General features: G+C 46.4%; 1 pseudogene; it reads right to left on the bottom strand.

The window, feature by feature from the left end:
• Nucleotides 1–110,935: 110,935 nt before the first annotated feature.
• LOC135052661 (5S ribosomal RNA) lies at nt 110,936–111,054 on the bottom strand (annotated as a pseudogene).
• Nucleotides 111,055–144,179: the final 33,125 nt, after the last annotated feature.

Raw genomic sequence — 144,179 nt, 5'->3', positions numbered from 1 at the left:
GACATTGAAGGAGGAGCTAAAACAGAGCGATTCCGCTAGGCATGTGGGACTTGTGGATGGAGCCCTTCATTCGCTTAACCAGGATTCACGGGTGGTCAATCTGTTGAAATCAGAGCACTACATTTTGGCCACCGTGCTCGATCCTAGATTTAAAACCTACGTTGTATCTCTCTTTCCGGCAGACACAAGTCTGCAGGGGTTCAAAGACCTGCTGGTGAGAAAATTGTCAAGTCAAGCGGAACGTGACCCGTCAACAGCTCCTCCTTCACATTCTCCTGCAACTGGGGGTGCGAGGAAAAGGCTAAGAATTCCGAGCCCACCCGCTGGCGGTGATGCAGGGCAGTCTGGAGCGAGTGCTGACATCTGGTCCGGACTGAAGGACCTGCCAACGATTACTGACATGTCGTCTACTGTCACTGCATATGATTCTCTCACCATTGAAAGAATGGTGGAGGATTATATGAGTGACCGCATCCAAGTAGGCACGTCAGACAGTCCGTACGTATACTGGCAGGAAAAAGAGGCAATTTGGAGGCCCTTGCAGAAACTGGCTTTATTCTACCTAAGTTGCCCTCCCTCCAGTGTGTACTCCGAAAGAGTGTTTAGTGCAGCCGCTCACCTTGTCAGCAATCGGCGTACGAGGTTACTTCCAGAAAATGTGGAGAAGATGATGTTCATCAAAATGAATTATAATCAATTCCTCCGTGGAGACATTCACCAGCAGCAATTGCCTCCAGAAAGTACACGGGGACCTGAGATGGTGGATTCCAGTGGGGACGAATTAATAATCTGTGAGGAGGGGGATGTACACAGTGAAAGGGGTGATGAATCGGACGATGAGGAGGAGGTGGACATCTTGCCTCTGTAGAGCCAGTTTGTGCAAGGAGAGATTGATTGCTTCTTTTTTGGTGGGGGCCCAAACCAACCAGTCATTTCAGTCACAGTCGTGTGGCAGACCCTGTCACTGAAATGATGGGTTCGTTAAAGTGTGCATGTCCTGTTTATACAACATAAGGGTGGGTGGGAGGGCCCAAGGACAATTCCATCTTGCACCTCTTTTTTCTTTCATTTTTCTTTGCATCGTGTGCTGTTTGGGGAGTATTTTTTTGAAGGGCCATCCTGCGTGACACTGCAGTGCCACTCCTAGATGGGCCAGGTGTTTGTGTCGGCCACTTGGGTCGCTTATCTTAGTCACACAGCTTCCTCATTGCGCCTCTTTTTTTCTTTGCATCATGTGCTGTTTGGGGAGTATTTTTTTGAAGGGCCATCCTGCGTGACACTGCAGTGCCACTCCTAGATGGGCCAGATGTTTGTGTCGGCCACTTGGGTCGCTTATCTTAGTCACACAGCTACCTCATTGCGCCTCTTTTTTTCTTTGCATCATGTGCTGTTTGGGGAGTATTTTTTGAAGGGCCATCCTGCGTGACACTGCAGTGCCACTCCTAGATGGGCCAGATGTTTGTGTCGGCCACTTGGGTCGCTTATCTTAGTCACACAGCTACCTCATTACGCCTCTTTTTTTCTTTGCATCATGTGCTGTTTGGGGAGTATTTTTTTGAAGGGCCATCCTGTCTGACACTGCAGTGCCACTCCTAGATGGGCCAGGTGTTTGTGTCGGCCACTTGGGTCGCTTAGCTTAGCCATCCAGCGACCTCGGTGCAAATTTTAGGACTAAAAATAATATTGTGAGATGTGAGGTGTTCAGAATAGACTGAAAATGAGTGGAAATTATGGTTATTGAGGTTAATAATACTATGGGATCAAAATGACCCCCAAATTCTATGATTTAAGCTGTTTTTTAGGGGTTTTTTAAAAAAAAACACCCGAATCCAAAACACACCCGAATCCGACAAAAAAATTTCGGTGAGGTTTTGCCAAAACGCGTCCGAACCCAAAACACGGCCGCGGAACCGAACCCAAAACCAAAACACAAAACCCGAAAAATTTCCGGTGCACATCACTAATTTTTATGCGTTCCACTTACATAAATATGATATTAAACAAAGAAAAACAATACATTATAAAGAATGTAAAAATACAAAACCTTTATAAAAATACATATTCTCAGAACCATTTAATTTTGAATACTGAATTTAACTCTTTATTGGTTAGTGTCTGTAATTTATATAACACTAGGTGATTCATCGCACCCTACGGGCGCTCTTCACACCGTCGTGAGGGGCTGCACCCCCTTAACCCTTGCAAGCTCTTGCGGCATGCAATAGTTGTATTATATGAAGTATTACCTCCAATCATAATTGTGTGAGTGGTTAAATATTGCACGGACAAAGGGCGTGCGATGGTTAAGAGGTTGTAGCCCGCTTGCAATGGCGTGAACAACGCATGCAGGGCCTGATGAATCACCTAGTATGTACTGTGGTTGGCGGAGTGGCAGGTGCGGGGGAGACGCGGATGGGGGAGGGGTGGTTGTGGGGGTGGTGCGGGTGCGGGAGGGGCTGATGCGGTGGTGGGGGAGGGGCGGGTGCCGCGGGTGGGGGTTCGGAGTCTATGGGCTTCCAGGCCGGCCGGCAGGGTGCTTTGTTGTGAAGTCAGGGCCTCTGGGGATCTGTGCGCGGCTGTGGCGGGGAGGCACTTCTGTGACATCACGCACAGAGGAGGCTCCGGGGCTCAGAGAGTATGCGGCGCTGGGAGGGCTATGAAAGCCTTCCGCTGCGCCGCTTTCATACACATCTATGCCGGTGCCCGCAGCAGCTTTTGTTCCACGTGTGCCGCGGCTAGGGAGTGGGGATTGTTGATGCCGGAGGGGGCAGGCGGACTGGCAGCAGGACATAGGGAGTCATTCCGACCTGATCGTAGCTGCGGGGGGATTCCCAGCACAGGGCAAGTCCAGCCCGCATGTCAGCCCCCCCCCCCCCCCCCGCACAAGTACAAAAGCATCGCACAGCTCCTGCGGCTGGATGGGAGTTACTCGTCGCTGCCCAGGTCGCAGCGGCTGCGTGTGGCCTCACACAGCCGCCCACCTCACGGTCTGGCCACGCCTGTGTTGGCCGGACCATGGCCACAAAACGGCGAGCAAATGGCGCCATGGCGCCCCCTCCCACCCAGCAACTGCCTCTGCCTGTCAATCAGGCAGAGGTGATCGCTAGGCAACGACGGCCGTCAGCTGTCAGCCATGTGCCGGCGCACTGCGGCGCCGGCGCATGTGCAGTTCTGACATGATCACTGCAGCGAGCGATCAGGTCAGAATGACCCCCATAGGACGCTGCAGTAAAATTATTTCCCCCCCCCCATCTACAGTGCAGAGACTTGCTGCAGATGCAGTGGCATACCCTCCAGCTGGACCTTTTTGGCAGGTACAGTACCTTTTTTTATGGTCTGTACCGATGTTTGGCTCTCCAAACTTCCATTGAAAGTATAGGGAAAGGGGCGTGACCACGCCACTGTACCCATGGCCACGCCCCCTTTCTGAATTTTAAGCGAATTTCTGAGTAAAGTGTTGGAGGGTATGTTGCTGCAGATGCAGTGGGCCTATTTTGGGGTGTGGAGCTGGAGCTGCAGCTCCATCAGCCCCACTGTTAATTCTGCTCTGAGAACACACAGCAGCCAAAGGACAGAGCCTCCCATTGGATGTAACCTGTGTGGGAGGGCGTTTCTCGCCCAATAAGCAGTGGACTGGGTGTGATAGACCTACTGCTAACCCAATGAGAGCTCCTAGCCACGCCCAGCGTTATCCACACAGTCAAAAAGTGACAGATCTGGGCAATTATATAGGAGATTGAATATTACCAAAAATACACATATGTATTTGAAGTGGGTTAAAGACAGCGTACATTATTACAGTATGTCAGTACTTTAGCTCAAGGCCAGGAGCGCCCAAAGCTTTGCTGGGTCCTAGTACTGAGGAGAGGCATGGCCAATGGTGTAGATGTGACCAGACCCCCTCCTTAGAAAATATAAAAATAACATTTTCTGTACGGTTGCAAAGCGACATCCTGCCACACAGGGGAGGTGCCAGTGTCATATCCAGTCAGTGGCCGGGATTCCACCAACAACACACCGGGAGAGAGAGGACTGACGGCTTCTGCAGCTACCTACCTCTCTCTCCCCAGCGCAGCACACAGCAGCATTTGCCGTGTGCTGGGCTGGGGACAGAGACTGCTGCAGCAGCAGTCAGTCCTCTCTCTCCCTGCATGAACTAAGCTACCATTGTCTGCAACGGGAAAGGGGAGTGGCAGTGGGATCCAGGCCCAGGGACGGATTGATCCCAGGGAAGATCACCGGTGGGCTACGTAATAAATAAATGAATATATAGATCTTACAGCCAAGAATTATAAAAGCTATTGGTGTCACTGGGCCTTTCAAACAGCAGTGGACATTTAAACAAATTGTAATACCAAAAGCTATATTATGGGGGGAAAAATTCCCCTGTGGGGGCCAATTTGTTTTATTGTTTTCTGTGGGGTCCAATGTGTGTGTTTTTTCCCTGTGGGGGCCAATTTGTTTTATTGTTTTCTGTGGGGTCCAATGTGTGTGTTTTTTCCCTGTGAGGGCCAATTTGTTTTATTGTTTTCTTGTGCAATGTTTTTAATCTGCAATTGCATTGAATTTGCACCACGCATGCATGCACCTCGAAGGTGTTCGTACAGAGTTGCAGAGAAGAGTCGGACACACGTACAAAGAAGTGTATTGTAAATGTGTTGGCCATTCCTGTGTGGTTACAGAAAGTTGGCTAATCAGATGCAGATGTAATGTGGTATGGGTGTGTTTCTGATAGTGGTTGCATATAGAGACATTGAATTGCTCTAGCATAGCATACCTCCCAACTGTCCCGATTTTCGCCGGACAGTCCCGTTTTTTGGGTACTGTCCCGCTGTCCCACCCGTGGGCCGCAGTGTCCCGCGGTGGGGGGGGGCAGTTGGGAGGCTCTGTCTGTCGCTGCCCTGCTTAACAGAGCAGCGTTGAATAGACGCTGTGCGCATGCGCACAGCGTCTTTTCAGGGGAGTCAGAGGGAGAGGGGGCATGCCAGCGGCTCACAGAGCGCTGGGCATGCCCCCTCAGTGATGAAAATGGGGGCGTGGCTCGCAATCGTGGGCCCTCTCATGAAGCCACGCCCCTTTTATTAGGTCACGCCCCCTTTTCTTAGGTCACGCCTCCTTTTCGGGAGCGTGCGCGGCTTCGCCGCGCGTGTGTCCCTCTTTGGGGAAACACAAAGTTGGGAGGCATGGCAGCCGTTGTTGCCTAGCGATCGCCTCTGAGGCAGAGGCGGTCGCTGGGTGGGAGGGGGCTGGACGGCGGCGTTAAGCCTGTTTAGGGGGCAGGTGTGGCCAGACCGTTGGGGGAGGGGTGGGCAGCGGCGGCTGCGTGACGTCTCCACGCAGCCGCTGCGGGCCGGGGAGCGATGAGTAGCTCCCGGCCAGCACGCTAAAGCTGCGCTGATCGAGAGCTACTCTTGAAGTGCAAAGGCATCGCTGCTGTGCATGCGGGGCGGACTAGCCCTGTGCTCGGCGTCCCCCCGCATGTCAGTGTGAATGATCGTAATTTAGCACAGCTACGATGAACTCGGAATGTCCCCCATTGGCTGGGAAACCTCTGTTCACATTCACAACAGACACTTTAATTGTTTTCCTTTTTTAAACAGAGTTGTGTTTGTAACATAGAATTGCAAAACAAACTAACAAAGGAATAAGCTTTCTAAAGAACATGGGCCCTCATTCCGAGTTGTTCGCTCGCTAGCAGATTTTAGCAGCATTGCACACGCTAAGCCGCCGCCCTCTGGGAGTGTATTTAGCTTAGCAGAATTGCGAACGAAAGATTAGCACAATTGCGAATAGAAATTTCTTAGCAGTTTCTGAGTAGCTCCAGACTTACTCAGCCATTGCGATCAGTTCAGTCAGTTTCGTTCCTGGTTTGACGTCACAAACACACTCAGCGTTCGCCCAGACACTCCCCCGTTTCTTCAGACACTCCCGCGTTTTTCCCAGAAACGCCAGCGTTTTTTCGCACACTCCCAGAAAACGGCCAGTTTCCGCCCAGAAACACCCACTTCCTGTCAATCACACTCCGATCACCAGAACGATGAACATTCCTCGTTATGCCGTGAGTAAAATACCTAACTTTTTTGTAAAATAACTAAGCCCATGCGCTCTGCGAACCTTGCGCATGCGCATTAAGCGACTAATCGCAATATAGCGAAAATCGGCAACGAGCGAACAACTCGGAATGACCACCATGATTTTATTTCTTGTGTTTATTCCAGTAAACCGATGATTTTATACAGACTCTAGGGGTCTATTTACTAAGCCCTGGATGGAGATAAAGTGGCTGGAGTTAAAGTCCCAACCAGCCAGCACCTGTCATTTTTCAAACCCAGCCTGTAACATGGCAGTTAGGAGCGGATTGGCTGGTACTTTATCTCTGTCCAAGGCTTAGTAAATAGACCCTTAGAACATTCATAGCATATGCACTGCACATTCATATCTAACTGACAGGATGGCTATAGTGTACACTGCATGGGTAATGCTTCATTATTTCTGATGTTTAATGTCTCTGCAGTGAGGGAGTACAATGATAGCAGTAACATATACTGAAACACATAAAGGTTGTTCTATTTTTGGGTAACTAAATACAAGGAAGCACCTGGTTCAAGAGATAGGAATCTATTCGCAGGCTGCCGCACAGAAGGATCTCATACACTATATCAGCAAATAACATCCGATGTACTCACATATTAATAATTACCGCCAGGGCGGTAATAACTGTGATATGAGACAATAAGAGTTACTTCCAAATGTGCAAAATGCTATTTTGTTATGTCATGCAATCTTATAAGGAAAAAGGAGATATAGATATGAGATCTTTTGTAGCAGGAAAAATATAGGCCCTCATTCCGAGTTGTTCGCTCGCAAGCTGCTTTTAGCAGCATTGCACACGCTAAGCCGCCGCCCTCTGGGAGTGAATCTTAGCTTATCAAAATACCGAACGAAAGATTCTCAATATTGCGAAAAGACTTCTCTGTGCAGTTTCTGAGTAGCTCGAGACTTACTCTTCCAGTGCGATCAGTTCAGTGCTTGTCGTTCCTGGTTTGACGTCACAAACACACCCAGCGTTCGCCCAGACACTCCTCCATTTCTCCGGCCACTCCCACGTTTTTCCCAGAAACGGTAGCGTTTTTTCACAAACACCCATAAAACGGCCAGTTTCCGCCCAGAAACACCCACTTCCTGTCAATCACATTACGATCACCAGAACGAAGAAAAAACCTCGTAATGCCGTGAGTAAAATTCCTAACTGCATAGCAAATTTACTTGGCGCAGTCGCACTGCGGACATTGCGCATGCGCATTAGCGACTAATCGCTCCGTTGCGAGAAAAAAGTAACGAGCGAACAACTCGGAATGACCACCATAGTTACATGTGCTTTTAGTGGTGGAGATTGAGGTGTAGTGGGTGACAGCATAGCGTCTGTACAGTCACTCACAACATGACTTCATTTTTACACATGTCTGAAGGTAACAGGCTTCACCCTAAATTTTGCGTGCACTGTATTTTCCATGGATCAGGTATACAATATATCAGAGTATGGTGTAATTGCAAATGGAAATAATACTGAGAGGAATACTTATTATTTATTTATTTATTTATTAACAGTTTCTTGTATAGCGCAGCATATTCCATTGTGCTTTACACTTGGAACAATAGTAATACAACAAAACTGGGTAAAAACAGAAAGACACAGATGTAGGAAGGCCCTGTTCACAAGCTTACAATGTATAGGGAAGTAGGCATTGATACACAAGGATAGATGCTACCTATTGCATAATGGTCCACCAGATTGCAAAGGTTCTTAATGGGTTGTATGATATGGTCACCCAGCAGTGTTGGCCAAGGTGCAGGAGTATGTGAAAGTGAAGAAAGACAAAATATGTGATGTTATGTGTGGACTGTACAGAGGGGATGTAATTAGATAGGGAGGCAAGAAGGTTATGTAGGTGGGTCTGGAATTTGATAGGCTTATCTGAAAAGGTGTTTTCAGGGAACGCTTGAAGGTTTGGAGACTAGAAGAGAGTCTTATTATGTGGGAGGGCATTCCACAGAGTGGGTGCAGTCCAAAAAAAGTCCTGTAATTTTGAGTGGATGAGAGACGCAGATCTTGTGCAGATCGGAGAGGACAGTTAGAGATATTTTGAGATGAGCGAAGAGATGTTGATGCAGTTTGGGTAATAGCATTGTATGTCAGTAAAAATATTTTATATTGAATACAGTAGAATACCGGTAACCAATGGAGGGACTGACAGAGCTGATCTGCAGACGATGAACGTCTAGCAAAGAAGATCAGCCACGCAGCTGCATTCAATATGGATTGTAGTGGTAAGAGGCTATTTTTGGGAAGACCAGTAAGAAGACTATTGCAGTAATCAATGCTGGAGATAATGAGAGCATGGATTAGAGTGTTTGCAGTGTCTTGTGTAAGATATGGTTGTATTTTTTATATGTTTCTTAGATGCATGCATGTAACATGATTTTGAGATAGATTAAATATGGGGAACAAAGGATAGTTCAGAGTCAAAAATGACACAAATTTCTCCATGCTCTCCCACTCCAACATCCTTGAAAACATCCTCAGAGCCCTCCCAGGCTGGGCTGCTGGCGGAAACATAGAAACATAGAATTTGTCGGCAGATAAGAACCACTTGGCCCATCTAGTCTGCCCCTTTTTTTTTTTTTATATTATTTTTATCTCTAACCTTATTTGATCCTTATTTCTTTGTAAGGATATCCTTATGTCTATCCCATGCATGTTTAAATTGCTCTACTGTCTTAGCCTCTACCACCTCTGATGGGAGGCTATTCCACTTGTCCACTGCCCTTTCTGTGAAATAATTTTTCCGCAAATTTCCCCTGAACCTCCCCCCCTCCAGTCTCAGTGCATGTCCTCGTGTCCTATTGCTTCTCTTCATTTGGAGAATGTTTCCCTCCTGGACTTTGTTAAAACCCTTGATATATTTGAAAGTTTCTATCATGTCCCCCCTTTCCCTTCTCTGCTCCAAACTATACATATTGAGATTTCTTAGTCTTTCTGGGTATGTTTTGTGATGTAGGCCATGCACCATTTTAGTTGCCCTCCTTTGTACGGAAGGTGTCAGGATCGCGGTGATACCTCTTGGAGGTGCCTGGCTGCTCCAAGCCCCGAGCTGTCTCTGTCCCGACTCCGAGGCGGTGAGTCCTGTGAGAGATGCGGCTGGCTGTTGCTGCTGGGCGCGGCGGGAAGTGCTGGCGCCCTCTCCTCTGTCCTCACGCGAGCGGTCTCTGACCTCTGAGTAGCGGAGGGAAAGTGCATATACTAATATGTGATTATTGACACAAATTATTTATCACAATCCCCATAATTAACTTACTGACATTTAATAGTTGGGTCACCTTGGTCGGTGTTATTAACCCACAATAATAAAGGTGCTTTCCCTCTAGGGAATACTTTATGAACATCAATTTTATAAGGTGGCCATTATTTCTCTGATGTGACAGGGGGATATTTATTTATTATTATTTATTAACAGTTTCTTATATAGCGCAGTAATAGAACAAAACTGGATAAAAACAGACAGACATAGAGGTAGGAAGGCCCTGCTCGCAAGCTTAGAATCTATGGGATATAAGGGGAGACATATCCCTTACTTGAAATCAAATTCTTTTGGGATCCAGACATAGTGCATCTAGGGATATTAATTCTATCCATATTAATAACTACATAGACACAGTTTCGATCATATAGATTAGATTTATTTTCCCTTTCTAGGGATTAGTGGCTTCACTCTCAGATAACGATAACTACATATCATTTGGACAGAAACAGCACGTGAACACAGTTTTTAATCTTTAACAACACTTTATTAATTTCTTTTGCCCTTTAATATATTATGTTATGTCTTTGTCATTATTAACCTCTATGTTTCGCTGTGGTGCTAATTAGTGTGTGTGTGTGTGTGTGTGTGTGTGTGTGTGTGTGTGTGTGTGTGTGTGTGTGTGTGTGTGTGTGTGTGTAGCAATTCCACATCATTTTAATCACAAATCCAATTAAAAGTTACATTTTAAAAGAATAGGAATACTACCATATTTCTCTTTGTGCACCAACAATACAGCCTTCGCTTTCTTTTTGTCTGTATATACCATTGCTGTAATGGGTAGCACCCCCAATTTTGATTGTAATCACCAACTAATGTAATAGGGGTTTCATTCCAAAACAAATGTTTTTGGTCTTTTCATACCTCCATTATAAATTGAGAGTGTGCAGATATAATACATTTCTTTGTATATCATCCATCAAGATCTAGAAAGAGTGAGGGAATGGGTAGGGGAAGTTGAAACCCGTACCTCCACCCTAGAAGACAAGAAGACACCGTTAGGTACACAAGTGGATAAGCTAGATTCTCAAATGACTGAGGTTCATAGGAAATTAACGGATGTGGAAGGCCGTTTATGCAGAAACAATGTACGCCTGGGTGGATTACCCGAGAAAGAAGAGGGAACTACCCCGGAAAAATTCCTGGAAAAATGACTGACACGTACAGTACGGCCTGGAATCCTTTTCCAAACATTTTGCAGTTGAAAGAACTTATGGAATACCCACAAGACCACTGCCCCCAGGTGTGCCGCCACGCACATTTATTGCCAAGTTTCTGTATTACTCTGACAGAGACGCTATCCTCAGGCTTGCTCGTACCAAAGATCCCCATACTTGGAATGGCATGCCGTTTTCTGTATTCCCAGACTTCATAGCTGATGTACAAAAGGAGAGGACCCAATTCCTACCTATCAAAAGACGACTCCGTCAACTTGGCCTTCAATATGCAATGATGTTTCCCTCATATCTGCTAGTTGTTCATGAGGGTACCACTAAGTTCTTCACATGTCCCATAGAAGCAGTGTCTTGGCTGGACCGCAGTCTCCCCGCGATGCGTGATCTGAATGTGGACTAAGGTGACGTGCGTTGCCGTAACTATGATGGCACTAAGACTTTATATTATGTCTTGTGTTTTCCTCTGCACCCCCCCCCCCTCTTTTTTTCCCCCGTCTATATCTGCTTTTTGTCTCATTATATATGTTCTGAACAATTTATTGACAGGCACTTTTTGCTCATTTATATCAGAATGGGCATCATAGGCTTAACTGCTGTTGTAACCTAGCTTTGCAATTTGAATGCCTTTCTGGCAAGTGAGATTTTATGAGGGGGCGGGGGAGGGGCCTGTATAACTTGAAGTTCACCATGCTTTATGTAGCCCTCTTTTTTCTTCTGCTTTTCTGTTAAGGATTCCTTCCACTGGCAACAGTTTCAGAAATCTCCATATAACCCATGGGTGCTATCCTATAGATGGAGAGCACCTCCTGAGATGTAGTCATTATATACTTTGCTTCTCTTTAGTTAATAGAACAAGTCAGTGTACTGCAATGCTCAAACAATACTATCTGCTAGTTAGCAGGTAGGGGTAGTTTGTTGTAGTTTACAGTTTGGGACTAGGTATGTCACTATGGAGAATTAACAGTACGTGGTAATTTACTTATTATGCGATGGAATTTCCTTCTTTTGTGGTATTTAATCATGAGGTGGGTAAATATTTATTCAAATGGCATTGAGTGATGGCATCTGTAAAATATAAAATTCTCATGTGGAACGTTAGAGGGCTGAACGACAAAATAAAGCGGTCCACAGTAATACACCAGATCAGGCAATATGCTGCGGATATTGGTGGTCATTCCGAGTTGTTCGCTCTGTAATTTTCTTCGCATCGCAGCGATTTTCCGCTAAGTGCGCATGCGCAATGTTCGCACTGCGACTGCGCCAAGTAAATTTGCTATGCAGTTAGGAATTTTACTCACGGCATTACGAGGTTTTTTCTTCGTTCTGGTGATCGTAATGTGATTGACAGGAAGTGGGTGTTTCTGGGCGGAAACTGGCCGTTTTATGGGTGTGTGTGAAAAAACGCTGCCGTTTCTGGGAAAAACGCGGGAGTCTCTGAAGAAACAGGGGAGTGTCTGGGCGAACGCTGGGAGTGTTTGTGACGTCAAACCAGGAACGAAACTGACTGAACTGATCGCAGTTGCCGAGTAAGTATGGAGCTACTCAGAAACTGCTAAGAAGTGTCTATTCGCAATTCTGCTAATCTTTCGTTCGCAATTTTACTATGCTAAGATTCACTCCCAGTAGGCGGCGGCTTAGCGTGTGCAAAGCTGCTAAAAGCAGCTTGCGAGCGAACAACTCGGAATGAGGGCCATTGTGTGCCTTCAAGAGACGCATCTTCTGGTAGGGAGACTGCTGGCCCTAAAGAAACCTGGGGTGGGGTGGGCATATCACTCCTCATATACTGCAGCCTCTCGAGGAGTATCTCTCCTAATCTGTAAAAATATTCCTTTTGTGTTGGAGCAGGTTAAAACAGACACCAGAGGTAGATACAGGTATGTCTTTATGCGATATAGATGAAATTAATTCCCGGTGTTACTGATGGCTGCTTATATTACCCCATCCTTTTCCTATGAGGTTATAAAGAAGGCGGAAGAACTTATTGCACATTCCCCTAGAATATCTATAATATTTACGGGTGACTTCAACAAAATTCTAGTTCCAATATTGGACAAGAAAAGTAGAGTACATTCTGTTACTAGAGGTAGTGGAGGAGAATTCCCTGCAGTCAAGGCCGTAACTAGGTGTGGGCGGATGGTGCTTAGCACACAGTGCAGTTACTCTGTGGGCGTACCATCCGCATCCACACTGATAGGACGCCACCAGCTGCAGCGCTGCCCGCTGTACTGTACAATATATTAGTAGCATTGCCGGAGGCACCGCTGCTAATATACATTACATGCACAGCAGGCAGCGCTGGGCTGTCTGGGAATTTCTCTCCCCCCCCCCCCCCCTCCGCTCTGCTCCGTCCCCCCTCCTCCTGCACTGCACATATACTGACTTCCGGGTACTGCTGGAGAGGACTCGGAGACGGCTATCTGGGAATCTCTCTCTCTCCCCCCCCCCCCCCCCCCCTCCGCTCTGCTCCGTCCCCCCTCCTCCTGCACTGCACATATACTGACTTCCGGGTACTGCTGGAGAGGACTCGGAGACGGCTGTTGCTGTTGCTCCACACGAGTGATGTCTCTCTCTCCCTCCTCTCCTTCCCTCTCCTTGTGCAGGCTCTAATACAACTGCTTCTTATCATGTAGGTATGTGCTTGAAGAAGCATTAACAATCCTGATTATTATGTAGATTTCTTACCAATATAGTAAAATACCGTGAAAATAAAGAAGTGCTAAGTCTGCATCAAGAATATCTTGATGAGCAATGTGTTTGAAGTAAATGAGTCTGCAGGGGTGTTAAGTATATTCAAAGTGTACAAATTAATTATAGAAGTATCATCATAAATGTATTTGGCGTATAAAATAGGATTTTAATTACCTACCGGTAAATCCTTTTCTCGTAGTCCGTAGAGGATGCTGGGGTCCACATTAGTACTATGGGGTATAGATGGGTCCACCAGGAGCCATGGGCACTTTAAGAGTTTATTAGTGTAGGCTGGCTCCTCCCTCAGAGCCCCTCCTACCAGACTCAGTCTAGAAACTGTGCCCGAGGAGACGGACATACTTTGAGAGAAGAAAATACACAGATAGTGGTTAGATTCATACCAGCTCACACATAACAAGGCAAACCAGGCTCAACAGCCTGAACAATCTCAGCAACAGCTGAACACAGTACTCAAACAAGTAACAACACAGTACGAAACCAAGTAACAAGGCAGTACTGAACCAAGGAACAACTGCAGGAAAACAAAGCACGGGGCAGGCGCCCAGCATCCTCTACGGACTACAAGAAAAGGATCTACCGGTAGGTAATTAAAATCCTATTTTCTCTTACGTCCTAGAGGATGCTGGGGTCCACATTAGTACCATGGGGATGTACCAAAGCTCCCAGAACGGGAAGGAGAGCGCGGAGGCTCCTGCAGAACTGACTGACCAAACTGTAGGTCCTCAGAGGCCAAAGTATCGAACCTGTAGAACTTAGCAAACGTGTTCAACCCCGACCAAGTAGCTGCTCGGCAAAGCTGAAAAGCCGAGACCCCCCGGGCAGCCACCCAGGAAGAACCCACCTTACGAGTAGAGTGGGCCTTAACAGATTTCGGACACGGCAAACCTGCCGTAGAATAAGCATGCTGGATAGTGAACCTGATACAGCGAGAAATTGTCTGCTTAGAAGCAGGACACCAAATCTTGTTGGGATCATAAAAGGACAAACAGAGTGTCTGACTTTCTGTAACGTGAAGTCCTCTTCACATAAATCCTCAAAGCCCTCACAACATCCAAGGACTTTGAGGTAATTGAGGAGTCAGTAGCAACTGGCACCACAATAGCTTGGTTGATATGAAAGGCCGACACAACCTTTGGAAGAAACTGCTGACACATCCTGAGCTCAGCTCTATGTTCATGGAAAATCAAATAGGGGCTCTTGCAGGACAATGCCCCCAATTCAGACACACGCCTAGCCGAAGCTAATGCCAACAGTGTGACCACCTTCCAAGTGAGAAACTTGACCTCAACCTCCTGTAGAGGTTCGAACCAATCCGATTGCAGGAACTGCATTAAGATCCCAAGGTGCCGTAGGAGGCACAAAGGGAGGCTGGATGTGCAGCACCCCTTTCAAGAAAGTCTGAACCTCACGGAGGGAAGCCAACTGCTTCTGGAAGAAGATGGACAAAGCGAAATCTGGACTTTTAAGGAGCCCACATCCACACCTGCTTGCAGGAAGAGGAGTAACCGCCCAAGTTGAAACTCCACCGTAGGAAACTTCTTGGGATTCACACCAAGACACATACTTTTTCCAAATGCGATGGTAATGTTTAGACGTTACTCCTTTCCTAGCCTGTATCAGGGTAGGAATAACCTTTTTTGAAATGCCTTTCCGAGCTAAGATTATTTTGAGAATCCTTGGGATGAGTGGAAGTGGAGGGAACACATACACTGACTTGAACACCCACAGAGTTACCAGGGCGTCCACCGCCACTGCCTGTGGGTCCCTCGACCTGGAACAATACCTGCGAAGCTTCTTGTTGAGGCGTGAGGCCATCATGTCTATTTGAGGTATGCCCCAAAGACTTGTCACCTCTGTGAACACCTCTGGATGGAGGCCCCACTCTCCCGGATGGAGATTGTGTCTGCTGAGGAAGTCCGCTTCCCAGTTGTCTACTCCCGGAATGAAGATTGCTGACAGCACCAACGCGTGCTTTTCCACCCAGAGGATGATTCTTGTTATCTGTGACATTGCAGCTCTGCTCTTCGTTCCGCCTTGTCGGTTAATGTAGGCCACTGTCGTTACATTGTCTGATTGAACTTGAATGGCCCGATCTTTTAGAAGTTGAGCCACCTGTAGAAGACCATTGTACACGGCTCTTAGTTCCAGAATGTTTATTGGAAGGCTGGATTCCAGACTTGACCATCTTCCTTGGAAGTTTTCCCCCTGGGTGACTGCTCCCCATCCTCTGAGACTTGCATCCGTGGTTAGAAGGATCCAATTCTAAATCCCAAACCTGCGACCCTCCAGTAGGTGAGAAGTTTGCAGCCACCAGAGAAGCGAGATTCTGGCTTTCGGTGACAGACGTATCCTCTGGTGCATGTGAAGATGAGACCCTGACCATTTGTCCAGGAGATCCAGCTGGAAAGACCATGCATGAAATCTTCCGTACTGTAGAGCCTCGGTGGAGGCAACCATCTTCCCCAGAAGGCGAATGCACTGATGAACCGATACTCGGGCTGGCTTCAGGACATCCCGTACCAATGATTGGATCACCAATGCTTTCTCCACCAGGCAGAAACACCCTCTGCACTTCCGTGTCGAGAATCAATCCCAGGAAGGACAGTCTTCTCGTCGGTTCCAAATGTGACTTTGGAAGATTCAGGATCCAACCATGATCCCGGAGCAGTCGAGTTGTGAGAGCAATGGACTGCAACAACTTCTCCCTGGACGATGCTTTTATCAGCAGATCGTCCAGATATGGAATTATGTTCACACCCTGCTTGTGGAGTAGAAGCATCATCTCCACCATTACCTTGGTGAACACCCTCGGTACCGTGGATAGGCCGAATGGCAGCGCCTGGAACTGATAGTGACAGTCCAACAGCGCAAACCTGAGATAAGCCTGGTGTGGCGGGCAAATAGGAATGTGAAGTTTGGCATCCTTGATATCTAAGAACACCAGGAATTCCACCTCCTCCAGACCTGAGATCACCGCTCTCAGAGATTCCATCTTGAACTTGAATTCCCTCAAATATGGATTTAACGATTGGTCTGACCGAACCGTCCGGCTTCGGCACCACAAAAAGGTTTGAATAGTAACCCTAGTTTTCCAGGTGAGATGGAACTGGAACAATGACATTTGCCCTTTCCAATTTTTTAATGGCTTCTTGTAAGATAGCCCTTTCTGTCAGCAAAGCTAGTAAGCCTGACTTGAAAAGTCTGTTAGGTGGGTGCTCTTGAAACTCCAGTCTGTACCCCTGAGATACAATATCTTGTACCCAGGGGTCCAGGCTTGAGGACGCCCAGACCTGACTGAAATTTCGTAGACGTGCTCCCACTTGCCCGACCTCCGGGCTGGGAGCTCCACCATCATGCTGAGGATTTTGAGGAAACAGAGCTCGGCTTCTGTTCCTGGGAACCTCTCGGTGCAGGTTTTCTGGATTATCCACGACCACCTCTGAAGAAGGTGCTCAGGGATTTGGACTTCTTAACCTTTGCGGTCGAAAGGACTGCATTGTAGACGCAGAAAAGGATTCCTTTGGCATCGGAGTTGCTGAGGAAAGAAAGGTTGACTTACCCGCGGTTGCCGTGGAGATCCGCGCATCCAAAGCCTCCCCAAATAGCGCCTGACCTGTGTAGGGTAGGTTCTCCACACTCTTCTTGGATTCCGCATCTGCAGACCATTGGCGCAGTCAGAGTCTCCTGCGTGCCGACACAACCATGGAAGACGTCCGTGTAGTCAGATTACCAAGGTCCTTCATGGCCTCCACCATGAAACCCACAGAATCCTGTATGTGACGTAAAAACAATTCAATGTCACTTCTATCCATAGTTTCTAAATCCTCTAGTAACATGCCTGACACTTTACTATGGCTTTAGAAATCCATGCACAAGCAATAGTGGGCCTAAGCGCCACGCCTGAAGAAGTGTATATGGATTTGAGCATAGTCTCAATTTTGCGATCTGCTGGTTCTTTCAAAGCGGTAGACCCAGGGACAGGTAAAACCACCTTTTTAGACAATCTAGAAACAGAAGCATCTACTATAGGAGGGTTTTCCCACTTTTTCCTATCCTCTTCAGGGAATGGAAAGGCAAACAGAACTCTCTTTGGGATCTGGAATTTTTTCTCTGGGTTTTCCCAGGATTTTTCAAATATTGCGTTTAATTCCCTAGATGCAGGAAAGGTAAGGGAGACTTTCTTATTGTCAGTAAAATAAGCCTCCTCGACCTTTTCAGGAACTTTGTCAGTAATGTGTAAAACATCCCTAATGGCCTCAATCATTAGTTGTACCCCTTTAACAAGGGATGCCTCCCCCCCGCAGTATGTCCCCATCACCGTCACCCATATCAGAGTCGGTATCCGTGTCGACTTGCATTATCTGGGCAAGAGCATGCTTTTGGGGGCATAAACCAGGGGACTTAGATGAGGTAGTGGGAGCTGAATACGACAAAACCTCCACAGATTGTTTTAAAACCTGTGTTTCAGTCTCATAGTGAGCTATCCTAGATGAAATCTGGGATATCATATCCTTAATAGAAGCCACCTACTTTGGTTCAGGTTCAGAGGGCTGAGACAGTGTATTTCATTCCTGGGTGCATGGAATAGACTGCAGCACAAGATACAGAGTCCCTGGACATGGTAATGTGGGATATATAGATATATAGCATACACACACACACACACACACACACACACACACACACACAAATGTCAAACACAGTTTCCCCCAGTACCTTCAGAGAGACACAGAGTTATGGAGCCAGCCCACACAGCGCCCCAGTAGACAGATATATAATAAATGCCTGGTGCCGACTGTGCAACCTTAATACACTACACAGTAATGTTAATAGCACTCTCCCCCCCCCCCCCCCCCCCAACCCCACTTCTATAACCCTCTGGTACCGCACAGGATAGCTGGAGTTATGTGGAGAGTCAGCGCTCCCTGTCAGCGTCTCAGTAGTGTGATTTGCAGGGAGAAAATGGCGCTGGTGAGTGCTGGATCCACTCTGAGGAGGAGCTCCGCCCCCTAACATGGCGCGTTTCCCGCACTTTATAAGATTATACTGGCCTGAGGTAAATGTTGCTAGCAGTAGTACAGTGTCCCTGATAGCTGCTGTGACCAGTTTAACGGTGATTGCGCAGGCCCAGGGCGCCCCTCACAGCGACGCACTCTGTACCTGAGACCTCTGGAGCGCAGCCTCAGTGCTGCGCTCCCAGCCTGATACCGCTATTCTCACCGGATCCCCGCTTGATGGGTCACCGGTGTCCAACTCACCACCGACGTCCTCTGGCTCTGTTAGGGGTTGGCGGCAGTGCTGCGGGAGCGAGCGGTCACCTCAGGGGCCTGCAATCGACACCCTCAGGAGCTCAGTGTCCTGTCAGCGGAGCTAGTGGCCATTAACCTCAGAGGGTTGGACAATACTCCCCCCCCTAAGGCCCACAAAGCAGGGAGGCTGTTGCCAGCAGCCTCCCTGTGCCTAACTCTAATAAAAATAAGAAAACTAGAAAAACTCCTATGTTGCTCCCCTAGCTGTGACCGGCTCCTCTGGGCACATTTTCTAAACTGAGTCTGGTAGTAGGGGCATAGAGGGAGGAGCCAACCTTAAAGTGCCCATGGCTCCTGGTGGACTCGTCTATACCCCATGGTACTAATGTGGACCCCAGCATCCTCTAGGACATAAGAGAAAAGTAAATATTGTGCCTTGTTAGAAATTGACTGATTTGTTGGTTTATCATGATGAAGTGTATAAGTAAATCTGATGGACGCTACCGTGCTGTGTAATGTGACTGACGGACGCTACTGTGCGGTGTAATTTGACTGATGGAAGCTACCGTGATGCATTATGTGACTGATGGATGCTACCGTGCTGTGTAATGTGACTGACGGACGCTACTGTGATGCATTATGTGACTGATGGACGCTACCATGCTGTGTAATGTGACTGACGGATGCTACTGTGAGGTGTAATTTGACTGATGGAAGCTACCGTGCTGCATTATGTGACTGATAGATGCTACCGTGCTGTGTAATGTGACTGACGGACGCTACTGTGCGGTGTAATGTGACTGACGGACACTACCATGATGCGTAATGTGACTGACTAACACTACCGTGCGATGTAATGTGACTGATGGACGCTACCGTGCTGCATAATGTGACTAAGGCGCTACCGTGCAGAGTAATGTTACTTACGGACACTACTGTGCGGTGTAATGTGACTAATAGACGCCACACCCCTTTTTTTTGGTGAGCGTAACTAGTGGTGTGTGATTGATGAGGAGGGGGGGTGAGAGGTATAATGAATTTCAAAACATGATGGGGGGGTGGGTGAGGGCCGGGGCGGGGGTGCCGATGCGATTTCTTGCACACAGCGCTAAAATGTATAGTTACGGCACTGCTGATTCAGGAGATGGGGCTGGTTGGTGCCTGGAGGTTGAGGAATCCGACTAGACTTGAATTTTCATGCTTTTCAGCCTCGCATCCCTCGTTCTCCAGGATAGATCTTGCTCTTCTCACTAGAGACCTGCTGCCTAGGATTCAATCAGTGCATTATGAGATAAGGGGTATATCGGACCACTCTCCACTAATACTTAACATAGATCTCCGGGGTCAACGTGGCTTTTCTTATTGGAAACATAATAAATTCTGGCTGACCCGTATGGGTGATGAGGCTGAGTTGAAGGCAGCTTGGCAGGAATTCTTTGAACTCAATAGGGGCACAGCCACTCCCGAGGTGCTATGGGACGCTTTTAAGTCCTTCCTTACAGGTACATTAATTTAAAAAAGGGTCTAATTTGAAGTCTACCTATATTAGCCAGGAGATGGAACTGGAGGCTTTGTGTAGATCTCTTGATCTGGCATATTTGAGTGATGGTTCTTCTTATGAGTCCAGGACTACATGGCTTTCTGCTCAGAGGGCGTGGCGGAGCTGTTTGTCTGATAAAGCCCAATATAAATTACTCTTTGCAGATCATTCTAAGTACACCACTGGTGATAGACCAGGGAGCTACTGTATCTAGCTAACCTGGCTGAGGCAGATCACCCGTCAGCCACTGTGGTTGAAATCACTGGGTAAAATGGGGTCCCAGCCACTCGGACTCCAGAAATTACTGCCCATTTTGTGTAATGCAGTTCTCACCAAACCCATAATGTGAATGAGATTTATACGGATCTTGCTGATATTTATCTTCCTCCCCTGACACCAGAGGCAAGAACTATGTTGAACTCTTCACTCAAGGTAGAAGAAATTGATTAAGCTATCAGCTCATTCCCTGGTGGGAAAGCATTGGGTATGGGTGGAATTCCCTTAGAACTGTGGGGCTAATTCAGACCCGTTCGCTTGCTAGGTTTTTTTTGCAGTCCTGCGTTCGCATAGTCACCGCCCATAGGGGAGTGTATTTTCGCTTTGCAAGTGTGTGAATGCATTTGTAGCAGAGCTGTACAAACAGATTTTGTGCAGTCTCTGAGTAGCCCAGGACTTACTCAGGCGCTGCGATCACTTCAGCCTGTCCGGGACCGGAATTGATGTCAGGAACCCTCCCTGCAAATGCATGTACACGCCTGCGTTTTTCAAGCACTCCCAGAAAACGGTCAGTTGACACCCACAGATGCCCTCTTTCTGTCAATCTCCTTGCGAACGCCCATGCGAATGGATTCTTCACGCAAACCCATTGCTGATCGGCATCCACTTTGTATCAACAAGACGCGCCTGCGCATTGCGGTAAATATGCATGAGCAGTTTAGACCTGATCGCCCCGCTGTACGAAAACGCAGTCTAGCGATCAGGTCTGAATTAGCCCTTGTATAGGAAGCATAGGACATTTTATGTAAGCAAATTGCTGGAAGTGTTCAATCAAATTTATGAGACTAGATCACTGATGCCAACATTCTGGCTACAGCCAGGTCGGCTCAGCAGGGGGCGTGGCAAAGGTAGGAGCGGGGTACGTGGCCGCGAGAGCACGTCATCATGGCCCCACCCCTGCTACACTATGCTGAGATTACCGGCATAGTGGGGCAGGGGATGGGGTCACGATGACGCGAATATCACTTTAATTGGGGGGGGGGGGCATACAGATTGCACATGGTCCTCACATTTGTATTTATCCCCCCTTGGTGCAAATAATAGGATTTTAATACCTACCGGTAAATCCTTTTCTCTTAGTCCGTAGAGGATGCTGGGGATGCTTCAAGAACCATGGGGGTATAGACGGGATCCGCAGGAGACATGTGCATGGGCACTTTAAGACTTTGGGCATAGGCACTTTAAGACTTTAAAAGGGGTGTGAACTGGCTCCTCCCTCTATGCCCCTCCTCCAGACTCCAGTTATAGGAACTGTGCCCAGGGAGACGGACATTTAGAGGAAAAGGATTTATTTAATTTTTAAACTAAGGTGAGATACATACCAGCTCACACCTCAAACACGCCGTACAACATGGCATTCAACAACAACGAATGCAACGGCATGACCAACATCAGCCACAGACTGACTGAACTTAACTCAACACGAGTGTAACCATAACCAAACTGCAGATACAGCCCCCACTGGGACGGGCACCCAGCATCCTCTACGGACTAAGAGAAAAGGATTTACCGGTAGGTATTAAAATCCTATTTTCGCATACGTCCTAGAGGATGCTGGGGATGCTTCAAGAACCATGGGGTTTATACCAAAGCTCTAGAACGGGCGGGAGAGTGCGGCACCACCGCAACACCGACTGACCAAACAAAAGATCTTCCTCAGCCAGGGTATCAAACTTGTAAAACTTTGCAAAGGTGTTTGAACCTGACCAAGTAGCAGCTCGGCAAAGCTGTAATGCCGAGACCCCCCGGGCAGCCGCCCAGGAAGAGCCCACCTTTCTGGTAGAATGGGCTTTCACCGATATCGGTAACGGCAATCCTGCCGTAGAATGAGCCTGCTGAATCGTATTACAGATCCAGAGCGCAATAGTCTGCTTGGAAGCAGGAGCCCCAATCTTATTGGGAGCCCAGAGGACAAACAGAGCCTCTGTTTTCCTAATCTGCACCGTTCTGGCGACATAGATTTTCAAAGCTCTAACCACATCGAGAGACTAGCCACTGGCACCACAATAGGCTGGTTTACATGAAATGATGAAACCACTTTTGGCAAAAATTGCTGTCGAGTTCTCAACTCCGCTCTATCAGCATGGAAGATTAAATAGGGGCTTTTGTGAGACAAAGCCGCCAACTCAGATACCCGCCATGCGGATGCCAAGGCCAACAACATGACTACTTTCCAAGTAAGGAATTTTAACTCCACCTTACGCAAAGGTTCAAACCAATAAGATTGCTGGAACTGCAATACCACATTAAGATCCCATGGTGCCACAGGGGGCACAAATGGAGGTTGGATGTGCAGCACGCCTTTCACGAAGGTCTGAACTTCTGGAAGGGAGGCCAATTCTTTCTGAAAGAAGATTGATAAGGCCGAAATTTGTACTGTAATGGAGCCTAACTTTAGGCCCGCATCCACACCTGCTTGCAAAAATGTAAAGTAAACGCCCCAGCTGAAAATCCTCCGTAGAAGCCTTCTTGGATTCACACCAAGACACATATTTCCTCCAAATACGGTGGTAATGCTTTGCCGTTACTTCTTTTCTAGCCTGAAGAAGTGTGGGAATGACTTCACTGGGAATACCCTTTCGGGTTAGGATTTGGCGTTCAATCGCCATTGGATGGAGATCGTGTCTGCTGAGGAAGACTGCTTCTCAGTTGTCCACTCCTGGAATGAAGACTGCTGACAGAGCGCTTGCATGTCTCTCCGCCCAGTGAAGAACTTTCGTGGCCTCGGCCATCGCCGCTCTGCTCTTTATTCCGCCCTGACAGTTTATGTACGCCACTGCTGTTATGTTGTCTGACTGAATCAAGACGGGCAGATCGCGAAGAAGATGTTCCGCTTGCAGAATGCCGTTGTAAGTGGCCCTTAATTCCAGAATGTTTATGTGCAGACAAGCTTCCTGGCTTGACCATTTTCCCTGAAAGTTTCTCCCCTGTGTGACTGCTCCCCAGCCTCGGAAACTTGCATCTGTGGTCACCAGGATCCAATCCTGAATCCCGAACCTCCGTCCCTCCAGAAGGTGAGAACTGTGCAGCCACCACAGAAGGGAGATCCTGGTCCTGGAAGATAGGATTATTTTCCAGTGCATGTCCAGGTGAGACCCGGACCACTTGTCCAACAGGTCCCACTGAAACACCCTGGAATGGAACCTGCCATACGGAATGGCCATCTTCCCGAGCAACCGAGTGCATTGAAGAATTGACACTCTTGCCGGTTTGAGAATCTGTTTTACCATGTTCTGTATTTCCAGAGCCTTTTTCACTGGAAGAAAAACTCTCTGTAATTCTGTATCCAGAATCATACCCAGGAACGAAAGCCGTGTCGTCAGAACCAACTGTGATATTGGCAAGTTTAGGAGCCAACCATGTTGTTGCAGAATCGTCAGTGAGAGCGCAACGTTTTTCAGCAATTGCTCCTTGGATCTCGCCTTTATGAGGAGATCGTCCCATGCCGAAGCAACGGCAGGTCTGAGTAGCGAACCCGTAGTGACATAAATGGATTTTAGTGTATTTTCCTGCTTACGATCTGCAGAATCCTTTAGAGCTGCCGTGTCAGGAGACGGAAGCGCCACCTTTTTGGACAAACGCGATAGAGCTTTGTCCACCGTGGGGGTTGACTCCCACTTTTCCCTATCCCCAGAGGGAAACGGATATGCCACTGGAATTCTTTTGGGAACCTGTACCTTCTTGTCAGGATTTTCCCAAGCCTTTTCAAAAAGAGCGTTCAGTTCATGAGAGGGAGGAAACGTTACCTCAGGTTTCTTTCCTTTAAACATGCAGACCCTTGTATCAGGAACAGCAGGGTCCTCTGTGATGTGCAATACTTCTTTTATCCCCACAATCATGTACTGAATGCTCTTACCCAGTTTAGGATTTAATCTGGCATCACTATAGTCGACACTGGAATCAGAATCCGTGTCGGTATCTGTATCTGCTATCTGGGTAAATGCAAGTTTCTGTGACCCCGAAGGGGTCTGAGCTTGTGACAATGCATCCTCCATGGATTTTCTCCATGTCTGGTTCTTAGACTCAGATTTATCTAATCTCTTAGTCAACCGAGCCACATTTGCATTCAAAACACTCAACATATTTACCCAATCAGCCGTCGGCGGTGCTGACACGGTCACTCCCACAGTCTTTTCTGTCCTCACTACAGCCTCCCCCTGGGAAGAGCACTCAGTCTCATACATGTCGACACATACGTACCGACATCTACAATCACACTGGGGCTATAGGGGACAGACCCACAGCAAAGCCTGTTAGAAAGACACAGATGGAGTTTGCCAGCTCACAACCCAGCACCTATCCCGGTACTGAAACTTTATATACAATGCCCCAGACCTGTTAGCGCTTTTATAATAAAGATAATAGCACCAAATGTACTGTGCCCCCCCCCCCCCCCCCCGTTTTGCACCCAGTTACTTGTACAGCAGTGTGGAGGTCAGGGCCAGTGTCTCTGCAGCTTCTGTGAAGAGAAAATGGCGCCGGTTAGAGCTGTGAGGGCTAAGCCACCCTTCCTCACCGGCGCGCTTCAGTCCCGCATATTTTAGCATATTTATACTGGCGGGGGTCTATATTAAGTGCCCAGGCACTTTTCATATAACTTTTACCAGTTTATTTCAGGTCTACATGCTGCCCAGGGCGCCCCCCTCTGCGCCCTGCACCCTGTTGGTGCCGCTGTGTGTGTGGGAGCATGGCGCGCAGCGTGACCGCTGCTCGGTACCTCAAGACATGAAGTCTTCTGCCATCACTGAAGCTTCGATTCTTCTTTTACTCACCCGGCTTCTTTTTTCTGGCACTGCAAGGGGGGTGACGGCACGGCTCCGGGAACGAGCAGCTAGGCGTACCAAGTACGTAGGTTGAGTATTGAATGTGGCGCTACCCAATTGCTGACATAGGATATTGTAGTCAAATATGTAAACAAATACACACTTTAATAACCTAAACACCATACAACTAATAAAATACAACTAATAAAATATCACACCAGGCATAATGTGATAATAGGGAAGGAGTCCTACCAAGGATATACGTAGGGGAGCTGCAGGTGATAGTTTATGCAGGGAAGTCCGGACTTGCCCTGCATTTGCTCCCAGATCTTAAAGTCCTCACTCCGGCAGGTATCACTCCTCTGGTCCAGAAGATGGTAAGTCCGTCCAACTGGGGGATGTTTCCAACGCGTTTCGGAACACACAAGGTTCTTTTCTCAAGGCAGGTAACCCCCTCTGCTCCAGGATCCATTTAAAAAGGCAGTGAAATTGGTACTTCCGGTTTCGTCATCCCGGAACCGGAAGTGACGTTGACCGGAAGTGCATGACTGCTGACCGGAAGTGCGGCAACCGGAAGTCCCGCTGCCGCCATTTTAAATACACAATATGCTCCTATTCTTCAAACTGTCATTGATACTGTGGGCAAAAGTATTGGCAAAGGTGATAATGGTCAAAATCAATGATAATCTTAATCCAGGTGGCAACAAAAGATGTATTAAATGCAGTCTTTAGACAATATGGAGTATCCTTATGTGTTTCTTCATTTTAATAGCTGGAACTTGTATAATTTCCTCAGAGAAGGGAGACATAAGAAAAAATAATGGAAAAAAAATAAAAAAAAATTAAAAAACAGATATAAAAGATACATATTGTTTGATGTTTTACAAAAACCATTTTATTTCAAAATCTTGATTTAAACCAGTTGGTGATAGGGTTTGCAATTTGAATATTGTTTTCATTTCTGTTTTTGCTAGAATCTTTTCTGTATCTCGATTACGCCAAGTTGGTTTAACATGTATAAGTCCTGCAAAAAATTTGATCGAACTAACTGAACAATTATGTTCTAGTCTGCAGTGATCTGAGAGATTGTGCGTTGGCAGACCTTTTCTGATGTTTCTAAGATGTTCTGATAGGCGCGTTTTGAGGGATCTTGATGTCCTCCCAATATATGCTTTGTTGCACGAGCATACAATAACATATACAACATTGGTAGTGTTACAGGTAATGAAATTTTTAATCTTAAATGGAATGTCATTTATTCGGATTTCTGTGTATTTAGAGATATCACTTTTCACTTGTCTACATGCTGTACAGAGACCACAGCGATGGAAACCCTCCGTGCGGATAGGGTTAATGGATTTAAATGGTAAAGTACTTTTCACCAGTTCAGATTTAAGGTTTCTTGCTTTTTTATAGATGAAGGTGGATTGATCCGGAATAATCTCTTTCAGGGTGTTGTCCATCTGTAAAACATGCCAATGCTTTTTTATTATTTTCTCCACCTGTTTGTGGCTGGAATCATATCCAGTGAGAAAGGACCACTGAAATTTGGAATTATTCTCAGTATTTTCTCTCTCTTTTTTTTGTAGTAAAGTAGATTCTCCGCATTAAGCACAGAAGCTGCCGTCCGATCTAAATCTTCTCCATTATATCCTTTTTTCAGTAACACTTTTTTCATTTCTTGTATTTGCATATTACATACAGCATCCTCACTGCAATTTCTCCTTACTCTAATAAACTGGCTCTTTGGTATGCCATTTAGCCAGTTTTGATGGTGTTCACTGTCTACTGGTATATGGCTATTACAGTCTGTGGGTTTCTTGTATATTTTTGTATGTAAATTATTATCTTTTATGTAGATGGATAGGTCTAGGAAATTTACTTCCACATCGCTCATTTGGAAAGATAGCTGGATGTTCCTATCGTTGAGATTTAAATATGTGCAAAATTCTTCTAGATTTTAATTTCCGCCATTCCATACGAATAGGACATCGTCTATGTACCGTATCCATTTAACAATTAATTTATTTTTTATTATTATTTTTTTATGTCTCCCTTCTCTGAGGAAATTATACAAGTTCCATCTATTAAAATGAAGAAACACATAAGGATACTCCATATTGTCTAAAGACTGCATTTAATACATCTTTTGTTGCCACCTGGATCAAGATTATCATTGATTTTGACCATTATCACCTTTGCCAACACTTTTGCCCACAGTATCAATGACAGTTTGAAGAATAGGAGCATATTGTGTATTTAAAATGGCGGCAGCGGGACTTCCGGTTGCCGCACTTCCGGTCAACGTCACTTCCGGTTCCGGGATGACGAAACCGGAAGTACCAATTTCACTGCCTTTTTAAATGGATCCTGGAGCAGAGGGGGTTACCTGCCTTGAGAAAGGAACCTTGTGTGTTCCGAAACGCGTTGGAAACATCCCCCAGTTGGACGGACTTACCATCTTCTGGACCAGAGGAGTGATACCTGCCGGAGTGAGGACTTTAAGATCTGGGAGCAAATGCAGGGCACGTCCGGACTTCCCTGCATAAACTATCACCTGCAGCTCCCCTACGTATATCCTCGGTAGGACTCCTTCCCTATTATCACATTATGCCTGGTGTGATATTTTATTAGTTGTATTTTATTAGTTGTATGGTGTTTAGGTTATTAAAGTGTGTATTTGTTTACATATTTGACTACAATATCCTATGTCAGCAATTGGGTAGCGCCACATTCAATACTCAACCGACGTATTTCTATATTCACTGAAGTGGGGTAGGGTACCCCATGCATGTATTGAACGGCTTGCTTATACCCAAGTGAAGCGCTATTAGTACACTGTCACCCCAAATACTTTGTTTAGGCGTACCAAGTGATCGGACCCTCTGGAGCTAATGGTGTCCAGTAGCCTAAGAAGCAGAGCCTTTGAACTCACAGAAGTAGGTCTGCTTCTCTCCCCTCAGTCCCACGATGCAGGGAGCCTGTTGCCAGCAGAGCTCCCTAAACATAAAAAACCTAAAATAAGTCTTTTTTCAGAGAAACTCAGTAGAGCTCCCCTGTGTGTGACCAGTCTCCCTGGGCACAGAATCTAACTGGAGTCTGGAGGAGGGGCATAAAGGGAGAAGCCAGTTCACACCCCTTTTAAAGTCTTAAAGTGCGTATGTCTCCTGTGTATCCCGTCAGTGGCGCACCCAGGGGGGGTTTCCGAGCACCCAGAAACCCCCCTCCACTAAAAAAAAAATATTATTTTTTTTTAGCTGCATGAGTATTATTAATGGCTGTCTAGCATCCTCTGCAGCCTGCTGTCTTCCTGGTGGCACATGTAAGTGCAATAAAAGTTTACTTTATTTTAATTATAGTACATATATATCCATGTGCATACATATATACACATGTATATACATACATACATATAAACACACACACACACATATGATATATATATATACATGTGTATATATATATGTGTACTGTATGTGTGTGTAAATATATATATATATATATATGTATGCATGTTTAATATGCTATGTATATGTGTATATGTATGTGTGTGTGTGTGTGTGTGTGTGTGTGTGTGTGTGTGTATGTATATATATATATATATATATATATACACAGACACACTAGTTTTACGGACCCAACATATACTGGGTCACCTCAGTCTCCACCCCCGTGATTGGCTCCGCCCAGTTCTGGAAACCTCCCCATGCAAATCCTGCATTTGCCACTGCCCGTCTATACCCCCATGGTTCTTGAAGCATCCCCAGCATCCTCTAGGACGTATGAGAAAATGAATTAGTACTTTCAGTTTCAAAATACAAGGTCTTAAATGAATCTGGCAGATGACAAAATTGCCTAGACTAATTCCAATTTCCAAGGATTTGCTGGAATGAGAATACACATCACTTGTCAATCATTTAGGAGCCCTGAATAGCCCCATAGCTTGGTGTGTGTTGTCTTACCCAACATATCTGCAGACAGACTGGATGGAATTTTATTCATATTTATACTTGGTCTCAGTTATCTATTTTCCTATCGACTGTGATCCTGCAAAATGGGCCCTCTTACCATTCTCTGGACCTGATTCGCATTTGTACGTAAACCTGATGGTTTACATACAAATCCAATGGTGGGGGACCCGTTCTGCGTGGTATCCGTTCACATGGTCGACCATGTTATGGTCGACAGTCATTAGGTCGACCACTATTGGTCGACATTGACATGGTCGACATGGACACATTGTCGACACGTGAAAATGGTCGACACATGAAAGGTTGACACATGAAAAGGTCGACATGAGTTTTTTTACTTTTTTTTCTTTTGGGGAACTTTTCCATACTTTACGATCCACATGGACTACGATTGGAACGGTAATCTGTGCCGAGCGAAGCGGTAGCGGAGCGAAGGCACCATGCCCGAAGCATGGCGAGCGAAGCGAGCCATGCGAGGGGACGCGGTGCACTAATTGGGGTTCCCAGTCACTTTACGCAAAAAACGACACCAATAAAAGTTAAAAAACTCATGTCGACCTTTTCATGTGTCGACCTTTCATGTGTCGACCATTTTCATGTGTCGACCATGTGTCCATGTCGACCATGTCAATGTCGACCAATAGTTGTCGACCTAATGACTGTCGACCATAACATGGTCGACCATTCATACCGGAACCGTTCTGCATATGTGCAAAATGTGTCCTGCGTGATCACACGCAGTGCCCCCTAAGCTGCATTATGATGGACATGCTACAGTATTCGGGGAGCGGCGACCGTGACCGTTCTACAAAATGGGGGGGGTCTGCGTCATCGGATGCAAGTTCTTTTTTTTCATGTCAGTACTACACACGTGTCTATCTATCTACCTGTATTATCTGTAATAACATTTATATTTGACATATTTTCCATTGTGCAGCAGCTCCACAAACAGTCTGGCACATGTAGTGCAACAGATGGTGTTATCGTCCTTGTGCTACAGGCACAGTTGTTGTCGGTACTCATGCATTGTTGTTATTCATTTGGTTAATAAATTCTAACTGTAATTACCCTGTAAGGGATGTAACCAATTTGCCGGCTGTCGGGATTCCGACAGACGGCAATGCCGACAGCCGGAATCCCGGCGCCCAGGGACTATTCCTACTCGTGGGTGTTCACAACACCCATAAAGTGAGAATAGAACCCGTGGTGAGCGTAGCGAGACACCGAGCCCGCAAGGGGAATCATCGCTCGCCCAGCTTCCAGTATTCTGGTGGGCGGGATGCCACTGTCAAGATCTTGACAGCCGGCATCCCGCCTGCCGGTAAATAGTATGCATTCCCCCTGTAACATTCCTGAAATTACATATCAGCAATCAGCATATACAGTACAGATTCATTATATATCATATTGTTTCCAATTGTGAATTATTCGGGCCTTAGAACCAGGTCACATAATTATATACAGTACAAATAAATGTATCCAAGACTGAAACATCTGTCTGGTGTTATAGGGTTCTATTCTGCACATGATAAAGGTAAGTGGTTGTAAAACAGGTATCCATTTGGATGGTCGACCATGTTAAGGTCGACAGTCATTAGGTCGACCACTATTGGTCGACATTGACATGGTCGACATGGACATATGGTCGACACATGAAAATGGCTGGCACATGACAGGTTGACATGGCTTTTTGAAGAAAAAAAAATTAGATTTTTAACTTTTTCATACTTTACCATCCACGTGGACTACGATTGGGAACGGTAACCTGTGCTGAGCGCAGCGGTAACGGAGTGAGGCACCTTGCCCGCAGCATGGCCGAGCGAAGTGGGCCTTGCAAGGGGACGCGGTACACTAATTGGCGTTCCTGGTCATGTTACGGACAAAATAACACCAAAACCAGTTTAAAAATTCCATGTCGACCATTTCATGTGTCGACCTGTCATATGTTGACCATTTTAATGTGTCGATGCTTAGTCCATGTCGACCATGTCTATGTCGACCAATAGTGGTCGACCTGATGAATGTCGACTTTAACATGGTCGACCATTCATACCGGAACCGTAAAAAACAAGTGCATGGTAAATGGGATAATCATAGCCCGGACAAGACAAGATTTTCCAGTAGTTTTGTATTTGGGGCCTAATTCCACTATGGATCGCTATTGAGGCGGAGATAGGGATTTTCACAAATTTGCTCTTGCTAAAAATATTTATTTATTTATTAACAGTTTCTTATGTAGCGCAGCATGTGAAGAGCCGCCCAGAAAGGACGCTCACCGATGTGTTCACAAATCTGCGTAGGTATTAGCAGAATCGCAATGCATATGCAAAAAATGACACCATCGACATTTGCGGCTGACCCCAGCATACTCAAATCAATGTTGTTCAATGCAGCGTATGCAGATGAGGTCACATACACGCCCTAAAAACAGCCACGACACGCCTGCGTTTTTCCAACCACTCCCCACACACCCCATGTTACCACCCACAAACGGTAACTTCCCGTCAATCAGAATGCATTCTCTTTACAATTAGGCTGCATACACAGTACAATCGCATTTTACCCTTCGTCCACACACAGTGCATTTGCACTTTGCAGTACATGCGCAGTTTGCCGATAATCGCTCAGTGCGTGCAAACTCACATTTGCAAACGGTAGTGAATCAGGCCCTTAATCACAAGTGAATTAATTTAGGTGTCGTGAATCGCCCGAGTTTCTGCAGGGTGTTAATGGCTGGTTATACTGTAGCTGCAGTAGCTCAAAACAGGTTATCCCAAAGAGGACAAGTGACATCTACTGGCCATACTATGGATTAGCACACAAAGATGATTACTGATATTACATGGAAATAGAACATTACCAATGCGTGACTACAATACACAAACTATGCTGATTATGTATAATTAGTACACACAAATGTATATACACATATATATATATATATATATATAAATATATATATACACAGTCAGGTCCATAAATATTGGGACATCGACACAATTCTCATATTTTGGGCTCTATACACTACCACAATGGATTTGAAATTAAACAAACAAGTTGTGCTTTAACTGCAGACTTTCAGCTTTAATTTGAGGGTATTTACATCCAAATCAGGTGAACGGTGTAGGAATTACAACGGTTTTTATATGTGCCTCCCACTTTTTAAGGGACCAAAAGTAATGGGACAAACTAAACAATCCTAAATCAAACTTTCACTTTTTAATACTTTGTTGCAAATCCTTTGCAGTCAATTACAGACTGAAGTCTGGAACACATAGACATCACCAGACGCTGGTTTTCATCCCTGGTGATGCTCTGCCAGGCCTCTACTGCAAATGTCTTCAGTTCCTGCTTGTTCTTGGGGCATTTTCCCTTCAGTTTTGTCTTCATCAAGTGAAATGCATGCTCAATTGGATTCAGGTGAGGTGATTGACTTGGCTATTGCATAACATTCCACTTATTTGCCTTAAAAAAACTCTTTGGTTGCTTTCGCAGTATGCTTCGGGTCATTGTCCATCTGCACTGTGAAGCGCCTTCGAATGAGTTCTGAAGCATTTGACTGAATATGAGCAGATAATATTGCCCGAAACACTTCAGAATTCATCCTGCTGCTTTTGTCAGCAGTCACATTATCAATAAATACAAGGGAACCAGTTCCATTGGCATTCATACATGCCCACGCCATAACACTACCACCACCATGCTTCACTGATGAGGTGGTATGTTTTGGATCATGAGCAGTTCCTTTCCTTCTCCATACTCTTCTCTTCCCATCACTCTGGTACAAGTTGATCTTTGTCTCATCTGTCCATAGGATGTTGTTCCAGAACTGTAAAGGCTTTTTTAAATGTTGTTTGGCAAACTCTAATCTGGTCTTCCTGTTTTTGTGGCTCACCAATCATTTACATCTTGTGGTGAACCATATACTCTTGTGAAGTCTTCTCTTGATTGTTGACTTTGACACATATACACCTACCTCCTGAAGAGTGTTCTTGATCTGGGCAACTGTTGTGAAGGGGTTTTTCTTCACCAGGGAAATAATTCTCCTGTCATCCACTGCAGTTGTTTTCCGTGGTCTTCCGGGTCTTTTGGTGTTGCTGAGCTCTCTGGTGCATTCTTTCTTTTTAAGAACATTCCAAACAGTTGATTTAGCCACACCTAATGTTTTTGCTGTCTCTCTGATAGATTTGTTTTGATTTTTTCAGCCTATTGATGGCTTGCTTCACTGATAGTGGCAGCTCTTTGGATCTCATATTGAGAGTCGACAGCAACAGATTCCAAATGCAAATGTCACACCTGGAATCTACTCCAGACCTTTTACCTGCTTGATTGATTATGAAATAATGAGGGAATAGCTCACTCCTGTCCATGAAATAGCTTTTGAGTCGATTGTCCCATTACTTTTGGTCCCTTAAAAAGTGGAAGGCACATATAGAAACCGTTGTAATTCCTACACCGTTCACCTGATTTGGATGTAAAATTTGTAAATACCCTCAAATTAAAGTGGAAAGTCTGCAGTTAAAGCACATCTTGTTTGTTTCATTTCAAATCCATTGTGCTGGTGTATAGAGCCCAAAATATGAGAATTGTGTTGATGTCCCAATATTTATGGACCTGACTGTATATAGTGTGCAGTGGGTCCGGCACTCCAATAACCTCGTTGTGTATGGTCCCTGGTGCCCTCACGATCCGCAAGGTATAGATGATGAAAGTAGTGTGCGGCACTCTGGTAGAAAAGGAATGATGCTACCACAGCAGTAACGCCTTCAACATTTCAATATCACTTGGAAAATTGTCATCAGGAAGTACATAACAATAAAAAAAAGTCTTACCTTATACCCCCACCATTGTGTAGTGTGCATCTGCTAGGGCGCAGAGCGATGACATCATTATGTATTGCGCGGGGCGTGTCATTTGTGACCCATCACCATGACAACCCAGTGTCTCACTCCTAGATAGAATACATTAAACCATGAAAGGTGTATGCTGTCCACTGCTGAACATCTAGACAAGCAAGATGTTCTAAAGCTATTAAGTTTAATAAATAATGTTGGCATGGCTGATGGTATATCTAAGGAATATACTACAGGGAAGGATGGTGACAGATGCTTATTAGCAGGTTCACCATCCTTCCCTGTAGTATATTCCTTAGATATACCATCAGCAATACATGTAAAATCCCTCACTCACTCACTGACTCATCACTTATTTTTTTACTTCCTGATATGTTAGGAAGCTGAAATGTAACATACTGTAGGTATTTTTCAGATGGGAAATAGGAAAACTATGTAATTAGAATTTTGACAAACCTCCCCTAAGGGGATGAACATAATGATGTCATCACTGATATGTGGCTTGCGTTGCGTGAACGATAACGCCCAAACGGACAATCGGATCAAAATTTGGATTGCACCTCAGGTGTGTGGAATTTCATAAACTACAAAATGGTCACTTTTTACCTTATCTGTTACGGGTGCTCCTCAGGTAACGCCTAGAACCATGGAATAATATTTACTTACATTAAGACTACTCAAATTTACATATCTATAGATTAACCACATTTTTAACACTCATTTATACAGTATTTACAACGGTGAAAATCAGAAACTACCGTGCGAAGAACGGGTAGAACAGATAGTGGCTTGTAGTTGGTCACAATCAACACTTCAGTTGTTCATAATGAAAACGTGCACTATAGTATTGTGCCCCCTACTGTAAATTGTAACTGATATTAGAAGTGATCTCTCAGATCTGTGTCCTGTACAAAACCATTCTGCCTGCAGCCTTGTGCCTTTAAAATGGCCACAAGGCTCGTTTATTACATAAAATCCAGAATCATGTGTTTTTTTTGTTCATAGACCCATTTATAACTACCTGAGAGATATACTAAATCATCATTAATGAAGTGAAAGTAATAATATTGGGTACACTGCATCTAGGTAGTGCACTGTAGAGTATCAGACCTTGCAAATAGACCCTGTTCAACCACTTAACTGACTATGTACTCTTTAAAAAAAAAAAAAATGTCAGCAAATATTTTTAATTTTTAAATTACGTTAAGAACATTTCTTTAAATATTTAATGAAAAGGGGTGGTCTTCAGTATGCCGCTGGCTGGGATCCCGGCTTTAGCTTTTATGTAAAAAGGAAGCCTATTGGATATGTGCTTTGGACACTTTGTTCCCTATGGGCCTTAATGAAAATATTGCGCTAAAAAACATCTAAGTTAAATATCTTTACTTTGGGGGTCATTCCGAGTTGATCGTATTTAGCACAGCTACGATCAGGCACTCAGAGATGCGGGGTGACGCCCAGCACAGGGCTACACACACAGAAATGCAAAAGTATCGCACAGCGGTAATGCTTTTGCATTTCAGGAGTAACTCCCGGCCAGCTCCTGCGGCTGGCCAGGAGAACCTCTTAGCTGCCCGGGTCACAGTGGCTGCGTGTGAAGGCACGAAGCTGCCGCGGCCCACCCTCCCAACGGTCCGGCCATGCCTGCGTTGGCCAGACTGCGCCCCATAAACGGTGGCTTAACGCCGCCGTCCAGACCCCACCTGCCCAGTGACCACCTCTGCCTGTCAATCAGGCAGAGGCGATCACTAGGCAACGATGGCCTTCGGCCGTCCAGCATGCGCCGGTGCACTGCGGCGCCGGCGCATGTGCAGATCCGACCCAATCGCTGTGATAAACTGCAGCGAGCAATCGGGTCGGAATGACCCCCTTTGTTCCTTCCTTTTCTTCCTCATATTTGAATGTGTACTACTGAAATTGCATCTCCTTCTGCTACATATATATATATATATATATATATATTTTCCCTCCCCTATTCCCCTTCCTTTCCCTTCCATTTTCTTTTTTTGCCATTAGATTAATGCTGACCACTGTCGTTGGGGCTGTATCCCAGTGTCAAGAATTGGTCATGACGTTATATCCTAGTGAATTATGACATTAGGATCCTTCCCTTTTTTTCAATAATTTAATGTGGTATAGATACGTCTTCATCTAGGTTATAATTAATTATCTAATGATAATGGGTTTGTTATATTGTTTTTTTTTTTTTTATGTATACTTTTTGGTTTATCAATATCCAATCGAATAATTGTTAGTATACTGCTCTATATAAGAAACACATTATGGGGTTCTATATCTATTAAGATAGACCAGTTAAAATGATTTGCTCCTACCTCTTTCTAGACATTTAACCATTTGATGCTCATTGGTATCAATTGAACATTCTAGAAAAGTGTTTTATATTCCGCTCTTATTTTTAATTATAACTTTAATTATAACTTTAATTACAGAGTTGTTGTTTTTTTTTATATGATATATGTATCTATATTTATGAAAAAATTCCAGTTAACTAACTTTCTAAAAAATAAATAATAAAATAATAAACAAAAAATATAAAATTACAATGAGTGTGAACGATGCCGGTCTTGAATCTGTGACCATCTCCGCTGTGGTTCTGCTGCTTACCAACTGAGCCATCTGAGCTCGACTGAATTCTAGATAATCAAAGCATGATATTATTACTAATGTTGTAGTGATTATCTAAACCTAATCTTCTCTGTGATGCCTTGCCCACTAATAAACAGATACATTAATATACTGTATTGTCTAATGATACAAGATTTTTAATATTATATATGTGGTTTAAATTCCACCATAAAGCACCTTTATTATTATATATCAATCTGGAACGTTTTATTGTATTAATGTGGTCATTGGCAGTGAATGGTACTAATAAAACATTACAGGTGTGCAAGCATAAGCATGGTCCTGATTGGTCACAGTCAGTTTTAATATCCATCCACCTGTCTATTGATTATATACACCTCCTGAAGAAACCGCCGGTCACTGTGGTGGAGAAACGCGTTGAGGGTGCCAGAGACTGTGTCCGTTGCTGGGAAGTGAAATCTTCAATATCCAAACTTGGTACGTCCTCCCCCTGCCGCCTGATGTGCTGGCATTACCGAATTTGATCCATCGCCGCTATGCAAAAGCTCCGTTAGCAGACACTATTACATGGACTCGCTGTAACCCTGCATATTCATCGAAAAGACAACGATCAGCTGCTTTGAGCCCAACGTCTGCATTGCTACTGACGGATATTCACTGCCCATACTAACAGCGATTGAGATTCTAATTCTCTTAATCAGGGGTGAGCATAACGTACCTGCTATTACTGTTTCCAATCCGGGACTTTTCATTTGTTGTTATAAAGTAACTATTTTCTAACATGGATACCACCAGCACAAAATAATTCTAAAAAATGAACATCCACTCTGTTGAACATTTGATGTAGCATATTATTTTAAGATTGCTACAAATATTATATTATATACTGCCATTCCTGATTATTGTATATTATATATTGCACTGCCATTCCAGATTGTTTTATATATGTGTATATATCTATTATTGTTATTTTTTATGTAATATCAATAAATGAATACTTTTGTTATTTTATAAGCGCTCCTTATATGTTAGGTCTTATACTAAGAATATCCCAGTTCCTTATAGGCGTCCAGATTGCCACATAGGAGCAACTATAAAATAAATTAATGTGGTGCTTTTTTTAATTCTATTAACACTGTTTTTCTTGTAGCGCCCAATTCCTGCTAGGCAACTTTTTTCCTAGAGATATTATTGTAGTTTCAGTGGAGTGCAGAGGATGGAAACCAGACTGGAAATGGTCAAGTAGTGAGTGGGAGGAAAGAAAGACAGTGAGGCAGTTGTAGACAATACGCTTAAGGAGTTTGGAGGCATTTGGTTGAACCAATTGGTTACTTTTCCTGATATACGCCAGCCAATCCACCAGACCCTTGACGGTTATTATAGCACTGGCGTGTTTATAATGGGTGCAGGGTGGGTCCATACTGCACACCCTGCACCCATTATTTTCAATACTCAATGGAGTCCCGTGGCACAGCAGCAGCGGTGCAGAAACAACTGGAAAATGGCGTGGTGGACATTTTTCCGGTGCTTTGGGCATGCACAGTAGGAAAATCACTGGGAAAATGGCTGCCACACCATTTTCCTGGAGACCAGCGCATGCACTCTGGGACAGAACTAAGGTCCCCTAGTGACTCTTGCAGGGACGTGCAGTTAGGGGAGGCAGGGAAGGCAGTGCCTCCCCTGTCATTAATGATTAAAAAATATAAAGAAGATACTTATGACACATATTCTGTCTCATAAGTATCTCCTTTATTATTCTAATCATTATGAGGTGTTGTTAAATGTGTTTGGGAGGCACCGATCGTGGTGCCTCCCGTTATGAATGGCAAAGGTATGGGAGCGGGGGACGGGCGCAGGTGGGGCCTAGCAATGTGCAGGAGAAGCCCATTGAAATTAGTGATGAGCACCGGAAATTTTTCGGGTTTTGTGTTTTGGTTTTGGGTTCGGTTCCGCGGCCGTGTTTTGGGTTCGAACGCGTTTTGGCAAAACCTCACCGAATTTTTTTTGTCGGATTCGGGTGTTTTTTTCAAAAAACCCTAAAAAACAGCTTAAATCATAGAATTTGGGGGTCATTTTGATCCCAAAGTATTATTAACCTCAATAACCATAATTTCCACTCATTTTCAGTCTATTCTGAACACCTCACACCTCACAATATTATTTTTAGTCCTAAAATTTGCACCAAGGTCGCTGGATGGCTAAGCTAAGCGACCCAAGTGGCCGACACAAACACCTGGCCCATCTAGGAGTGGCACTGCAGTGTCACGCAGGATGGCCCTTCCAAAAAACACTCCCCAAACAGCACATGACGCAAAGAAAAAAAGAGGCGCAATGAGGTAGCTGTGTGAGTAAGCTAAGCGACCCTAGTGGCCGACACAAACACCTGGCCCATCTAGGAGTGGCACTGCAGTGTCACGCAGGATGGCCCTTCCAAAAAACACTCCCCAAACAGCACATGACGCAAAGAAAAAAAGAGGCGCAATGAGGTAGCTGTGTGAGTAAGCTAAGCGACCCTAGTGGCCGACACAAACACCTGGCCCATCTAGGAGTGGCACTGCAGTGTCACGCAGGATGGCCCTTCCAAAAAACACTCCCCAAACAGCACATGACGCAAAGAAAAAAAGAGGCGCAATGAGGTAGCTGTGTGAGTAAGCTAAGCGACCCTAGTGGCCGACACAAACACCTGGCCCATCTAGGAGTGGCACTGCAGTGTCACGCAGGATGGCCCTTCCAAAAAACACCCCCCAAACAGCACATGACGCAAAGAAAAATGAAAGAAAAAAGAGGTGCAAGATGGAATTGTCCTTGGGCCCTCCCACCCACCCTTATGTTGTATAAACAGGACATGCACACTTTAACCAACCCATCATTTCAGCGACAGGGTCTGCCACACGACTGTGACTGAAATGACGGGTTGGTTTGGACCCCCACCAAAAAAGAAGCAATTAATCTCTCCTTGCACAAACCGGCTCTACAGAGGCAAGATGTCCACCTCATCATCATCCTCCGATATATCACCGTGTACATCCCCCTCCTCACAGATTATCAATTCGTCCCCACTGGAATCCACCATCTCAGCTCCCTGTGTACTTTGTGGAGGCAATTGCTGCTGGTCAATGTCTCCACGGAGGAATTGATTATAATTCATTTTAATGAACATCATCTTCTCCACATTTTCTGGATGTAACCTCGTACGCCGATTGCTGACAAGGTGAGCGGCGGCACTAAACACTCTTTCGGAGTACACACTTGTGGGAGGGCAACTTAGGTAGAATAAAGCCAGTTTGTGCAAGGGCCTCCAAATTGCCTCTTTTTCCTGCCAGTATAAGTACGGACTGTCTGACGTGCCTACTTGGATGCGGTCACTCATATAATCCTCCACCATTCTTTCAATGGGGAGAGAATCATATGCAGTGACAGTAGACGACATGTCCGTAATCGTTGGCAGGTCCTTCAGTCCGGACCAGATGTCAGCATCAGCAGTCGCTCCAGACTGCCCTGCATCACCGCCAGCGGGTGGGCTCGGAATTCTGAGCCTTTTCCTCGCACCCCCAGTTGCGGGAGAATGTGAAGGAGGAGATGTTGACAGGTCGCGTTCCGCTTGACTTGACAATTTTGTCACCAGCAGTTCTTTGAACCCCAGCAGACTTGTGTCTGCCGGAAAGAGAGATCCAAGGTAGGTTTTAAATCTAGGATCGAGCACGGTGGCCAAAATGTAGTGCTCTGATTTCAACAGATTGACCACCCGTGAATCCTTGTTAAGCGAATTAAGGGCTCCATCCACAAGTCCCACATGCCTAGCGGAATCGCTCTGTGTTAGCTCCTCCTTCAATGTCTCCAGCTTCTTCTGCAAAAGCCTGATGAGGGGAATGACCTGACTCAGGCTGGCAGTGTCTGAACTGACTTCACGTGTGGCAAGTTCAAAAGGTTGCAGAACCTTGCACAACATTGAAATCATTCTCCACTGCGCTTGAGACAGGTGCATTCCACCTCCTATATCGTGCTCAGTTGTATAGGCTTGAATGGCCTTTTGCTGCTCCTCCAACCTCTGAAGCATATAGAGGGTTGAATTCCACCTCGTTACCACTTCTTGCTTCAGATGATGGCAGGGCAGGGCAGGTTCAGGCGTTTTTGGTGGTGCTCCAGTCTTCTGTACGTGGTGCCTGTACGCCGAAAGTGTCCCGCAATTCTTCTGGCCACCGACAGCATCTCTTGCACGCCCCTCTCGTTTTTTAAATAATTCTGCACCACCAAATTCAAGGTATGTGCAAAACATGGGACGTGCTGGAATTTGCCCAGATTTAATGCACACACAATATTGCTGGCGTTGTCCGATGCCACAAATCCACAGGAGAGTCCAATTGGGGTAAGCCATTCTGCGATGATCTTCCTCAGTTGCCGTAAGAGGTTTTTAGCTGTGTGCGTATTCTGGAAAGCGGTGATACAAAGCGTAGCCTGCCTAGGAAAGAGTTGGCGTTTGCGAGATGCTGCTACTGGTGCCGCCGCTGCTGTTCTTGCGGCGGGAGTCCATACATCTACCCAGTGGGCTGTCACAGTCATATAGTCCTGAGTCTGCCCTGCTCCACTTGTCCACATGTCCGTGGTTAAGTGGACATTGGGTACAACTGCATTTTTTAGGACACTGGTGAGTCTTTTTCTGAGGTCTGTGTACATTTTCGGTATCGCCTGCCTAGAGAAATGGAACCTAGATGGTATTTGGTACCGGGGACACAGTACCTCCAACAAGTCTCTAGTTGCCTCTGCAGTAATGATGGATACCGGAACCACGTTTCTCACCGCCCAGGATGCCAAGGCCTCAGTTATCCGCTTTGCAGCAGGATGACTGCTGTGATATTTCATCTTCCTCGCAAAGGACTGTTGGACAGTCAATTGCTTGGTGGAAGTAGTAAAAGTGGTCTTACGAGTACGACTTCCCCTCTGGGATGACCATCGACTCCCAGCAGCAACAACAGCAGCGCCAGCAGCAGTAGGCGTTACACGCAAGGATGCATCGGAGGAATCCCAGGCAGGAGAGGAATCGTCAGAATTGCCAGTGACATGGCCTGCAGGACTATTGGCATTCCTGGGGAAGGAGGAAATTGACACTGAGGGAGTTGGTGGGGTGGTTTGCGTGAGCTTGGTTACAAGAGGAAGGGATTTACTGGTCAGTGGACTGCTTCCGCTGTCGCCCAAAGTTTTTGAACTTGTCACTGACTTATGATGAATGCGCTGCAGGTGACGTATAAGGGAGGATGTTCCGAGGTGGTTAACGTCCTTACCCCTACTTATTACAGCTTGACAAAGGCAACACACGGCTTGACAAATGTTGTCCGCATTTCTGTTGAAATACTTCCACACCGAAGAGCTGATTATTTTGGTATTTTCACCAGGCATGTCAATGGCCCTATTCCTCCCACGGACAACAGGTGTCTCCCCGGGTGCCTGACTTAAACAAACCACCTCACCATCAGAATCCTCCTGGTCAATTTCCTCCCCAGCGCCAGCAACACCCATATCCTCCTCATCCTGGTGTACTTCAACACTGACATCTTCAATCTGACTATCAGGAACTGGACTGCGGGTGCTCCTTCCAGCACTTGCAGGGGGCGTGCAAATGGTGGAATGTGCATGCTCTTTACGTCCAGTGTTGGGAAGGTCAGGCATCGCAAACGACACAATTGGACTCTCCTTGTGGATTTGTGATTTCGAAGAACGCACAGTTCTTTGCTGTGCTTTTGCCAGCTTGAGTCTTTTCATTTTTCTAGCGAGAGGCTGAGTGCTTCCATCCTCATGTGAAGCTGAACCACTAGCCATGAACATAGGCCAGGGCCTCAGCCGTTCCTTGCCACTCCGTGTGGTAAATGGCATATTGGCAAGTTTACGCTTCTCCTCCGACAATTTTATTTTAGATTTTTGAGTCCTTTTTTTACTGATATTTGGTGTTTTGGATTTTACATGCTCTGTACTATGACATTGGGCATCGGCCTTGGCAGACGACGTTGCTGGCATTTCATCGTCTCGGCCATGACTAGTGGCAGCAGCTTCAGCACGAGGTGGAAGTCGATCTTGATCTTTCCCTATTTTTGGAACCTCAACATTTTTGTTCTCCATATTTTAATAGGCACAACTAAAAGGCACCTCAGGTAAACAATGGAGATGGATGGATACTAGTATACTTATGGATTGACGAGCGACTGCCGACACAGAGGTAGCTACAGCCGTGGACTACCGTACTGCGTCTGCTGCTAATATAGACTGGATGATAATGATATAAAAAATATATATATATATCACTACTGCAGCCGGACAGGTATATATTATATAATGACGGACCTGCTGGACACTGTCAGCTCAGCACTGCAGACTCCTAAAGTAAGCTACTAGTAGTATCAAGAAGATAGAAAAAAAAAAACACCACAGGTAGGTGGTATACAATTATGGATGGACTAGCGACTGCCGACACAGAGGTAGCTACAGCCGTGGACTACCGTACTGCGTCTGCTGCTAATATAGACTGGATGATAATGAGATATAAAATATATATATATCACTACTGCAGCCGGACAGGTATATATTATATAATGACGGACCTGCTGGACACTGTCAGCTCAGCACTGCAGACTCCTAAAGTAAGCTACTAGTATCAAGAAGATAGAAAGAAAAAAAAACACCACAGGTAGGTGGTATACAATTATGGATGGACTAGCGACTGCCGACACAGAGGTAGCTACAGCCGTGGACTACCGTACTGCGTCTGCTGCTAATATAGACTGGATGATAATGAGATATAAAATATATATATATCACTACTGCAGCCGACAGGTATATATTATATAATGACGGACCTGCTGGACACTGTCAGCTCAGCACTGCAGACTCCTAAAGTAAGCTACTAGTATCAAGAAGATAGAAAAAAAAAAAAAACACCACGGGTAGGTGGTATACAATTATGGATGGACGAGCGACTGCCGACACAGAGGTAGCTACAGCCGTGGACTACCGTACTGCGTCTGCTGCTAATATAGACTGGATGATAATGATATAAAAAATATATATATATATATCACTACTGCAGCCGGACAGGTATATATTATATAATGACGGACCTGCTGGACACTGTCAGCTCAGCACTGCAGACTCCTAAAGTAAGCTACTAGTAGTATCAAGAAGATAGAAGAAAAAAAAAACACCACAGGTAGGTGGTATACAATTATGGATGGACTAGCGACTGCCGACACAGAGGTAGCTACAGCCGTGGACTACCGTACTGCGTCTTCTGCTAATATAGACTGGATGATAATGAGATATAAAATATATATATATATCACTACTGCAGCCGGACAGGTATATATTATATAATGACGGACCTGCTGGACACTGTCAGCTCAGCACTGCAGACTCCTAAAGTAAGCTACTAGTATCAAGAAGATAGAAAAAAAAAAACACCACAGGTAGGTGGTATACAATTATGGATGGACTAGCGACTGCCGACACAGAGGTAGCTACAGCCGTGGACTACCGTACTGCGTCTGCTGCTAATATAGACTGGATGATAATGAGATATAAAATATATATATATCACTACTGCAGCCGGACAGGTATATATTATATAATGACGGAACTGCTGGACACTGTCAGCTCAGCACTGCAGACTCCTAAAGTAAGCTACTAGTATCAAGAAGATAGAAAAAAAAAAAAACACCACGGGTAGGTGGTATACAATTATGGATGGACGAGCGACTGCCGACACAGAGGTAGCTACAGCCGTGGACTACCGTACTGCGTCTGCTGCAGTGCTAATATAGACTGGATGATAATGATATAAAAAATATATATATATCACTACTGCAGCCGGACAGGTATATATTATATAATGACGGACCTGCTGGACACTGTCAGCAGAATGCGTTTATAGAATAAAAACACCACACGACGAGTGTTTAACTTTTTCAGGCAGACAATCACAATATACTGGTGGTCAGTGGTCACTGGTCAGTCACACTGGCACTGGCAGTGGCACTCTGGCAGCAAAAGTGTGCACTGTTAAAATATGTACTCCTGCTATAACTGCTCCCCAGTCTCCCCCACAATTAAGCTGTGTGAGCAGTGAGCACTCAGCACAGTCAGATATACAGTATTACATAGATGATGCAGCACACTGAGGGCACACTGAGGCTGAGCACAGATATGGTATGTGACGTGACTGTGTCACACTGTGTATCGTTTTTTTTCAGGCAGAGAACGGATTAATTAAACTGGTGGTCACTGGTCACACTATCAGCAAGTAGTACTCCGTCCTAATATGCTCCCCAAAATTAGTAAATCAAGTGTCTCTACTCTCTACTACTCTCTAGTCTACTCTAAACGGAGAGGACGCCAGCCACGTCCTCTCCCTATCAATCTCAATGCACGTGTGAAAATGGCGGCGACGCGCGGCTCCTTATATAGAATCCGAGTCTCGCGATAGAATACGAGCCTCGCGAGAATCCGACAGCGGGATGATGACGTTCGGGCGCGCTCGGGTTAGCCGAGCAAGGCGGGAAGATCCGAGTCTGCCTCGGACCCGTGTAAAAAGCGTGAAGTTCGGGGGGGTTCGGTTTCCGAGAAACCGAACCCGCTCATCACTAATTGAAATTACATGGGAAAGCGCCACCATTAGAAGTGCCGCTTTCATACAGGAAAGTGCTTTCAACCCTTGAAAGCACGCCCCTGTGAGTGAGGCCACAGTGATTGGCCAGCGGATCCGTCACTGGATCCGCTGTCATCACTTGGTGGGCTCGGCGGCGGCATGCGGCGGAGGTGCGGACGGTGGTTGTGGCGGGCCGATGCGGCGGAGGTGCGGGCGGCGGGATGCAGCGGCGGGACGCGGCAGTCAGGGCCATTCTGCAGAGTTCAGCAGCAGAGAGCGGCTTCCAATTTCAAAAATGGCGCCTCAGTGTCATTTTTGAAATTCAAGATGGCCACTGCGAGCCAATCACGGCTCGCCACGTCATCGCCCTGCCTCCTCCCACTGATTTATATATGTCAACATGAGGCAGCGGCGTCAGTCCGACGGCAGAGGAGGAGCAGTGAAGATCTCCTGAAGAAAGAAGACGCCGTGGAAGTCCTGGATGGGCGGCGGCTATGCAAAAGAGCTTAGCAGCCGCCGCCCACCAAGTGAAGATGCCGGAAGCCCTGGGACGGCGGCGGCCATGCAAAAGAGCTTAAAGGCCGCCGCCCCCAGATGAAGACCCTGTGTAATAAAACTTTTTTTTAAAGAGGTGTTGCGTTTTTTTTTATACTTTCTTTACAGGTGGACTACAGGTGCCAGCGGGCCCTTTATGTCCGGGCATGCTGGCACTTCTGGTTCTCCAAGTGCCAGCATGCTTGGGCAGGTTAGCTGGGACCTGTAGGCCACCTGTAAAGAACAATATTAGCATAAAATGAACCCCGCTCTCACCGCCACCAGGGGTGCGGGGCATAGCACTGGGCTATCAGCCCAGTGCTGGTTGCTGCTCGGGAGGGGGGACCCCATTTTAATTTTTGGGGGGACCCACTTTCCGAGGAATTCCAGCCCCGGGCTGACTGGCTTGGGGGACACTTTAATGGCATGGCAGGGGGACCCCGCACTGAGTGTCCCCATGCTATGGCATTATCCCCCCTGGCTGGTTCTGCCTAGTGCTGGTTTTAGCGGTGTGTGGGGGGACTGCACTTTTTTCCCCTCAATTTTGGTGTTTAGCTGCCAGTGCCTCCCCAGCCACTGACCTCACCGCACATCACTGGACTCTAGTGCCCAGAGCTACAGCGTTGCTGGCTAGAGAGGAGGTGGCCCAGATGGATGCTGCATGGGCTTTCTCCTCTCTAGATATGCCTCTTGTTATAACTTATACCCTGTGTGTAAGTTCCTGGTCTCCTGTCCCAGGATCCAGTGGATACTCTGCTCATCCAGGGAATAGTCTGCCTACTTTCTATGGATACTCTGCCCATCCAGAGAATACTCTTTCTAGTTCATGTGGATACTCTGTGTGTTATGCCTTGTTTGTCTGTCATGCCTGTACCCTGTCTCTCCTGCTTACCAACTGCCGGGTTATAACTCCCTTGTTCCTGAGTTTTGCTTGCAGTAGCTATCTCCCTCATTGCGCTGTCCATACCAACTCACAGCGTAGCTGCACCAACTACACTGTGCCTACATTCCACCTAAGGGTGCGGGTTGGGTATGTGTTACCGGTGGGATCCCGGCCACAGAATGGCAGTGGGGGGGGGGGGGGGGGGGGTGAGCGCAACGAAGCCCTTGTGGGCTCTCTGTGCTCGACACGCTGCGGGCTCGGTGGAAACCCACTAGTGGGAACCGTTCCTTTCAGTCAGCATGCCGACTGTCGGGATTTTCAGTGTTCGGGATGCAGGGGAGGTATTGTGCCTGGCAGTCTCCGAAGTCACTTAACTACATCCCAAGGGTGCAATAGTCACTTAGCTGCAAACAAGTTCAGTGTCTGCTGGCTAAGCCATCAGGTTCCAGTACTGTGTATCCTACTGTATACTGCTCCAGCCAATACCCTATGGTTTCCAGCCAATTGGGTAAGCCCCTACTGCTGAGGTTTAAGTCCTGGTGGCACCCTAAGCACATCTAACACTAATGAAACATTTGGTGGCTATTATAAGCAGAAGACCCTCTAGCCTACTCGGAGGGTCTTTCACAATTGGCTGGAATTCCATAACAGTGTCTATAAGTGTCCATTGTGGCACTTACCCCCTCCCCCCTCATTACTATGTCACCATTTAAATATTGCACCCAACATCCGGATTGGGAGGGGCGGATAGTGTTCACTCGGGCCTGAGTGACAGTGCCCCATGTCTTCTACACACCCTCTGTGAAGCGTGACTCCAGCTTACCTCCCCTCAGCAACTCTGCCCACCTCCTGCAGCCTTCATTAACTACTTTGAACTTTATTGTTGATTACAGCAAGTGGTCCTAAGCGGCTGTCTACAATCCAATAATTAGTAAATATGCCCCTCTTTGTACAACTGAAACATTTTATTTGCATTTTTATTTAAATTATTTACATATACCATCTCCTTGTGTCAGTGTGGAGAACTACCTTTTCTATATTTTCTCTGACGTCCTAGTGGATGCTGGGGACTCCGTAAGGACCATGGGGATATAGCGGCTCCGCAGGAGACAGGGCACAATAATAAAAGCTTTAGGATCAGGTGGTGTGCACTGGCTCCTCCCCCTATGACCCTCCTCCAAGCCTCAGTTAGATTTTTGTGCCCGGCCGAGAAGGGTGCAATCTAGGTGGCTCTCCTGAGCTGCTTAGAATAAAAGTTTAAGTTAGGTTTTTTTCTTTCAGTGAGACCTGCTGGCAACAGGCTCACTGCTACGAGGGACTTAGGGGAGAGAAGTAAACTCACCTGCGTGCAGGATGGATTTGCTTCTTAGGCTACTGGACACCATTAGCTCCAGAGGGAGTCGGAACACAGGTCTCACCCTGGGGTTCGTCCCGGAGCCGTGCCGCCGACCCCCCTTGCAGATGCCGAAGTTGAAGAGGTCCAGAAACAGGCGGCAGAAGACTTTCAGTCTTCATAAGGTAGCGCACAGCACTGCAGCTGTGCGCCATTGTTGTCAGCACACTTCACCAACAGTCACCAACTGTCACTGAGGGTGCAGGGCGCTGGGGGGGGCGCCCTGGGCAGCAATGTATAATACCTTTTTATGGCTAAAATACATCACATATAGCCCTTGAGGCTATATGGATGTATTTAACCCCTGCCAGATCTTACAAACTCTGGGAGAAGAGCCCGCCGAAAAGGGGGCGGGGCCTATTCTCCTCAGCACACGGCGCCATTTTCCTGCTCAGCTCTGCTGTGAGGAAGGCTCCCAGGCTCTCCCCTGCACTGCACTACAGAAACAGGGTTAAAACAGAGAGGGGGGGCACTTATTTGGCGATATGATTACATATATAAAAATGCTATAAGGGAAAACACTTGTATAAGGGGTTGTCCCTGTATAATTATAGCGTTTTTGGTGTGTGCTGGCAAACTCTCCCTCTGTCTCCCCAAAGGGCTAGTGGGGTCCTGTCCTCTATCAGAGCATTCCCTGTGTGTGTGCTGTGTGTCGGTACGTGTGTGTCGACATGTAGGAGGACGATGTTGGTGAGGAGGCGGAGCAAATTGCCTGTATTGGTGATGTCACTCTCTAGGGAGTCGACACTGGAATGGATGGCTTATTTAGGAATTACGTGATAATGTCAACACGCTGCAAGGTCGGTTGACGACATGAGACGGCCGGCAAACAAATTAGTACCTGTCCAGGCGTCTCAGACACCGTCAGGGGCTTGTAAAAACGCCCATTTACCTCAGTCGGTTGACACAGACACAGACACGGACACTGACTCCAGTGTCGACGGTGAATAAACAAACGTATTTTCCTTTAGGGCCACACGTTTCATGTTAAGGGCAATGAAGGAGGTGTTACATATTTCTGATACTACAAGTACCACAAATAAGGGTATTATGTAGGGTGTGAATAAACTACTTGTAGTTTTTCCTGAATCAGATAAATTAAATGAAGTGTGTGATGATACGTGGGTTTCCTCCGATAGAAAATTATTGGCGGTATACCCTTTCCCGCCAGAAGTTAGGGCGAGTTGGGAAACACACCTTAGGGTGGATAAGGCGCTCACACGCTTATAAAAACAAGGGGCGTTACCGTCTCCAGATACGGCAGCCCTCAAGGAGCCAGCTGATAGGAAGCTGAAAAATATCCTAAAAGTATATACACACATACTGGTGTTATACTACGACCAGCAATCGCCTCAGCCTGGATGTGCAGCGCTAAGGGGGCTTGGTCGGATTTCCTGACTGAAAATATTGATACCCTTGACAGGGACAAGATTTTATTGACTATAGATGCATTTCTATATATGCGAGATGCGCAGAGGGATATTTGCATTCTGGCATCAAGAGTAAATGTGATGTCCATATCTGCCAGACGAAGACACGACAGTGGTCAGGTGATGCAGATTCCAGACGGCACATGGAAGTATTGCCGTATAAAGGGGCGGTCCATCGGACCTGGTGGCCATGGCAACAGCTGAAAAATCCACCTTTTGTTACCCCAAGTCACATCTCAGTAGAAAAGGACACAGTCTTTTCAGTCTCAGTCCTTTCGTCCCCATAAGGGCAGGCGGGCAAAAGGGCCAGTCATATCTGCCCAGGGGTAGAGGAAAGGGAAGAAGACTGCAGCAGGCAGCCCATTCCCAGGAACAGAAGCCCTCCACAGCTTCTGCCAAGTCCGCAGCATGACGCTGGGGCCGTACAAGCGGACTCAGGTACGGTAGGGGGTCATCTCAAGAGTTTCAGCACGCAGGGGGCTCACTCACAAGTGGACTCCTGGATCCTACACGTAGTATCCCAGGTGTACATTGGAAATTCGAGACGTCTCCCCCTCACAAGTTCCTGAAGTCTGCTTTACCAACGTCTCCCTCCGACAGGGAGGCAGTATTGGGAACAATTCACAGGCTGTATTCCCAGCAGGTGATAATCAAAGTACCCCTTCTACAACAAGGGAAGGGGTATTATTCCACACTATATTGTGGTACTGAAGCCAGACGGCTCGGTGAGATCTGAAATATTTGAACACTTACATACAAGCGTTCAAATCAAGATGGAGTCACTCAGAGTAGTGATAGCGAACCAGGAAGAAGGGGACGATATGGTGTCACTGGATATCAGGGACGCTTACCTACATGTCCAAATTTGCCTTCTCACCAAGGGTACCTCAGGTTCGTGGTACAGAACTGTCACTATCAGTTCAGACGCTGCCGTTTGGATTGTCCACGGCACCCCGGGTCTTTACCAAGGTAATGGCCGAAATGATGATTCTTCTTAAAAGAAATATGGACGCTTTCCTGATAAAGGCAAGGTCCAGAGAACAGTTGGAGGTCGGAGTAGCACTATCTTAAGTAGTTCTACGACAGCACGAGTGGATTCTAAATATTCCAAAATCGCAGTTTTTTCCGACGACACGTCTACTGTTCCTAGGGATGATTCTGGACACAGTCCAGAAAAGGATGTTTTCTCCCGGAGAAGAAAGCCAGGGAGTTATCCGAGCTAGTCAGGAACCTCCTAAAACCAGGAAAAGTATCAGTGCATCATTGCACAAGGATCCTGTGAAAAATGGTGGTTTCTTACAAAGCGATCCCATTCGGTAGATTTCACGCAAGAACCTTTCCGTGGGATCTGCTGGAAAAATGATCCGGATCGCATCTTCAGATGCATCAGCGGATAACCCTGTCTCCAAGGACAAGGGTGTTTCTTCTGCGGTGGCTGCAGAGTGCTCATCTATGAAAGGGCCGCAGATTCGGCATTCAGGACTGGGTCCTGGTGACCACGGATGCCAGCCTGAGTGGCTGGGGAGCAGTCACACAAGGAAAAAATTTCCAGAGAGTGTGATCAAGTCTGGAGACTTCTCTCCACATAAATATACTGGAGCTAAGGGCAATTTACAATGCTCTAAGCTTAGCAAGACCTCTGCTTCAAGGTCAGCCGGTATTGATCCAGTGGGACAACATCACGGCAGTCGCCCACGTAAACAGGGCGGCACAAGAAGCAGGAGGGAAATGGCAGAAACTACAAGGATTCTTCGCTGGGCGAAAAATCATGTGATAACACTCTCAGCAGTGTTCATTCCGGGAGTGGAAAACTGGGAAGCAGACTTCCTCAGCAGGCATGACCTCTACCCGGGAGAGTGGGGACTTCATCGGGAAGTCTTCCACATGATTGTAAACCGTTGGGAAAAACCAAAGGTGGACATGATGGCGTCCCGCCTGAACAAAAAACTAGACAGATATTGCGCCAGGTCAAGGGACCCTCAGGCAATAGCGGTGGACGCTCTGGTAACACTGTGGGTGTACCAGTCAGAGTATGTGTTCCCTCCTATGCCTCTCATACCAAAAGTACTGAGAATCATAAGAGGGAGATGAGTAAGAACGATACTCGTGGTTCCGGATTGGCCAAGAAGGACTTGGTACCCGAAACTTCAAGAGATGTTCACGGAAGACCCGTGGCCTCTACCTTTAAGAAAGGACCTGCTCCAGCAGGGGCCTTGTCTGTTCCAAGACTTACCGCGGCCGCGTTTGACGGCATGGCGGTTGAACGCCGGATCCTGAAAGGGCATTCCAGATGAAGTCATCCCTACCCTGGTCAAAGACAGGAAGGATGTAACCGCAAAACATTTTCACCGCATTTGGTGAAGATATGTTGCGTGGTGTGAGGCCAAGAAGGCCCCTACAGAGGAATTCCAACTGGGTCGTTTCCTACATTTCCTGAAAACAGGACTGTCTATGGGCCTAAAATTAGGGTCCATTAAGGTTCAAATTTCGGCCCGGTCGAATTTCTTCCAGAAAGAACTGGCTTTAGTGCCTGACGTTCAGATGTTTGTAAAAGGGGTACTGCATATACAGCCTCATTTTGTGCCCCAGTGGCACCTTGGGATCTCAATGTTGTTTTGAGTTTCCTAAAGTCACATTGGTTTGAACCACTCACCACTGTGGACTTAAAATATCTCACATGGAAGGTGACGATGCTATTAGCCCTGGCTTCAGCCAGGCGTGTGTCAGAATTGGCGGCTTTATCATATATAAAGCCCTTACTTAATTTTTCATTCTGACAGGGCAGAATTGAGGACTCGTCCTCAATTTCTCCTGAAGGTGTTTTCTGTTTTTCACATGAACAACCTATTGTGGTACCTGCGGGTACTAGGGACTTGGAGGACTCCAAGTTACTTGACGTTGTCAGGGCCCTGAAAAATATGTTTCCAGGACGGCTGGAGTCAGAAAATCTGACTCGCTGTTTAGCCTGTATGCACCCAACAAGATGGGTGCTCCTGCTTCTAAGCAGACGATTGCTCGCTGGATTTGTAATACAATTCAGTTTACACATTCTGAGGCAGGCCTGCCACAGCCAAAATCTGTAAAAGCCCATTCCAAAAGGAAGGGGGCTCATCTTGGGCGACTGCCCGAGGGGTCTCGGCTTTACAACTTTGCCGAGCAGTTACTTGGTCAGGGGCAAACACATTTGCTAAATTCTACAAATTTGATACCCTGGCTGAGGAGGACATGGAGTCTCTCATTCGGTGCTGCAGGGTCATCCGCACTCTCCCGCCCGTTTGGGAGCTTTGGTATAATCCCCATGGTCCTTACGGAGTCCCCAGCATCCACTAGGACGTCAGAGAAAATAAGATTTTACTTACCGATAAATCTATTTCTCGTAGTCCGTAGTGGATGCTGGGCGCCCATCCCAAGTGCGGATTGTCTGCAATACTTGTACATAGTTATTGTTACAAAAATCGGGTTATTCTTGTTGTGAGCCATCTTGTCAGAGGCTCCTTCGTTGTTATCATACTGTTAACTGGGCTCAGATCACAGGTTGTACGGTGTAATTGGTGTGGCTGGTATGAGTCTTATCCGGGATTCAATATCCTTCCTTATTATGCACGCTCGTCCGGGCACAGTATCCTAACTGAGGCTTGGAGGAGGGTCATAGGGGGAGGAGCCAGTGCACACCACCTGATCCTAAAGCTTTTATTATTGTGCCCTGTCTCCTGCGGAGCCGCTATATCCCCATGGTCCTTACGGAGTCCCCAGCATCCACTACGGACTACGAGAAATAGATTTATCGGTAAGTAAAATCTTATTATTTAATCGTAAATACTGTTCAATCAGTTCTGCATTATCATTCTACAATATTATTTTCTAGTTTAAGACAACAGCAAGCAGTGACAGCTGCAGAAACAGGTAGGAGCAAGCAGTAGTCTGACAACTGTCCTGATTGCTATGGGTAGGAAATGCCATCAGAAGTCCGACCGTGGCATCCTGATGCTTAGAATCCCAACATGGGCAAGGTAAGTATACTTACCTTACCCCAATGCCCTCCTAACCCTCCCCTTGTGCAGCCTAATCCTAACACCCCACCACCACCACCACCACACACGGCTTACCTGTCCCAGTCCGTGTTTGTTTGGGATACCGGCGGTCAGGATTCCAGCACCTGGATGGTGATTCTTGTCGGCGCCGGCAATTTGACAAGTGGATTCTGGCGTCAGCATTTTGACTGCCGCGATCCGACCGCCAGAATCCTGACCAGAACCCGTCCTAGTTATGGTGGGGCAGGCCCAGTTTTGGTTGATTGCAGATCCAGATTAATAATGGGGCATATGAAGCTACAGCTCCAGGACTCCACGAAAAAAATAGTCCCATCATCATAACAGTATGATGACAACAAGTTGCCTAGCTCACCACATCGGCCATAAATCATAAGTTTTTCTATATTTTGTGAGACAGTGTGTTTGATAGTGTAGGGGTGTACACACCCACATGGCCCTGGCTCTGACCACACCCACATAGCACTGGTCACATCTCCTCCCCTTATCAGTATAGGCCCATAAAACATTTTCAGCACCAGGCCCATGTGACCCTTCATCCAGCCCTGGGCATGAATGAAGGAAAAGGATAGTAGCAGAGGTGGATTCAGACCTTATGGGGCCCTTAAACACCATCAGCAATATTGATAATGGCATAAGCAATATTCACCAAAGCCTGCCACAATAGCCGTCGCTGAAAGTGATAGGCTGCCAGCAACAGCGTGGAGGATGCCACCAAGCAGGGGTGACATCGCAGGAGCAAATAATGTTAAATACCAATTACCAATGGCACACAGTATTTGCTAGAATCACACATGCTGTTGGTAATAAGAATTATTATTAAATGGGGCCCTTTAAGGGATAGTTATCAAATGTTGTACTGAATAGAGAGAGATAAAGTACCATCCAATCAGCTACTAAGAGACTTTTTTTCAGCCTGTAAAATGACAGGTAGAAGCTGATTGGTTGGTACTTGATCTCCCTCCAAGATTTGATACATATCCCCTTTTCATGGTTCCGCCTTGGCAACAGAACAAAGTACATCTACATTTCACTCATCAAAATTCTGTTACAACTTTTTTATTTTGATACTGACTTATTTAAGTAAAAATAGTCCTGCAGCTGCCATAACATAACATGAAGGATAAAATATGGCTCTTATGGCCAGGTACCCACAACATTTTATTGTCAAAATCAAAAAGAGAAAAAACAGAAGATGCAGAAAACTTTGTGTGGCTGCACTTAGTGGGGCTAATGCAGACCTGTTCGCTCGCTAGGTTTTTTTTGCAGTCCTGCGTTCGCATAGTCGCCACCCATAGGGGAGTGTATTTTTGCCTTGCAAGTGTGTGAACGCATGTGTAGCAGAGCTGTACAAACAGATTTTGTTCAGTCTCTGAGTAGCCCAGGTCTTACTCAGTCGCTGCGAACACTTCAGCCTGTCCGGGACCGGAATTTACGTCAGAAACCCTCCCTGAAAAAGCTTGGACGTGCCTGCATTTTTCCAACCACTCCCAGAAAACGGTCAGTTGACACCCACAAATGCCTTCTTCCTGTCAATCTCCTTGCGAACGCCCGTGCGAAGGGATCCTGTAAGGATTCTTCCTCTATCCTTTAACCCTCGATGTGATAGTCTCTTAGACGTCCGTGAGTGTAAACCTTTTGCTACAAGTAACATGCAAAACACAAGCAGTAAAGATTCACACTGTTTATTGTTTGTTTAACAAAAGTATATAAAAGAAAGGATTTAGGGCGTGTATGTCCCAAGTCAATAACTAATTGGACAGAACACAAAAGGGGGTCAACATAACATGATTGGCTAGAAACTGCCGCAGCGGAAGGATATACATATATGGGCAAATTTGTACTCAAATAGAAAAGTTATTCACACGGTATAAAAAGATAACAGACAAAGACAGTAGCAAAAAATGTGCTGGAACAAACAGTTCTGTAACACAAACAATTCTATGACATGTGAAGCAGAGACGAGCTTTAACCCTTTCATTCCCCTCTTAGAATCATTATTGTTATACTATATGATTCTTGCAAAGCTTACGTCTTTCTGCACGCCAGTGGACTAGATACTGGGCATATGACTCAGGGCCAGGTACCTCAGTTTCAGTAGTATGGGACAGGGCACCATTGTACATTATGGCATTATCGATACCCTTGGAGGTGAGCTTCTTACAGCACGGGATAATACAGTAAACAATAGTGGTAACAAGAATAAGGGTAATAAGTATAAATATACCTATTTGTATAAGGGCTTGTTTCCAGTTTTCAACCCATCCAAAGTATTGGCTCCATGGATTATCAACACCTGAGTTCCTTTTGAGTTCTTTTGATAATGACTCTAGTTTCTGTATGGCTAATGTTACTTTACCGTTAGGACCTGTGTTATCAGGGATATAGGTACAACATCCTTCGGCTTTGTTGATGTAAACGCATGTACCACCTTTTTCTGCTAGCATCATATCCAGAGCCATCCTATTTTGGAAGGTCATATGGGAAGTAGCTTCTAGTTGCTCAGATATTCCCAGAAGGGCCTCTTTGGTATCATTAACAAATCTTTGTTGGTTATAATATATATAGTTAATCCACGCTACATTTTTGTTTACAGTCACTATAGGGAATAAAGATTCAAATCCTGCAGCTACCTCGTCTCTAGCTTTGAACTTATTTGGAACCCCTCTTGGGACCCCTATAGCATCAATGTATACATGGGGGTCAAAACTACCTCCTGGGAGTGTCCTTTTCTTCCGAAGGATAGGGGAATTAGAGGAAGGAGTGGGGTGGTCTTCGGTGATCATTAGAAGTGGCATTATGACTTTGGCCAGGGCACACTCACCATGCCAGGGCGTATCCAATTTGATCCTAAGTTTCATATCCCCGCATATATAGTAGATGTCGCCTAATGATCTAGTTTGATTAACTAGGACAGTTGTCCTTCTTTCTGCGCAATACCCTGGTGGGAAAGGTTTTAAATCCCTTCCTTTGGTGGTGTTGGATACATAACAGGTATAATTCCCGGGTTATATGGTTATGGTACTTCCGGGATTAGGATTTTTTAATAATATAGGATATTCCTTCTTCCACATTTCACACTGACTATCATTATTTTTAGTATCATTGTATAGGCTAAAGAAGCATCCTTCTTGATCTAAAGGAATGTTTAAAGGTACTGTACCTAAGTGGGGCCTAGATTTGCCACATACGTAACAATTACTCATATTATGTTTTGCAGCATTATACTTCATCCATTCTAGCCAGAAATTAATGTCAGAGAAACCGGTTTCAATGGCTAGGACGTCTTCAAAAGTGGGGTTATTAATGGCTACCATATCCTTAAAGGTAGCAATATGAGGCCTTAAAGGTTTACCTTGGGGAGAAACTCTGGACTGGTATGCTGGATGTTTAAACATATCCCATAAATAAAAGATCTGTCTTGCGCTAAAGTACCCTGTTTTCCACCATATCCCAACTACATAGGTACCATTATCTGCTCTGCTAGGGTGTTGGATGTTTAGTCTAAACCTGTATGCATTCGGGCCTTCATCCATCTTAAAGATAGACAGTCTCTTGAGTAGGGGTACTCCATCAGGTTGACTCCATCTGTTTAAGGCGTCTGATGGTCTGTACCCCCAATCAAGTCCCGTGTTCCACCCCACGGATCCCCAGGAATCACAGTTATATCCCCACCAGGAATCAGTAACACAAATATAAACTGTTTTGGACATCCCTGCTTTCCTTCTTTGCTGTATGAAATGTTTGTTGTCAGCAAGCTTGGGGAACATAAAATAGTCTAGGACATAGGTGGCTACGTGTGTGTTGGAGGAATTATACCACAAGGTGGGAACCCCGTCGGTGTGTGTAATGTCAACTTCACATGTTGTGAGGTGGATGTGGGCCAGTAGGGCTATCAAGGTAGTCCCCAGGGTAAAGATAGGGGGCATTTTCTTCATCCTCCTCTGGTCTTCTGTCTTCGCTAGGTGGGAGGTCAGGGCTGTCCGCCCCTGTTCGTACCTCACTGGAATCACCTGTTTCCTCCTCTAGGTCTGGTCTTGGAATTTTCTTTACTCGGGAAGCATGGATCCAGGTGGGACTCTCTTCTGTCAGGACTGCGGTTCGGGTTACAGCAACGACTTCTGTCTCTGGACCATAGGTGAAGTCTCCCGGAGTCTTGTTCTTTGGGAGTACTTTTACCACGACTCTGTCTCCAACTTTGAAAGGATGTGTTGGTTCCTGTGAGTTCAAAGGATTTTTACAAACAACATCATGTTCAATCTCATCAAGTTTGGTTATGAGGGCCCTGACATACTCTTCCCTTATAAGTTCTAGATCTCCTTCCTGTATTATCAACGGTTTTTTTGCCCATGGGGTGGGAAAAGGCCTACCCATCAATATCTCAAAAGGGGAGTACCCTAGGGTTTTCTGTGGGGTCATCCTAATTTCTGCTAGGATGATAGGGAGGACTTGCTTCCATTTGTGGAAGGTACCTCCTGTGGCCTTCCTTAGTTTGTCTTTGAGGGTCCTATTCATTCTTTCTACGACCCCTGAACTCTGCGGGTGGTACGGGATGTGAAACTTCCATTCTATTTGCAAGGCCTTCACTAGGGCCTGTGTGACTTTGGCTGTAAAGGCTGTGCCTTTGTCACTATTTATCTGCAATGGGCATCCCCATCTCGGGATGATTTCCTGTGTTAGGATTCTAGCTACTGTCTTAGCATCCTCTGACTTAGTTGGGAATACTTCTGGCCAGCGAGAGAACATATCTACAATGACCAGGGCATATTCTTGTTTGCCTATGCCAGGGATATGGGTAAAATCAATTTGTAAGTGTGTAAAAGGGGTAGTGGGGTATTCAAGATGCTGGTGTTTCGCTTTATTAGGGTTGTTAGGGTTGTTCCTGAGGCAGGTGATGCATCTGCTAACATATTGGTCCACAAGTGTTTTGGCCTCAGTAACATAAAAATCCTTGGTTAGTAGGAGGAGTGTTGTGGCTTTACTATGGTGACCAACACCATGGTAATGGGCAATGAGCAAAGGGGCACTGGACTGGGGTATACAGGGTTTCCCCTCTTTGCAGATTAATCCTGATTTAGGATTTTTCTGCAGAATTGGGTAAGTCCAATCGGAGAGATCAGTATTAGTCGCAGCAGCTTGAAGTTGAGTGAGCAGATGGACGTTGTCAAGGGAGGGAGGGGCCATGACTGCCATGTGAGAATGGGCAGTAGGCTGTAGGGCCGCTTGTTTAGCAGTAGTGTCTGCAAGGGCGTTGCCAAGGGAGATATTATCCTTGCCGCCAGTATGTGCCTTGCAGTGGATAATGGCAATGTCAGAAGGGAGGGTAATGGCATGTAACAGATCAGAGATGAGCTGCGCATGCGAGATACCCTTACCATCTGCCCCGAGAAAGCCACGGCGTTGCCAAATGACCCCATGGTCATGAACAACGCCGTGGGCGTATCTGGAGTCAGTGTAGATGGTAACAGGCTTGTTCTGGTAGAGCTGACATGCTCTAGTGAGTGCAATGAGTTCTGCAGCTTGCGCGGACTGATAAGGTATTGGTAGGGCTTCCAACACAGTGTCAGGGAGGGTGACAATGGCATAGCCAGCTTGGTATGTATTGTCATTGGGCCTACTACAGGAGCCGTCAACAAAAACTATGTCTGCGCCTGGTATGGGAACAGGAGACATGTCAAGTCTGGGAGAAGTTTCAGCTTCAATGGAAGCAGCACAGTCATGTAGGTCGGGTGGTTCATCCTCGGGACCTTTCAAGCCTAAAAGGGCATTGAGAATGGGTGCTGGGCCAGAAGAACTAGCAGTGTACTTGATGGTAAGGGTAGGGTTACTCAAAAGGAGTACTTCATATCCACTAAGGCGTTGAGCAGACATGTGCTGTGTGTGTAAGCCTTTAAGTATTGCCAGGACATCATGTGTGGTGTGGAGTACTGTGGTGTGGCCTAAAGTGAGGGTAGTGGCCATTTCTGCAACCATTGCACAGGCTGCCAAAGCCCTGAGGCAGGCAGGCATACCTTGCACAGACACTGGCATGACTTTGGAAAAAAATGCCACGGGGCGCAACTTCCCTCCATGAAACTGTGTGAGCACCCCCGCCATGGTTTTACAATTGTCCCTTGCATATAGATGGAAAGGTAGTACATAATTGGGGAGGCCAAGTGCCGGACTTTTCATCAACATACATTTTAAACTTTCATATGCAGTTAACATTTCTTGTGACCATTGTACAGTTTTAGGTTTGTCCTTCAGTGTGGCTTGTCTCAAAATGTTATCATAATAGGAGCAATCAGATATCCACTGTCTGCAGTAATTTACCATACCCAGGAAGGACAGTAGTTCCTTCTGGGTAGTTGGGGTGACCAGGCCCAATACAGACTGTATGCGTTGTGGACTGATTTTCCTCTCTCCCTGAGTGAGCACAAAACCTAAGTAATCAACATGCTTTTTACACCATTGCATTTTTGTTTTGGACACCTTGTGTCCACATTCACAAAGCCAGTTTATTAATGAAACACCATCCTCTCGGCAGGCCTCCTCAGTTTGACTACAGAGCAGCAGATCATCTGCATACTGTAGCAGGACTGAACCATGGTGAGGTTGCCAGGGCCTCAATGTGGCCTGGAGTACAATGCTATAGACAACGGGTGAGTCAATATAGCCCATGGGTAATCTGCACCAGGTAAGTTGTTTACCCTCAAAAGAAAAGGCAAAAAGTAATTGTGTCTGTGAATCTACAGGTATGCTGAAAAAGGCATTCTTCAAATCAATTACAGAGAAGAACGCAGCATCTGCAGGGATTGCAGAAATGAGTGAGTTTACGTCTGGGACAATTGGTGCAATTGGGACAATTAGCTGATTGATCGCTCTGAGATCCTGTACAAATCTTATGCTGCCATCAGCCTTGGCAACAGGGTTCACAGGAGTACAGTATGGTGATACAATATGTCTGAGAATACCCTGTTGTAAGAATTGCTGTATCATGGGGCGGAGACCTTCTATCTTTTCTGGTGAGAGGGGATACTGTTTTTGATAAACAGGGTGTGAGTCGGGTTTGAGATTGGCCTTATATGGTGTGCATGAGATTAGGCCAGTGTCATATGGACCTTCTGACCAAAGAGCGGGGTTTACTTGGGCGAGGTCAGGCATGTTGGTAGTCATTTCCCAAATTGGAAAATGAGGGGATTCAATATCCAACCCAGTACCAGTAGGTGAGGGCAGGATAGAGATGGAAAGTTTGCTAAGCAGGTCCCTACCTAGTAGGTTAATGGGGCACTCAGGTATGACTGTGAACCTATGTTTGCCCATGCGCAACCCCTTTGTTGTGGAGACAGAGAGGGCCTTGGTTAGGTAGGCATCGGTGGGTATCCCATTGATTCCCATTGAAGGAGCAGTCTTTTCCAAATCACCATCATATAGGTCAGAACACAAAACACTGGTTGTTGCACCGCTGTCCACTAAAAAGGGAATTTTACTTCCATTTATAATAAGTGGCAGCAGAGGTGAATCTTTCCAATGACGGGTGAGTTGAATAAAGGCTGGGATACCCTCCTCCGGGCCCCGTCAGTGCGCGGGGTCTTGCCAGTCAACTCTGAAACGTACATGATCAGAGAGAGGGTTGTCATGGCGTGGGCGGGGGTGTTGTTGGGGGGCAGGATTCAGAGCAGGCTGTCGAGGTGTCTGAGGGGGCTGGGGGCAATCTCTTGCCCAGTGACCATCCTGGCCACAGTTGTAACAGGAGGTGTGCCGTTTGCCGGCCATGTCTCCTGTAGGTGATTTATGTTGGGGTCTTTGGAATCTTCCCTGACTGCGGGGTTGGTTCTGTCTGTCAAAGCGTCTGGAGTTCTGATAGTTATGAGTGGGTGCAGGTTTCTTTACATCAAAACACCCTGCAGCCTCTTTCTCATATAGATGTTTTTCAAAATCTTTCGTACTATCAGAAGTCCAGGAAGAGACGCTTTGCTTAACAGAAACTATGACAGAAGGTAGAAGGTTGTTAATGAAGGTGGAAATGAGTAAGCTTTCTGAGTTAAGCAAAGGTAAGCCAGCGTCATCTGTCCAGCAGTCCTTAAACCTTTTCCAAAACTCAGTAACAGACTCTGAGGGCTTCTGTTTACAAGCTACAGCGACAGGCAAAGAAGCACGGGTTTTAAAGACTTCCTTCATATGTGTATCAATTTCCTTCCACATATCCTCGATACCTGTCAGTGTGTTGAGGGGGTAAGCAGCGGCACTATTTTGTGCAGCGGGTGTGTGGATGGTAGGGACCTTTGTCCAATCCCATCCATTATAGTGGTCGATTACACCATCTATAATCAGCCTCATGTCTTCTTGTGTATAGCTGCGTCCTTTGCAAGCTTTGCGCAAATAAGATATACAGCCATCGGGGGTAATGGTGGGCTTGGGACAGTGTTTTACTATCCTGTCTAAATCTTCTATTTCAATGGGTTTAATTAACATTTGGTCTCCCACTGTCATAAAGGGTAAGTGGAGGGCAACGGTGGTGGAAGAAGCTTCACCGCCGTCAGAGAATTCAGTTCCTCCTCGAGTGACATGGGGGGAGAAGGAGCCCTCGGCAGCGATAGTGGAATCGGCTGTGCGGCGGGTGGCTGATTGTTTAAGGGATGTGGGCTGGGAGGTTATTACACTATTATCTAAACTCTGGGTTACTGGTGCGTTAGGGATAGAGCTAGTGGACGCATTTTCTAGCAGTGGAGTTGGAGGCGATCCCATCTGCTGTGAAAGGGTTACTGCTGCTAAGAGATCTGTGTCTTTAAGAGCAGGATATACTGGAATGTAAGGGGGAGGCGAGAGGGTTTTCAAAGATTTACAGGTTCTCACTTCCTCCCTTCTGTGCTGTTGGGAACTGATATTTTTAATCCTCCTTTGTTTCTTATTGATGGATTTATCATACCAATAGGGCGCTATGGTCAGCCACTGCTCACCCCCGGCCCGCATATATGTCATATCCCATTGTGGATCATGATCATACCACGGCCAGGCTTCCCTATCCCCTAAACAAAGACCTTTAACCATATCCATATAGAAAGGGTAATTACTGCCTTCCCGTGGAAATGGGTCCTGTCCTGCTTTCTCTGTCCACCCTGCTAAATTATCCACCCAGGGATCAATCAAGTAATAATCAGAGGTAGAATTACGGGCCACGTATTCTTTACATGTCTCCCCGGGTAGGGGAGGGGGGTATACAGTTTTCTTACTCTGACCAGAGCCCATAGTAAAAACACAATTTCCAACAACTTTCTATGCATGCATCAGCTAACCAGTTAATTAGTTATTGACAATATCACAATATCATCTGCATAGTATTTTAACAAAACAATTGATAGTAATAATCTGTACGTTTACTCACCACTCGTACAGGGACTTGGAAATGCAGCGTATTGTGATAGGAAGCAAGAAAGTTATAAGGGTATTCAACAGACGTGCACTTACCACCCGTCAAGCTGAATACATGAAACTTATACTCTAATATCTGTTATGGCCATAACATAATAAGTAGACAATCAAATCGAGGTAAAATCTACGTTATGTATAGACTCCCAGGTCTATTTTAAGTATCCCAGATACTAACGTCTTTGGAGAATTGCGCTTGGACCCCTGGTCACTTCTCAGACGTATCTTTAAGTCCCAGACATTAAAGATGTTTGGTCACGTGTTCCCAGAACACTGACACGGATTCAGCTTCAGTGTATGACCGCAATCCCGTATGGCAAAGACAGACAATAAATTCTCTATCTTACCGTCCGGGGACGATCAACTGAATTCCGGCAAGAGCCCCCACTTGTAAGGATTCTTCCTCTATCCTTTAACCCTCGATGTGATAGTCTCTTAGACGTCCGTGAGTGTAAACCTTTTGCTACAAGTAACATGCAAAACACAAGCAGTAAAGATTCACACTGTTTATTGTTTGTTTAACAAAAGTATATAAAAGAAAGGATTTAGGGCGTGTATGTCCCAAGTCAATAACTAATTGGACAGAACACAAAAGGGGGTCAACATAACATGATTGGCTAGAAACTGCCGCAGCGGAAGGATATACATATATGGGCAAATTTGTACTCAAATAGAAAAGTTATTCACACGGTATAAAAAGATAACAGACAAAGACAGTAGCAAAAAATGTGCTGGAACAAACAGTTCTGTAACACAAACAATTCTATGACATGTGAAGCAGAGACGAGCTTTAACCCTTTCAGATCCTTTGCACAAACCCATCACTGAGCGGCGATCTGCTTTGTACCCGTGCAATGCGCCTGCGCATTGCGGTGCATACGCATTCACAGTTTAAACCTGATCGCCCACTGTATGAAAACAGCCTAGCAATCAGGTCTGAATTAGGCCCAAGAACTCTAAAGGGAAATCTAGATATGCTGCCCGCCTACTCCCCAGAACCCCTTCCTGTCTCTGATTTTTGCAGTTGTCCCGGATGCATTTTAAGAAGAAGGAAAAAAAAATGTTGTCACTGAAAGCGAGGCCAGCTAGATAGTAATGGAAAACCTCCCAGTCTGTGCAGGGGCGTAACTAAAACTTTATTAGCGCTATAGCAAAATCTTGAAAGGGCCCCCTGCCGTCACTACAATGCCACTTAGGGAAGCAGGAGATAGAGAGAAAAAGTGAGGGGAGTGACAGAGAGACAAATAGGGCCCCATAGCAGATGCACCCACGGTAGTTACGCCACTGATGTCATTGGGGGTAATTCCAAGTTGATCGCAGCAGGATTTTTGATAGCAATTGGGCAAAACCATGTGCACTGCAGGGGAGGCAGATATAACATGTGCAGAAAGAGTTAGATTTGGGGTGCAGGGTAAATTCTGGCTGATTTATTTTTACACTGCAAATTAGATTGCAGATTGAACACACCCCACCCAAATCTAACTCTCTCTGCACATGTTATATCTGCCTCCCCTGCAGTGCACATAGTTTTGCCCAATTGCTAACAAAAATCCTGCTGCGATCAACTTGGAATTACCCCCATTGTGTATTCTGCCTGCTATTGATCCAGCAGCCCATGCCATTGCCCCATCCCTCTTCAAGAATAAAGGAACCAGGGAAGAGCCTATCAATTATCTCCTACACAGAGTGCCAAAGTTGGGCACTTTAACAACTTGCAAAGTTCTCAGCTGACACAATTTGTTCCTCCAAAAGACATCACCTACCAAAAGAGAAGAAAGCACTGTGCATCCTGCACTTCTGCTCAGGTCCCCACCATTGTATGAACACCACACTTCTTCCTCAGCAGCCTGCAGTGTTTCCTGACACCTTCAGCTTCAGCTTGCCGCAATGGGGTGGGGAGGAAGGGGGTGTAGGGGTTTCCCGCGATGGGTCGGTGTCGGGGTCTGCCGCAATCGAGGAAATAGTCAGGGGGTGCTGTGATGGGGTGGTCAGGAGGTTCCCGTGTTAGTGGGAGGGTCGGGTTTACCAATGATAGGATGTTTTGGGGGGTCTGCAATGTGGGGGGTTGGGGGTTCCCACGATGAGGAGGGGTCGGGGGTTCCCGTGATCAGGGGTCTTTGGGTGTGCCACCATGTTTAGGGTCCAGGCTTCCGCGATGGGGCAGGGGTTGCTGTGGTCAAAGGGTTTTGGGGGTGCCGCAATGTGCGAGGTCTGGGGTTCCTGTGATCAGAGTATTTTGGGGGTGCAGTAATGGGGGGTCGGGGGTACCACAATGGTGGGGAACGGTATATGGAGCCCTGAGAGGAGAGACAGAGAAGAAGAAAATGGAGCGGATCAAGTGGGGACTCGGGAGGAAGCCAACAGGAGAGTAGAGATGTGCACCGGAAATTTTTCGGGTTTTGTGTTTTGGTTTTGGATTCGGTTCAGCGGCCGTGTTTTGGATTCGGAAGCGTTTTGGCAAAATCTCCCTGAAAATATTTTGTCGGATTCGGGTGTGTTTTGGATTCGGGTGTTTTTTTTCAAAAACCCCTCAAAAACAGCTTAAATTATAGAATTTGGGGGTAATTTTGATCCTATAGTATTATTAACCTCAATAACCACAATTTCCACTCATTTCCAGTCTATTCTGAACACCTCACAATACTATTTTTAGTCCTAAAATTTGCACCGAGGTCGCTGGATGACTAAGCAAAGCGACCCAAGAGGGTGGCACAAATACCTGGCCCATCTAGGAGTGGCACTGCAGTGTCAGACAGGATGGCACTTCAAAAAATTGGCCCCAAACAGCACATGATACAAAGAAAAGAGAAAAAGAGGTGCACTGTGGTCGCTGGACGGCTAAGCTAAGCGACACAAACACCTCAATATTACAGAAATTATTAGTTCTAATCAATGGTATTATTGGTCCAAATCACTGGAAGAAAATGACAAAATCACTGGAATTATTCGTTCTAGTCAATGCTATTATTGGTCCAAATCACTGGTAGAAAATGACAAAATCACTGGAATTATTTGTAAACAATTGTAGAAAGTCGCTGCTTTCTGATTACAGAAATGCTCAGATATTCCTGCAAATCCACAATCCCTTCCCAGAGGAAAAAGAGATTGAGAAACCGTTGTTTGAGAACGTTTGTTCTCTTTCCCTTACAAAGGAACAAACCACTTTCCAAGAAGACTGACGTTTTTGGGATTATGGAGACATAATGTTTTTGAATATAAATCCTAAAGCAGGTGGTGTATTAGAGCAAAAGAGTGCAAGAGACCAGCCATGCAGTTTCTGAAATATTATGACAAAATGTTACTGTATTTCATAAGCACTCATTCCTAACTCTGCTAAGTACTGTTTGGTATACTGTATCTGGCTTCCATGAGGTAGTTGTCCATTATTTCAGCTTCCATTGACCTTTTTGAAAGCGGTAGAAGTTATCTTTTTTTTTATTTTTATTTTCCCCTATTTTTAATTTTCTCCTGCATAGCCCAGTAAAATGTTGCAATGTTAAGTATTGACTTGTGCCTTCTGGGGGTCCACTTCTTCACCAAACCCAGCCAAATCTCATCCTAACCCTCTGTTCCACGTTCTCTATGTACCCCATCTGTGTCACCCATGTCTATCTACCCCTCCCCTTTAGATTGTAAGCTCTCACGAGCAGGGCCCTCTTCCCTCATGTGCTTATCCTTTGTCTTACTTTAATAATCTTCAACTGTACCACATCCAGCTGTCTTCTGCCACCTGATACTTATTCCAGTGTCATCTGCTGATGTAACTATGTTTATTTACCTGATGCTGTCATCAACTGTAAGTTGCTGTTTTCCTGTTTGATTATTTATGTACTCTGTAATTGGGCGCTGCAGAACCCTTGTGGCGCCATATAAATAAAGGATAATAATAATAATAATAATAATATAGGGTGTATAATCCCCAGGTGTATCTCACACATCACACAGTACAGTATATAGGGTGTATAATCCCCAGGTGTATCTCACACATCGCTCAGTACAGATTACAGGATGCATAATCACCAGGTGATAACACACGTCGCACAGTACAGTATACATACTGGTCACAACAATGCAGCAGATATTGAGCACTGATCAGGATACTAGAAGTGACATAGAGCTGCAAGATACAGCAATGGCCTACTGTACTGTACTTTATATGTATACTGCTGGTCACCAAAATGCTGCACTGTCCTACTATATACTGCTCACAATAATGCAGCACAGATATGGAATGGATACTTGCAGTGACACAGAGCTGCAAGATACTTCAGCAATGGCCTAATGTACTGTACAACTATATACTGTTGGTCACCAAAATGCTGCACTGTAATACTATATATACTGCTCACAAAAATGCAGCACAGATATGGAATGGATAATTGCAGCAGGGACGTGCAGTCAGGGGAGGCAGGGGAAGCAGTGCCTCCCCTGTCATTACTGATTAAAATAATATAAAGAAGATACTTATGACACATATTCTGTGTCATAAGTATTTGCTTTATATTATCCTAATCACCCGAGTCCTGTGTAAAAGTGTTTGGTAGGCACCGATCGTGGTGCCTCCCTGTCAGATAGGGAAAGGTATGGGGAGCGGGGGGCGGGCGTGGGCGGGGCCTAGCAATGGGCATTAAAAGCCCTTTGAAAAATCATGGGAAAGCGGCACCATTAGTGGTGCCGCTTTCACACAGGGACGTGCTTTCAACCCATGAAAGCACGTCCCTGTCAGTGAGACCACAGTGATTGGCCAGCGGATCCGTCACTGGATCCGATGTCAATCACTGTTGTGGGCGCGGCGGAGGTGCGGGCGTCAGCGGAGATGCTGGCGGCGTGGGTGCGGGCAGCAGGGGTGCGGGCGGCGTGGGTGCGGCGGTGCGGGCGGCGTGGGTGCGGGCAGTGTGGTTGCGGCGGTGCGGGCGGCGTGAGTGCGGGCGGCGGTGCAGAGTTTGAGCAGCGGAGCGATAACCAATTTCAAAAATGGCGCCTCAGCGTCATTTTTTAAATTGAAGATGGCCGCCACAAGCCAATCACGGCTCGCCGCGTCATCGCTCCGCCCCCTCTGGCTGACTTATATAAGTCAGCGCGAGGGAACGGCTGTCAGTCTGACGGCGGAGGAGGAGCGGAGAAGAGCTCCTGAAGGTTGAAGACGCCGGAAGTCCTGGATGGGCGGCAGCTATGCAAAAGAGCTTAGCAGCCGCCGCCCACCAGGTGAAGACGCTGGAAGCCCTGGGGAAGGCGGCGGCCATGCAAAAGAGCTTTAAGGCCGCCGCCTCCCAGGTGAAGACGTCAGAGGAAGACGCTGGAAGCCCTGGGGAGGTGGCGCCCCCCCAGGTGAAGACGCCTGAAGCTCTGGGGAAGCGGAGGCCATGCAAAAGAGCTTAAAGGACGCCACCCCCAGATGAAGATCCTGTGCAATAAAACCTATTTTTTAAGACTGTGTGGTGTTTTTATTTTAATATTTTCTTTACAGGTGGGCAACAGGTGCCAGCAGGCCATTTATGTCCGGGCATGCTTGCACTTGTGGTTCTCCAAGTTGCTGGGACCTGTAGGCCACCTGTAAAGAACAATATTACTATTCTTTACAGGTGGCCTACAAGTGCAAGCTTGCCCATTATGTCCGGGCATGTTGGCACTTGTGGTTCTCCAAGTGCCAGCATGCTGGGGCAGGCTTGCTGGGATCTGTAGGCCACCTGTAAAGAACAATTTTAACAATGAACCCCGCACCCACCGCCACCAGGGGTGCGGGGCATAGCACTGGCCTATCAGCCCAGTGCTGGTTATTGCTCGGGAGGGGGACCCATGTTTATTTTTTGGGGTCCCCACTTCCGAGGAATTCAAGCCCTGGGCTGACTAGCTTGGGGGGGGGGGGGGGGGGTAGATTAATGCTATGGCAGGGGGACCCCATACCGAGTGTCTCCCCTGCTATGGCATTACCCCCCCCCCCCCCCCCCCCCCTGGCTGGTTCTGCCTGGTGCTGGTTTTACGAATACAGGGGGGGGGGGGGGGGCTACGCTTTTTTTTTTCCCTCTATGGGGGGGGGGGATGTTAGCTGCTTGTGCCTCCCCAGCCACTGACCTCACCGCACGCCACTGACTTGCAGTGACACAGAGCTGCAAGATACTACAGCAATGGCCTAATGTACTGTACAACTATATACTGTTGGTCACCAAAATGCTGCACTGTAATACCATATATACTGCTCACAAAAATGCAGCACAGATATGGAATGGATGCTTGCAGTGACACAGAGCTGCAAGATACTACAGCAATGGCCTAATGTACTGTACAACTATATACTGTTGGTCACCAAAATGCTGCACTGTAATACTATATATACTGCTCACAAAAATGCAGCACAGATATGGAATGGATACTTACAGTGACACTGAGCTGCAAGATACTACAGCAATGGCCTAATCATGTACTGTACAACTATATACTGTTGGTCACCAAAATGCAGCACACTGAGCACAGATATTTGCAGCACACTGAGCACAGATTACGGAGCTTTTCAGGGAGAGAACGCAGCCACGTCCTCTCCGTTCAATCTCCAATGCACGAGTGAAAATGGCGGCGACGCGCGGCTCTTTATATAGAATAAGTCTCTCGCAGAATCCGACAGCGGGATGATGACGTTCGGGCGCGTTCCGGTTAACCGAGCAAGGCGGGAAGAGCCGAGGCTGCCTTGGAACCATGTAAAATAGGTGAAGTTCGGGGCGGGGGTTCGGATCTCGAGGAACCAAACCCGCTCATCTCTACGGGAGAGGCATAGGAAGCAAGAGCTATCGGAGTGCTGGGAGAGGTGGGTCCTGGAGGAGGCAGGGGTGGATTTACCGCATGGCAACCTAGGCTCTCGCTTATGGCCCGGAGGGTCCCAAGGGGCCCGTAGCCGGGTACTACAGAATCCAACCCATCCATTCTGTAGGCAGGATACAGCAGCTATCCCACTGAAGCCCTGCCCACTACCTCGCCCCTTACTGACCTCCAGCCTATAGTTCAAACACGTGGGGCATACTGTTACAGTGTGACACACACTGGTGCCCACTGGCCGGGGCTTCTCCAGGCAGAGGTGGATTTAGACCTCATGGGGTCCTAAGCAAGACACCAATTTGGGGCCCCCCTTCCTCAATCATCCCCAGTCCGTCAACCCGGTGTGGAGGTTGGCAATTAGGGAGCACGGTATAAAATCTAGGGGGGTGGGGGGCACTCAGAGAGCACAGTATAGAGTCTGGGGACAGTCAGAGAGCATAGTATACAGGCTGGGGGTAGTCAGTAACACAGGCTGAGGATACAGAAATGAGGGAGAGTGTGAGTGGCTGAGTGGCTGCGCAGTACAGACTGGTGACCCCACTGCCGCTTACCCGTGCTTATCCAGTCAAGTAGGTCATAGAAGAGACGGCGGCATATCTTGGTTCCTACAACAACCAGCACACTCCCAACTCAGGCCGGCCATTCTGACAGATAGAGCCTGCGGCTAATCAAATGTCACTAATACATGCTGAGCTGAGCAACGCACCAATGGTGAGGTACAAAGTGCCTGTATGTGGGACTAGGTGCAGCACAGCATCTGCCCAGCACCCAATCAACAAGCAAGGCAGGCTCTGGAACAGCTGGGAAAGGAACGTGATTTGGTGACAGGAGGTTAACTGACAGTAGGCTGCAGCCAATCAGCGCTCAGTATGAAGGCACCTTGCACGGGGATCAAAGGCGTTTGGATCGCGGTTCTGTCTGTCTGAGCTGGAGGACTGAAAGGTGAGTAAAGGGTTATGTCTAGAATCAAGTTGGAGAAAAGACCTCTGACATCACCAGGGGGAGGAGCCATGTCACCAGGGAGAGGAGCCACGGATGAACAGGGTACCCGAAATGTACCCTCGCGGCCTCGCTTTGCTCGCCACGCTTAGGGCACGGTGGCTCTCACTGCTCCGCTTGCCACCGGGTTACAACAGGGAGTAGTTGGTGGCGTGGATAGTATAAGAACTACCCCGCTGGCCTAGCTCCTCCCACTGGTGGAGTGGCTCCTCCTCCTAACGTCAGAGGTCCTTTAGCCCACTTGATTCTAGCATCCACTGTGAGTAAAGGGGGGAGGTTTTTAAGTGTGCGTCCTGCCAGCGAGCCCCCTGGTGCCCATCGGGCCCTAAGCGGCTGCTTTAGTCACATATCGATAAATCCGCTACGGGCCATAGGCACCTAGTGATCCAGGTGTTACTAAGGAGAGAGGTCACTTACTGTCATCAGTCTTCACCAGCCAGCTTCCCATTATCTGCCTCCTGCAGTGAGAAGAGGTCATCCTCTTTGCTATTTTGAACATTTTTTCAATAAAGTTTTTACATTTAAAAAAAAAAACAGCCTACAGCTTCTGTGCCTGTTCTCACCAGACTTCTGGCGCTCCGAGGTGGCTGTGCAGCAGGGAGGTCATGCTGTACAAGGAGGTCGGAGTTAATTATTGACTTATGGGCCGATTTTATTGGTGCACTGGTTTGGCACATGTGCAGGAAACCTGTGAATACTGTCTTAGCAGGCTCCACCGAGAAGGTGAGTTTTCGTTCACCCTCTTCAGCAGTAATAATCGAATTAGCCGCCTCCTGTTTCGCAGCAGTAACAGGTGAAGCAGGAGCAGCTGTTTTTCTGCGCCAAGTGATATTTTAGTACATAGGGCAGGCTTTTTCAACCAGTGTGCCGTGACACACTAGTGTGCCGCGACCAGTTGCAAGGTGTGCCGTGGAGCCAGAGCAGCTTCCTGCACCTTCAGAGTGAACTGTTGGCCCGGGCTCTTCTTAGAGGATCAGTCATGCTCCGACCGTGACATATGCCTTGAAGACGCGGCGGTGTGATATCATAGGTCACGGCCACCGCGTCTCACCACCCAGCCAGCACACCCGCCTGCATACACATCTTCCAGTTCCTGCCTGCATCCACAGTTTTCCTTGCCCACCTACAGCCACACCTGCCCGACCGCCCGCTGCTCAGTATTCGCAGCACTCCACTATGAACAACCCCCGAGACTGAGGGACAGGGAGGAGGACAGCTGACCAGTAGGGGCTAATCTTCGTTATTTTTTTTCTCCTGTGGGGAACAACAGGATTTATGTGGGGAGAATTAGGATTTATGGATTCATGGGGGGGGGGGGGGGGGGACAATTTGAATAATTCATGTGGGGAGCAATAGGATTTATGTAGGGAGCAATATGATTTATGTGAGGAGCAATGTGATTTATTTCCTGTGTAGGCCAATGTATGTGTGGATTTTTTTTACTATGAGGGCCAATGTGTGTTTTTTATTTTTTTCTGTGAACTGATGGTGTGCCTTGGCAATTTTAAAATATTGGCCCTCATTCCGAGTCGTTCGCTCGGTATTTTTCATCGCATCGCAATGAAAAACCGCTTAGTACGCATGCGCAATATTCGCACTGCGACTGCGCCAAGTAATTTAACAATGAAGATAGTATTTTTACTCACGGCTTTTTCATCGCTCCGGCGATCGTAATGTGATTGACAGGAAATGGGTGTTACTGGGCGGAAACACGGCGTTTTATGGGCGTGTGGTTGAAAACGCTACCGTTTCCGGAAAAAACGCAGGAGTGGCTGGAGAAACGGGGGAGTGTCTGAGCGAACGCTGGGTGTGTTTGTGACGTCAAACCAGGAACGACAAGCACTGAACTGATCGCACAGGCAGAGTAAGGTTGAAGTTACTCAGAAACTGCAAAGTAGTTTGTAATCGCAATATTGCGATTACATCGGTCGCAATTTTAAGAAGCTAAGATACACTCCCAGTAGGCGTAGGCTTAGCGTGTGTAACTCTGCTAAATTCGCCTTGCGACCGATCAACTCGGAATGAGGGCCATTGTTCGGTGTACCGCGAGTAAAAAAAGGTTGAAAATCATTGACATAGGGGGAGATGTACTAAGCAGTGAAAAGATTGGAGAAGTGAAGTAACATTTATAATTTACAGACTACAAAAGCATACAGAGCAGCTGATTGGTTGCCATGGGCAACTTCTCCACTCTTTTTACTGCTTAGTATACATCTCCTGCATGGCTCCCTATCCCTTCTAAACAGGCTGTTGATCTGTTGGGAGCAATAAGGACACCAACTTCTCAAATTGCTTCATAAGCTGAAGCATGTTCAAATAAATGGTTCAACCCCGCTCCTGACTTCAATTAATGTCAGGACTCCCAAGGTAACACATTAGCCAACATATTCATAGACGAGGAGTATATAAATATGAGCTACCATTTCTCTAATTACTTTTATCCTATGTATTGTGCTTAGCAATCTGTAACTTTCCTGTTTAGTATAATGCAAGTAAAGGATCGTGAAAGGCCCTTTGTGTTGAAATAATGTAGCATCCGCTGCTCCCCAGAGACTGGATGACATGACCATGTACAGTGAGCTGGGATGTGTATGTAATACTAAACTGACACGGATTAAACAATGGTGAAGTCATTATGTCCGCTTCTCATTGAACAACATGATAGCTGAATGCACAGTGTAAAGGAAGAATACAGAGTGGCCCATAGAGGTGGACAGAATACATCTAAATCGCAAGCGTAATTTGTGCTGCCATACAATATTTTATTAATATAGCGTTCTTTCTCCAAAGGTCTCAAAGCGCCTTACAAACATGAAAAACAATGCACATAAACAGCAATAGACAAGCCACACAAACATAACAAAGAAAATCTAAAGCATAATGCAGGATTGGTATAGACAATTAGACATTTTGGGTAATGGCTTCCACGGGTTGTGTATTCCACCCTCACAAGGGGCCGAATTCAGACCTGTTCGCTCGCTAGGGTTTTTTTTGCAGTCCTGCATTCGCATAGTCAGGGGAGTGTATTTTAGCTGTGCAGGTGTGTGCACGCATGTGTAGCAGAGCTGTACAAACAGATTTTGTGCAGTCTCTGAGTAGCCCAGGTCTTACTCAGCCGCTGTGATCACTTCAGCCTGTCCGGGACCGGAATTGACGTCAGGAACCCTCCCTGCAAACGCATGGACACGCCTGCGTTTTTCCAACCACTCCCGGAAAATGGTCAGTTGACACCCACAAAAGGCTTCTTCCTGTCAATCACTTTGCGAAGGCCCGTGCGAATGCATTTGCCCACCGCTGAGCGGCAATCCGCTTTGTACCCGTGCAACGCGCCTGTATTGCAGTGCATACGCATGCGCAGTTTAGACCTGATCGCAGGCTGTACGAAAACGCAGCCTAGCGGTCAGGTCTGAATTAGGCCCAAGGTACCAGGTGAGGCAGTCATCATGCTCACACTGCGTAGGATTACCGTGGGTGGGATAGTCTCCTCCTGGAAGAGATGACACAAAATGGGGTGATTGCAGCATCCTAACGCTTAGAGCAGGGTCCCAACAAAAAACTGTCAGGTCCATGTATTTGTCATCCCATCCACAAGCGTACCAGATGATGCAGCCATGTTGAGCGCACTACGAAGGTTATGGGAGGTGAGCCATACAAGCAGAGTTGGACTGGCCCACAAGGGAACAGCGGAAACCGCCGGTAGGCCCCACTACCTGTGGGCCCTCCTCCTCCTCTAGGGATCAGGTTCCAGTCTCTATCCTAGTGCTCATGAATTATGCATTATACATGTGTTACATTATACTTCATAAGAACATGGTTTATTATATATTTACCAAGGGTCACAGAACATGTAATGGTTAGCTAAACCTCTGTGGTGGCTGGCCACATCCTTAAGCATGGGCCCCTACAACAGCATTTTCCCGGTGGGCCCTTCATTCCCCAGTCCGGCACTGCATACAAGGGCCCAATGCATATATAGGAAACTGACACTTGCGTAGTAGTATGACATACCCTGTACCATTTGCAGGTAACCAATAGGAGGAAAACTGGGATAACATTATTTTGATAAAATTATAAATGTCCTGGTCTCATGGGAGCAGTACGGGTGGGTGTGAGAATGTGGGGAGCACTCTAATGTCCGATGGAAATGTCCCTGCTGAGCCTGGCACTGGTGTTCTGCCCCCACAGCTCCTTGCTCACCATGAGGGGTAGTAGGCCTGGTCCTGGTGTTCTTATGGCACAGGTGAGACCACATTATGATCCTGAGCGGCAGTGTTTGTGAAACTTGTTTTATTTGAGAATCTAGAGTGGTCCAAATCCACTTCAATTCTGGTTCCTACCGCATCCATGAAATGCATCCTTAACAAATGCAGCTCTTAAATACTACACACTATATTAGCTGGTACAGGGGGAGCATTGGCGTTTCTATAATGGGTGCAATACTTACCTTTCCGGAGTCCCGTGTCAGGTAGACAAATTGGTCTCCTGAACATGGGCCCTCATTCCGAGTTGATCGCTCGCAAGGCGATTTTAGCAGAGTTGCTCACGCTAAGCCGCCGCCTACTGGGAGTGAATCTTAGCTTCTTAAAATTGCGAACGAAGTAATCGCAATATTGCGATTACACACCTCGTAGCAGTTTCTGAGTAGCTTCAGACTTACTCGGCATCTGCGATCAGTTCAGTGCTTGTCGTTCCTGGTTTGACGTCACAAACACTCCCAGCGTTCGCCCAGACACTCCCCCGTTTCTCCGGCCACTCCTGCGTTTTTTCCGGAAACGGTAGCGTTTTTTCCCACACGCCCATAAAACGGCCTGTTTCCGCCCAGTAACACCCATTTCCTGTCAATCACATTACGATCGCCAGAACGATGAAAAAGCCGTGAGTAAAATTACTAAGTGCATAGCAGATTTACTTGGCGCAGTCGCAGTGCGAACATTGCGCATGCGCACTAAGCGGAAAATCGCTGCGATGCGATGAAATTTACCGAGCGAACAACTCGGAATGAGGGCCATGGTTGGCACCATGTTTCTGGAGACCTGCGCATGCGCAGTAGACTCCGGCATAATGCCAGAGCCAACGGCGACCATGGAGACCAGGTGGCCCACCTGGAGCCTGCACACGGGCCCCTTCCTCCTCCTTTAAAACACCCCTGAGGGGGAGGTGTGTTCATCAGATTGTTCAGTATCTAATTAACAGAGGGTATGTTGCATTGCAGACAAACTTTCCTGGGGTGTGAAAAGTGTAGCCAGAGTGAGATGGAAAACTACAAAGGACTACAATTGGGAATAGTAACCTGTGCTGAGTGCAGCGGTAGGGAAGAGAGGCCCCTCACCCACAGAATGGTGAGCGAAGCAAGCCACACAAGGGGTGCAGTGCACCAATTGGGGCTCCCGGTAATTTTATGGGGAAAGCAACACCAAATGGCATGGACACTGTCACCGAGCAGGGACCCCTCTAGACCACCAGGGCAATAAAGCACAGGCCGGGTGTACTAACGCGCCATTTAATAAGGCTCACTAGTACTTGGGGTGGAAGTCCAGCATAAGGTTGCTGGTGCTTGACCTGTAGCCTCTCCCGGGCCAGGGCGACATCTACTGTAGATTTTTCCCGCCCTGGAGCTGCCTCACACTGTCCCTCACTGCCTGACTGAGACGCTGGGCGCCATCTTATAAGCATAGTTGCGGCTAGTCTCTAGGACTGCAGGGCAAGGTCTCCCTTGTAAAGCCGTCTGTATACAGCACTGTGACTTTACAAACACTTGAGTATTCTACATGTCTCTATACAGACAGCATTAGTTAAGAAAAAGTGTACTTATTACAGGATATATTGTACGAGTATTCTGATATATACCTCCGGTCTAGGACCGTGCTGTATCTGTACATATACTAGTCCAGATCAAATCCAAGACCCACTCACATAACCTTCAGCGCTTCCCTATTTAATTACATCCTCTCTGTACAGTCCACATAACAGCACATATCTTGTCTTTCTTTACTCTCACACCCTCCTGACATTTGGCCAACATTGCTGGGTGATCATATCATACAACCCATTAAGAACCAAGCAATCTGGTAGACCATTATGCAATAGGTAGCATCTATCCTTGTGTATCGATGCCTATTTCCCTATAGATTGTTAGCTTGCAAGCAGGGCCTTCCTACCTCTATGTCTGTCTGTTACCCAGTTTGGTTCTATTACTGTTGTTCCCCAGTTTTGTTCTATTACTGTTGTTCTAATTGTAAATCGCAAAGGAATATGCTGCGCTATATAAGAAACTAATAAATAAATAATAATTATCTGCATTACCCGTGATTGTGTGTGCCTGTACCTGCTGTGTGGTTTCACTTTCAGTGTTTCCCAAATATATCTATCAGTATATTCTGTACCCTAGGGGACTTGGTGCATCACAGTATTTACCTATTACGTGTATTCTACTGTGTACTCAGTCACATAATACTGCATTTATTCGCTGGTGTTGTGTACTGTGTCTACAGTCACATACTAACGGATTTATTTGCAGGTATTATACTCTGTCTGGCTTTATCGTACTAATTTGCACTGTTTTTTGCATTTGTGTACAGTGTCTACCAAGAAGGGCAGTAAGTCTGTGGACGCTCTTGCATTATGCAGAGCATGCGCCGAAGATTGGCCAGAGGGGGAAGCTGTGTATGATGGTCTGTGTACTATGCATCATACTGTACATCTCCCAGTCAGTCCGCAACTCCTGGAGCCACCCGGGGCTGCGTTCACAAACCTACTGGGTACTCTGGTGGAATGCCTTACGCCCCCTATGGGACCACCTGTGCCATAACAGCCACAAATTGTCCCTATGGTTAATCCGCCTTGGGTGGAAAATTTGTCTAACCAGTTGCAGTAATTAAATCATTCCTTGGTCAGACAAAAATCTACTCCAGGTCACTCTAGTGTCTCTGGATCATCTAAGCGGGCTGCTTCCTCCTCACAATCCACAAATCTCTCAGATGTTTCATCTGAAGATGAGGAGGAGCATACTGTCCTCTCACACACTGAATCAGGTGTTTCTGATGAGGATTCTCCATTGCAAATTGATGTCCCTGCCCTTGTGGTTGCTATTAAGCAAATCCTACAAATAACATGATGATTAGGATTCCACTACTGTGGCAAGAAAACTGATATGTTTCAATTGCAGAAGATGGTTAAAAATCTATTACCCCATTCTGACCATTTAGTGGACATCAGGCATGAACCCTGGTCTAATACAGGGAAGAAATTCCCTCTGTCTAAATGGGCCTTGGCTCACTATCCTCTCCCTGCAGGGTTACAGTATGAAACAAGTGGGAAAATTCACCACCGGTTGATTCTCATGTCACCTGCCTGTCACCACTGTCACTTCACTAAAGGAACCGAAAGATAACCGTGTGGAGGGATGCCTTAAATCTATTTACTCCCTTACAGGTGCTGTACATACACCCACTATTGCGGCCTCTTGGGCTGCAAAAGGAATTGAAGCATGGGTTCAGGCATTAGAGGAAGAGCTGCCCGAGGATATATCTGACAATGCCAGACAATGTCTGTCTCACATTACCACCACCGCCGTCTATTACATTCAGGAGGCGTCCTCTGAGGTGGGTGAGTTGACAGCCAAGGCGTTGACTACGTCTGTCCTGGCTCGCCGTATTCTGTGGTTGAGGTCATGGAAGGTGGACCTAGACTCCAAAAAGACCTTGGAGGTACTCCCTTTAAGGGGGACATTTTGTTTGGGGAAGACCTAAATAAAATTGTGTCTGAATTGGCGGCTGCTAAGACTGCCTTTTTCCCAAATACTAATACAATGCACAGAAGGCTAAAGGTACCACTTTTCATTCCTTTCGGCCTCAAGGAAAAGCAAAAGGTCAGGCATATTCAAGACAATCTCATGCTCCCAAAACCATTAAGCCCAAGGCAAAGCAGTCCTGAGCGGCCCGTCAGCCTGCTTCTAAACAAGACAAGCCTGCCGCATGATAGGAAGGGCCTCCCCCTGGGGGACCCCGGGGTGGGAGGCCGACTTCTGCAGTTTACCCAGGTCTGGTTAATGACCACTTCAGACGCATGGGTGTGAGAAGTTGTCTCTCACGGGTATGCAGTCTCCTTCAAGACACGTCCCCCTCGCCAGTTTTGCACAATGGTTATCCCTTCAGATCCGTTAAATGCGCAAGCTTTGCAAAATACAGGAATGGTAGTGCCGGTTCCTCTGGCCCAGAGAGGCAGAGGTTACTACTCAACCCTGTTTCTAATTCTGAAACCCAATGGGTCTTTCCGGACTATACTCAACCTCAAATCACTGAACAAGTTTGTGAAAGAGTGTCCAAGTTCCGTATGGAAACACTGCACTCAATTATATTAGCTATGGAACCCGGAGACTATATGGTATCCCTGGATATACATGATACGTACCTGCATATACCTATTGTCATGTCGCATCAGCAGTATGTGCGGTTTGCTATTGGCAACCTCCACTATCAGTTCCAGGCTCTGCCATTTGGACTGGCTACGACTCCTTGTATCTTCACCAAGGTCATGGCCATAATGACGGCCCATCACTGTTGCCAGGGAGTCAGGATCCTGTCATATCTGGACGACTTGCTGATTCTGCCAAACTCCCACGATGTCCTCCTCAGTCATCTACAACTGACGGTAAGCTTCCTACAAGCCCATGGGTGGCTCATCAACTGGGAGAAATCCTCGCTGGTCCCAGCTCAGAGCATGGTGCACCTGGGGGCACTACTGGACACACACAGTCAACGACTGTTTCTGTCTCCAGAAACAGTCCCAAGACTTTAAGACAGGATAAGATGCTCCCTTTGTCACCCGAGAGTGTAAATACACTCAGCGATGCAAGTACTAGGCCTCATGGTGTCAGCTTTCGACATGGTAGAGTACGCTCAATTTCATTTTCACCCTCTGCAGAGCTTAATCCTTTCCAAGTGGGACGGCCTACCTCATCTGATCAGATCGCACATGATCACTTTGACTCCGGAGGTTCATTTGTTGCTGACCTGGTGGCTACAGGACCAGCAATTGAGCTCCTGACAATGGACACCAGTCTGAGGGGATGAGGTGTGGTGTTGGAGCAACACTCTTTTCAGGGTCGCTGGACAAAAGGAGGAGTCACTCCACCCAATAAACATTCTGGAGTTGCGTGCGGTGTTCAATGCATTTACTCTAGCCCTGCCTCCGGTACAGAACAGGCCGGTTCAAGTATGGTCAAACAATGCCACTATGGTGGCATACATAAACCATCAAGCTGGCACTCGAAGCCACATGACTATAATGGAAGTGTCAAATCCTTAGTTGGGCGGAATGCCATCTGCCAGCAATATCATCAGTGTTCATTCCGGGCATCCTAAACTGGGAAGCGGGCTTCCTCAGTCGCCCGGACGACGTGCACGCCGGAGAGTGGAGTCTTCATCCAGAAGTCTTTCAACTCCTACTGGACAAGTGGGGCCTACCAGACGTAGACCTGATGGCGTTTCGACACAATCACAAGGTTCCGGTCTTTGGATCAAGGACCAGGGATCCTCAAGCAGTGTTCCTGGACGCACTGGCAATTCCATGGAACTTTCGGCTGCCCTATGTGTTCCCTCCAGTGTCACTCCTGCCCAGGGTCCTACGGAAGTTCAAACAAGCAGGAGGATTTCTACTTCTAATCGCTCCAGCCTGGTCCAGATGGCAATGGTTCTCAGACCTGCAGGGTCTATCAACAGAGCATCCTCTTCTACTTCCTCAGCACCCAGACCTCCTTGTACAGGGCCCTTGTCTTTTTCTGGCCTTGGCCAGGCTGGCTTTGATGTTGTGGCTCTTGAGGTATAACTCCAGAGAGCCAAAGGATTTCGGGTTTTGCTTATTGGCCATCCAAAACGCGTGACATCCGTAATCCAATAAGATGCCGTTTCGAGCCCCGAGTAAAACCGAACCCGCACATCTCTACTTAAAACAAAACCCAAAGCTGCCACTATGACACAAGCAGATTCAGAGTCAAAACAAATGTAGGTAGGATTAGTGCATCATTATCCCTAGGTACATCAGTGGTTGACAGGGCTAAAGTAACAAGCAATGTTATGCAGAGTCACAGCAACAGAAAATAGAACATTTAACAGCAGGCGGATCAGATCCCTCCAAATGACAGCTACATCACTGCCAGGGGTCTGGAGAATAAAGAGGAGATCCATATGGATATGTAGATGTAGTCACATGGGATGCGGCTGTATCAGCAAAAGCTCTGCTGGCTGCATTCGCATACGATGTAACTATGTCATAAGTGCTTAAAAAACACCAATACTTTGCTTATGGCCACTATCAGTTTTCTATATGAACCTACTATCTCAGTGACAACTTTTTTGGTGAATAGGATGATGCAGAGTTACACATACAACACATACAGCAGATCGCAGATGCTGGATCATTCATGCAGCAAGTCACATGAAACAGGTCACAGATGCAGAGTCACACATGTAGCAAATAATAGATGTAGAGTCACACAGGGGCGGATCCAGAAGAAAATGAAAGGGGGGGCACCATGAAAGGGGAATGGTAATAGTTATATTTACATGCACCTAAGGCACGCGTGCTCCCAGATAAGGGCTGTGGTATCACAGGGGGTGTGGCCTCACAGAATACGCCATCAGGTAATGATTGGCTGTAGGTGAAACATCCTGGTTTATTGCCAATGTTTCACCCTAATGAAAAGGCTGATTGGGCCTTGAAATGTTGGTCACCTGTTCCATTAGTTATGGGAGCCTGGAATGCATCCCAGCACAATATAATTATTATAGTTTTTAGTTGGTGGTGGCAGGTGCAGCACTGCACTGAGACTCAGACTGCAGGACACGAACTGCCCATCTTTGATCAGCAGAAGCAGCCAGCTGAATCTCCTTTAAGCAGCATAAGACATCTGCAGGACAGCCCTGTCACAATCACACGGGCCGCCTTCTCAAATCTGAGGCTGAGCTTGACTGCACCTAGCATAGTGGTAAAGGAAGTGGAGGAGGAAGCGCTGGGATTATTGTGCGGTGCAGTGAGGGCTGATGAAGCCTTCTGTGCCTTCATAAGTAACAGTCTTACTCGATGCTGTCATTTGAACCCCGCGCCTGGGCTGGACTCCGGCCAGATGGCAGTGGGGGAGGTAGGTTGCGGTGTGAGCAGGGGACGCAGGATCTGCAGCTCCAGCCTCCCCATTGGTTACCACATGGACTTGCTGTTAGAGCCGCGGCAGGTCCTAGTGCCTGCCGGCTCTTTTATCAAATCTGACTGACGGAAATAGCAGTAGTGCTGCTGCTGTTCTCCTTTTGAAAAAAAAAAAAAGAATTCAGAAATGACAGGGAGGGCTCGGGCCTGAGTGCCCCCCCTGGATCCGCCTATGGAGTCACATATGCAGAGGGTCCCACATGCACAGGTCTCAGATACAGAGTCACACATTTCAGTGGGTCATAGATTCAAATTCACTCATGCAGTGGGTCACAGATGCTGGGTCATTCATGTAATGGGTCATACATGCAGAGTCACAACATGCAGTGGGTCACAGAGTTGCAGAGTCATACATACAGCGGATCATGGATGCAGAGTCATACATACAGAGGGTATGCTGAATCACTCACACAGTGGGTTATACGCAGGGCCGGTTCCGGGGCTTCTGGCGCCCCGGGCGGCATTAGGGGGCGTGGCTTCGTACAGGGGGCGTGGTCATTTGCGCCCCCTGTACAGACTGAAATGATGTGCGGTGCGCGATGACATCATCGCGCACCGCACAGTAAAGGACCTCTCCACGAAGGGAAACTAGACGCATACGCGTCTAGTTTCCCTTCCCAGCGGCAGCGGGCAGCGGGGGGCACACAGCAGCAGCGGATCTTGCCCTGGTGCGGCGCCCTCCGGATGGCGCCCTGCGCCCTCCGGAAGGCGGCGCCCCGGGCAAAAGTCCTGCTTGCCCGTGGCAAGATCCGCTACTGGTTATACGTGCAGAGTCACTTATGCAGCAGGTCACAGATGAAGAATCACACAAATATAATCACATAGGGATACGGTCATTAGGTCGACAGTCATTAGGTTGACCACTGAAGGTCGACATGCATTAGGTCGACATGGTCAGTAGGTCGACATGGTCAGTAGGTCTACATGTCCTAGGTCGACAGGTCAAAGGTCGACATGAGTTTTTCACTTTTTTTTCTTTCATTTTTTGGATTTTTTCATACTTAACAATCCACGTGGACTACGATTGGAACGGTAACCTTTTACTTTTTCACCTGTCGACCTAGTACATGTCGACCTAATGACCCATACCCTAAACATATACAATCACTGAGACAGGGGCTTTAAGAGAGGAGGAGGCCCGTGTGCAGCCTCCTCTGTCCGGGCCCCCTCCTCTCTGCTGGTTTCGGTGAGAGTCTGAGCACTAGAGGGGTCAGATTCTACTGCCTATGCACAGATCACCAGGAAAATGGCGCATCGGCCATCTTCCCAGTGATTTCTCTATGGTGCATGCACATTTTCACGGTGATTTAACAGCGCTGCGGATGACGGAATGGAGGGGTGAGTATTCAAAACATGGGTGCAGTGTGTGCAGTGTGGGGTTCCCCCTGGACTCAGGGGCCCGTATGCACTGCACACACTGCACCCATTATAGATACGCCAGTGCACTGAGACACTCACTTACAGAATTATGGCCCTCATTCAGAGTTGATCGCTCGCTAGCTGCTTTTAGCAGCATTGCTCACGCTAGGCCGCCGCCCTCTGGGAGTGTATCTTAGCTTAGCAGAATAGCGAACGAAAGATTAGCAGAACTGCTCGAAAATCTGTTTCTGCAGTTTCTGAGTAGCTCCAGACCTACTCCTAGATTGTGATCACTTCAGTCAGTTTAGTTCCTGCTTTGATGTCACAAACACACCCTGCGTTCGGCCAGCCACTCCCCCGTTTCCCCAGCCACTCCTGCGTTTTAGCCAGACACGCCTGCGTTTTTTAGCACACTCCCGGAAAACGGTCAGTTTCCGCTCAGAAACACCCACTTCCTGTCAATCACACACTGATCAGCAGAGCGACTGAAAAGCGTTGCACGCCCCTGTGTAAAATTGCTTAGTTTTGTGTGAATTTACTTGGCCCGTGCGCCCTGCGGCCCATACGCATGCGCAGAACAGCCGGTTTTTAGCCTGATCGCTATGCTGCAAAAAACAGCAGCGAGCGATCAACTTGGAATGAGGACCAACATTCCCTCTTACCATATAGGCTGGGTAGTTCATGTCCTCAGTCTTGCTCTCCTCTTCTGCTTACAGGGCAGTCTAGCGCAGCAATTGTATTTAGTGTTCGATAGAGGTCCCTGAAGACAGTGAATATTCCTGGTAAACCCTGAGGCCATTCTGATGGCTGTTTGCAGCTAACTGAATTTCCCCCAAGACCATACCTCTCAACATGACCCTGTCCAGGAGGGACACAATACTCTGCTTCTGGATTTTTCCCTTAATTTAAGATTGCTGGCACCTGTGTTGAACAGGTTAGTGGTTAACGAAAGTGTTTCAGCACAGGTGATGGCAATCATAAATTAAGAGGGAAGTCCAGAGGCAGAGCATTCTGTCCCTCCTGGAGAGGGTCATGTTGGGAGGTATGCCAAGACTCCATTGGGACCAGGACCATAGCCACCATATTGGGTTTGCCCCCCTTCCCACAGTTGTTTGTCAAAAATACCAAACTATATAAATTGATTAGCGCAATTTGGTCCCCCCAGAGCCCACGGGGTCCTAAGGGTGCCTATTTTGCCTATTGGAAGATCCGACTCTGCTGTGGAGATGGCCTCACAGGAGCACCTCCTGTTACTATGGTCACTTTGGTGGTGGCATTTCTTTATATATTAAATAAGAATGAGTACAGTACACAATACAGTACAACTGTGGTTTTTTTGTGTGTGTCAGCATATTAAATAAAATAATCACGTGGGGGGGAGTGGCCTGGCAGCCATCAGGACAAGCTGTACATCGTTGGAGCTCCTGCTTATTTCAGCTGTTTGATCCCCTATAATCCCCTCTACAGTTGCTAATAACACTCTATCCAGTGCCCCTTCCCTTGCCACACCAGTTGTTCAGCTGAGGACTGTGTTGGCAGAGCCGGGAGAGACCTCCTGTGTCTCTGCGGGTTGCGGCCTTCCCCTCCCCTACAAGTCGGGGACTCGATTTAACTGATCGTCCCGGAACCCCGGCCCGCTGGTGGTTTCCCTGACTGGAAACGGGACCTCTGGAATCGCTCACCCTCGCTGCTTTCTACTACCTTACCTGGAGTCTGTTCGCCGCTTCTCACAGTGCTGCCCGGGGAGACCGACCGCCCGCAAGGTGTGTGACGGGAGCTGGCGCCCGCCATCTTGGATGTCCAGCACTGCCGCTGACGGAGCTCCATCAGACCTGCTGTCTGCTGCCTCCCTGAGCCGCTTCTCTTCTCCGCTGCGGGGACCCACTGCCTGCAGGTCTCCGGCTGACTCACCTCACACTATCAGCGGGCTGCTGGAGACCCCACAGCTTAGCCCACTGGAGGGGAGGTAAGGTACCGGGGGCTGCTCCTTACCCAGAGGACGACACACAGCGTGGGGACCCTAGATACGCATCTGGGGATATTTCTACATAACCTACCCTCTCCTGCTTTCTACCAGTTCCGGACTGCCTTGTTCGGTCCAGGAAGGTATACATGTGTGATTGGCTGGCTATAGGCTGCAGTGGCATCTCCCTGTTCAGTCCATTGTCCTGATATCCATAGGTCCTTCTCTGGCTTCTCTGTCGCCCTGACTCCAGCCTTAGCACCCGCGGTTCTTCCCCACCAACTCAGAAGCAATGGAGCTTACGCAGCTCTTTCCTGTATTTGTTCAAAAAACATCCCATCTGCTACACATTTTCCTGCAGGCCTCTGCTTGGGTGTCCTCCTCTGTACCTGGCATGGTTCTCCAGCTGATTATCCTGTGACTCTCCTCCATACGTAATGGCTGCCTATTACTATTACCATTGATCCTTCCTACATGGGTCTCATGCTCTGAAACTAGTTTTTCATACCTCATGGGTCACTGACCCTCCTGCTTATGTAATAACCACAGCCTACTAACCGTCATACAATGCCCTCCGGCCCTCATCTATGATCTGCCTCCCAGTACTGCGCTAACATAGTCTCTCATCATGCCGACGAGAAGAGGGGGAAAAAAACCCAGACGGCCTGCGCCCATACAATTTCCTAAAACATCTGCCTCGAGTTAAAACTCATCAATGTAACCCTCCTTTGTACCCTAATAATACACTGAAGAGGTTACTATTTCAATTGAACAGAGTGCCTCCACCCAAGCAATATTTATTCCCCCCTTTAGCTTGCTTGGGAAAGCATTTACCAGTAATGCTATATACATATACTGTATCCAAAGGGGTAATTGATAAAAGAGGTTGTTTACCTTATTGTCACCTTATGTCTTTCAGGGGCTGTTCTTTCGTTTACCAAGGATGTTCTCCACCTCACCGGTAAGTATTCATTAATATAACTCACTTCATATATAAATATGATGGTTTATTCACAAAGATGACAATATTTATTTAACTGAAACAATGCATATCATTATACTATGCTATACCATATCCTTTCCCTATACATAAAAGATTACCGTGCATGCAATACAAAAAAAAACTGGTTGCTACTGAACTTTATAAAGTTAGGTTGTTAATATTTATACAGTAACCTTAGATTACCCACTTTATATTACCGTTCTCCGTTATGGTATACCATATGGTGATTGTTGGTGCACAGTTGGGGCCCAATATAATTTATATTATACATATGCCTTTTTTCGAAGTATAGTGACATGAATCTATGTCTGTTTCCGGAGTACAAGGTAAGTTGTAGAGATACATATGCTTTCCAATTTCATCCGAAGTATCTGGTCTACCTCTACTGATAACAATATTTTAGTGAACTAGTGTTTACTGGTTGAACTCCGCTCTGAGAGTTTAGTGTGGGTGGTTAGTCTTCAACAAAAAGAAAAGTTACCAGTATCCCCTCTGCCTTTTATGTCACTCGAAATTTCCCTGGCATACTAAACTCCTTCCACATATAATGTTCCTGTGCTTTTGTATATCCTTCGGTACTCTCGTCCCCTCTATATAATATTAGTGAACCTTAGTCCATTTCCATAAGATCTTTCTCCTCGATCATCACCTGCTGTAAACTAAAGCAGGCTCTCCTCCCCCATCTCTGGAGCAAATTCCCCTGTCTGGATGCTCTTCCTAAAAGTCACTCCACATAGTACAACTGACTGATGTTACCTCAGCATCCCCTTTATTCGTTAACGTGGTCTTGGGTCATACCTCCTTCAACACACAGAGCCTGACTCTCCTCTCTGTCCGGTATGCTCCAATAACTATATACAGTTACTGCACTGGATGAGGTATCATATTCCAGTACTGCTCCCTATCGGTAGAGTCTCATTTAGACCTTATAAGTCAATGATCAGCTGGCATCTATTGATTCCTCAATTACTGCAATAATTCCCTGTCAAAAGGGTTAATGTGAAGGGGGCCGTTTCAGTATAGTCTATTATACTGCACTTGACTTTACAGGGTGAGTCTGCTGCTGAAGGATAGTTTCTAATGCACTAATCTTTTCAGTGTCAGACAGCGGCTGAAGGGTATTCTCTGATACACAGTTCTATTTCCCTTCAGTGAACTGCCTGTCTATTTCACAGTCTATGTCAGGCAGCCTGTACACTTATCGGATGGGTCTGTTTATTCCTCCCACTTCCCCCTTAGGTCTCAACTCACAGCTCCTGTTGGTCACACTTTCGGGGGCCGCCTCTCTGAAGGCGTCTCTTGGATCAGATTTCCACAGACTGTCCCGTCTGTTCTCCTCAGCAGCTCAGTCAGGGAGATGCAGCACCTTGAACCCCACCGTAGCTCCTTGTCAGGTAAGGTCAATCTCCCGCCTTGCCGCTCCGTCCCGTCACTATCCTCAGCCACCCTCCGCGCTATCTCTTTTCCTCGGGGTGCGTACGGGTGGGCTCCGGTGCCGGACTACACAGCGCCTCCTGTCATAAACCTCAGCCGCACACCGCTCTCCTCAGCGTCTCTGTGTCCTCGCGGCTCTCACTCCCGCTCTCCCTCGAGCTTCCCTCAACGGCTCTCTCAATCCGGGCACATCTCAGTCAGCACGAGAGCTTCTGGAAGATTCAAGCTAATCCTGCTCGGGCCAACGTACCACAGTACCGTCCAACACATTAATGTCCAATATCCCCGTTCTCCACCAACAACCCACAAATATATATATATACAGTACAAGAGTCACATCAAACAATGTGAATATATATCATCTATTTACAAAGGCAGTAATTATATAGTACATAGTTCATATATGTACACAAGCAGTGGATAACTAGATTATATATATATATATATAAATATATATAGATACACATATATATACATTCAATGTAAGCCTCAGGGAACAGAGATCATCATGTATCTCCTCTTTGTCATTTATTTAGTTTTACAGGGCTACACTCTCCCCCTGGTGAGTACATTTACACTATTTTAAAGTTAATTGTATATCACCACACACATATACATTCCAATGTTCACACTAAGTATTACAGATTATATTTCATCCAAAATATGGCCATGACATCATCATGTGGGGTTGCAATACCAAAGGAATTTCAGTTGGGGTTCCCAACTGGTCATAGGTGAGTATTCTAGGGGCCCTCTTAACCCTTTGAGGCCTAGGTGACATAGATGGTTGTTCAAAATTAAGCCCTTCTCCTATATTATCCCCATGGATGTGGTCAGGAACTTCTGTTATTCCACATATCGATTCACTTTCATTACCATCATGGCTTCCAACACTCTCCGGTTCTACCCCGGTGCATGAAGAGGGTATTTTTTCTTGTCCTCCAGGATATGAATCCAATACATGGGTTTTGGATTCCCAAGGTTCACTATCCCAAAAGTAGTATCCTGCTTTGAAGTCATCTTCAATGTCCTCAGCTTCTTTTCTTGGACTCTGAAGGTTAACTTCCTGTGTACCAATGCTTTTAATTTCACTATCTTCCATAGGAAACGTTACATTATTTTCCCATCTAATGTCCTGAGCAATAGGGAGTAGATGTTTTCTATGGTAAGTGACCATATTTCCCTGCCCATTTGCTGGGGCTAATTGGTATACCGGAATGTTAGGGAGCTGTTTCAATACAATAAAAGGAGTGGATTTCCATTTATACTGTAACTTTTGCTTTCGTGGTAACCCCAGAGCTCTAATCAGCACTCTATCTCCAGGCTTTAAGATGTGTTCCTTAATATGTCGATCAAAATATTCTTTATTTCTGTCACACATTTTCTGGGCGGCCCTTTCAGCGAGTTGATAGGCTTCTCGTAATTGTTGACGAAGTTGTTTAACATATTGGCTGTGAGATATCTTTGAACTAGAATTATTGCGAGTTCCTAAACAAATATCTATGGGCAATCTGGCCTCCCGACCAAACATGAGGTAATATGGGGTGTATCCCGTGGTGTCATTTCGAGTGCAATTATATGCATGCACTAAAGGAGCAATATATTTCCGCCAGTTGGATTTTCTTTTAGAGTCTAATGTGCCCAACATGTTTAATAACGTTCTGTTAAATCGCTCAGGCTGAGGGTCTCCTTGGGGATGATAGGGGGTAGTTCGGGATTTGGTTATACCACAGCAATGACACAGTTCTCGAATTACTTTACTCTCAAATTCTCGACCTTGATCTGAATGAATCCTTGCGGGCAAACCGTAATGTACAAAGAATTTCTCCCACAATGTTCTTGCAACAGTTAGGGCAGTCTGGTTCACAGTTACGTAGGCTTGAGCATACCTTGTAAAATGGTCAGTTACTGACCATTACCCCTTTGGATACAGTATTACCCCTTTGGATACAGTATATGTATATAGCATTACTGGTAAATGCTTTCCCAAGCAAGCTAAAGGGGGGAATAAATATTGCTTGGGTGGAGGCACTCTGTTCAATTGAAATAGTAACCTCTTCAGTGTATTATTAGGGTACAAAGGAGGGTTACATTTGCTCTCCTCTCTGTCCGGTATGCTCCAATAACTATATACAGTTACTGCACTGGATGAGGTATCATATTCCAGTACTGCTCCCTATCGGTAGAGTCTCATTTAGACCTTATAAGTCAATGATCAGCTGGCATCTATTGATTCCTCAATTACTGCAATAATTCCCTGTCAAAAGGGTTAATGTGAAGGGGGCCGTTTCAGTATAGTCTATTATACTGCACTTGACTTTACAGGGTGAGTCTGCTGCTGAAGGATAGTTTCTAATGCACTAATCTTTTCAGTGTCAGACAGCGGCTGAAGGGTATTCTCTGATACACAGTTCTATTTCCCTTCAGTGAACTGCCTGTCTATTTCACAGTCTATGTCAGGCAGCCTGTACACTTATCGGATGGGTCTGTTTATTCCTCCCACTTCCCCCTTAGGTCTCAACTCACAGCTCCTGTTGGTCACACTTTCGGGGGCCGCCTCTCTGAAGGCGTCTCTTGGATCAGATTTCCACAGACTGTCCCGTCTGTTCTCCTCAGCAGCTCAGTCAGGGAGATGCAGCACCTTGAACCCCACCGTAGCTCCTTGTCAGGTAAGGTCAATCTCCCGCCTTGCCGCTCCGTCCCGTCACTATCCTCAGCCACCCTCCGCGCTATCTCTTTTCCTCGGGGTGCGTACGGGTGGGCTCCGGTGCCGGACTACACAGCGCCTCCTGTCATAAACCTCAGCCGCACACCGCTCTCCTCAGCGTCTCTGTGTCCTCGCGGCTCTCACTCCCGCTCTCCCTCGAGCTTCCCTCAACGGCTCTCTCAATCCGGGCACATCTCAGTCAGCACGAGAGCTTCTGGAAGATTCAAGCTAATCCTGCTCGGGCCAACGTACCACAGTACCGTCCAACACATTAATGTCCAATATCCCCGTTCTCCACCAACAACCCACAAATATATATATATACAGTACAAGAGTCACATCAAACAATGTGAATATATATCATCTATTTACAAAGGCAGTAATTATATAGTACATAGTTCATATATGTACACAAGCAGTGGATAACTAGATTATATATATATATATAAATATATATAGATACACATATATATACATTCAATGTAAGCCTCAGGGAACAGAGATCATCATGTATCTCCTCTTTGTCATTTATTTAGTTTTACAGGGCTACATCTCATATGACCTCAATGTGTTCCCTGACGCCCTCACACCCATCTAAGTCTACTGCTCTACATGCATGGGGGGACCTGGGTTTGGATCTCGACCCCCCAGGTGCCTCCTAACACCCAAACGATGCTCAAAATGTTCTCTGCCTTTTGCTCGGACATCCTGTCTGGTGTGGATTCCTCCATTCAAACCCTTAGGACTGATCTAGTGAGCATTACAGGCTGCACTGAACATCTTGAAGACAAAATTCAGGTGCTTGTGACATCTCATAACGATCTCCTTACCTCTCAGTCTGAGTTACAAAACGATGTGTCCTCACTACGTGAAAAAGTAGCCGACTTAGAGGACAGATCGAGGAGAAACAATCTCAAGATTAGGGGTGTGCCTGATTCGGTAGCTGCAGCAGAACTGGGAGACTATGTTACAAAATTGTTACAGAAGCTTCTGCCATCAGCATCCCAGCAAGATTTGCTTATTGACCGTGTCCACCGCTTGCCCAAACCGCGAAGTGGATTTTCGTCTAGCTACCCGAGGGACACTTTATTGAGGGTCCACTTTTTTAATATTAAGGAAGATATCCTCAAGGCCGCTAGACAAGCTGAAGATGCTGACACTATGGGAGGCTTACCGATATACCCTGATCTGTCTCAATTTACCCTAGACAAGAGACGGACATTCCGCCCGATTACGACCGCCCGCAGGGATAACGACATCCAATATAGATGGGGATTCCCGGTCAAGCTAATCGTCAGATATGACTCTTCCTCATTTGTAATCTCCACATTTGAAGCCGGAATAAAGCTGCTGGACGACTGGGACATTCATATTCCGCACTCTAAGGCTGCCTCACCAGCCCCTGTGATGGACACCCGAACCCTAGCATAAATGTGTTGTTTGTTTCTTATGATTGATATTCTGAGTTTATTCAGTGGTCCAGCTGATCTTTATAGAGACCTTATGTTCAGTTTATACTAGTTTCACTGTTTATGCTCAGATTTTGTATTCCACTGTTGTATGTCCTCACGGGCTTTTCCGGTTTCCATAGATGATTGTTTCATTTTAGGCACTATGTCCATAGCTGGTTTCATAGTTACTTTTCCCTGTTGGCTGCTACATCTATCTGGGTCATTTCGTAATGCTGGGCACAACTATTGTATTGTATGACGTATTACACGCTAGCAAGTGCCTCAGCTGACCAAGCTGGTTAGTGTGCTGTGTTTGTTGCGTTTGCTAGTTATGTTTTACTTGAAATCTGGTTTATGACAAGAGTGAGACCCTTTAGAGTACACTCCTCCGATGGTTTTTGCTTTGCCACCATGTGTTTTCTGTGGCAAACACTGTGGCCCTGAATATAGGGCTTTTTTTGTTTTTCCCTTCTCTGATTTCCTTTCTCCCATTTCTGCTCCTTTCTCTCCCCTTCCCTCTCTATTCTCCTCTCCCCCTGCAAAGTCCAACTTCATTTCTGAATATACCAAATTTGATCTTGATCTTTTTATCCTTCCCAATGGGTAAGTTCTATTCTTTGAATGTACATGGCCTGAATTCCCCTTGTAAGAGATGCCAAGCCTTAGAAACCTTTCATAAGGAAAGGGCTAGAGTTGTTAGCCTCCAGTAGACGCACTTCCAGGCCTCTGCCCGTTCTTCTCTCCACAATCTCTGTTTCCCGGTTGGTTTCTTTGCAAATGCTCCACTTAAGAGAAACGGAGTAGCTATTTTATTTCACAACACCATTCATTTTGACCTGTACTCTCAAATTGCAGATAAGGAGGGGATGTATTTGATTCTAGTGGGAAAGTTGGAGGATGTTGAGGTTATGCTTGTCACCCCGAACACTAATCAAGTCCCTTTCTTATGTAAGTTGTTTACCACCATTCATGAGGTTCAGAAGGGTAGACTTGTTGTGATGGGTGACTTCAACCTGGTCCCCGACGAAAAACTTCCCATAGTCCATTGCGAGGGTCCCATCCCCACTCTAAATTACGCCATTTATTAGTGAAGTTTGATCTATATGACGCTTGGCGCGTACAATTCTCTACAGTTAAGGACTATACCTTTTTCTCCCATATCCACAACTCAGATTCTCGCATTGATTTGATTGTTGTAGATAAATGGTCCTTACAGCATTCGTCTGGGACGACCATCTCCCCGGTTACATGGTCAGATCATGCAGCGTTGACTTTGCCTAGGAGGAATGGTCCTTCTCAGTTATTTCCTCGACCTTGGAGACTGCCGGAGTATATCTTGAAATCTCCGGAATCATCCTCTATTTTTGCTGATGCTCTGTCTATGTATTTAGCAATTAGCTCCCCTTTGGATACGTTTATTCCTGTACATTGGTGCGCCTTGAAAGCGGTTCTGCGGGGTGTCATTATCCAAACGGGGGCTAGATTGAAGAGACAATACTTGTCTCAACAGGAGGCTTTGGAGACACAACTCCTTCAGGCAGAATCTCTCAATAGATCCCAACCCTCACGCCATTTGAAACGCGAAATAGTTTTCGATTAGGAACCAGCTTCAAAAATTGTTTTTTAATCGCATGTAACAAGCTTACGCTGAACTTCAACAGAAATACAATTCCTTAAGTAATAAATCAGGTAAATTCTTAGCTCACAAGTTACGATTACATCAAACTAGAGATAGGATCAAATTCCTTCATGCTTCAGATGGGCGGAAGTTGTTGAATCCGTCAGATATAGCGAATGCCTTTGCTAAATTTTTAGATGACTTGCAGTTTCCTCAGTTGTCCTTAAGTGAGGTGGATTCCCTTAGTGTACCCTGGTCTTCAGAAGAAATAGCGTTGGTCATTAAATCCTTGCCATTGGTGAAGGCCCCTGGTCCGGATGGATTTGCTAACTCCTTCTACAAACAATACACCTCAGATCTCATCCCGTCACTCTCTGCTCTCTATAACCATGTTACTGAGTACGGTTCTCTCCCAGAGGAACTGTTACATGCTCGTATTGTTACAATCCCCAAACCTGGAAAGGATCCTTCTTTCTGTCAAAATTACAGACTGATCGCTCTGCTCAACACGGATCTAAAAAAAATTTCAAAACTAATTGCGAATAGGTTGTCTCCCCTTATTCCTAGTTTGATCCATCCGGACCAGGTAGGTTTTGTGGGAGGACGTCAGGCTTCAGATAATATGAGGAGAGTATTTGACCTAGCCGAATATATCTCCCATAAGGGGGAGGAGGCAATCTTCCTCTCCCTAGACGCTGAGAAAGCATTTGATAGGCTGTATTGGGGCTTTCTCTATGGTACTCTATCCAAATTTAGCTCCCCTACCGCTGTTGTATTTAGTAATAGTTTTACATCTTCACCTTTTAATATCTCTAACGGAACCAGACAAGGGTGCCCCTTGTCTCCTCTTATGTATATTTTAGCAATAGAACCCCTTGCAATGGCGATACGCCAAGCCTCTACCTTCCTGGGTATAAGCGTGGGATCTTCTCTCCATAAGATCAGTTTATTTGCTAACGACCTCCTCCTATTCGTGACGAAACCGACAACTGTACTACCGGCCCTCCATGAGATTATAGACCACTTTAGCGCAGCATCATTCTATAAGCTGAACACGTACAAAACAAAGGCTCTACCGTTTAATTTGGATTCTGAGAAGCTTTCTGCTATTCAACTCCACTATTAATACAACTGGAAGAAGGACTTTCTTGTCTATCTAGGTATTAATATCCCTAATTCCCTGTCTACTGTAATGGAAATTAAATACACGCCGATGCTATTTCAGATAAATTCCTTATGTAAATTATGGTTTAGTTTGGAAATATCTTGGTTTGGCAGAATTGCTGCTTTTAAAATGTCGATCTTGCCACGGCTAATGTACCTCTTCCGAGCAATCCCCTACATAGTTCCCCTAAAAATTGTAAGTCGGATTCACTCATTAATTTTGAATTATATCTGGAGGAACAAACCACCTCGCATTGCATATAGGCGCTTAACTAGGCCGAGGAAATTAGGAGGACTGAACGTCCCTGACTTACGAAAATATCAATATGCCTGTATTGTGGCCCAATTGAGCGACTGGTCTCAACCTGCGGGCAGGAAACAGTGGGTGAATTTAAAGAGACATCTGTACGCTCACACTCCCTTACTTGACCTCCTGTGGATCCCGTCCCAACAGAGACACACTTCATGCGTCACCTCACATACTATTGCTGACTCCCTCACCACGTGGGATTCCCTAGTGGTGTCCTCTAAATCTGTATTTCTCCCTTCCCGAAAGCTCTCTCTAATTGCCCTCTCAAGATTGATTCCAGACCTAACTCTTACTAAATGGATTTCTAGTGGTATTGATACCATCTCTGTGTTGGTACACGGCACAGCAAATACCCCCGTTTGCTGTCCTACAGCGGCAATACCATCTCCCCGCAGGGGAATTGTATTCATATAATCGTATTGTACATGGGCTATACTGCTCCTTTCCGATCTTCAGGTCCAATACTTTTACCTTCTCCCAATATATTGGCGAAACTCGCATTGAGTAATTGCAAAGGCTCCATTAAGTTCTGGTTCTTTGGTGCCCAGGAGATAGGTTGGGGTGACAAAACTAATATTCAACTTAAATGGGAGATGGATTTAGGATGCTCCTTTTCACAGCAGCAGTGGGAGTCGATCTTTCTCTCATCTCATAAGATGTCTAAATGTAACAATCACATAGAAATGCACTTTAAATTACTGCATGGCCTCTACTTTACCCCTGTCAAATTACACAGAATCTGGCCTACAGTTTCCAATCTATGTTGGAGGAATTGCTCAATGATAGCTATTCAACCACCCTTTGTTCCTCCCACGGCTTCGTGGGACCTCAATGTGGTCTTGACCTTTCTCCAGTCAGATTGGTTTGAACCCATACATAGGGTAGATTTAAAATACCTAATAGACACTTTTCATATATTTTGGTCATGCCCAAAATACGCAGATTGTGAAGGGAGATATTTATACTTGCGCTTGACTGTTCTCCACACACCTCTTTGGGAATCGCCCGCATTAGCGCTATTACATGTTTACTCAAATTATATCGCACCTGGGGATCGATATGTGTTAGGTCATATTTTCATTGCTACTAGAGCTGCAATAGCTCAAGATTGGAAGAACTCTTCCACGCCCTCACGCCTTATCATTATCCGGAAAATACATCATTCTTTTCAGATGGAGACCATGGGTCTACCGTATTCTTCTAGATCTAATTACTCGCTGGTTAAGTGGTCCCATTGGCAGGAGTATTCGACCTCAATTGATGGGACTAATTTGTTTTTTGGTTCGGGTTAACCATACAAAGGGGGGTATATGAGTGATTTTGTGTCTTGAAACGTCTGCTTGTGGTTCTCTCCTGCCCTCCAGATATGCTTCCATCACGATTGCAATATACTGTATTTGTAAGTTTTCTAATTACATTCATGTATGTGTTTTCTTTTGTATTTGGACTTGGTTCCCCCTCCCCTACCCCTCTCTATGCCCTCTTTCTTTTTTTCTGTATCCCTCTCCCCCTTCTGTGTTAAACGGAACAAAACTTCTAATAAAAATGATCATGTTAAAAAAAAAAAATCACGTGAATGCACATATCCTTTATGATAGTTTGTTTTGTACTGGGAAAAGATGGAACATGAGATCATTAATTTCATTTTCTATTACAGGTTGAGTCTCCCTTATCCAAAATGGAGTATTTTGGATATGGGATTTTTCCGTATTTTGGAATAATTGCATACCATAATGAGATATCATGGTGATGGGACCTAAGTCTAAGCACAGAATGCATTTATGTTTCATATACACCTTATACACACAGCCTGAAGGTCATTTTAGCCAATATTTTTTATAACTTTGTGCATTAAACAAAGTTTGTGTACATTCACACAATTCATATATGTTTCATATACACCTTATATACACAGCCTGAAGGTAATTTATTACAATATTTTTAATAACTTTGTGTATTAAACAAAGTTTGTTTACATTGTGCCATCAGAAAACAAAGGTTTCACTATCTCACTCTCACTCAAAAAAATCCTTATTTCAGAATATTCCATATTTCGGAATATTTGGATATGGGATACTCAACCTGTACTGAAGCAGTATTGTTTGCTGTATAAATATGATAAGGGCAGTGTGAACACAATGTTGCAACAATGTTAAACAAACAAAGAAAATCTAGTGCACATCTAAAGGGAACTTATAAACCTGAAAAAAAAATATTACCGTATGGCAGTCAAAAAAATGTATTAAAAAAAGTGTCTCAATAAGAGATGTGTAGAAGTTGAAACGATAACAGTTGCTTTGTAAACTTATCTGCCCGAGGAAAAAGGCTCAGAACAATGTGCCCACTTAACATAGTAAAGAGCAGCTGGCACGTCTACCAATAGGATTGCTAAATGAGGTGACACGCCCCAACCCCTCCCATTCGATCTCTTATCCCTTTGCAGTTTGATCTGGGCTAATAAAGGAAAACAAGTGGTAACCCCTTCACTGCCAGAATGGCGATCAATGCAAAGAGGACACAAAATCCACAGAAAGTGTACCAAGCCACCACCAACAAAAACACTTATTTTAATACAATATACTTATTTATACACATGCAGGTGACAAATGGTGATTTATACTAGGTTGCATCAATTCTAGTTTCAGCTTTTTCCATCTGAATGTTGACATGATGATGCCTCTTAGAGCTGTGCTTCTCAAATGCAGTCCTCCTCGTCACGCACTAATAAGGTTTTCTACAGTATATCTCATTGCTGCAGCTCAGGTGTATTCCTTACTGACTGACACGTTTTCAAAGATCCACAGGTGGTTCTAATTATTTCACTTGTGATTCTGAGATGAGACCTGGAAGATATGTACTGTTATGCTGGGTACACATCTGAAGATATATCTGCAGATCAATTGATCTGTAGATATATCTAAAGCCAGATCGGGCAGTGTGCTGTGCATACACACTGTCCGAGCCGTCAGGGACTGACGTCATGAACTCAGCGGGCGTGTACACACGCCCACCCAGTTCAGCTGTCAGTCTCCGCCGGCTGCTGCAGCTTGTGTATGGCCAGTTGGCTGACAGCCCGTACACACACACACCGACGTGCCAATATATCTAACAACGGACCCGCGATATATCGGCTGTTCAATAGAACAGCCGCTGTATCAGCCAGTGTGTACCCAGCTTTAGTGTGTCCCGAGGACTGGATTTGGGAAGCACTGGATTAGAGTGAATATACATTGGTGCAGAGTTTCCCAATCTTGGTTCTCAAGGATATCTATGCTTGAGCAACTGACTGAGGAACTAAGAAAGGGCCTAATTCAGACTGGATTGTTGCGGCTCGTGCACCCCGGCAGGCCCAGTGAGATGCTAAAAGCATCTCAGGGCTGCGATCGACTCTGCCTGATTGACAGGCAGAGGCGGTCGCGGGGTGGGTGGGGGCGTGCCAACGGCATTAGAACGTCGATGGTGGGGCGCGGTCCATAGAACGCAGGCGTGTCCGGACCATTGTGGGGACGGGCCACGGCGGCTGCGTGACATCACACACAGCCACTGCGATCCGGATACAGCTAGTCTGCGCAGCCAGGGAGCTACTTGGTGGGTGCAAAAGCATCGCCACCGTTCGAGGCTTTCGCACTCCTGCGGGGGGTGCAGGTCCTGACATGCGGGGCGGAGTAGTCCTGTGCTGGGCGTCCCCCCGCATGTCAGAGTAAAGCACAACTACGATCAGATCTGAATCACCCCCTAAGTCTCCTGGGCTTAAGTCACTAGTGTATTTATAATGGGTGCATTGTGTGCAGTGCACACGGGCCCCTGAGTCCAGGGGGGCCCACACCGCACACGCTGCACCCATTTTTTTTAATACTCACCCCTCCGGAGACCAGCACCGAAGTCAGCAGCACAGTTAAAACACCTTGAAAATGGCACTGAGGCCAGTTTCATGGAGTTCTGCACATGCACAGCGGAAAAATCACTGGGAAAATCATCACTGAGCCATTTTCCCGGTGATTGCACATGCACAGTAGAGTCTAAGCCCTCTAATGGTCAGACTCTCCAGCTACCGGCAGAGAGGAGGGGGCACAAATGGAGGAGGCTGCACATGGGCCTCCTCTTCTCTTAAACCACCCCTGGCTTAAGCCTAGATATTCTTATAATCAGGACTGTTAGGATGCCTTAAGGACAGGAGACAATCCGTTTGCCAGCTGTCGGGATCCCGGTAGTCAGGATACTGACGCCGGCCAGATTCCCCACTTAGGTGGTGGTCCACGCCACCACCCGATGGGGAATATATTCGGTCACCACCGGGCCCGCAGTGTGGCGAGCACAGCATGGTGAGTGCAGCAAGCCCACAAGGGTACACGCTACGCTCGCCACTGGTATTCTGGCTGTCGGGATCCCAGACGGGATATCATACTGAATCCTTAAGACCTAGGGGGAGATGTATTACATACATCCCAACGTGACCCTTTCCAGGAAGGACAAATGCTCTGCTCTTGGACTTCCCTTTTAATTTATGATTGCCACGTCCTGTGTTGAACTAGTTAATTGATAAGAAGGTGTTTCAACATGGCTGTTTGCAGCTAATTGAATTGGCCCCAAGACCATACCTCCTAACATGACCCTCTTCAGGAGGGACACAATGGTCTGCTTCTGGATTTTTCTTTTAATTTAAGATTGCTGGCACCTGTGTTGAATAGGTTAATGGATAACGAAGGTGTTTCAGCACAGGTGATGGCAATCATAAATTTAGAGGGAAGTCCAATAACAGAGCATTTTCTCCCTCCTGGAAAGGGTCTTGTTGGGAGGTATGGTATTATTGCGGCATGGATCATGCCACTATAGTAATTGCTGCTTCATCTCATTATTGAGGCAGAGCAGGAAACTACACCGACGAGGTGTATTAACATCTTGTCTGCAGGAGCGGGTGAGTGAAAACTCCCTCCACCGGTGAGTGCTGATGGCTGTGTCTCTTCTCCTTGGCCAGCTCCAGTCAGAGGCGGATTTAGACCTCATGGGGCCCTAAGCAGGACATTAATTTGGGGCCCCCTTTCCTCAAACAGTCCTCAGTGTGCCCCCCCCCCCATCAAATTGTACCCTGGTCGGGGTATGCTCCCCAATCTGCCACCTGCCCGATTATAACAGGTGGATGGTAGTTGTATTAGTGAACTTAAAATACACCCTTTAGGCACTGCACACAAGCAATACCCTCCCAATTCCATGATCTGTCGGTGAGCCCCCTTGGGACCTGCCAGCCCTTGCAGCTGCTTTGGTTGTCTAGTGGTAAATCCGCTACCGCATGATGGTGAGTTTGGTGACTTAATTGTCAGACCTCGTATATTGGAGTCACACTAAAGGTACTGATATATAGTCAATACAGTCACTGACTGAGGGGTGCAATAATGGATATTGTGTGAATTGATTATATAACAGTGCCTCACTGACTGTAGCAGGCATCTCCAATACATGGTAGAACTTAAAACAGAGTATAATAGCATATTCATATATCACCAGTCAGTGAATGTTATGCAAAATTTAAAATATACTATATAATAAAGTTACTGGAAGACCTAGTGTTTTTTTCTGTGCATATCCCGACTCCTCTCTCTAAGCATCTGATGTCATACACACATCTCATGAGTGGTCACACTCACAGTACTGTAGGACTGAGACTCAGGTGTGCGCTGGAGTCAGCACCCAACAGTTGTCTAATCACTGACAGCCTGCCCAGCTCTCTGACAATTTCGGTGAAGCTTGTGGTCCGCCAGAAATACCCTTAATACAGCCCTGTCGGCAGGCCCCTTGGGACCAACAGGGCCCTAATCAGCTGTTTTGGTTGCCTTGTGGTAAATCCTCCTCTGGCTCCAGTGCGCTACTCTTGCAAGATCTCTCATGCAGCCAGAGGCGTCACCGGGTGTGGTGACACCCGGTGCGCGCCCCTGATCTCCTGCCGCGATCGTGGCAAAAAAGGGGCATGGCCTTGTACTTAGGGGGTGTGGCTTCATGGGGATCCCGTAATCGTCACTCTGGGGGCGTGCCCAGCATCTCTGGGGATGCTGGGCTTCCCCCAGAGCCAGTCTCCGTCCGCTGTCGGCTCCTCTTCTGTGACAGGAGCCGGGTGCTGTAGGAGACTTTCTCACTGCAGCACCTGGTTCCTGTCAGTGCGGAGGAGCTGACATTTGGTGTCACCCTCCTCCAGGCGTCACACCCGGGTGCGGGCCGCACCCTCCGCACCCGCCTTGTGACGCCACTGCATGCAGCACAGAGTCGGCAGTTACAACAGCCAGGGACAGAACTGTCTCTGTTGTGGAGATAGAGCAACAACACCTGCTGCAGCTGTCGGAACGGTCAGTGCAGCTGACCGTTAATACATTGCCCTGCATATTGGCGTGCTATCTTTTAGATAGCATCGCCTGTATTGACAAGGGTGCTACCTTGCATACTCCGCTGCAGTCATACGTGGTGGGGATACCTCTTCCCCCCATATCAACTATTCATATATCTACCTTTTAGTTTTGGAACCAATGCATTGTGTATTTTATGAGCTCATTGAAACTTCTAGGGCATTGGACAACATTTGTATTAATTAACTTTTTTTAAGTGTGAGATGTGAAAAGTTAAAGGACTATTAAAGGCTGGTGGTAGGGTGTTCGGTGTCCCCCTGCTAACTATAAATTTGTGCTTTACTACAAATATGTTCACTTGACTTGTCTCTTTACAATGTATCATATTTTGAAATGTGACGTGCCAGAGTGACCAAAGGGTGGTAGCAGGAGAGACAGAAGGGTGCTGGCTGGGGAAACAGGGTGCTTGCCGGAGAGACAGAAAGGATGCTGGCTGGAGAGACAGAAGGGTGCTGTCTGGGGAGACAGGGTGCTTGCTGGAGAGACAGAAGGGATGCTGGCTGGAGAGACAGATGGGTGCTGGCTGGAGAGACACGGTGCTTGCTGGAAAGACAGAAAGGATGCTGGCTGGAGAGACAGAAGGGTGCTGGCTGGGGGACAGGGTGCTTGCTGGAGAGACAGAAAGGATGCTGTCTCTGGAGAGACAGAAAGGATGCTGGCTGGAGAGACAGAAAGGATGCTGGCTGGAGAGACAGTAGGGATGCTGGCTGGAGAGACAGAAGTGTGCTGGCTGGTGAGATAGGGGGCTTGCTGCAGAGACGGAAAGGATGCTGTCTCTGGAGAGACAGAAAGGATGCTGGCTGGAGAGACAGAAAGGTGCTGGCTGGGGAGACGTTGCTTGCTGGAGAGACAGAAAGGATGCTGTCTCTGGAGAGGCGAAAGGATGCTGTCTCTGGAGAGACAAAAGGATGCTGGCTGGAGAGACAGAAAGGATACTGGCTGGAGAGACAGAAAGGATACTGGCTGGAGAGACAGAAAGGATGCTGGCTGGAGAGACAGAAAGGATACTGGCTGGAGAGACAGAAAGGATACTGGCTGGAGAGACAGAAAGGATACTGGCTGGAGAGACAGAAAGGATGCTGGCTGGAGAGACAGAAAGGATGCTGGCTGGAAAGACAGTAGGGATGCTGGCTGGAGAGACAGAAGGGTGCTGGCTGGGGAGATAGTGGGCTTGCTGGAGAGACAGAAAGGATGCTGGCTGGAGAGACAGAAGGGATGCTGGCTGGAGAGACAGAAAGGATGCTGGCTGGAGAGACAGAAGGGATGCTGGCTGGAGAGACAGAAACGATGCTGGCTGGAGAGACAGAAAGGATGCTGGCTGGAGAGACAGAAGGGATGCTGGCTGGAGAGACAGAAAGGATGCTGGCTGGAGAGACAGAAAGGATGCTGGCTGGAGAGACAGAAGGGATGCTGGCTGGAGAGACAGAAGGGATGCTGGCTGGAGAGACAGAAAAGGATGCTGGCTGGAGAGACAGAAGGGATGCTGGCTGGAGAGACAGAAGGGATGCTGGCTGGAGAGACAGAAAGGATGCTGGCTGGAGAGACAGATGGGATGCTGGCTGGAGAGACAGAAAAGGATGCTGGCTGGAGAGACAGAAGGGATGCTGGCTGGAGAGACAGAAGGGATGCTGGCTGGAGAGACAGAAGGGATGCTGGCTGGAGAGACAGAAGGGATGCTGGCTGGAAAGACAGAAATTATGCTGGCTGTAGAAACAGAAAGGATGCTGGCTGGAGAGACAGAAAGGATGCTGGCTGGAGAGACAGAAGGGATGCTGGCTGGAGAGACAGAAACGATGCTGGCTGGAGAGACAGAAATAATGCTGGCTGGAGAGACAGAAAGGATGCTGGCTGGAGAGACAGAAAGGATGCTGGCTGGAGAGACAGAAAGGATGCTGGCTGGAGAGACAGAAAGGATGCTGGCTGGAGAGACAGAAGGGATGCTGGCTGGAGAGACAGAAAGGATGCTGGCTGGAGAGACAGAAAGGATGCTGGTTGGAGAGACAGAAATGATGCTGGCTGGAGAGACAGAAGGGATGCTGGCTGGAGAGACAGAAAACTGGCTGTTGAGGCAGAAGAGGGAAGATGCCCCTGTATGATAACTGGCAGGCAGATAGTGCAAACATTACATCATTTACAATCATAATGTAAATGCTGCAACAAATATCTCTGAATTTCTATTACCATATAGTTTCCAAGTATTGTTGCAAGTACTATTTACAGTGCAGGGGGACACCTGGGGGGAAATCCGCTCCCCTCCCTTTTTGTTTTCTGTTTGCTGTGACCCACTCCCTTTTATGCACCTGAAAAGTGCTGCCAGATTAATTGAGCATCTTTCACTATGGGGATAATTCAGACCTGATCGCTGCTATGCGTTTTCGCACAGCGGACGATTATGTCTAAACTGCATATGCATATATACCACAATGCACAGGTGCTTCGCACGGGTACAAAGTGGATCGCCGCTAATCGATGGGTTTGTGTGACGGATCCGTTCGCACGGGCGATCGCAGGGAGATTGACAGGAAGAAGGCATTTGTGGGTGTCAACTGACCATTTTCAGGGTGTGTCTGGATAAATGCAGGCGTGTCCATGCATTTGCAGGGAGGGTTCCTGATGTCACATCCGGTCCCGGACAGGCTGATGTGATCGCAGCGGCTGAGTAAGTCCTGGGCTGTGCAGAGATTGCACAAGATCTGGTTATACAGCTCTGCTACACAGGCGTTCTCACACTTGCACAGCTAAAATACACTCCCCCTGTAGGTTGCGACTATCTGTTTGCAGCAGTGCAAAAATCGCTTCCTAGCGATCAGGTCTGAATTAGGCCCTACGTTTGCAATCATAATACATTATAGGCAAAATGATTTGTATATATGCAAATAATTTTTCATATAAGCCATTATGATTGTAAGTGATGTAACGTCTGCACTATCTGCCTGCGTGGTTGACATACAGCATTTAATGAATGCTGATTAGCATATAGCAAGTATTATAAACAAAAAAATATATTAAAAAAAATTATATACTCTCTCTAATCCTAAAAGTTTGTGATATAAAGTGGCATATTCTGTAAGAAGAATAACCAATAACTCAAAGGAAAGGAGTCAGTAAAGGTGCCCATACACAACTACTTTTGGGCGATTTCATCCAATGCCGAAGTTTCAGGCCGATAAATCAGATGAAAACGGGCAAATTGCATGTGCTTTACTTCTGATCCGACCTGATGCGGGGTCACGTGAGCATTGGATCGGAGCCCCTAGATTGGAAGTACTGCACTGAAGATATCTCGGATCCCGCAGGCTGGGATCACATACGATACATCATATGGAAAAGGTCCGCATATGATGTATCGTATGCGATCCTGCCGCTCGGGAAGCTGCCAAGGGAAATCTTATGTGACTTCTCCCTCAGAGAAGTTGCATAAGTGTATGGGCACCTTTAAGGAGATGAGGCTGTGACAGAGCGGAGGAGGTTGGTGGTCAGTGAGCACAATTTAGGGGAGGGGACCCCGGGGGATCAATGATGCTACTGTGCTGCCTCAGCCTGCCAGTAAGGCAGTATGACAGGAGTGGTATGGCAGCAACAGTGGAGAGCCAGCTGCCAGCAGAATGGGGGAGGCGCCCCCTCCAACCCAGCGCCCTCTTCCAATGCTTACTACACAGCGCTGGCCCAGGACTGATATTACTGCTAATAAAGGGCAACTATTTCTCAATCCAAATCAGCCACCTGACATAGGGGGGTAAATTTATCAAGCAGAGTTTTTTGGGTGGATTTGAGGAAAGTGACTTTGCTTTCCAAGCGGCCCATTTATTCTTAGACATTTGCAGCATATTACAAGAATACACAGTACAAATATTAAGTATCAACCAAATGTATGACGGAGGGACTGCCGAAATAGGACACGTACTCTTCCAGACAGGGCCTGACTGGGACTAAAAAATAGGCCCTGAAATTTTAAGCACACAGCATCTGGTTCCTGGCATAGACTCCTCCCCTTACTATTCCTGATTCCTCCTACTTCTTAGTCTATCCTCTTACAAATGTTATTAATATTATACCAACATACAAGTGTACATCATTCTCTGTATTAAAACATACACAGCATAGCTCATCCTGCAGGGAATTTAAACATGTGCCATAGTCAGATATTTGGTATATGGTTGGTTCTGTTAGGTAAAGCTGGTACTTCATTGGTGTAGATCACACACAAAGAAAAGGGAAGGTACCTGTGTAAAACAAAGCAGATCCGTAACTACACATTTTTGTGCCCTGCCTAGATAAAGAGAATTTAAACAGGGCGTGTGGTCTCACTGGGAAGGGGCGTGACCACACAATAGTACCCCAAATTATTCCACACAGTAGTGCCCCTTATTCATGTTACCACATACAGTTGTGCCCATTAACATTTACACCACACAGTAGAACCCATTCAGATTATGAGACACAGAGCCAATTCACAATATGCCACACAGAGTCCATTCACATTATGCCACACAGTAGCAGTGGCCCTTACAGCACATTATGCTATGCAGTTGTAGTGCCCCTTATACATTAGGCCACACAGTAATGCCCCTTACACATTATGCCACACAGTAATGCCCCTTACATATTAAGCCATACAGTAATGCCCTTTACAAATTATGCCATGTAGTAGCAGTGACGTGCAGTCAGGGTAGAAATGGGAGCCGCACCTGTCATACTACAGTATACTCCAGAATTTTCACTATTAAAACAATTAAAATAATACAAAAAAATTATATTTAGAGCTTAAAATATCATCTCTGTATTATTCTATTAATGTTTCTTATCAAAACTCACCAACAAATCATATATATATGTGTGTAAATCTGGCTCGGATACTAGCCAGTGCCTCCCCAGCCACTGACATCACCACACCTCACTGCGCAGCAGTAGTGCCCCTGCCCCTTATAACACATTATGCCACACAATAGTAGTTCCCCTTGGGATGCGGTTACAATCCCGATGGGCGGGATCTTGGCGCATCAGATACCGATGGCGGAATCCTGACACAGTGCCAACATCGGAATCCGAAAGGGGACAGGACACCGACACCAGAATCCCAATCGTAGAGATAATGGGGCAGGTAAATACTATGCCGAGGATGGAGGGGCTAAATTTAGGGTTATAGTGCTATGCCGCGGGGATGGGGGGGGACCGGTTAGTTTAGGGTGTGGGAAGGGGGTTTAGGGTCTAGGCACCACCAGTGGGGGGGGGAGTAGATCACTTACCGTACACTGTCGGGATTTCGACTGTTGGGATGCTGCTGCCGGTCTCCTGACCACCGGCATCCCGACAGACGGTATTTCATACACAACCAGTGCTCCTAACTCATTATGAGTAACATATAGAACTGTCCCTTGTAACATTATGCCACACAGTAATGCCCCTTACACATTATGTCACATTTTGCCCCCCCCCCACCACCATGTGTCCCTCCAGCAGTATCTCAGTCCCTATGTGAACCAATAGGAGCTCGCAGACTAGCAGCCAATCAGACGCCATTGCTACAGCATCTCCTGATTGGGTGCCACTCACATGACTGCCTGCCGGTGCTCCAACTGTAATCAGATAGCAGCCTAGCACCAAATTCACGCCGCTGTCAAGTCAGGTCCCCCCTTGAAGGCCCTGGCAATTGGCCCTTTTGTGTGGTGATTTTGCAGTGTGTCGGGTTCGAATGTGGCGCTTTGGTAGCCATTTTGCTATAATAAATATAGCGTTTGCAACATAGGCGTGCACAGCACATTTTATTAGGGGGTGCACCGTCGGAGGGGTGTGTCTAGCACCGCCTTTTGGGTATTTCTAGCACCAGCTATTGATGGTCAACACAATATAAATATCCACCCTTGTACCAATCCTAATAATGCAGCTACATTGTCAGATGTTGTGGTGTGCACCAAACAAACACCCCTGATGGCACTCACTGCAATTCCACTGCTCCTCCATAGCCTGGTCTGGCTCCCCCTCTCTTTCCCCTGCAAGCTGCAGCAGCTTACTTACAAGTCAGTCACTCACTGACACTGACAGTTGCAGACTAGTACTGCTGCTGCTGGAAAAACGAGTGACATGTCAATGCTGCTGCCAACCGCCTGCCAGTATTGAATTTGTTTTCCTAAGAGGAACGCTGGCTGCATGCTGATCCTCATCAGTGGCTGGCGTTGGCATAGCATAGAAGGAGAGAGGTGGGCGTGTGACGGGTGGGCGTGCGAGCAGCATGACGTCATCATGTCACATCACACTGTTTTTGTACATGGAGGTGGAGCTGGGAGTTTGAAAGCCAGTGGCAGTGGCACCCTTGATTAACCCAGGCGTCCGGTCAGTAATGCAGTCCTGACAGGGTGCAGCGCAGAGGGGACAGTAATCAACCTGCTCAGCGATCGCTGCATCAGGCATGTGAGGTCGGGATGCCAGACATTAGGGGGTGCCTGTGCGCACCAGGAATCCCCCCTGCGCACACCTATGGTTTGCAACCATCCAAAACACTTATATGAAAAGCATCAATTTAACCAAAATCACTGTTTAAATTGACTACAAGGACTGTAGAACAAATCTACACAAAAATTCAACAGTATATTACCAGGAAAGATGAGTTATTTTCACATAAGGCCAATAAGAAAAGATAACCCCACCTCCCATATTATTTTTTCTAGGTTTATCTCTGTTTAAATGGAAATGTATCATTATGCTCACAAGAACACTGGGGGTCATTCCGAGTTGTTCGCTCGCAAGCTGCTTTTAGCAGCTTTGCACACGCTAAGCCGCCGCCTACTGGGAGTGAATCTTAGCTTATCAAAATTGCGAACGAAAGATTCGCAATATTGCGAAAAGACTTCTCTGTGCAGTTTCTGAGTAGCTCGAGACTTACTCTGCAAGTGCGATCAGTTCAGTGCTTGTCATTCCTGGTTTGACGTCACAAACACACCCAGCGTTCGCCCAGACACTCCTCCGTTTCTCCAGCCACTCCCGCGTTTTTCCTAGAAACGGTAGCGTTTTCTCACACACACCCATAAAACGGCCAGTTTCCGCCCAGAAACACCCACTTCCTGTCAATCACATTACGATCACCAGAACGAAGAAAAAAACCTCGTAATGCCGTGAGTAAAATTCCTAACTGCATAGCAAATTTACTTGGCGCAGTCGCACTGCGGACATTGCGCATGAGCGACTAATCGCTCCGTTGCGAGAAAAAAATAACGAGCGAACAACTCGGAATGACCCCCACAATGTATGGGAGAAGCTGGGACAGCAGTGGCTGGATGCTGTGCTATGTAACTCCACTGGAAAGTGCCCATGTGTTTGTTGTCTGTAACAGTGGTGGGCAACAAGCCCTAACCCACATCACAAAAACCTCTCCCGCTCTCTGCAGCTGCCATGTTTGGTTGCCTGTGCCCGATGCTGACTTATTCCTTTCACACATGACCACAAAATTGTAAGCACTCCTGTTTGTAAGCTCTGTCTGAAATATATACAGCTATAAACTGTGTGTGTCATCCTTTATAAACCACTACTGTACAGTATTATGCAATATCCTTCTGCTAGACAAATAATCCCAAAAATAACATGTATTCTAATTTTCTTTTGGAAGTGTGTAACTGTATCACGTGCACGTTTTGTGTGTGCTAGGCTTCCCAACTGTCAGTAAATTTACTGGCAGATATCAGTAATTAGGCAAGGTTTCTAACTGTGAAATAGCCCTGTTGCAGACTGTCGAAAGTCTAGTGCACAGGTTCTCAAACTCGGTCCTCAGGACCCCACACAGTGCATGTTTTGCAGGTCTCCTCACAGAATCACAAGGAAGTCATTAGCACCACCTGTGGACCTTTTAAAATGTGTCAGTGAGTAATTAATACACCTGTGCACTTGCTGGGTTACCTGCAAAACATGCACTGTGTGGGGTCCTGAGGACCGAGTTTGAGAACCACTGGTCTAGTGTATATGAATAAGGAAGTTAGAATGGAAAGCAATTATTTTACTGACATACGGGATCCTGGCGGTCAATATACCGACGCCAGAATCCCGAGGGAGAACGCAATACCGGCGTCAGGATACAGACGCTGATCGGGATGCTGGTGCCACTTTACCGACAGCCGGCATCCTAAACGTCCTTAGATCGGGACGCACTGACGTTCTGACGCAGGGGGGGGGGGGGGGTTAGGATCCCATTAGAATATATAAAGGTGTCTGTGTTGACAGTTCACTGTAGTTCTGAGTTCTTGTAGTCACAGTGATCTCTCCATGCATTGTATTGTATAGGGTTAAAGTGTCACTGAGAATCTAGCTGTTGTTTCCCAACCAGTAAGTCATAAGGAAACATTTGTTGGTCAATAACCAGACTGGAGGTGTCACAATAATTTAAAGCATATTTGCCTACCTGACCCTCTCCATGAGGGAGAAAATGCTCTGTTCCTGGACTTTCCTGGTAATGTATGATTGCCATCACCTGTGGTGAGCTAGTTAATTGATAAGAAAGGTGTTTCACCACAGGTGATGGCAATCATACATTACCACCAGGAAAGTCCAGGAACAGAGCATTTTCTCCCTCATGGAGAGGGTCAGGTAGGCAAGTATGGTGAAAATATATATTTTTTTTAAATGAGTGATGTCAGGCTTGGATCCACCACTATCAGTAAAATGTTGATTCGACTATTTACCAATATCAGCCATTAGGAACTAGTATACCTGAAGAGGGCTTTATGTGAGAGGCTGTGAAACAATCATGTGATGTTCACTTTAGGCCTAATTCAGATCTGATCGCAGCAGCAATTTTCTTAGCAAATGGGCAAAACCATGTGCACTGCAGGAGGGGGGGGGGGGAGGGGCCAGATATAACATGTGCAGAGAGAGTTACATTTGGGTGGGGGGTGTTCAAACTGAAATCTAAATTGCAGTGTAAAAATAAAGCAGCCAGTATTTACCCTGCACAGAAACAATATAACCCACCCAAATCTAACTCTCTCTGCATATGTTATATCTGCTACACCTCATACTTGACTACTATTGAAAACGCATTTCAGGGAGATGTGAAAGTAACACCTATCATTGCGGACGAGTACTGCTACATCTTAGAGGCGTGTCATAAAAATGACTTACATCCAAATGTAAATGAGCCCCAAAGTTATTAAGATCTACTTGTTGAAGAAAATACACTGATATTGGTGTATTGTGTTTTACAACAGGTTCCATATACTGGAAAAAGGGAGAGAGAGAAGGCTCTTTTGTGGGCGCACTCTTTAGAAAATGAGGAAAATTCCTATGACATGTGAAAGGAAATAATTAAAACATGGTTTTTAATGTTAACGTTTAAAACGAAAATACCCATATAGTTGATCCATATGAAATAAAGATGATTGAAATTTTAAAATGTTCTGGTCTGTTTAATCACAAAGTGTGATTGGAATGGTTGTAGACATTTCATCGTCTTACCCCCATTTCCCCTGACCAGTACAGAATATCTATATTAATGGGACCGAGGAGTGGTCATAAAGAATTATATGATAAGTACGTCCCAAAAGGGCTACTTAGATTCAGAAATTAGTGGTCACCTGCATTCAAAAAGACCTGACTTTATAACGTGAGCCACAATATTTGGTCGTAAGCCTCAAATAAGACAGAATATAATGGAAGTAAGAGTTAGTGGTGATACTGCTGTTGGCGTCGCAACTCACATAGAAAGGGAAATGATCCCTGCTCTACAACACCAGGTATTCGCAGGAAGTCTCCTCTCCCGGTACTAACCCGGCCCAACGCTGTTTGGCTTCCAAGATCGGACGAGATCGGGCATTGGCAGCGTGGTATGATAGTAGAGAATTTATATGATAGTACACCAATGAGAGTGCACCTATATATGAAATAAGAGAAGGAAAGAAGAGTGTGGAGACAGTTTAGAAGGCGAAGAAGAGAGATGAATGAGTAAAGTAAATTATGTGGATCTGCTTTCTACGTTAGGCACGGCTCATCAAATCCCACATCTGTGGTATTGAGCTCCGTGGATCATAGATGAGAGTCCACGGAAGAATAGTAAAGCATGGGCAAGAGATACAATATCTGTGAGTTTGTTTAAATTGTCTGACAAAAAGACAGCACAAAAAAACAATCAGAGATTGGGTTAAAAATCTGATGGATAATACATTAATTGTCTGTGTCACCAGAGAGATTTAGCCATGAACAGTAAATACTGGCATTAGCCCATGAGGAAAAGAAGAAGAAAAAGAAAGAATTGCTTTCTATTATTTGAATCCTTGGCATGTTATTCAGACTGGGTAGACAATGCAATCATGGTATTTAAGCATCAATTTGTAAAATCTCATTACTAATCATGATACATTCCTGAACTGAGTGTGGAGATTCATTTAGGTTTGAAAAATCAAGTATAATGAATCCCACAGATTAAGCCAGGAAGACAGTGGTATTGTCAGTAACAGAGAAGGCACTGAAATTAACAGTGAATGAACAAAATTCTATAACAATATACTGGTCTCTGCTGATGTAGAATCAGGCAAACAGTATGAGATATTTAACAAATATGAAAAAGTTATTATATATGTGTGTACAGCTGCTGTTTGGAAAATAGAGTTTATAGCAGCAATCTGTATGTGTACTACACAAGTCTGGTAGAATATGTGCTGCAATACAACATATTGTCAAAACACACATATAATGTTACTGTCTGTGTGTATTGTGCACAAGACAGTAGTGGGCTTACGATCACCAGGATTGTAGAGATCAAAGTGGGCAAGTCAGGGCATCTTCAGGTACCGAATGCAGGAGCCAAGAGTTTACTCCATGTGTGGTCCCCTCCGTGGAAGACGCGTTTCGCCCTGGCGGGCTTGTTCACCCGGAAGTGAATTTCAAATCATCTTTATTTCATATGGATCAACTATATGGGTATTTTCGTTTTAAACGTTAACATTAAAAACCATGTTTTAATTATTTCCTTTCACATGTCATAGGAATTTTCCTCATTTTCTGAAGAGTGCGCCCACACAAGAGCCTTCTCTCTCTCCCTTTTTCCAGTACATGTACTCTCTGGCTCTGGGCGCACCACCACTAAGGACAACGTTATCTATCTAAGTTAAAAACAGGTGTTTTTTTCTTTTCTTTCCAATTTTGGAGTATCTATTTGTCCGTTTTTGGTTCTCTCGTATCAATACTGTATTAATTTGACAGGTGCCCGATCGCCCCCTGTCTAGTCATAGGTTCCATATACTGTAAGTGGCCACGAGAAACCTTATTTAAAATGCATGTAGCCATAGGGATCATTGTGCCTTATACCCAGTGCAGGGAAATGGCACTGATGATCTCATTTGAATGTATATACAGGTTGAGTATCCCATATCCAAATATTCCGAAATACGGAATATTCCGAAATACTGACTTTTTTGAGTGAGAGTGAGATAGTGAAACCTTTGTTTTTTGATGGCTCAATGTACACAAACTTTGTTTAATACACAAAGTTATTAAAAATATTGTATTACATGACCTTCAGGCTGTGTGTATAAGGTGTATATGAAACATAAATGAATTGTGTGAATGTACACATACTTTGTTTAATGCACAAAGTTATAAAAAAATATTGGCTAAAATGACCTTCAGGCTGTGTGTATAAGGTGTATATGAAACATAAATGCATTCTGTGCTTAGATTTAGGTCCCATCACCATGATATCTCATTATGATATGCAATTATTCCAAAATACGGAAAAATCCCATATCCAAAATATCTCTGGTCCCAAGCATTTTGGATAAGGGAGACTCAACCTGTATATCTTTTGATTTCTTTTTTTCCCCAAGAATGTAACATCTACATGATCGGGATAAGGTACAATCAGGGAGATTGTTGGTCTATTCAGGGAGTGAGGGAGATTGCTACTATTTCAGGGAGTCTCCTGCAAAATGAGGGAGACTAGGCAACTATGCTACACCTGCAGTGCACATGGTTTTGCTCATTAGCTAACAAATTTGCTGCCGCTATCAGATCTGAATTAGGCCGTTTGTCTCATGTGATACTACCTTCAGACTTACTATACATGCTGTTGAAGTAAAAAAAAATATTACATAAAGAGAACATACAAACTACACACATTATGAGTCGCTATACTTGCAAATACGCGCAGTGAGCACAGCAACACATGGTAACACCCGCATTTACAAGGACATGCCACGGAGATGGATTCAACACTTATTTTATGCAGTACATAATTGTGGTGGTATCAAGCGCCAGACATCATGATGATTTAGAATTGTATATAATGAAGTGGTGTCATGTATGTGTATTATTTGAACGAAACCAGATAGACCGGCCATGTTTACTATTGAAGCAACCAGATTTATGTGTAGATTCATTTGATGCTTGTTGTGAAGTTGTGGGACATTGCAGCGGATAATTATGATTACATGTATGAAAGCTAAAAAAAAAATCACTCTTATTAGAACAGGTAATGAACAGGAAACTCAGGCCAGCCCCTTTGGACGTCCCCAAGGCTGAACCTGTTCAGCATATACAAAGGGACTGGTGACTCATCGTGAACCCCTCCCACAGAAACTAGATAACACATTGATCACACAGGAAGTTAGTGGCTGTAAGGTCTGAGACGATGATGGACTTGCTGGCAGATCAGTTCCTGTATTTACTTACTGAGAGAGAGAGACATAAGATGCATTGGAGGGAATGGTAATTGTATCGCTGGCCTGTAACTGAAACTGTATGTAATGGCATGTAACTGTATGTAACTTTATGTATTAACTGCTTACTGTGTGAGTTGTAATCATGCAACTATAGGTATACTGTACTTTGTAATATATATTGAATCCATATACATCAATGAGCTTTGGAACTCAGATAATGTGTGGGTGCATTGTTTTCTCTTATGGGATGCAGTGTTTTGCGATGTATAGCGCACATTCATGGGATATGGTAATAAGAGATGCAGGCATTTACAATATATATTAGAGCATTTTAAATATTTGTGAGAAATCAATTTGGCATTCTTAGATGGGGGCTCGTCCGGGATATCACGTTCTTAATGATGCACTGTACATTATGAACGCGACGCTGTGGTCGATCAGCTTGTGATGGACGCATCCTAAAAGCTGAGAAAATCATATCCATGTGTATTGTTGTGTTATTAGTAAGACGCTGATATGAAATTCAAGGGACAATGTGTTTCTCAAAATATTTAAGATGCTAAAATGTATATTTATTGTTGCAAAACAAGGTTCAAATAAGTCATATTGTGTTTGATTCAGCTTGGATTGTTTATCTGTTAAGTAGGTTTAAAAGTTGCTGCATAGCCTTGATATAGTTTTTTTTTTACTCAGGCCTAAAATAACTTCTGGTGCTTGTATGGTGTGTGATTTCTTTGTGACAAAGGAAGCCGCATGGTCTGTCCTCCATTTTGGACTAACCACATGGCCTGTCCACCATTTTGTGTAACCCTCATGGATGTGGAAGGGGGAGGAGCAGCGGCCATATTGGGAAGGTCATTTTCTAAAGGGCTGATTTTCACTGTTCAGAATAATCAGCTTTCCTTGGTCACATCAAACACCATTTATGAGTTACCAATGCATTTATTTAACCCATGCCATAGTCAATTACAAATAGTTTCAGCTGGGCCTAGTGAGAGTTAATAGATGAATACTTGATGTAAGAATTACACACAGATATAAACAAAGTTTCTTTCTTTTCCCTCCAGGATTTAGTTAAATCTGCTTGCTAGTTTAGGATAGCCATTGAAATGTTAATTAACCTGTCCCACTACCCTCTTGAACAGGCATATGAACCTCTGATATGCAAATTAGAAGCACTGAATGGGTAAGGTGTCTCATAGGAGACCAGTGAATGGTATATTATATATATTATTATTATAATTATGTGTGTGTTTATATCAGTGTATGTTCTGCAAGATAGCTATCCAATCTGAATCATATTATTTAAATTATTGATTATTGCTAGATTCATTATAGATCTGTGTGAAATAGGATACATTTGTTGCTATATAGTTAAAACTGAAATAACAGTATTTTAAGGAAGTAAGCGTAAAGACACAAACGCAGGTCTGCATAAAAGTTTATTACAGAACAAGTTGTGTCTAGTGGGCAATAGTAATTAGTATTGTTCACATTTATACTTAGAGCTGTGTGATTTGTTTTATTGCAGACACAGGGTTTTGTACACGTGTCTCGGACAAAGTAAAGGACTGCGCACGCAGCGTAAGAAACACGCACGGTCGCGTGTTTGCGCAAAGTGCGTAAGAATGTGGGCGCTGAGTACAAATTATTAGAGATGAGCGGGTTCGGTTTCTCTGAATCCGAACCCGCCCGAACTTCATGTTTTTTTACACGGGTCCGAGCGACTCGGATCTTCCCGCCTTGCTCGGTTAACCCGAGCGCGCCCGAACGTCATCATCACGCTGTCGGATTCTCGCGAGGCTCGGATTCTATCGCGAGACTCGGATTCTATATAAGGAGCCGCGCGTCGCGGCCATTTTCACACGTGCATTGAGATTGATAGGGAGAGGACGTGGCTGGCGTCCTCTCCGTTTAGAAATTAAAATAGATAGGAGAGTGAGAGTGAGACACTTCATTTACTTACTGGAGCTTAGGAGGAGTTATACTAGTGACTGATGACCAGTGACCTGACCCACCAGTGCAGTTTTATAATTTATTATTATTTAATAATCCGTTCTGTTCTTGTTCTCTGCCTGAAAAAAACGATACACAGTGACTCAGTCACACTCACATACCATATCTGTGCTCAGCCCAGTGTGCTGCATCATCTATGTATAATATCTGACTGTGCTCACACAGCTTAATTGTGGGGGAGACTGGGGAGCAGTTATAGGTTATAGCAGGAGCCAGGAGTACATATTAAACAGTGCACACTTTTGCTGCCAGAGTGCCACTGCCAGTGTGACTGACCACTGACCACTGTGACCAGTGACCTGACCACACTGACCACCAGTATAGTATATTGTGATTGTCTGCCTGAAAAAGTACACTCGTCGTGTGACTTGTGTGGTGTTTTTTTATTCTATAAAAATTAAAAAACTCATTCTGCTGACAGACAGTGTCCAGCAGGTCCCTCATTATATAATATATACCTGTCCGGCTGCAGTAGTGATATATATATATTTTTAATATCATTATTTATCATCCAGTCTATACTAGCAGCAGACACAGTACGGTAGTTCATGGCTGTAGCTACCTCTGTGTCGGTACTCGGCAGTCCATCCATAATTGTATACCACCTACCAGTGTTTTTTTTTTTCTTTCTTCTTTATACATACTACATCTCATTATCATCCAGTCTATATTAGCAGCAGACACAGTACAGTACGGTAGTCCACGGCTGTAGCTACCTCTGTGTCGGCACTCGGCAGTCCATCCATAATTGTATACCACCTACCCGTGGTTTTTTTTTCTTTCTTCTTTATACATACTACATCTCATTATCATACAGTCTATATTAGCAGCAGACACAGTACAGTACGGTAGTCCACGGCTGTAGCTACCTCTGTGTCGGCACTCGGCAGTCCATCCATAATTGTATACCACCTACCCGTGGTTTTTTTTTCTTTCTTCTTTATACATACTACATCTCATTATCATCCAGTCTATATTAGCAGCAGACACAGTACAGTACGGTAGTCCACGGCTGTAGCTATCTCTGTGTCGGCACTCGGCAGTCCATCCATAATTGTATACCACCTACCCGTGGTTTTTTTTCTTTCTTCTTTATACATACTACATCTCATTATCAACCAGTCTATATTAGCAGCAGACACAGTACGGTAGTCCACGGCTGTAGCTACCTCTGTGTCGGCACTCGGCAGTCCATCCATAATTGTATACCACCTACCCGTGGTTTTTTTTTCTTTCTTCTTTATACATACTACATCTCATTATCATCCAGTCTATATTAGCAGCAGACACAGTACAGTACGGTAGTCCACGGCTGTAGCTACCTCTGTGTCGGCACTCGGCAGTCCATCCATAATTGTATACCACCTACCCGTGGTTTTTTTTTTTTCTTCTTTATACATACTACATCTCATTATCAACCAGTCTATATTAGCAGCAGACACAGTACGGTAGTTCACGGCTGTAGCTACCTCTGTGTCGGCACTCGGCAGTCCATCCATAATTGTATACCACCTACCCGTGGTTTTTTTTTCTTTCTTCTTTATACATACTACATCTCATTATCATCCAGTCTATATTAGCAGCAGACACAGTACAGTACGGTAGTCCACGGCTGTAGCTACCTCTGTGTCGGCACTCGGCAGTCCATCCATAATTGTATACCACCTACCCGTGGTTTTTTTTTCTTTCTTCTTTATACATACTACATCTCATTATCATCCAGTCTATATTAGCAGCAGACACAGTACAGTACGGTAGTCCACGGCTGTAGCTACCTCTGTGTCGGCACTCGGCAGTCCATCCATAATTGTATACCACCTACCCGTGGTTTTTCTTTTTCTTTCTTCTTTATACATACTACATCTCATTATCAACCAGTCTATATTAGCAGCAGACACAGTACGGTAGTTCACGGCTGTAGCTACCTCTGTGTCGGCACTCGGCAGTCCATCCATAATTGTATACCACCTACCCGTGGTTTTTTTTTTTTTCTTCTTTATACATACTACATCTCATTATCATCCAGTCTGTATTAGCAGCAGACACAGTACAGTGTGGTAGTCCACGGCTGTAGCTACCTCTGTGTCGGCACTCGGCAGTCCATCCATAATTGTATACTAGTATCCATCTCCATTGTTTACCTGAGGTGCCTTTTAGTTGTGCCTATTAAAATATGGAGAACAAAAATGTTGAGGTTCCAAAATTAGGGAAAGATCAAGATCCACTTCCACCTCGTGCTGAAGCTGCTGCCACTAGTCATGGCCGAGACGATGAAATGCCAGCAACGTCGTCTGCCAAGGCCGATGCCCAATGTCATAGTACAGAGCATGTCAAATCCAAAACACCAAATATCAGTAAAAAAAGGACTCCAAAACCTAAAATAAAATTGTCGGAGGAGAAGCGTAAACTTGCCAATATGCCATTTACCACACGGAGTGGCAAGGAACGGCTGAGGCCCTGGCCTATGTTCATGGCTAGTGGTTCAGCTTCACATGAGGATGGAAGCACTCAGCCTCTCGCTAGAAAACTGAAAAGACTCAAGCTGGCAAAAGCACTGCAAAGAACTGTGCACTCTTCGAAATCCCAAATCCACAAGGAGAGTCCAATTGTGTCGGTTGCGATGCCTGACCTTCCCAACACTGGACGTGAAGAGCATGCGCCTTCCACCATTTGCACGCCCCCTGCAAGTGCTGGAAGGAGCACCCGCAGTCCAGTTCCTGATAGTCAGATTGAAGATGTCAGTGTTGAAGTACACCAGGATGAGGAGGATATGGGTGTTGCTGGCGCTGGGGAGGAAATTGACCAGGAGGATTCTGATGGTGAGGTGGTTTGTTTAAGTCAGGCACCCGGGGAGACACCTGTTGTCCGTGGGAGGAATATGGCCACTGACATGCCTGGTGAAAATACCAAAAAAATCAGCTCTTCGGTGTGGAAGTATTTCAACAGAAATGCGGACAACAGGTGTCAAGCCGTGTGTTGCCTTTGTCAAGCTGTAATAAGTAGGGGTAAGGACGTTAACCACCTCGGAACATCCTCCCTTATACGTCACCTGCAGCGCATTCATAATAAGTCAGTGACAAGTTCAAAAACTTTGGGCGACAGCGGAAGCAGTCCACTGACCAGTAAATCCCTTCCTCTTGTAACCAAGCTCACGCAAACCACCCCACCAACTCCCTCAGTGTCAATTTCCTCCTTCCCCAGGAATGCCAATAGTCCTGCAGGCCATGTCACTGGCAATTCTGACGAGTCCTCTCCTGCCTGGGATTCCTCCGATGCATCCTTGCGTGTAACGCCTACTGCTGCTGGCGCTGCTGTTGTTGCTGCTGGGAGTCGATGGTCATCCCAGAGGGGAAGTCGTAAGCCCACTTGTACTACTTCCAGTAAGCAATTGACTGTTCAACAGTCCTTTGCGAGGAAGATGAAATATCACAGCAGTCATCCTACTGCAAAGCGGATAACTGAGGCCTTGGCATCCTGGGTGGTGAGAAACGTGGTTCCGGTATCCATCATTACTGCAGAGCCAACTAGAGACTTGTTGGAGGTACTGTGTCCCCGGTACCAAATACCATCTATGTTCCATTTCTCTAGGCAGGCGATACCGAAAATGTACACAGACCTCAGAAAAAGAGTCACCAGTGTCCTAAAAAATGCAGCTGTACCCAATGTCCACTTAACCACGGACATGTGGACAAGTGGAGCAGGGCAGGGTCAGGACTATATGACTGTGACAGCCCACTGGGTAGATGTATGGACTCCCGCCGCAAGAACAGCAGCGGCGGCACCAGTAGCAGCATCTCGCAAACGCCAACTCTTTCCTAGGCAGGCTACGCTTTGTATCACCGCTTTCCAGAATACGCACACAGCTAAAAACCTCTTACGGCAACTGAGGAAGATCATCGCGGAATGGCTTACCCCAATTGGACTCTCCTGTGGATTTGTGGCATCGGACAACGCCAGCAATATTGTGTGTGCATTAAATATGGGCAAATTCCAGCACGTCCCATGTTTTGCACATACCTTGAATTTGGTGGTGCAGAATTATTTAAAAAACGAGAGGGGCGTGCAAGAGATGCTGTCGGTGGCCAGAAGAATTGCGGGACACTTTCGGCGTACAGGCACCACGTACAGAAGACTGGAGCACCACCAAAAACTACTGAACCTGCCCTGCCATCATCTGAAGCAAGAAGTGGTAACGAGGTGGAATTCAACCCTCTATATGCTTCAGAGGTTGGAGGAGCAGCAAAAGGCCATTCAAGCCTATACAATTGAGCACGATATAGGAGGTGGAATGCACCTGTATCAAGCGCAGTGGAGAATGATTTCAACGTTGTGCAAGGTTCTGATGCCCTTTGAACTTGCCACACGTGAAGTCAGTTCAGACACTGCCAGCCTGAGTCAGGTCATTCCCCTCATCAGGCTTTTGCAGAAGAAGCTGGAGACATTGAAGGAGGAGCTAACACGGAGCGATTCCGCTAGGCATGTGGGACTTGTGGATGGAGCCCTTAATTCGCTTAACAAGGATTCACGGGTGGTCAATCTGTTGAAATCAGAGCACTACATTTTGGCCACCGTGCTCGATCCTAGATTTAAAACCTACCTTGGATCTCTCTTTCCGGCAGACACAAGTCTGCTGGGGTTGAAAGACCTGCTGGTGAGAAAATTGTCAAGTCAAGCGGAACGCGACCTGTCAACATCTCCTCCTTCACATTCTCCCGCAACTGGGGGTGCGAGGAAAAGGCTCAGAATTCCGAGCCCACCCGCTGGCGGTGATGCAGGGCAGTCTGGAGCGACTGCTGATGCTGACATCTGGTCCGGACTGAAGGACCTGACAACGATTACGGACATGTCGTCTACTGTCACTGCATATGATTCTCTCAACATTGAAATGGTGGAGGATTATATGAGTGACCGCATCCAAGTAGGCACGTCACACAGTCCGTACTTATACTGGCAGGAAAAAGAGGCAATTTGGAGGCCCTTGCACAAACTGGCTTTATTCTACCTAAGTTGCCCTCCCACAAGTGTGTACTCCGAAAGAGTGTTTAGTGCCGCCGCTCACCTTGTCAGCAATCGGCGTACGAGGTTACATCCAGAAAATGTGGAGAAGATGATGTTCATTAAAATGAATTATAATCAATTCCTCCGCGGAGACATTGACCAGCAGCAATTGCCTCCACAAAGTACACAGGGAGCTGAGATGGTGGATTCCAGTGGGGACGAATTGATAATCTGTGAGGAGCGGGATGTACACGGTGATATATCGGAGGATGATGATGAGGTGGACATCTTGCCTCTGTAGAGCCAGTTTGTGCAAGGAGAGATTAATTGCTTCTTTTTTGGTGGGGGTCCAAACCAACCCGTCATATCAGTCACAGTCGTGTGGCAGACCCTGTCACTGAAATGATGGGTTGGTTAAAGTGTGCATGTCCTGTTTATACAACATAAGGGTGGGTGGGAGGGCCCAAGGACAATTCCATCTTGCACCTCTTTTTTCTTTAATTTTTCTTTGCGTCATGTGTTGTTTGGGGAGGGTTTTTTGGAAGGGCCATCCTGCGTGACACTGCAGTGCCACTCCTAGATGGGCCCGGTGTTTGTGTTGGCCACTAGGGTCGCTTATCTTACTCACACAGCTACCTCATTGCGCCTCTTTTTTTCTTTGCGTCATGTGCTGTTTGGGGAGGGTTTTTTGGAAGGGACATCCTGCGTGACACTGCAGTGACACTCCTAGATGGGCCCGGTGTTTGTGTCGGCCACTAGGGTCGCTTATCTTACTCACACAGCTACCTCATTGCGCCTCTTTTTTTCTTTGCGTCATGTGCTGTTTGGGGAGGGTTTTTTGGAAGGGCCATCCTGCGTGACACTGCAGTGCCACTCCTAGATGGGCCCGGTGTTTGTGTCGGCCACTAGGGTCGCTTATCTTACTCACACAGCTACCTCATTGCGCCTCTTTTTTTCTTTGCGTCATGTGCTGTTTGGGGAGGGTTTTTTGGAAGGGACATCCTGCGTGACACTGCAGTGACACTCCTAGATGGGCCCGGTGTTTGTGTCGGCCACTAGGGTCGCTTATCTTACTCACACAGCTACCTCATTGCGCCTCTTTTTTTCTTTGCGTCATGTGCTGTTTGGGGAGGGTTTTTTGGAAGGGCCATCCTGCGTGACACTGCAGTGCCACTCCTAGATGGGCCCGGTGTTTGTGTCGGCCACTAGGGTCGCTTATCTTACTCACACAGCTACCTCATTGCGCCTCTTTTTTTCTTTGCGTCATGTGCTGTTTGGGGAGGGTTTTTTGGAAGGGACATCCTGCGTGACACTGCAGTGACACTCCTAGATGGGCCCGGTGTTTGTGTCGGCCACTAGGGTCGCTTATCTTACTCACACAGCTACCTCATTGCGCCTCTTTTTTTCTTTGCGTCATGTGCTGTTTGGGGAGGGTTTTTTGGAAGGGCCATCCTGCGTGACACTGCAGTGCCACTCCTAGATGGGCCCGGTGTTTGTGTCGGCCACTAGGGTCGCTTATCTTACTCACACAGCTATCTCATTGCGCCTCTTTTTTTCTTTGCGTCATGTGCTGTTTGGGGAGGGTTTTTTGGAAGGGACATCCTGCGTGACACTGCAGTGACACTCCTAGATGGGCCCGGTGTTTGTGTCGGCCACTAGGGTCGCTTATCTTACTCACACAGCTACCTCATTGCGCCTCTTTTTTTCTTTGCGTCATGTGCTGTTTGGGGAGGGTTTTTTGGAAGGGACATCCTGCGTGACACTGCAGTGACACTCCTAGATGGGCCCGGTGTTTGTGTCGGCCACTAGGGTCGCTGAGCTTAGTCATCCAGCGACCTCGGTGCAAATTTTAGGACTAAAAATAATATTGTGAGGTGTGAGGTATTCAGAATAGACTGAAAATGAGTGGAAATGATGGTTTTTGAGGTTAATAATACTTTGGGATCAAAATGACCCCCAAATTCTATGATTTAAGCTGTTTTTTAGGTTTTTTGGAAAAAAACACCCGAATCCAAAACACACCCGAATCCGACAAAAAAAATTCGGTTAGGTTTTGCCAAAACGCGGTCGAACCCAAAACACGGCCGCGGAACCGAACCCAAAACCAAAACACAAAACCCGAAAAATTTCCGGCGCTCATCTCTACAAATTATACAATAGTGTCGTTTAGTTCAAAGGTGGGATAGTAGACATTTAATACAATAGCACATAACTATCAGATTTCAAAAGCAGGTTACTCTAAATTTAGTTTAAAAACTGTATTTCCTCTGGGGTAAAGCTGCCTATCTGAATGAATCCAAATTTTCTGTACAGAAAAACAAAGTGTATTTGAGTGAGCGAACGTAGGAGTGAGTGGATATTTGAACCCCGGGAAATCGGGATCCCATCGTGTGGTACATCAAGTAAGAGGAGGCTTGGTGGCGTGAAGTGGCTGACTCACGTTAGTATAAGGTTTAATACGCAAATTGTGAGGTGATTTGCAAAGGAGTGTGATAGTGCATAAGTATTGCGAAGTATTGAAGTAAAAAGGTTTTTGTATTACGCTCCGGGCTGAGGGTCACAGTTTGTACATTGACCCGTGGTCGTACGGCAGATAGGTAACAAGTACCTATATGCTGTGCGATTGGACCGCGCGTTTGTGGGTGCGATATATACAGCGCAACTTGATACCACTTTACGAACTTTTGCGTAAAATCGCGGTATCATTAGCGCTGTGTAGAGCATACGCAAGCGTGATTTGTGTATAAGTGTATAGGGAGTTTTCGCTGGTCTCTCTCAGGAAAATTTCCAGCGGTGTATATTCACTGGAATAGGTAAGTCACTCCTAAACACTTCCAGTGAATAGAAACCAGATAGGGACTCACTGGGTTCGCGGTGGTCACTATTGGAGTGAGTCGTGGTACTCGGCGGAGAAGGAGTGGGTGAAAGCGCTCTAAGAACTTTCACCGTCTATTCGTATTGTGCATTGGGGATTGCGTAAAAAGGAAAAAGTCAGCGATGGGATCCAATTGCACAAGCGGTGGACGTTTTGCAGCCAGGGTTCAGGTTGAAGAGCCGCAGCCCAAGGGGTCAGCGAGGTTTGTTATGTGTGGTAAATATGGATCACACACGGAAGACTTTTTGTCTGAATGGGTACGTATGACTGACAAAGATAGTGTACCATTCCCTAGGGTGGGCAGCTTTGAACCAGAGGTATTGCAGAACTTTACGATAAGAATATGTCTGATAAAATCCCGAAAACAAAGGGTCAGACATACAAATTGTTTAAACCTGTGACAGCAAGTGGGGTTGGTGAGTTTGATCCTAAGGTATTACAGGTGGTATGTTTAACCAAAGTCATATAAGACAAGAATGGAAATATAAGAACTGTTTGAACTTGTAGCAACAATAAATAAGTAGGAAGAAAAAAAGAGAATGCAAGTACACCGCCTTATGTAGATGTGGAAGCAGTTACGGCAAGCATACAAACTATAGAAAATAATAAAAATATGAAAAATATGACTGTAACCTATATATGTACTAATGAATGTTGAAGTTTTATTTAGGAGGAGAAGGTGACCTGATCGTTTTCAGCCATTTCTCATGCACCCAGAGGAGTATCCAACCGGTAAAAGAAGAGCAGTAGCCTGTGGGGGAAGTGGCTGAGACCAGTGGAACAGGTAAGTATGGTATCATTCGTGTACATAACCCAAAAATAAAACAAAAACAAAAAAATCAAGAGTAACGTCAGAAATGGAGAAAAACCTGTCCGCACATTAGTATTTGCCAGTAGGAAAGCGGACAGAGACAAGGTAACCCCAGGGTATTTCTTTCAGTTACCATATAAGAAGTATTCATTCCTAGTAATGCTCCTAGTAAAGATGAGCTTGGAAATGTTTGTTGGACCATGTACAGACCCTTAATACGGGATGAGAAGGATTGAATGAAATACTTTACATGACCTAGAAGCTTGTTAAACTTTTTTTTTGTTTTTGTCTCTTGCAGAAATAGAAAACTCTCCATCTGGATAAGACCACTGGTAAACACTAATTCGGCAAATGGGAGATGGCTGTCTCTGTGCAAATGGACGGGCTCAATAAGGCATTGAGTGTCAGGGTGCAGACTTCTTTGCAAAATTGGAAAGGGGTCACAGTAGCTAATCTTAGATAGTGTGCTATTGAACATCACAAGAATAGTGTTAGGTGCAGAGAACAACAGGTGGAGAGGTTGAGGACGGTAAGTATACTGGCACATACAGGAAAGACCCATCAGTCCAAACCCCAGATCCCTAATTGTCAATAATATGTTACACTTGTAGGAAGGAAGGGCATTTTGCCAGAGATTGTAGGCGTAGTAGGACACATAGTCAATATAGATCCCCTAGACAGAAAACACAAGCCACATTATTAAACACATAGACGGGACCAAGGGACATATAGTAAGGAATCATAAGCCATATAGAAAACACAGATTCGGCTAATGGGAAGAACGAAATAAATGCAACATTACCCTTTGACAAAACTTGAAGACTAATGTCGCATTCTGCTGTTCTAGATGCATGTCCATCACAGGTAGAGGAAATTATCTCACAGATACCGGGTTCCCTATGAATAGGATGGACAGGACACTGGATTGATGGCTGGGATAGTCCCAGTAGAGATAAGACACACAGAAAAAATTTTTAAGGAGTATAGAGCAAGTAGAGAATCACTTCCCCATAGTGCCCAATTCAGTTGTCAAATTTTTATAAAATCTTCTCCACCTCTACAAACTCATCTGTCACCAACCTCTATTCTGTTTCTCTACAGTTTTCCTCTTCATCTTTTGCATTCACACAGGGTGGTACAATACCTGGACCCAAGTACAGTTCAAACTCCACATGCCTAGGTCCTTCAGAGTTCTGCCCAAACCCAGTATATCTCAACAGCACGATGACACCAGTATTACTGCAGTGTGTCTTGTCATGCACAAAGGGTGGAGAATGGGAATACTGGTGAAGGGAAATTTTGTATAGACACTGATATGCCTGTTGGTGAATGGCAAACCTGACATTTTCTTTTTCATTTTCTCCTTCTTTCTCTCCTCTAGAGATGTTTCTTTTCTTTCTCTCCTCTAGAGATGTTTCTTTTTTCTTTTTTCTTTTTTTTTTTTGAGTTATGCTCATGGTACTCTACATTGCAAACACACGATAGAAAATTAAAATGAAAAAAAAATTGTGTTCCCTGCAGGAAGAGGCAGTCTGGAGGTCAAAGGGGTATGGCCAGGAGTCCCCAGGACTGTGGGCAGGTGGACACGGTAAGCCAGTAGCCCCCAGAGCATACCTTCCAAGTCTAGCTGAGGTGGCACACGGTCTGACTCATCTAGGCAAAGAGGGTAGGTGCAGGCTGATGAGAGTCTACTGGTGTGCACCAGGATTCTATTCTCATGCAGGTAAGAGAGCAACGACCTGTCTTACTTGCTTGAGGAAGAATATTGGTAAAGCAATACCAACAGAGCCATCCCATATCCCTCCTGCAGACGGATCTTTTCAGGAAATACAAATCGACTTCGTACAGTTAACACCCTTTAGGAATTATTGTTATGTATTGGTGTGCACTGATGTTTTCTCAAACTGGGTAGAGGCATTTCCTGCCGCCACGGATGCTGCTGTGTTTACCACAAAGAAAAATTGCGCAGAAATTTGTGTGTAGATAATGGTACCCCTAGAAGTAGGAGCAAAGCTTGAAATTGTACTATTGTGATCATAGATACTGCCACTAGTATTATGTAGCTTCGGAACCACTCCCAGATCTTCACTTAACGAATCACCCTCTTCGAAATTTGTTTTGGTTTTGGTATTTGTGGGGGGTTTTTTGTTGTTTTTGGAAGACAACCTCATGTCATGATTGATCCGCACAATGATCAGAAATACACCAGTGAGGTGACAGTACAGTACTTTATTGAAATGAGCCAGCATTTGAGAACTTGACAAAAGAACTTGAAACTGTTGATTGCTGGTATGCCAAATGCTAACTGTCTTGATTGTGAACCAAGAGACTGTGTGATTGTTCTTACGCTCAGGTTGCCTAATAGACAGGTGGGAAGGACCATACCAAGTTTTGTTGACAACACTAAAGGTCGCCGAAAGAGAGATTTGGGTCCACTCGTCCCACTGCAAGAAGGTCGCTGACCCGGAGAGAACTCGTGACAAAGTAGTTTATTGCTCACATTCATCGAGTTTGTGAACTGTGTGTTCAAAGTGAACAGTGTGTTCCAAGTGAACTGTGTGTTCAAAGAGCAAGGTGGAGAGCAAAGTGAACTGTGTGTTCCAAGTGAACTGTGTGTGCAAAGAGCAAGGCAAAGAGAACCTAGTATCACCAGAGACTCTGTTCCGTGAAGACTGAGAGGCGGCACTGTTGAACACTACCTGAGCGTACTAAAGGATTGCAGAAAGACCAGTCATTGTAATTGATTTGTTATGAAAAAGAGTTGTTTTGTTCTATTTATCTTCTCTCTCTTTCCCGCTGACAAACATTTTCTTTCAGGATATTCTATTTTTGCTAGGTTTTTTTTATGAGAAGTTGAGTGTGGGACTGGAACTGGTTCTGTAGGAAGGAGTGATTTCCTTATAGGATCCCAGGATTAGCTGATCAATTTGTTAAAATCAGAGAAAAATCAAAGGTCTAGTAGTTATGGAGTTCAGAGTTAATCAGGAACAGTCAGACAATGGCTATTCACACATTGCAGATAAAGAGCTCATTAATATATGTGGAAGAAAGGTTTATGAGTGGCTCTCCCCGAACTCCGAAGGTTTATGTTATTTAGGAAGGACACTACTTATAACCCTTGTTCAATGATTGAACAGACCTAGCATACGTTCCAGAAATGGAAACAATGTTCAGAAAATGATAGGAATATGTAGATCATGAAAATTTTGTATGTCACTGTCACGATTTGTTTGTGTCTTCTTCATCTACCCAGCAGAACCTCAATCGAATCCAAACATCAGTGTACAAAGACGTAGGTACATGTATGTGTGAAATGTTCGTCGCAAATCAGACATTATAGGCCAAAACACTGTCCCGGCATACTCTATAGGTTGAATGTTGTCCCACACCCAACCAGTGGTCCCGTGACCACCGAGTGCATATAGAGGATGTCTCGTCCTCCTCCCTGTCTTCCCCAAATATAGTCAAGTGTCTGATTTGCGAAAGGCATACATACTTGTGTCTAGGTCATCGATTATGGTATGAAATATTTTTTTCTTATGTTAATAATTGATGGCAGTTATTGTTTACTGCCAAAGGGTGGACTGTCGAAGTAAAAAAATATTACATAAAGAGAACATACAAACTACACACATTATGAGTCGCTATAATTGCAAATACGCGCAGCAAGCACAGCAATACATGGTAACACCTGCATTTACAAGGACATGCCACAGAGATGGATTCGACACTTATTTCATGCAGTACATAATTGTGGTGGTATCAAGCACCAGACATCATGATGATTTAGAATTGTATATAATGAAGTGGTGTCATGTATGTGTATTATTTGAACGAAACCAGATAGACCAGCCATGTTTACTATTGAAGCAACCAGATTGATGTGTAGATTCATTTGATGCTTGTTGTGAAGTTGTGGGACATTGCAGCGGATAATTATGATTACATGTATGAAAGCTAAAAAAAATCACTCTTATTAGAACAGGTAATGAACAGGAAACTCAGGCCAGCCCTTTTGGACGTCCCCAAGGCTGAACCTGTTCAGCATATACAAAGGGACTGGTGACTCATCGTGAACCCCTCCCCCAGAAACTAGATAACACATTGACCACACAGGAAGTTAGTGGCTGTAAGGTCTGAGACGATGATGGACTTGCTGGCAGATCAGTTCCTGTATTTATTTACTGAGAGAGAGAGACATAAGATGCATTGGAGGGAATGGTAATTGTATCACTGACCTGTAACTGAAACTGTATGTAATGGCATGTAACTGTATGTAACTTTATGTATTAACTGCTTACTGTGTGAGTTGTATTCATGTAACAATAGGTATACTGTACTTTGTAATATATATTGAATCCATATCCTTTTAATAACAAATATATACATCAATGAGCTTTTGTACTCAGATAGTGTGTGGGTGCATTGTTTTCTCTTATGGGATGCAGTGTTTTGCGATGTATAGCGCACATTCATGGGATATGGTAATAAGAGATGCAGACATTTACAATATATATTAGAGCGGGCATTTTAAATATTTGTGAGAAATCAATTTGGCATTCTTAATGCTGTACAACTTTTGTGTTTGTAGTGTGTGGCTAATCAAGGGAACAGCTTCTTAGGCACGTGGGAGAGGGGAGTTTGTGCCCTTCCAAATGAGGCACTCACTTGAAAACATGAGATAACTTTCCCTCCTGAGAACCATCCAACATCAACATTATAGTTTGTGGAGTTTGCACTCCAAGGGCCTATTTGTTATGGGATGTATGTCCATTTTCTGGTTAATTTCCATTCCAGAAGAGGTAAAGTACAGTAAAGACATGTTCATGTAAGTGTAGTACGACTCTCCCCAAACATGCGGTCTAATGAGACTTGGCTGCATTTCTAGATTCACTTCTATGGAGGTGTATGTTTTGTGGGTTCTGCAGCCTGGTGTAAGGTTACATTGTGGCACTGCCAGTGCTGATGAGGATAACACCAGCCGCACTATCCAGCCTCTTCTGATTGGCTGTTTGCATACTCACGCCTGCCGCTGATCATACTTTGTTCATTAGCATTGCAGCTGTATTATGTTGAGGTGTGCCTTCCAGGGCTAATGGAGGAATATGCAATTTGAGCTTATTTTAACTCCACAAATGGTGTGTTTTTCTGCCTAAAAATCTGGTGTATCCATCCCTATGAATGGTACGCATTTTGCGCTTAGTAAACGGGAACAGAGATTGGAGAAGTGTGTAAATGGGTCCCATGCTCACCACAAGTCTCTGAAGAGGTGGAACCTTGCCAATGCTTGTTCCTTGGTGCAAAATATGAACTGATGATGATGGAAATCAGCAGATGGATGCAAATGCCATTGCAGTGTACAGCATCATCATTGCATCCAGGGGTTAAAGTGAGGGGAAATGGGGTGGAACTGAGTTCCACTTGTAATGGTAGGTGGAACTTCCACTTGTAATGGTAGGTGAAGCTAGTTCCAACTCCTCCACAGCCCTTCACAGAAATTCCAGCAAAAAAGCCCACCCACCGCCCACATCAATAGATGATGCAGGCGGAACTAGTGACACTAATGAGCTGCAGCCACCTCCACCTTCCTCAGGTCCTGGTGGCTCCATGGTCCTCCTACATCTGTGGCTCGCCCCTCCTGGAACTCACACATGCTGTGTATGTCAGACATCATTCATTCTCTCCTCTGCTCCCAGCGGCTTCCTTTTCCTGCACAGCATATATGAAGTCATGCTGTCACTGCTGTAGAAGTGAAGAAGAACCACAAAGAGGAGCAGGCTCTGTGCATGCTGTAGACAAAATTAGAGGGAACTAAAGGGACACAAAGAGTCAGGGAAGCTGCTGGAGGGATACAGGGCATTGAGCTGCTAGAGGTACACAGGTGGTGAGCTGCTGGAGTCACAGAGGCAGGGGTGTGTGTAAGGGGCATACTTTGGGCGATATGTGTTTAAGGGGAATTACTGTGGGCATTATGCGTAAGGGGCATTACTACTGTGGTCATTATGTGTAAGGGGCACTACGACTGTGGGCATTATGTGTATAAGCAGCACAGCTGCTGTGGGACTTATGTGTAAGTGGCACTACTACTGTGAGAAATGTGTATAAGGAGTAACACTGTGTAGTGTCATGTGAATAAGGAGAACTACTGAGTGATGTAACGTGAATAAGGGGCACAACTATGTGGTGAAATGTGAATCAGGGGTATTACATGCTATATAATGTGAATAGTATTGAGCTACTGTGTGGCATCATTTAAATTTGGGATACTATTGTGTGACCACAACCCTTCCTTGTGAGACCACTGTCCCTTTATAAAGTATTGAAGGTAGGGCACAAATTTATAGTTTGCGGGAGGGTGCCGTAAACCCTAGCACTGCCCTGGCTCAGCCTAAAGGTGGGGAAGAGGGTGTGGTTAGGTGGCGGGGGAATTGAGTTCCACCACCGCTCCAGGACCACTTTAAGCCCTGTTTGCGTCCACCTCTAAATCAGGCCCTGATTGCATCTGATTCCATCCCATTGATAATATTACTATCAGCATAGGCGGATCCAGGGGGGGGCGGCGCAATTCGGGCGCATGCCCCCCCCCCCCCCCCTGTCATTTCTGATTTCTTTTTTGTTTCAAAAGGAGAAAAGCAGCAGCACTACTGCTATTTCCGTCAGTCAGATTTGATAAAAGAACCGGCAGGCACTAGGACCCGCCGCTGCTCTAACAGCAAGTCCATGTGGTAACCAATGGGGAGGCCACCTGCTCACACCGCAACCTATCTCCCCCACTGCCAGCCGGCCAGAGTCCAGCCCAGGCGCAGGGTTCAAATACCAGCATTGAGTAAGACTGTTACTTATGACGGTGCAGAAAGCTTCATTAGCCCTCACTGCACCGCACAGTTTCCCAGCGCTTCCTCCTCCACTCCCTTTACCACCATGCTAGGTGTAATCAAACTCAGCCTCGGCTTTGAGAAGGCGGCCCGTGTGATTGTGACAGGGCTGTCCTGCAGAAGTCTTATGCTGCTTGTTGGAGAGCCAGCCGGCTGCTTCTGCTAATTAAAGATGGGCAGTTTGTCTCCTGCAGTCTGAGTCTCAGTGCAGTGCCCAAAACAAGGTATGCTGCACCTGCCACCACCAACTAAAAACTTTAAAAATTATATAGTGCTGTGGTGCCTTCCAGGCTCCCATAACTAATGGAACTGGTGACCAACATTTCAAGGCCCAATCAGCCTTTTCATCAGGGTGAAACATTGGCATTAAACCAGCAGGGATGCGCTCCTACAGCCATTCATTACCTGATGGTGTATTATGTGAGGCTACACCTCCTGTGATACCACACACCTTATCTGGGAGCACGCGTGCCTTAGGTGCATGTAAATATAACTTTTACCGTTCCCCTATCATGGTGCCCCCCCTTTCATTTTCTTCTGGATCCACCCCTGACTATCAGTAGCAACCAGGGCCAGGCACACCGTCTGGCGCTCTCGGTAAAAGTCAGAAGGGCCGATGGCCTGATGAGCTGGTCCAGCCACACAGAGAGACCGGGGGCTGGCTGAGCAGTGCTCGACCCCCTTTTTGTGCGCGTGCAGCCACTACAATCCCAGGGCTTCTATAGAGCGCCAGTCTTTCCAAATTTGATTATTTAAATCAGTGGCCATTCTGCATGTCATGTGGAACTGTCTCAAACGCCAACCATTTTAGACTTAGATAATACCTTTGGCCAACCCAATTCTCAATTTACAGGTTCTGTATGATCCTAGTGCAGGCATACTTCTCCATCTCACCATCCTGGAGTATCCTACACCAGTGGTTCTCAAACTGTCTGCCTAGGCCATGGGTTGCCTCCAGTCACTTGCAGGGGTGCACTGGGTTGGTGGTCCAGGATCAATTCAAATTATTTACAGTCATTGTAATAGACAAAACCGGTGCCAGTGGCTGCCAACCATAAACTATGTGGACAAACAGAAGTGAATCCTGTCCCTCACCACGTAACTGAACCTAAGGATGACATATAAACACAATTTACTTGCTGACCACCCTTAGGAAGGAGAATTGTCTACTTTTCCTTGACTCAATAGATGTCTTCATGGCCATCAAAACACAGAAACTTTAACGATAAGAGTTGTATGGGCAGGCTTAGTAATCTTTGTCATGGGTGCCAGTTGCCAGACTTCTCTTTTAAGCCTGGTTTTGGCAAAATCAGGGAAACAAAGATTTTGAGGTCCCACTGAATTTGCACTAACCAGCTCTAGGCTTTATCAGTAAGGGCTTGTGGCAGTATATCAGGGGAGACACGTGACATGGGGTTACCCTTGCCAAAAAGTACCAAAAATATGTGACCTCTTTCCAAAGAAGAACCAGCAACTTGTTGAAAGCATTAGGCACAGCCCTAGTGCCATGGGCATGGATTTAATAAATATTGTTCTTTTGTTGGCATACTACAGGCCCCAGCTAGCCCTGTCATGCCCAATTCAATTTAATATGGCTGCTGCATTCCCCATTCCACTATACATGTTATGCTTGCCAACTTCTGCTAAAATATATCCCATCAGGTTGGTCCTTGTCCTCAAACAAACATAATTATGTAAGAATTTCAACACATTTATGGTTATGCTATTTAAAGTTAAATGAAAAATATATGGAAGACAGCATACCTCCCAACTGTCCCGATTTTCGCGGGACAGTCCCGCTGTCCCACCCGCGGGCCGCAGTGTCCCGCGGTGGGGGGGGGGGGCAGTTGGGAGGCTCTGTCTCTCACTGCCCTGCTTAGCAGAGCAGCGGTGATGCACACAGCATCTATTCACTGGAGACAGAGGGAGAGGGGGCATGCCAGCGGCTCACAGAGCGCTGGACATGCCCCCTCAGTGACGAAAACGGGGGCGTGGCTCGTGATCACGGGTCCTCCGTGAAGCCACGCCCCCTTTTCGGAAGCGCGCCTGTGTCCCTCTTTAGAGAAGGGAAAAGTTGGGAGGTATGAGACAGTGTCTGCGGTAATCTGAGGTGCACAAGTTAAAAATATATCTGTAAACAAAGAACAAGACACACAATTTGTGACAAGGGATTAAGGGGTCTATTCATGAAGCAGTGAAGTGTGGAGAAGTGAGCCAGTGGAGAAGTGGCCCATGACAACCAATCAGCTGCTACATATAGGGGGTAATTCTGAGTTGATCGCAGCCCGCAAGTTTGTTAGCAATTGGGCAAAACCATGGCCCTCATTCCGAGTTGATCGGTCGCAATGCGAATGTAGCAGAGTTACACACGCTAAGCCGCCGCCTACTGGGAGTGTATCTTAGCTTCTTAAAAGTGCGACCGAAGTAATCGCAATATTGCGATCACAAACCTCGTAGCAGTTTTGGAGTAGCTTCAGACTTACTCTGCCTGTGCGATCAGTTCAGTGCTTGTCGTTCCTGGTTGACGTCACAAACACACCCAGCGTTCGCCCAGGCACTCCCACCGTTTCTCCGGCCACTCCTGCGTTTTTTCCGGAAACGGTAGCGTTTTCAGCCACACGCCCCTGAAACGCCGTGTTTCCGCCCAGTAACACCCATTTCCTGTCAATCACATTACGATCGCCGGAGCGATGAAAAAGCCGTGAGTAAAAATACTTTCTACATAGCAAAGTTACTTGGCGCAGTCGCAGTGCGAACATTGCGCATGCGTACTAAGCGGATTTTCATTGCGATGCGATGAAAAATACCGAGCGAACAACTCGGAATGAGGGCCCATGTGCACTGCAGGGGAGGCAGATATAACATGTGCAGAGAGAGTTAGATTTCGGTGGGGTGTGTTCAATCTGCAATCTAATTTGCAGTGTAAAAATAAAGCACCCAGTATTTACCCTGCACAGAAACAAAATAACCCACCCAAATCTTACTCTCTCTGCACATGTTATATCTGCCTCCCCTGCAGTGCACATGGTTTTGCCTAATTGCTATCAAAAATCCTGCTGCGATCAACTTGGAATTACCCCCATAATAGAAGGCATTTTATAAATGTTACCTCAACACTGATTGGTTCCTATGGAAAACTTCTCCACTGGCTCACTTCGCCACTCTTTTCACTGCTTCATGAATAGACCCCTTAGTTAAGACTCCACAACACACACTCATTCCCATAATTTTTACTTATTAAAAGGTAAAGGGTTCTCTTTGGCCTATTTAAGCAAAAATAAAACCACATGAAATAGTTGGGACTTGTAGTGTGCCAGTAGAGAACATTATTATTTATTTCTTATAAACAATAGTTATTAACCCCACACCCAGTTAGCCTGTGGTAGGCATACTGCATGGTTCATCGGAAATTCCTGTTATAAGTAGGATTGGATTCAGGGCCAGGCTGAACAGGCTGCAGCCTAGGAGCCACAAACACCAGGACGTAGGACTGTATACTTTATTTCTATTGCATGATAATTTTATATTACTGCCCTGGTGGTGTCTCCTTGCCAACATATGCTTGCGGCATCCAGCTGAATCCTTGTACCACAACATATATATAAAACTCTATGGGGGTAATTCTGAGTTGATCGCAGCAGGAACTTTGTTAGCAGTTGGGCAAAACCATGTGCACTGCAGGGGCGGCAGATATAACGTGTGTAGAGAGAGTTTGCTATGGGAGAGACGTCATGACGTCTCTCCCATAGATAGGAGCCGGCGGCCAGACGGAGCAGCAGCAGCAGCGGTCGGGAAGCAGGAGCGGGGCAGTGGTAAGTATTGTTTTGTTTTTTTTGTGTGTGTGTTTGTAAGTGACGGCGGGGCACAGCAACAGGGGGCAAAGAAAGGGGGCACAACTACTGGGGGCAAAGAAACAGGGCACAACTACTGAGGGCAAAGAAAGAGGGGGCACAACCAGGGGCGTATGTACTGTTTGGCGAGGATGGCACTCGCCATGGGCGCCAGCCGAGAGGGGGCGCTGCCTGGCTGTGCCACCAGCGGCGGCCCAGAGCTGTATTAAGAGAGAGGGGGACCCAGCCGGCTCACTTGAACAGCAGCGCAGCAAAGGATTACAGAGCACGGGGACAAGGAGACCCTGGCGGGTAGGGAATGGATCCGCATGTGAAACAACCTGACAGGTCAATGAAGCGAGTAGCGGCAACAGATGGTGCCGTATGCAGCCAGGGGCCGTATGCAGCCAGGTACCCCACCATGCGAGTCACCGGTGAGCCGGCCCTACCCCACTTCTGCTGGGCCGATGCACATAGTGCGCTCTGCGCTGAGCCGGGGACTGCCGCTACCGCGATCGGAGCTCTCAGATTTGGGCAATGGCTGCTGGTCACTAGAGGTGGCTGCTGGTCACTAGAGGCGGCGGCTGGTCACTAGAGGCGGCTCTGCTCAGAAAACGGCCGCGGAAGCTGCCGCCTGCGAGCTGCTGCCAGCTTATGTTAAATCAGCGGGGTGGGACTTTAAATCCATCGGAGCAGTTATCATCAGAGGACATTTAACTCACGGCAATTGGAGGTGTAACGTGGGCGGAGCGAGAGCTCTGGTCTCCCTGATGTCCGCTCCTGCCGTGCCGATGTGAGATGCGCGCCGTTAGTAAATCTGTGTGCCATGAGAACTTGTGCTGCATGCTGCCTTTTTAAATAGTAAGGTAGCATACGGTCTTTAACAGCAGTCAGCATTTGTAGTGCGCTGCCCTGTGTATGTGTGGCTGTTGCCCTACCCCTGCCTCTGCACTTGCTATGATCACTGAAGCTGCAGCATGGCCACGGACTCTGCAGATGTCTGATGTGGAGCCTTGTGGAGTGCACTAGGAACGGTCAGTGGCAGTAGAAGAGGGGGTAGGTGATCAGAGACAAGTCTGTCTGCCCTATTTCTCCAGCCCGCCCCCTACTGTCTCTTTGTCCCATCTGCCTGTCTCTGCTAGAATTGTTATGCACACCAGTGCCTGCAGGAATGTACTGGTTTTTGAACTGTTATACACACCAGTGCCTGCAGGAATGTACTGGTGTCTGAACAGAGAGGGATGCAAAACAAATGAACTCACAGACAGACTGGGAAATATGACATAACGTACACAGAAGGTGATAGGGTAACAAAACCAACACAGAGTGAACAGAGAAGCCCAGAGGCTAAGAAACTGGGTGTCTCCCTAGTATTAGAAATGCTCAGATGGAAAAAGCAAGATGTTGTGTTTTAATACGTAGAGAACCCGAAATGCTGTTGCTAAGGGCAACAGCAAAACCCTAAAGGGTTACCAACGGGTGTGGCAGTAAACTCCTTGGTCAGAGATGGAATAATAGACACAAGGAGAGTCTCCACAATCCTAATTCTCACTTGCAGGGCCCAGGTTCAGTTTACTGCCACTAAACTGACACATGGACGCCCTGCACAGTGAGAGAGGATTATGCAGGCAGGTCTGAAAGTACAGCCACAAACCTGCTGGGTTCACAGAATAGCAAAAGAACCTCAGCAGGCTAAACGACTGACTCCAGTCTTACTGCTAGGTCTGGATTGGCAGAGTGTAGTACCAAATGCCCAGGCCTATTTGCAGTAAGCAACAACAAAATACAAAGCTACACAGTACTGGCTAACTTTCAGGAACTGACTAACCAACAAAGATTCAGCAGCATCTGCTTAACCTGAGAAGAGACCTTATAAAGCAGGTGCTGTCCACACCCCCCTCAGACCTCACAGACTGTGAGCACAAAAACCAGCACCGGATCCCATGCCTGTAACCACTGCACAGCAAAAGACCCGAACCGGAGTATCAGCTGCGCTCAGGTTACTCCGCTAGCACTTGTCTCCCGGTTGCCATGACGACGTGGCAGCACAGGGCAGGAGACCCTAACAGTACCCCCCCTCTGACGAGGGGTCAAAGAACCCCTACCACCGGGTTTATCGGGGAACTGCGAGAAGAAAGAGCGTATCAGTCTGGGGGCATGAAGATCACAACTGCGCACCCACGACCGCTCCTCCGGGCCATACCCCTTCCAGTGCACCAAAAATGACAGCCGACCCCGAACCATCCTGGAGTCAAGAATCCTTTCAACAACAAACTCCCTCTGGCCACGTATCAGAAGAGGGGAAGGTCTTCCTCTGGAAGAAGGATTACTAATCGCCCGTTTTAAAAGGGAACAATGAAATGTTTTATTGATACCCAAAGAACGGGGCAGATCTAACTGAAATGCCACCGGATTGATAACCCTGGTGATCTTATAAGGGCTGATGAACCGGGGGCCTAACTTATGAGATGGCTGTTTCAACTTCAAATTCTTGGTAGACAACCAGACGAAGTCTCCTAATTTGAAGCTGCAGGGTCTTTTCCGCTTATCAAAAACCCTTTTGGTCACTAATGACACAGACACAAGGGCTTTCTTCACTTTCCTCCAAATACCTCTAAGGACCGAAACGACAGAGGAATCACCAGGCGTGGAGTCCAGGGGGTCAAAAGAATTGGCGTTAGGATGATGCCCATACACACAAAGGAAGGGAGAGATCCCTGTAGCAGAGTGAGCCGCGTTGTTATAGGCAAACTCCGCCATTGACAGATGAGCTACAGAGTCAGTCTGACACTTGGAGACATAACACCTGAGGAACTGCTCCAAGGTCTGGTTCACCCTTTCAGTCTGCCCATTAGACTGCGGATGGTAGCCTGACAACAAGCTGACAGAAATCTGGAGATCGGAACAAAATGCCCTCCAGAATTTGGCCACAAACTGGGATCCGCGGTCAGAGACCACATCAAGTGGCAACCCGTGGAGGCGCACAACATGCAGCATAAATAATTCAGACAGGCGTCTGGCCGATGGCAGCCCAACCAGTGGAACGAAGTGCGCCATCTTCGAAAACCTGTCAACGACAACCCAGATGGCTGTCATCCCAGAGGATTTGGGCAAGTCCACAACAAAATCCATTGAAATGTGGGTCCATGGCTTAGATGGAATAGAGAGTGGATGTAATGGGCCAACAGGAACCCCTCTAGGAGTCTTATTTCGGGCACAGATGTCACATGCCCGAACCCACTGATCCACATCCTTAGCCACCGAGGGCCACCACACCGCCCTAGATAGCAACTCCCGAGTTCTGGCAATACCCGGGTGACCTGCCGACTTCTTGGCATGGAATTCCAGGAACACTCGCTGTCTTAACCTAGGAGGCACAAACAAAAGACCTACCGGAAGGTCTGGAGGAGCCTGCTCCTGTGCTCTAAGGACTAATGACAAGAGGTCCTGGGTAATGCCCACTTTAATACATGATGGGGACACAATGGGCAACGGCTCCTCGGTGGTCTCCTGGATTGGAGCAAAACTCTGCGAGAGCGCATCAGCCTTGATGTTTTTTGACCCAGGGCGATATGTTATCAAAAAATTAAAGCGAGCAAAAAACAAAGCCCATCGTGCCTGCCTGGCATTGAGACGCTTCGCTGACTCTAAATATGCCAAATTCTTATGGTCGGTGAGAATTGAGACCACAAACTTAGCCCCCTCAAGCCAGTGTCTCCACTCCTCGAGTGCATCCTTAATAGCCAACAATTCCCGGTTACCCACGTCATAATTCATCTCGGCAGGCGAAAATTTACGGGAAAAGTAAGCACAGGGATGAAGGCGATTATCAGACACTCCCATCTGAGAGAGCACTGCCCCAATACCCATCTCAGAGGCATCCACCTCCACCACAAAAGGACGCTCTGGATCTGGGTGTCGCAGCACCTTGGCCGAGACAAATGCCCTTTTGAGACGGGCAAAAGCCGCTTTGGCCTCACGAGACCAGTGAGCAACATCCGCCCCTTTCTTAGTGAGTGCCACCAAGGGCGCCACTATAGACGAAAATCCAGCGATAAATCGTCTATAAAAATTTGCAAAGCCCAGGAAACGCTGAAGCGCCTTCAAACTAGTGGGCTGCACCCAATCCAGGACTGCCTGTACCTTGGAACCCTCCATTTGGAAACCTTCTGGGGAGATAATATATCCTAGAAATGCGATTTGCTGAACTTCAAATTCGCACTTCTCCAGCTTCGCCCCAAGCCGGTGGTCTCTGAGTTTCTGGAGGACTAAGCGTACATGCTTCCGATGTTCCTCCAGGGAATGGGAGAAGATTAGGATGTCATCTAAGTATACAACTAAGAATCTATCCAAATATTCCCTGAGCACATCGTTCATGAAATCCTGGAAGACTGCCGGGGCATTACAGAGCCCAAAAGGCATCACCAAATATTCATAATGCCCTGAGTGGGTATTAAAGGCAGTCTTCCATTCATCCCCCTCTCTTATTCGGATTAGATTGTACGCACCGCGTAGGTCAATCTTAGAAAAAATGGTGGCAGTACGAAGCTGGTCAAACAAGACCGAAATGAGAGGCAGTGGGTATGAGTTTTTAATCGTGATACGGTTCAATTCCCTGAAGTCGATGCAGGGTCGCAATGAACCGTCCTTTTTACCCACGAAGAAGAACCCCGACCCAACTGGAGACTGTGAAGGTCTGATAAATCCTTTAGCCAAGTTCTCCTGAATGTACTCTGCCATAGCCTGAGTCTCAGGACGTGACAGGGAGTACAACCTGCTCTTGGGAAGCTTAGCATTCGGCAACAAATCAATGGCACAGTCATAGGGGCGATGGGGAGGTAGTACCTCTGCAACTTTTTTGGAGAACACGTCCGCAAAATCTGCATAACACCCTGGCAATCCTGGCAAACTTAGCTGCGAGAGCCTGACTGGAAGGCTCAAGCAACTCCTGAAACAATCAGTACCCCAACTAAGAATCTCCCCAGAGACCCAGTCAAATTGAGGATTGTGGGCCCTTAACCAGGGTAACCCCAACACCAATGGGGCAAAAGTACAGACAGTCACATAAAAGGACAATTTTTCAGAGTGTGTGGCTCCAATAAACAAAGAAATCTGGCTAGTGCAAGAGGTAATTTTACCCCGGGACAATGGTTCCCCGTTTAACCCACAAATCTCAATTTCCGACGCCAAGGGTACTAAGGAAACAGAGTGTTTCAGGGCGAATTGGCGGTCCATAAAAACCCCGTCGGCCCCACTGTCCACAAAGGCCTCAGTCTTGACAGTTTGACCGAGGATCTTCAAGGTCACCGGAATGATAAAAGTCTTCTTGGGAAATTCTGACTTCTGGCCTGACAGGATATTTCCCATCACCCTCAGGCCCTGAAGTTTTCCGGCTTTTCTGGGCATGATACTACCACATGACCCTTATTCCCACAGTACAAACACAACCCATGCTGTCTCCTCCGCGTCTTCTCACGCGAGGAGAGGCGGGTAGCCCCAATCTGCATAGGCTCCTCGGAAAATTCCTCAGAGTCTGAGGTTCCCTTGGGAAAGAAGGAAACCTCGGTCTCCCTTTCAAGCCTACGCTCTCTAAGCCGTCTATCCACCCGGATGGATAACTGCATGAGCTGATCCAAGCTATCAGGCAAGGGATATTGTACCAGTTGGTCTTTTATCTGGTTAGAAAGACCTCTTCGGTACTGGTGTCTCAGGGCTGGGTCATTCCACTGGGTATCATGGGCCAACCTCCGAAACTCCGTACAGTAAACCTCAACTGGCCTTCGCCCTTGCTTAAGGATCGAAATCTGAGCCTCGGCTGAGGCCGTCTTGTCAGGGTCATCATACAACATGCCCAGTGCCGTAAAAAAAGCATCAACACTTTTAAGCGACGGACAGTCAGGCTGCAACCCATATGCCCAGACCTGTGGGTCTCCTTGTAGCAAGGAAATCACTATGCCCACCCGCTGAATCTCTGACCCAGAAGACTGAGGCCTAAGCTGGAAATATAACTTGCAGCTCTCCTTGAAACAAAAGAACTGCGAGCGATCTCCAGAAAAACGATCCGGAAGATTTACTTTCGGCTCCTTAACCCCTGAAGGTGCTGCTGCTGCGGGAGCTCCGCCAGCGGCCTGGGAGGTGTGCATTTTAATGGACAAATCATTAAATTGACGAGTCAGGACCTGCACCTGATCGACCACCTGTTGCAACGTATTTTGAGGGGTATGCTCCATATTCCCACAAAATTTCAACAGGAGTATTGGGCTGCTGAATATGTTATGCACACCAGTGCCTGCAGGAATGTACTGGTGTTTGAACTGTTATACACACCAGTGCCTGCAGGAATGTACTGGTGTCTGAACAGAGAGGGATGCAAAACAAATGAACTCACAGACAGACTGGGAAATATGACATAACGTACACAGAAGGTGATAGGGTAACAAAACCAACACAGAGTGAACAGAGAAGCCCAGAGGCTAAGAAACTGGGTGTCTCCCTAGTATTAGAAATGCTCAGATGGAAAAAGCAAGATGTTGTGTTTTAATACGTAGAGAACCCGAAATGCTGTTGCTAAGGGCAACAGCAAAACCCTAAAGGGTTACCAACGGGTGTGGCAGTAAACTCCTTGGTCAGAGATGGAATAATAGACACAAGGAGAGTCTCCACAATCCTAATTCTCACTTGCAGGGCCCAGGTTCAGCTTACTGCCACTAAACTGACACATGGACGCCCTGCACAGTGAGAGAGGATTATGCAGGCAGGTCTGAAAGTACAGCCACAAACCTGCTGGGTTCACAGAATAGCAAAAGAACCTCAGCAGGCTAAACGACTGACTCCAGTCTTACTGCTAGGTCTGGATTGGCAGAGTGTAGTACCAAATGCCCAGGCCTATTTGCAGTAAGCAACAACAAAATACAAAGCTACACAGTACTGGCTAACTTTCAGGAACTGACTAACCAACAAATATTCAGCAGCATCTGCTTAACCTGAGAAGAGACCTTATAAAGCAGGTGCTGTCCACGCCCCCCTCAGACCTCACAGACTGTGAGCACAAAAACCAGCACCGGATCCCATGCCTGTAACCACTGCACAGCAAAAGACCCGAACCGGAGTATCAGCTGCGCTCAGGTTACTCCGCTAGCACTTGTCTCCCGGTTGCCATGACGACGTGGCAGCACAGGGCAGGAGACCCTAACAAGTATTGTGTTTCTGTTGGATATATGTAGGTATTAGTGGTTTCAGGGTACTCTGTGGGGGTACATGCATTTATTTACGGTATTGCCTCTACTAGGGCTGCTTCCAGAAATTTCCCGGGCTGGTTTTCCGTCCCTATCCGCCCCTGTATGCAGCCACGTATAGCGCCACCTCCTGCTGCTGCCTGTTTCACTGGTCTGTCAGGCTGTTTCATCTATGCCTGCCCGCCCACCAGTACCTCCCGCTCTTTTAGCTGCTGTGTAAGAGCCCTGTACAGAAGGAGAGTCGTGTTAAGGTATTTTCAGCTGCCGCTGGTCTCCCGGTTGTGGCAATGCGGGGACTGTGTCTCCGGGACAGGGAAGCAGCCCGTGTGTTGCGTGAGAACTGGTCTTGGTCTGGGAGCTTGACTCGAGTGAGTGCTGCACTGGGTGTTACTATGAGGGGAGGAAAGGGAGGGGAAGTGTGTATTGCAGGCTCCCCCTCAGTATCCCTGCCCTCACCCACCCTATAACTCTCCCTCAGTGTCCCTGCCCTCACCCACCCTATAACTTCCCCTCAGTGTCCCTGCCCACACCCACCCTATAACTTCCCCTCAGTGTCCCTGCCCTCACCCAACCCTATAACTCCCCCTCAGTGTCCCTACTCTCAGCCTCCCTGCAACTCCCCCTCAGTGTCCCTCCCCTCCCCTGTAACTTCCCAACTGTGTCCCGGGGGAAGGGGGCGCCAGTCCCTTATTTTGCCATGGGCGCTCGGGCACCTAGATACACCCCTGGGCACAACTAATGGGGGCAAAGAAATGGGGCACAACTACTGGGGGCAAAGCAACAGGGGGCACAACTACTGGGGGCAAAGCAACAGGGGGCACAGCGACAGGCAGCACAACTACTGGGGGCAAAGCAACAGGGGGGACAACTACTGGGGGCACAGCAACGGGGCACAACTACTGGGGGCATATCTACTGGGTGCACAACTACTGGGGCAAATCTACAGGGGGCACAGCTACAGGGTGCATAGCTACAGGGGGCATATCTACTGGGGGCACAGCTACAGGGGGCATATCTACAGGGTGCATAGCTGCAGGGGGCATATCTACTGGGGCACAGCTACAGGGGGCATATCTACAGAGTGCATAGCTGCAGGGGGCATACAGTATCTACTGGGGGCACAGCTACAGCGGGCATATCTACAGGGTGCATAGCTACTGGGGGCAAATCAACTGGGGGGCACAACTACTTGGGGCCAATCTGGGGGCACAGCTACTGGGAGCATAACTGTGGCCACGCCCCTCCCCTATGAAGCCATGCCCCTATTTTTTTTGCTCGCATTAACTGTTTTGCCGCGGGGGGGTGCCAGTGGAAACTTTCGCACTGGGCGCCACAAGGTGTAGAACTGGCCCTGTATATATATATATATATATATATATATATATATATATACAATATATATATATATATATATATACACACACACACACACACAGTACTGTGCAAAAGTTTAAGGCAGGTGTATTAAAAATGCTTTCAAAAATAGAAGTGTTAAGAGTGTTTTATTATCAATTAAGATAATGCACAATGAATGAACAGAAAATAAATCTAAATCATATAAATATTTGGTGTAGTTGGTTCGGTTGGGTCTGGGCTGTGGTGGTATCTTTGGATGCTGCTAAGGCCTTAAATTCGGAAGAATGGAGCTGTCTATGGGATGCGCTCTG

This window comes from Pseudophryne corroboree, chromosome 2 (genome assembly GCF_028390025.1).
Source record: "Pseudophryne corroboree isolate aPseCor3 chromosome 2, aPseCor3.hap2, whole genome shotgun sequence".
Taxonomy (NCBI): domain Eukaryota; kingdom Metazoa; phylum Chordata; class Amphibia; order Anura; family Myobatrachidae; genus Pseudophryne; species Pseudophryne corroboree.
The sequence above is the reverse complement of the archived record's forward strand: the minus strand, read 5'-3'. Positions and strand labels throughout refer to the sequence as shown.